Below are 138,906 nucleotides of genomic sequence, written 5' to 3' on the forward strand. Positions count from 1 at the left end.
ATCAACATGGTAACCCTGACAATTTGAAGAATGTTTTGGAGGAGAGAAATAATCATGCTCATGATCATTAGATTAGCTGTGACAAGAGAGAAAGGAGAAAAGATATAAACAATGACATTTGATGGAATTACCCCGATGTCTATCCCCAATTCTACTCTGAATCTAACAAGTTTGACGTGGACGAGGGGATAATCAGGAGGGCAGTGAAGGAGAACTTGAGGTCATCCTCTTACACAAGGACCACCTGTTGACGGAGACTTTGAAGGAAAGGAGACTGCAGAGGGGTAAGAAAGTTCGTGTGTGGATCAAGGCAAATTGATCCACAATAAAAAAATCTTCTCTCACGAGAAAATTTTCACCGTGGACCAGGTCTACAACCGTCGGAACGATATAAACACTGATATTTGAATATAATAAAAGTGATATAACAATTATAACTCCGCAACAAATCCTCATGGGAATGCTCCACCTTTTATGAACACACACACGAATGTTCAATCAGGATTCCAATATAAACGAATCTATTTGGGAAAGGATGTACACAACTCAGGAATTAAATAATAATGACAACTTCTGTGGAAAATAAAAATTCATTCTTCGGATTACAAATTAGTGGGCCACCTATAAAACACGCCCGATATAAAACACCCTACCCCCTCATAAACGTAACGAGGGATCGATTTTACCTCCTTTAAGGACCGACAAGTGGGACTGGATTAGATGAGACCGTACTTGACCACGGTCCTATATGAAGACCGACACTACACTAATTTTTTACATCAGTAGTGTTGTGTCGGTCCTTATTTATTCAGTACAGTTCAGTCTTAGGACCGGTCCTTAAGACTGTCGGTCCTTGACTGTCGTTCTTTGGAATTTTTGGTTTATTAAACCAAATAAGATATATGATATATATTTTAAAATCATTGCACATATCTTGCAAAAAATATTCATATGATTTAAAAAAAAAGTAAAAACACCCTCAATGACGTAACGAGGGATCAATTTTACCTTCTTTAAAGGCCGACAAGATGGCATGGACTGGAGTGAATGTGACCGCACTGAAAAGGACCATGGTCTTATATAAGGGCCGACACAAAGACAGACAAGAATGGTGATAATTCATATATTCAAGGCAGGATGATTTATTGAATCTGGCATTGATTTAAGTTTATAGATCACGTTAAGTGTTATTGTGTTAAGTCAAGACGAAGATGTTTTTTTTTTAGTTTGAGTTCGAGTAATACTAGAATCCAACATTACAATATAATACAAATTTCAATAACTACAAAAAGAACGCGCGTTCCAGCTTCAATATATGTACATAATTATTTTTTTTTTTTATGTAAGTATAATTCATTTTTAACATAGTAGTACTCTAATTAAACGAATTTTTTTGACCTTCGTTTTTTGACAATTTTATTAGCATCAAATGATGCAAGAGGTAATTTGAGAACAACTTCAGAGGAACCCGTAACAGTGTCCACTAAACACGTAGCACCCGTGCATGATATAAGCATTTTAAGCCTGGAAAGTAAGAAGATAATTAATATTAAAGTATCTCGAAAAATCCACGGTTATTTTTGTCTAAATATTAAGCGTGTAAATACTCAAAAAAATAATAATACAAATTTAGAAAAAGTGAATTAATTATTATTAGGTCCTATACCGCGGCCCAGCCATTATTATTTGCTCATCTCTATTATGCAAATTTTGAGAGGTTAAAAGTCATTTTTTTACAATGTTCCGATTTTAAATGTTGTAAAGGGTGATTCAAAACGAGCAGTTTTTTCCAGTAGGGATTTTTAAACAGGCGCGCGCGAGTTCTGTCAAATTCATACGTCATTTTTACTCAGTATTGTTTTACAATTCTTCAAGGAACGATTTACGCCACAACAACGTGTACAAATTGTTCAATTGTATGTACTAGGAAAATCAGCGTTCTGTGAAAGAAGTTTTTCGCAAATTACGAACAATTTATGGTCCACATAACCGACCTTCAGAATCCACAATTCGCAGAATAATCGAAAAATTTGAAGGGGCAGCAACTTGCTGGGATGTGCAGTCGTCTGGTAGACCAAGTACAGCTCGCAGCATAGAAAATATTGCGGGCGTAGCCGAAAGTGTAGCCGAACACGTTACCTTCAACGGCGAACGTTATCGCGCCATGGTAACAGACTATTTGGTACCTCAAATTGAAGCACATGGTCTCCACGATATTTGGTTCCAACAAGACGGTGGTGCCACTTGCCACACTGAGTGCGTAACAATGGACTTATTGGGACATAATTTTGGTGAGCAATTAATTTCACGTTTTGGCCCGGTGAATTGGCCACCAAGATCGTGTTATATCACACCTTTGGACTTTTTTCTTTGAAGCTACGTAAAAGCAAAAGTCTATGTCGATAAACTAGAGACGATTGAAGCATTAGAAGCAAATATTGAGCGAGTTATTCTTGAGATTCCGATCACAATGCTCGAACGCGTCATCGAAAATTGGCGTGAAAGAATGGACCATTTAAAGACCAGTTGCGGCCAACATATGAAGGTGATTATTTTCTAGAAATAATTGTAAAGGAATGTTTTTTCGGTTCATAATAAAGTTTTGACCATAATATAATATTTTACGTGTTTCATTTCTACAATCCAAAAACCGCTCGTTTTGAATCACCCTTTAGAACACATAAAGCTGTCGACTGCTAAGAAAATCATTGTATTGATAATTTTATCAAAATATGTATTAATGATAGGGGTTCTAAACGAAGCCCCTTAATCGTTATAAATTAATATAAAAATAAAAATCTTAAGTAATACCTTTTTGAGTTCATAGGCCGAAAAGATTTGACAAAAGATTTTTGACGGTAAATCTTTTTAACGCTCTAATATAAGGTATTTCTTAAGTTATAGATATAATATACGAGGTGTGTTCAAAAAGTAAGATTACTTTTCAAATTTCGCGGGAAAGGTACATTTAGTCTGCTCGATTTTTTTATTTTTTCATGTTTGTACACTCGCCACGAAGATATTATTACTTTTTCAGCTATATTATGTTTAGTTTGTAGGAGGCATAACAGTTATAATTTGTTTGCCTGTTTGGGGATTTTTTACTATTGAAAAACATGGATCAAAGAATTTGCAACAAATTTTGGGAATAGTTTTTATGGTCCTGATGAAATAACATGGCAATCATGCGCAATTTTGGTTTAGTCGATTACCTTTCGGTAAATTAGATGTAAAAGATGCACCAGGCTCTGGAAGGGTAATTGTCGAAAATGTGGATAAAATAATAGAAATCTTCGTGTACGGCCGCCATGAAAGGACTATTTTGATTGGCAAGGAGTTAGAAATTATGGATTTTTTTTTCCAACTCATATTATAAGTGCTGTGTCGATCTTTATTTAGAACTGAAGACTGTAGTCCCGTCTACTTCAGTCTCGGTCTGGTCTAATTCAGTTCTGCATATCACTCCTAAAACTTATAAAGTTATGTCCTTGATTAAGTCACTTAACTTTATTTTTTCATTTTTTTTTAATCAGTTCTAGTCCAGATAGTCTGAAGGACCAATCCTGAGACTGAACTGGACTAGTTCGAATAAATAAGGACTGATACAACACTTTTTTTTATTCCTATTAAGTTCGAATATGAGCTTCAATTAATTTTGTAACTGAAACTTAAAAAATGACCAATATATTCAGAGAGCAAATATAATAAATTGAGGCTTCGTAACCGATCCATAGTCTCCCCTAAAGAGCCCAATGGATTGAAAATAAAATAAAACAACTTACTTAGGAACTTTAACATGAACTGAAGATACAAGATCCTTAAATTCGATACGATAATCCGAGGATAGCAATGCTAAAACGATTGCATGACAAAGGGCTTTGTCACGAGACATGGGTGTGAGTTTTCTGAAGAGGGGAAAAATGAAGTTAATAGATCATTAGTGGAGGTATCCATTAATCATAATTAACAACCTACCCATCATCAACAAATTGCGTATATATATTTTTACGAACAAAATCAGGAAGATAGTTGGGAAGACTTTGAATGGGTCCGTTTCGAAAATAATTGTCCTTTAGATCAGCAAAGCACAAAGCACCTTGAATATACAAAATGATGCCTAGTGTAGATGCCTTTCCCAATCCGTTTTTCTCTTGTTTATACAAGGATTCAACCAGCTTTGAAATTCTGAAAAATGGGAAAGAAAATAGTTCATTTCTTAAAAGAAAAAAATAGAATGATTCCTCAAGTCCTACTTATTCTCTTTAAAAAAAGCGTCTAACTTCGCTTCCGTTGGATATTTTTCATTAAAAGTCTTGACAATCGCCTCTAGTGCTTCAATCTCATTCAAAGATATCATATTTTTTAGATTATACACTTCTTCTTTTAATGTAGCTTTCCTAAAAGAAAATTAATAATAATGGGAATGATTATTATAAATAAGAGTAAGTCTACCTATTTATAGGAGGAATCAACTCGAAATTCGATTCTACAATTTCGCTGTTCAATGAATCCAAGTTAACGTTTTCTGCTGCCACGGCCATTTTATCCATATAGGCATCTTCATCCACCTTCATTCTATCAGCTTGTTGAAAGAAGCGTTGACCTTTAGCTTGACCAAATTTGTTGACCAATTGTTTTTTTAGAGCCATTCTATCCATCCCTTTACTTGTACTGAGTGCATCTACACTCTCGTTTAAGAAAACATTCGTTGAATTGCGAGCAAAAACTACAGGACCCAGATGTATAGGATTTGTCTCAATGAGACGCACCTTATTCGTTGTTTTATTTCGAATGGCAATGTAGGTTTTTCTTGATGGCGTGCATTTGATGCCTAAGAATAAAGAAATCAATGTTTTACATAATATGTACTGTGGGTAGTGTGGTCGTCTAAAATTTGGGCCCAATGGAAAAAAAAATAACTAAAGGTAGGTACAGAGCCGTACAAAGTACAAACTAGTCACGTTACTAGGGCCTAATTTGGAGAGGCCCAGAGGGAGCAGCAACATAACTTCCTTTTTCCAAAAGGCAAAACAACAAGTTTTATTTTTGTTTCATAGTGATAGTACATATGTAAAGTTTTGTTTCACATAGTTTTAAAAACCATATCAGATTGATGACGTTCCTCATTGTCCATATACTGAACTTTGATATTTTAATAAACCGGGATTGAAAAATTGGCTTTAATAAACCGTAAGGCATACCAATAAAAACTCAGAAGCTAAATTGCAATTAGTTAAATTTTATAAAATATTCTGTCAAACCACTTTTTAGGAATATTTTTTTCGACGGAAAACGAACGTTTCTTTGTTATGTTTCCTCATCCTATATGAAAATAAATATATAAATATAATTTCTACAGTTTTTTCGGTTTTAATATCCCTAAGATATCAAAAAAAAAAAAAAAAAAAAATGTACGAATCTAGCCATTTTCAGTACATATTTCTTTGGTTATATTCAAATATGAGTGTTTATGATAGGGATCAAGTAGTATTCAATGCAAATTTTAAGTTTAGTTTTTTTTGTTAAAGCCATTTGATGGAGTTTAATCATTATTTATTTGAAATTTGTCAATTTTATGTAATAAAAATATAAACTTTGAGTCCCAAGATAGCGTCTCCTTCTATTAAAATTAGTGTTGGATCAGTCCTAGGACTGATTGCCTAATCAGTCTTTTTTTTATCAGTACGACTTTTTTTTTTACATTTCAACCGTCCTAAGGACCGATACCTTGGCCTTCAGTCCTAATTATCTTTTATTTTCTTCATTCCTAGCTAGTATAGAAGAATATAATATAAGAATTAAGAAAATAATTAATGATAGCTATAACGTATAATACATTATAGTCCAGGTGTATTGTCTCTTTTAAAGAGGTTATGAATTATGATGGAACTTCAGCGACGTAAATGACGTAGTTAGTAGTAACTACGCAATTTCAGATGTTGTAGTTTCCATAAAAGACCGATAAGGACCAGTCTAGGACTAACAAATTTGATTAATATCGGACTGATAGGATTGAAGTCTTTTAGATAATCTTCGATTTTCAACTACTTTCAAAAAAATATTACACTTTCTTCTTTAATAAACTATTGAATGTCAAAATGGGACAGACAAATAAAAAAATCTCTCTATTTCCCTGTTTTCATTGTTATAAGACTTGTTTATTTAGGCCTCCAAAATGGACGACATCAAAATTGTGACGTGATGTAAAAACACTCTATTGCACACATAAAGTTTTTGAGCCACAAAGTTGTCAAACAGCTGAAATCGAGAATAATCGATACACAGGACGTTATAGAATATCAATTATTGGATTTGATTAGAGTCATCATAATTAAATATGTCACAAAAATGCACTATTGAAGGGATTACAACTTCAAAAGCTTTGCTCTAAACAGAATATCAATTTTAATATTTAATCATTGTACTTTTAACTGAAGAAACCTCGCTCGAATAAATCATTTTGTCCGTTTTCAAAGAGAGATCAAAATTGAGTTTTCTTTCATCCTCCGAGAACTGATTGGTATTGGATACATCTAAATTTATGGATTTGATATTTGTTGGTTCGATTAAAGCACCATGATTAAATTTGGCTGCAATTAAAATATGTTTTAATAAATATGAATATCCATCGGAATATATATTATTACCTATGAGTGGTCCAAATGAGCCAATTTTCTGAACAGATACAGACTCTACAGTCGCTTTTTTGGTCATTTTTTCGTTGCAGTCGATATTTTAGACCGTCTCACGTGTTTTGATTAAAATATAAATAAACAAAAGCTGTAAAATGATTTTTTTGTTGTGCTATAGAAGATGACGTCATGTCATTTTTTTACTTATTTGTCGGGAATCGTGCAATGAGTTTATAAATTATATTATACCTGGAAGAGCATTGATCAAACACGCAACCTTTTTATATGAAATATCAATTAAATTTACATTAATATTTTATGAATCCGTCCAAAATGCGACAAACCACTCATATAAACTTTCTTCAATATACAATTATATATATTATGGATTTTGAGTTCATTTATCCGAGTAGACTTTTATTAAGGGCTTATGTGTAGATTCAATTTTCCCCATGGATTTCACATTTCTTCAAAATTAGTTTAATTTTGTTTAAAACTATAGGAAAATGCATTTTTACTGCTTGCATTACACAAAATTTAGTAAATTTTGTATAAAACAATATTTTTTTTGAGTTTACAGTTTTAAAACAGGTTGCGTGGTGTAGATTTAAAATCCTTCAGGTACAATTTCAGTCATTGCTAAATAATAAACATATATTCACAGCAGATGAAGTTTGGACTCACTAAACATCTCACACCGACTTTGAATTCCCTCTCATTTTGACTTGCCGTGGTATACCACTTAAAGTCCCGTCCTCAATAATATAAATATGGTGATGAAGAAGGTCAAACCCCTGGAATTCCCTATCAAAGAAAGGGCTTACGTGACAGAGTTTGCTCCTTTTAAAGGTTGCTATAATTTATTAGCGATTGGGACAGAATCTCGGGTCCTTTTGTATGACATCCAGTTACCGGATGAAGATGGAGGAGGATTTGATCGGCTTATTGATTATACGCTCATTACAGAAGTAATTGATGAATTAAATCCTTCATTTCTGTATAAAATAATATTTTTCCCCCTCAATCATTTGTTTTGTGTAGATCTATCACGATTCTCGAGTCCAAGCTCTCGCCTTCTCTCCCCTAACCTGCCTCCTCTCCGCACCAAAAACACTCAAATTTGCCACAAGTGATATGGAACACAATGTTCGTCTTTTTTATACGGATTTAAATGCTAAAAATGAAGTACAAACTCTCAAGGGTCATCGAAGCTACGTCAACACTCTAGTTTATAATCCAGAAACGGGTGATCAAATCGCAAGTGGATCTGATGATCTGACTGTTATGCTTTGGGATACGGAGACGGGATCTAGAATCCATTCAATTACTTTTAAATCCCCTGTCATGTCCCTTGGATGGCATCCCATGGAAGTTTCCAAACTAATGGCGGCGGAAAAGGCTGGAGTTATTCATATATTCAACATCGTAACCTATCATGTACGCATATGATTGTATAGATGTATTAGCATCGACTTATTTTTCTTCTATTTTTCTGATATTTCAGCCAATTCTCTCCGTTGATTGCGGAGTTGGTCCTCTTCTCTCTGCGAATTGGTCTCTAAGTAATAGTCTTTTAATATCAGTTGCCTTAAGGACAGATTGGATCATTTATGATTTATCAAAACCAAGTATACCCATGGTTAAAAAAAAAGTTCATGAGGATGGTATTAGAATCGTCAAATTTTCTTCTTGTACGGACTCAATTATAGCCACCTCTGGACAACCTAACTACACTGTTAAAATCACCTCTACCAATGAAAATGATATATCTCCACTTTTAGAAGTGTCCAATAGACCAGTGGGAGGTGTATCCTGGAATCATAGATTTAATTACTTGGTAAGTTTTTTAGGTCAGAAATATTTTATTTATAATATCCCCATGTTTTTATTTTTTTAGGCTGTGGGACTTGATGGATACGTTTGTATAAGGGGAGTCAATAACTAAGAATATTTGAAAGTCTTATTATACGAATAAATATTTTTTTTTTTACTCTTCTTCGACAAAAAGAGGTGGAGGTGGAGAGTATTTGCCCTCTAAATTGTTGGTTATATTTTTATAGTCCACTTTATGAAAATAGGAATCATTTATTAGTAAATCCTCATGACGTACTCTATTTTTCCTCCTACTTGTGTCCGTCTTTGTTTCTTTTGATGATGCAGATTGATAATTATTATCTAGGTTTGTAGTATAGGGCTTGATTCGTGGCATTGAAATGACAAGATTCCCTGAAGCAATTGAACGCTCTGCCTTAGATTTTGATGTGATTATTTCATCCAAGAGACGTAGCTGTAGAACGTGTTGAAAAAAGAATTTATTTTTTTTCTGCAATAATTTAAAATCATAACTGTGATGTACTTATCTTATCTTTATAAGTTATTTTAATATAATTGGGCTCAATGCTAAGATCCGTAGATTTCGTGTCTATATACTTTGGAATTTCAACTTCAATAATTACTTTTTCTGAATCATAGTCATTATATTTGAAATTCCATTTAATTTCATTGACGTTCAAAGGGTCTCCATTACTATTTTTAAGTCTCCTTGGTGGTTTTGGACTTTTGAAGCAATCTGGATGTTTTAACTTTTCATCTTCAATATCAAAGTATTCTTTCATTCGACACTGCTCCAATCGATATTCTGGCGAATGGACACAACTGGATTTATAATATTTTTCCCTTCTATCTAACAAGGGAATCGTCTCATCTTTGTAATATTCAGAATTTTTTAGTATATCTGCCTCATGGATTTTTTTCTCCTTTGCTCTAAATGTAAATTAGGATCTGTTTTAATATAAGGTACGAATGTTACCAAGTCAATATATGCTCACCTTTTGTCCTTAAATTCATTTTCTTGAGCCTTTATCTGTGCTTTTAAAATGTGCAACTTTTGTATGGCCTGAATTCTTTCGTCTCTGAGTATTTGTTTACCATCCAACATGTCTAATTGAGTCAAAGATCCAACAACATAATCTCTATAGCCTTCAAAAGATGTACAAGGGTTTCCAACCAAATAAAGTTCTTTGAGATTTAAATTATCTTCTAGATTTTTACAGGACACTATCAGATAGCTGATAAAGTTCATTGTGAAATCCGCTTTTCTTAGTCTTTCGTTCTTGAAGAGATTCTCAATTACTTCAATATTGTTCATCGCCATATTGAGATAGTATAAATCCTTTAAGAAAAAATTGTTTGTTAGGAAAATTGGATGAATCTATAGTAGAAGAGTACTGTGAAGAAATCGGCGCGATAAAAAAAGATGTGGTAATTCCACCCTTGACTCTTTAATGCGCACTTGGCTGCTTGACAGTATGCCCTTGATCTATAATTAATAATAAAAACCTTAAGCATCTTAATGTTTTCAATCTTGGATATAGCATTATCCGTTAAATGAAGGATTTGAAGCTTTCGGCAAACTGAATCTAGGAACTCAATCTTTTCAATGGAGAGAGAGTTGAGAGATATTTCTTCAAGAGTAGTCAAATTTTTTTCATTATGCTCGGCACGAGACTTTAAAACCTCCGTAGTGATAAAAACCATGATTCGATGATGTTCTTTGAGTATTTATTTGTGAAATGTTTAATCGATAAAAATGACTCTGGTTACGCCGTTAGGTATATTATGCTATAAAATGTATATATACGACATTCTCAAATTTAACATGGATTTTTAATGACTTAATAAGAGAGTAGTTTGATTACAAGATGAAACACTTCTATATTATAGAAGTATTGTTTTTTTTTATATATTTACTGACTTCAAGTCGAGGCATCCGTGAAATAAATTGTAAGTACCAAATTATTAATAAAGCACATTTATTCTGAGAAATAAACAATTAGAAATAATTAAATTATCCAATAATAAAAATTTATAAGCTAGAGAAAACTTTTTAAACTATCTAAAGATAACAAAGAAACTGACATAAAAAATAAGCGTTTTCAGTTGTGGTTAGAATCTTATAATGTATTATGAAACAATTATAGTGAGGGGTAGATATTAATTATTTTACTTAGGTGTGTTGTTCAATACTGAGAGTGTATTCAAAAAGGATACTAATTAGTATCTATGTCACTCGCAAAATATTAACGAGACGAGTTGAAGAATTAATTAATTATAGAACAAAATGTGGCCCTTTCATCTGAGTAGTATTGGAAATTTATATGTATATAAAAAATTCGATTCTTGAATAAAAAATTTGGTCCATGAGGAGGGAGGGGAGAATTAATTGATACTACAATTAAAATTACTTATCAACAACACTTAAAATCAATTAATAACATAATAGTAACAATGGCTCATTAAAATTTGACAGACACATCCTGCTATAGGAATAGTTCCAATGATGAAGCAAAAGTATTTTTAACGTTAAGTCCATTGGCATCTGTATCTTTGCTAGGATACACAGACAAGAGGCGATTGGTGCTAAACTGGAAGTCTCCTAAGAACATAATGATTACAGATGACTGGATTGGACTATTCTCTCATGATCGGATAGGGAATGAGACATCACGTAAATGATTTTAAAGATGAACATAATTTGTGTATCTATTATTATAATTAGAGAGACTCGCTCCAATTTGTTTCTTGAATATTCAAGGATTGGAGGTTAATGAGTACTAGAATTCACACTAATAATTATGTACATCTCACTCAATTTAGAAAAAAACGCACTTGCGTCGTATACCATCACAAATAAGCAAACGGATAATCGGGGAAGATTTGAGACCAATGTTTCTTTACCCTACGAATCGCTAAAGAATTTATCTAGTGATGAACATAGATGTTTTAATTTTTGGATAGCTTATGTGAGAAAAACAAAGATCATACGAGTCAATTGTCTTAAAACGAGACCTCAATGGATGTATACACTCAGATCTCATATTGGAAATATCCCATTTCATCAGGTAAGTTCATTGCCACAATTTGTTGATTTGATATTTATCATTTAATTTTAATTAATCGATCAGGACTTGTTTTCTTCAGTTTTATCATTGTGAGGCTTCTGTAATTAGAAAATACATAATGTTTTTGTTTTTTTTAATTATATTAAAAGTAAGGAGTATAACTCACGACTTCATTCAGACGAACATTTTCTTCAGCATTTGTATTATCGTCATTACTATCAGCTTGGCATCCAATATAGCATCCAACTGATACAGCAATACAAACACATACTGCGGCAATTGCCCCAATGATAGAAAGAATAACCGTAACTGTATATGCAACAGTACTTTTTGAATCTTTAATAGACTCCACTTTTTTTTATAAATATAAAAATAATCGATTAAAAAACACGAATACGATATATACGCAACTCTCCTTACTTCCTTCATTTATTGCATCATGAACAAAGGCCAAACCTCTATCATTTTCTAATTTTCTTATTCTGGCCTCTTCTTCAAAAGCTGAATTCTCAAAGGTCCTATAGTCGGAGTGTTTAAAGCCGGGAATAATTCGCTGTCCAAGAGGTTTAGAGAAATCAAAACCAATGTTTTCATCATCCTCTCCTTGTCGACGAATCTTGATTTTCATTTCTGTGAATATATGTATATAAATTATGCAATTGACATTGGATTAGAATTTTCGAATTCCAAACAATTTTGAATTTCAAGTACTTGACTTCAAAATCATTTATTTTCAGTTTATATAAAAAAATTAAGTCACTTGAATTGAGTACAATCTAATTTTTGCCTGTCGTTTAAACGTATTTACATAGTATTTATCATTTCCATATGACTTTAATTTAATCTGGAAGGGATACTATGACAAGGAAACAAATTCATCAATGTTTAATTGCACTATTATTATTCAATTAAAAGGATTTTAAGTACTCAATATAAATGAACGCAGTAGAATTGCGACTGTCTATCTCATAGATATCCCATTTTAATATAAAAACGACAGAAATAACAGTTTAAATAATTAATTAATGTATCATGAGGTATAAATGAAATTGTAGAATGACAGGACCTATCATGCAATGTGAGGCGGATTTAACACACTCTCGACTAAGGAACTCTTCATCAAAGCCAAGCTCTGGTCCATTTTCTCTAAGTTCTTTGATATTGAGACTCACAAGGGGTCTCATGTTGCTTGTGTACTCTTGTCCGTTCCATGGAGAAATATATGTATAATTTGAGCCTGGAGTGAGACGATGTCCCGGAACAAGCACGAAGAAACTCATTAAAATACTTTCTAGTAGCATACTTTGGGCTTTTGATATTAATTTTTATTTGATTTAATGTATTCAATGATATTCATCATTAATTTAATGTTCACAGCATTAGATTTTCTCCCTATACTAGACTGATGTTGATCAATCTCAAAAGCTCGTCACCCACCATTTTGCCATCCCAATAAATAGGCAAAACACAAACATATAATAGAAAAAGAAGTAGAGAAAGTTGAGCCTTTCTTCATTCTTTCCTTCTTTAATTCTATAGATATTTTCTAGAAAGATGGCCGGCTGGATCTTTTTATTCCTTAGCTTTCGCAGCCAATGGCTCACAAACTATTCCTCCCCCTACCTATTAGTAAAATTTTCTTTCTCGCTCACGGCGTTACTTCGCTAACACAAAAATACCTGGTGCATTTTGTTGTCAGCTGTCGGTGGCCTCGTCTCACTTGATATGTCATGGCTATTTTATAACAAAGTCTTTTTGTTAAATAAACGAAGTAATAAGTTATTCAATACTTATGCTCCGTTTTCAAAAGGACAGGAATACAATTTTTTGTTGATCCCTCGTAGTGTACAAGGTGAATAAATATAGTCGCCTTGGTGTTATATATATATATTGGCCATCTTATTAATTCTATGAAATTTTTTGGCTATCATATACAAATGTATATGCAAATAAATGTATCGAACAAAATATTATGTAGGATTTTAATATTATGAAATATATATATGTAATTAATTTTTATTCTGGGAGGACTTAAGAGATAAATAGAAGTTGGTTTGATTGACTTATTTGGCTACCTACCAGATGATTTCGGGCCTTTTTTCGGTTTATTTTTGAACGAAAGGTTGTGTGATACTATAATGGTAGCAACGCGCGCTATATTTGATCATTTCTTAGCTACCAAAGGTGGTTCACGTGATATGATATTATTGTGATTATATTAAGATGAAGCCTAATTAATGAAATCAATCTAAAATCCCATCAATAGGGAAGTTGATTCCATAGAGTAATTTCACATGACGTCATCATTACCTCTAGTACCTAGTCTGATTATTGTATATCAGAGCCTAATATGTATTAAAATTACATCGTTATACAAATTAACTATAATAATTAATAGAATAGGATCTCTAATAAGCCTACTTTTCTCGTCCAATAAGAAAAAAAAATGGACAAATCTGGAATTTTTCAGGGATTTTTGTTACATAATTATATTCACATTATATTCAAATATCATTGTTTATCGTTGGCATTAAGTAGTATTCAATTCAAGTATTGAGTTTTTTCTGGACTTCTTAAAATCTTTATTGTAAATTTTTCTGCATTTTATCTTGTACAATTATCACCTTTGAGCCCCAAGATGATGTTTCCTTCAATTATGATGCAATTAAAATGTTGATATTTTTACTAAATAAAGTGGACAAATTTACAATAAATCCTTATTAAACTCTATCAAATAGCTTTAAGAATAAAAAAAGACTTAACACCTGCATAAAATACTACTAGGTGCTAATAATAAGCACTAAAATTTGAATTAAATCAAAGTAATATACTTAGAGGAAATCCATAAAAATGCTTAGATTTATACAATTAGCGAAAAATATCCTATTAGTTATTTTCCTAGTAATTGTTATTTATTTTAATTTTTTTTACAAATAAAAGTATGAAATAACAATTTTAGTACACTTTAGGCTCTGATATATAATAAAACTAGCCATTAGTGGGATAAATTTTTAATAAATAGTAACGGTTAAGTCCTTTTATTTATTGGCCCCAAATTGGCATTCGATAGTTTAGTTAATATTAATGAAATAAGGGTTTTTATTCGTATAAAACTTGGTCGTTTAGGCCATTAAAATGTCCAAAATTAACAAATAAATTGTACAATCGCTAAAATAAAATGATTTATAGTTAAAGAGTTGGCTAATATATTATAATTATATAATATACAAATTAACCGGTTATAATTCAAATTAAATAGCTCATGATTCCGGGGACTCACAACTCTGGAGCAATCAAGGAGTTCGAGGGATATTATGCGGATTTCTTCACAAAAAGATTTAGTGTTGCACAAGTACTTGGATTAAAATGTTAAATTAACTATCCTCATTGATTCCTTTATACTCTAGGAGGAATCTATTTGGACACAATTAGTTATGGGAATACGATACTTAGATATCCAAATACATTTTACTCCCAATGGGCCTCTAATATGGAATAACTTATTGGACTTTTCGCCCATAGAGGATCTCGTAAGGGATTGATTGGTTCAATTTATATACTTTTATCATCATACATCTAGATATTAGATATTAATCTTATTATTCAAATTACAGGGATGTCAAGAAGTTTCTAGACTCCACAAACGAAGTTGTTTTTATAGGTATTCCCTATGAATTTCTGAGAATAATTATTATAAAGTTTTTGTATTACTTTCATTTATAAGGTTTTCGAAATTTCATGAAAGAAACTATTGAAAATCATAGGAACCTAGAGAAAAGCCTTATTGATTTACTCGGAAATTATGTAAATAGGATTGACGTAAATCGCTAATAATCATATTTTGTGCACAGTTTCATATTTTTTTGGGAATAGATGTATCCATTTCATTTTGGAGTGAAGCATAACCTTACTTATAATGATTGTTTATCAATTAATCGTAGATTGATCTTAAGCTATCGGCATGCCCCTATCGAAAATGGAAATGCTTTGTTTTGGCCACCAATAAAAGTTTGTTTTCTTTCATAAAATCAATAATATATACTACCATTAATTTTAAAATCACGGTTAGGTCATATACTCTAATTTATCCAATGCGGATCTTCATTTTTATCAGCGGTTTGTGATCGAGAACTTACATAATTGGAAGAACGAACTCTCCATTGTATCCGCATCCTTCCCTCCAGAAATTGGTACTTATATTCAAGAGTTATTTGCCATTAAACGGAAAGAAGGGATCCGACATAAATCACATAATGTCCATCCACATATGGAGAAATGGTTTGAGGAAGAAGCCCTTTGGAATCTCTCCAACATTGTAATGATTGATTTTTTTACCTCAATTGATCTTGTGGAGTTGTCGATTCAAATTAATTATAGGAAATCGGAGTGCTTAAAATTTTAATTCATTATATATCAAATTTTGAATATAACTACATTCAAAGTTAATACAATTTAGTCTTGAAGATTAAGGTGTGCATTATGTATACGAATATCATGAAATATAATATTTTAAATGAATCCGTTTAGTTCATATTTCAATTATACGTTATTTCCATGAATAAAGACAATAAATAGCTTACTATTTGGGATCCTTGTGAGACTATTGAGTCATGAATTTTTACATGGCCTGGATTCTCTTCGCCTTCATTATCCCAAGTAAATAATATTTTTTCATTAGCTTCATTACTCTTTGTGATTTAATTGCTGTAATTAATTAGTAATTGATTCTTCAGATTCTTATGGGAATAAAAAAATATTCAAACTCCCCAAAAATTTAAAAGACTGTAAAGACGATGCATCAAGGAGCATGGAACAGGAGTTTGAATGCATTCTTGCCGTACTTAAAAGGATGGAGGGTGTTTTAGAGACTTACACATATTGGTCGCTGAGAGAAGAGGATTTTGTCGACGACAGTGAAGATGATATTTGGGTTGGATGTGCCGTGTATGTCTAATAGTTTTGTATCTCTTAATCAGTGTTTAATTTCGTCAGTTATAACAAGACAAATTGTATTAGTCAACGGAAATACGATTAGGAGACGAATGTTGTGTCTGAATATAGGCCTTAGTCCCCGTTCACACGGATACATTTTTTTTTTGAGGAAAAAGCATAATATTTATCCGTTCTGTTTCATCTGAAAATGATATTTTTTGAAAACGGCTTCTCGTAACTTGTATAAACAAATTAAGTAGAGGAGTTACTATTTTACTCGCCGAATGCGCTCATTTTCCCTTCTCCATTAGATAGATAAACCTTAACCGCCTTGAATCAAGCAGATTTATTTCTCGTGTGGACACAAAACTTTTTAAATCCGAATAAAAGAAATACAGTATCGTTTTAAAAACATTGCCTTATGTAAGATAAAGACTTAATTGGTAGGGTAGAATGGAATTAAAGATATATAGCTACACATTTAATAAAATCTGCATTATCTGCAAGATTATATATGGTATCAATATATATTTATTATTATTATTATTTATTTTGGGCTTGGTTTTTGGAATTTGGAAAATACAAAAATTAAATTTATTTAAAAAAATATTAAAAAATCCAGGGCTTTTTTGAAAAAAAATTCAAACATAAATTTCAAAAGTCTATAGCTACTCACCGAAAATTAAATTTTAAAAAAAAAATTTCAAAAACTAAATTTCCAATATTATTTTTTTTTTTTTAAAAAGAAAATCCATACTTATTCGTAGATATTTAATTTTTTGGAAAAAAAATTAAAAAATTTGGAAAAAAAAATTCAAGTATTGAATTTTTTGCTACGTTGCATACTATAATATAATATATAATAATGATTTCCCCAAATGACCTTTTTTTTAAGAAAATAATTTTGTACGCCTATTTTGTCGTAAAATTTTTTCATCTTGACAAAAAAAATCCTAATAAACAGATAAAAAAAATCATTAAAATGTACATATATATAGTTTTTTTAGTTGATGTCTACTATTTTATTTTCCTGACGAAATGAAGACGAGTATAATTTTGATGAAGACGAGACCAAATGAGACGAAACAAGACGAAATTAACATTGTTTTTGATTAATTATGATGATAATATTTTATTTTTAATTTGAAGGAGTGATCCCTTTAAGCAAGACCCACATATTTGCATATTTCCCTCTGGCCGATGGGCAAATCCTGAAGAGTTAAGCGAATAAACATGAGTCGATTCTTTATAATGTTTTTTTATATTCTAAATTTCTTTATTTTTGACAATATAGATTTGCCATTGGTCCATTCACATTTCATACATTCACAGAGAGTAAACCCTGGTATGAGTCAATATTTGCGCTTTTTGTGGATAACACGTAAGATACTATATACAGGGGCCGCACAACAGGGGCCCTCCACTTTTAAATAATTTCAAATTATTATATAGCATAAAAAACTGATTTCTTTACATTTTGTAGTTTTGGGTTGGACTAAAGAGACAAACAGTTCAGCCCTAATAAAATTTGTGAGTCCTTTTATGGAAACTAGAACAGCTGAAATCATATAGCAACTAACTAAGTCATTTGAGCAGTTGAAGTTTTATCAAAAACTCTTTCAAAGAGACAAGAAAGCAGAACTTTAAAGATGGAGGTGTCAGAATATAACGCATGCTACTCAATTTCTTTATGTTCTAGCTATAATTTATTATTTTCTCGGGGTTTTTATATCCTTCAATCCTAGCTAGGAGTGAAGAGAATATAAAGATAGCTAGGACTAAAGAACTGACTAATGCCCTTAAGAACTTATGTTAAGTCATGGCAGTAATTTATCAGTTTTCTACCTCATTTGTAGCGGGCGCGCTTGATCCTTCACTTTGTATTATATGGGCGTGGGGGGTTAAATCTGATTAGTAAATCAGTCCTAGCACAAATTCAACATTACATTATAGTGATTGGCCCCTCCACTTTCATAAACGGTGTGCGGAGCCTGTCGTAATACGCCTATTAATGTTCATTACTTAATTATGAATATTTTTTAGCTACAATTCATGGACTGTCAATCCCCATGAGAAATATCTGAAGTAGGTCTTTGTTTTTTTATATAAACCAATTATATTAGATATTATAAACGAGCATTGATTCCAGGACGCCTTCAAATTTTATATCCTTATGTATGTTCAATCTATACGGAGCAAATTTGCAAGAGCCATGGAAGGACTTGGCTACTTTTGATACAGGGTTCTGGGGCCCAGTTACCAGATGTAAGTTTTCTTTTAATAGAGTTTTAAATACTTTGGAGCTTTATTCGGGTATCCTGTATAAGTTTGCACGGAGGTCATGCTTCCTCTTTCAATCTCGAAATTGGAGACAGCGAAGAAGGATATTTGAAATTCAATTCTCGCAACCTTTTAGAATAAGGAAATAACTTTGGTACGTCAAGCGAAGGAACGCAAAGGGAAGGGAAGAAGGATCTACACCAGGGGTGAGCAACCTATGACACACGTGCCACTGCTGGCACGTGAAAGAAATTTCACTGGCACGTTCAAATAAGAACATATTCCTGTAGTTTGCCCGTGTTTTTTGACATTATTTTAAATAGTGGCACACTCATTGATTATAAATGTTAGAGTTGACACTCCATGTCTTTCAAAGTTGCCAACCCCTGATCTAGACTTTTCGGAGTTATTCCGATCATTAGGATAATGATACCCATTACTTTCATCCACGAAGAAGAAGTTTATATGGAACATATTTCCCAAATTGGACTTGATCGATAACTTTGGATCAAAACATTTTCTTCTGGAAGGATTGTGAATTAAATTTAAACAAATTGGAAATTTGGAATGCTTTAATTTAATGATTTTAATTTGTTTTAGAGTGCTTCTTTTCTTTATTTAAGTAACTCCTTCCACACAAGGAGCCCTTTCCTCTAATTTTGTGGCCCTTCAAAGTGCTTATTATCCGAATAACTCGAATAAGTCAAAATCCTTCTCCTTTGTTTCGCTTTCGCTTCACTTACGTACCGAAGTTATTAACTTATTATTAAAAGGTTGCGATAATTGAATTTCAACTATCCTCTGTTGCTGTCTCCAATTTCGAGATAGAAAGATAAAGTATGACGTGCGGGCAAAGTTATACAGGATACACCTTTATTCTAAGATCCCGTCCATACGGAAACGTATTCTTTGGAAAACTAACATATTTATCTATTTTGGGCAAGAGAGTACACAAATATTATTTCTTGAAACATATTTTTACACCATTGCAATTAACGTAAAATTTCCTTCAAAATGAGTGCCAGTTCATTCCACATGGCCACCATTTTTGGCAATTATATATCTCTCAGACGTTTTAGAACTGCTTTACACGCTGTACAGATGGTCCCCTCCGACAAGTTGTCCAATGCAGACACGGCCTACAAGTCGTCGCTGCAGTAGGAAGTCACACTAACATCCCTCTCTAGAATGGACTATATGGAAAGTCGTTACGTTGATATCTGGGGGAAAAGGGGGCCACATGTTCTTGCTTCAAAAGTGTTCGAAAGTGGTTTGGCATCATTCTTCCAAAGACTTTGTAGTATGTGAAGGTGCTTTGTCCTGCAGGAAACAATAAGACCCTTCCCAGTACTGTTCCTGGATCCAGAGAAGTACTTGGGACTGTAGCATGTCCATAGAGATACGTTACCTTCACACCCTCGGGAATGAAGATCGAGTGTTTTCATCCCACAGGAGGTAGCGTCCGCCCAGCCCATTATCGAAGCCGGCTTTTGCCCCTTGAACACGCACTGCTCGTGGATTGATGATTAGGACACATTTAAAAAGTTCAGGTCCATGGTAATGGACCTACAGCTCTTTCCTTCAAAATTAAGTTAAATGATGGCGCACTTCGAGTTCATGATATCGTAGTAAGAACAAGTTTTAGAAAAACAACAACAAACAAAGATGGAGGTTGCATAAATCATATGAATCAAATAGAATAGACGTGTATATATACTGTCTAGGGGAAATAATAAGGAAGTTGCTGTTCTAAGACTTAAAAGTCACCCTGTACACGAAGCCGAGTCATCTAAAACAATATTTTTTGAAAAATGGCTTGTAGAGTGGAATAATCTGACTAAGCCATTTACTGCGTAAATGGCTTGTATAAAAAATTATCAAATTATGAGGAGTTAATTTTTACACGTGAATACGCTCATTTTCACTTCTCCAATAATTTGATGTATCAACATTCTCAATCCGTTCAGATTAAACAGATTTTTTCCTCATGTAGACGCAAAACTTTTTGAATCTGGATAAGGAGATTAGGGCATCATTTTAAAAACGTTGCATTGTGAACTGGGCCTACGTGTCTGAAACACTTGAGAACTTGTTAAGGTTTTCTATTCTTTTAAATGTTATGTATAAGTCTAAAATCATTGGATGGGAATGTGTTAACGTATTTAAAAATGGATCTAAGAAACCTTGCCTATGGAAAATTTGTCTTAGGATGTTTTCCATAGGATTACTCGCCCTGGGAAAAACGTCTTGGATAAAGTTCTCCGGGTGGAAGACTCGCCTTCCTTTATTGAATATAAATAATAATCTCACTTATGTAACAACTAATTAATTCGAACCAGAGACAAAATAAATAAGTAATATTTATAAATACCATCACAAATACGCTATCTTAAAGATAGCCAATGAAACATTAATAAGATTTTATTTATATATATGTTAAAATTCTAAACTAATTCTCATTTTTATGTTAGTATAATAATTCATTTTTTGCATTTTTAATTTTCCTTGTTGCATTTTCGAATCAACAACCCATACCTTAAAAAAACTTTAAAACACGGGGAATAGATCTGGTTTTATGAAAAAAATCAACTTATTAGCAAAAAATGAAAATTGCCGCCAAGAGACCAGGAATCTGGTTTGATCAGAATTAAACATAGTCTTACGTACGTAACTTAAAATTCAAAACAACTTTTATTTTAGGTCGAAAGTCTGTATTTGTTTTTGCAATAAATGCATTTCTATCATTGTTTTTTCGAAGCGGGGCGTACATAACACACAAAAATTATTTAAATACTATGTAGGATAAGATTAAAGCAAAATAAACAAACACGACAGCAATTCGAATGGAAAAAGTGCCAAGAATTGTTAGCATTAAATATATATTTACATTTATTAAAGCAAATAAATTGATTAATCGAATTAAACATTAACAAAGGAATGACAATTAAGATTAGTTATACAAATGAATGAATTAGAATGAATGAATATATAAAGTTGTATTATTAATATACTTTGATAAATATAACTGAAGTCTACTATTACAAATGAAGTTACATATTTATAAATTTCATTGTATCATATTATATAATACCCTCAAAAATTCGTTGAAGGAGTCTATAACCCCACTTGTTAAGGTTATCATAACTTGACTTGAGATCCATTGGAGGTATGAATTCCAAGTTCTAGATATATAACTCAAGTGGTTCAAGTCCCATGAGTGACTATGTAGTCCAATCTGCTTCCTACTCTTTAAAATATGAAAGATAATTAATGAAGAGACGAAGAACATCGTTCTTCGTCTCTTTAATTCAATTCCTGGTTCCTCCAAATGTACTGAGTTGTACATTTTTTCTCCTTTACATCTCAGTAAAGTTATTAAATTTTTTCCGATCATGTAATTGTAAAAAGCAAAAATTATTTTATGCAGAATGGGGGTCCTCAGCCCCACCAGCCCACCTGATATCCTTCATTCAATAATATATTATTAATTGTTAGTGTTGAAACTCGGTCCAGTACCGATTTTTTGGTCCAGACCGCGTCTCAGACCATGGACCGATTTTTTTTGGTCACTTTGTAGACTGATTTTTTTCGGTTTCAGTTTATTGACCGATTTTTTTCGGTCTCAATTTATGCACCGATTTTTTTCGGTCTCATATATTATTAGACTCCAATTTTTTTTTTCTTAACCAACTGTCATTCATTTTTTTCAAAAATTTCAAAAGTACACGATAAGTGCTAGAACAAATACTGTTTACATACAAGAGATGGCGGGATCCAAATTAATCTGAGCTATCTCTGTTTAAACTTCGTATAACGTCATTGTACTTGAAAAAACATATGATCTCATGTTTCAAACAATTTATCTGTAAAATCGGTCTAGACCGATTTTTTTTTGGTACCGAAGTAGACCGATTTTTTTCCTTTTGACCGATCTAAACTGAACTTTTCCTTTGTAACAATCTAGACTCAAATTTTATATCAAACCGGTCCAGACCGAGTTTTTTTGTCCAACTGTAACAGACACGTTTAGGATTTTCAAACCGAAACCCAATACTATTAACTACTCCATAAAATATCGATGTACAACCCCAATTCTAAACATTGATCCATTCTTTTTCAGCATGGAAAAGGTACTATGGGTAAGTAGTAATTCAGTAAATTTGGGCCAAACCAAAGTTTGAATAAATGATATTATGCAATTATATTTTCAGACAAGTATCTTCAAATTGTCATTTCACAACCTGCGATCCAAATATTTATATAGAATTTGACGATAAGGATGTTCAGAATGTAGGAACCTCGGGTTTGTATTATTTTGTACATTTTACATAGGATTTAAATCATAAGTAAAATAATTCACCATATAAATGGATAACTTATTACCAGTGGTACCAATCAGGGCCGTCACTTGGATATTTTTTTGGGTGGGGGCTGATTTTTTTTTTCAAATTTTTGCTGACGTACATCCCATTTTTTCCGACTCAATATGAAAACATTTGTTTTAGAAAATAAAATGTGGGCTTTTCTTTCTTTTACTAAATCGAATGGTATTTTTAAAATACTTTTTTTAAAGGTCATTTTATTTTTTTCAATTTTACACCAAATGCCCGAAATATCAAGTTTTTTGATGATACTTTTCAATTTCTTTCTGTTATTACATTAAGTAAATCCTATAATTTTTTTTAAATACAACTGATTTTTTCCGACTCCAATAATCGATGAAAGTGTCCTGATACCCATTAGTGTCATGTTGGACCTTATTGAAGACCGAGGACCGCGGCTAGCCCCCTTTGTCGGTTGTTAAAAAAGGTAAAATTAAGTCCTGGTGACGTCATTGAGAGTATTTTACCCAATGTTATTGGCAGGGATATATATCATCTATATTTTGATGATAGCTCGTTTTTTCGGAGTTGATCATCAGCATATGTCATGATTATTTAATTCTTGAGTAGTGAACATTCTTTCATAAAGAGATTCAATTATATTCAAACCCCGATTAAACATTCGTGTGTGCTCAAAAAAGACTAAAAAGCTTAACCTTGAGCATTTGTTGTAGAGTTATAATTGTAAGGCCTAGTTGGACTCAGAGTAAAATTGGGGATGGATTTTGGAGTTTCTTTTGCCAATGTCCTTGTTTATTTCCTTCTCCCCTCCTCCCTTGTCACAGCTGATTGTAGCTGATCTCCTCCAAAACATTCCTCAAATTGTCAGTCTTACCAGATGTTGATTTTCGGTTTCTTTTAATAAAAACCACTGAATTATCACAAAAGATATCTTATTGGGCTTAGTAAACCATTAACCTTTTTTGAAGAAATTTCAAGAACCGATATCACCTAGGGGCCACTTTAGGGGGAGGGGGATGTAGCCCCTCTCAGAATCATTTTCTTAAATAGGAAAATAGGAATACATTTTTTTCTTCTTCAAGGATTTAGATTCTAAAGAAAACGTCAGTTGATCAAATTCAGGGACGACATAAATGAAGTTTCTTTTAAAAAAACAAAAAAAAAAACTAAGCCCCTCCTAAGACTGTATTGGACCATCATTTTTATTATTGTATTCTATTTTGACTTCATATTAAGCAATCCATCCATGATGTTGTTGTATTACGTACCTAATATATTTATTTTAGATGATATTGCCAATGTTCGACATTGCAGTGGATACTACGTCATTGATTATATTCCTTTAAAAACTCGCTTGTAAGCAATTTCCTAAATTATAATTGTATTTATTTTTACATCTTATTTCATTAATAGATATGGAGAAAATTGTGGACGTCCAGCCTATAGACATGTTTATTCATCTTGTTACATCCGCTTCTATCGACTCTCAGATTCAGAGTCTTGCTTAGGTACTTATCTCGTATACTTAATTGATTGAAAAACTTCTGATTTGTGTACACCTAAATACTTGAAGTGATTGAATTCCTAAACATTTTTTAACGTGGGTTTTCTCCCCCGGTTGGGAACCTGAACAGTGTTTTTAAATTTGAACAAATTTGAACAAAATTTTCTAGTACATTTATCCTTATACTTTGGCAGTGGTTCCGAATTTTTTTTGAGTTTAAACCTTCAAATATGTGTGTAGACAATGAGCAACCCTTATACCTAAAATTGAGAGAGGAATATACAATTTGGAGTACATTTTAGGCAAATAGATAGTTATTTGACTATATTGATCAAGAATAAAGATTATAATTCTACATATATTGAAAATATAAGAAATACAATGAAGAAATAATCAGATATATTGTGAATAAAAAATCAGTGATATACAAGGGTTGTTTGAAAAGTCCATGCAAATTCTGAGATATTAAGTTAAAAATTTTACCCCAGACATTTATTTATGACCTATAATCCTCCATACCCCCCCGTACTCTCATAATAATACAATGTAGTTATTAGATACTTTGCCCGATTTATCGACCCTTGAACGTTAATTTTGCCTTTAGAAGATTTTGCCGCATGATATATTCGTTGGAGGGGCTGTAACCCCCTCCCAATTAAGGAAGTTTTGCTTTTTACTAGAAAATTAAATATTTAAATTAATTTTTCCAAAAAATTAATATTATAAATTGAATTCAATTTTCAGAAAATAACTATGGATTTTTCAAATTCTAATTTTTTTGCCAACAGCTGTGGATTTTTTTTCAAAAAATTTAATTTTTGTCTAAATAGGTCTGGATTTTTTTACAGAAGAATTAATATTTGAGATTGATTTTTTTTACCAAGAGCTGTGGATTTTTTAAAAAAATTCCAAAAAATTTAATTTCTTCTAAATCTTTCTGGATTTTTGAATTTTTTTTGTCAACAGCCGTGAATTTTTTAAATTTTTTGAGAATAGCTATGGATTTTTGTAATTTTTGACAAAAAGTTTAATTTTTTGTGAATGGCTATGAATTTTTGAATTTTTTTTTTGAAACTTTTTAATTTTTGGATATGTTTGAAAAAAAATCCATAAACCAAGGTTTTTTTTCTTCTCCTAGCTTTTTTTTTCTTCTCCTAGCTCAAGGAGTACTAGAGATGTCCTTGCCTAGCTATAAAATTAATCTGATCGAGATTAAAGTTTGAGCCGATAATATAAAGGCATAAATATGTCATGCGGCAAAATATCCTCGCCTCAAAATTGCCAGTAGCAAAACTGTAGGCATCAAAATTACCGACGGCAAAAATATTCGGGGCGAAATTATTTAGAACCATATCAGCCCATGTCTAATAACCTTTGCCTGTTGCAGATTCTAAGAAACTGATTGTGGCCCTACATAGTGGTGATGACGCAGAAGTAAACATATATCCTCAAAACAATGAGAGCACTTATAAAACCTTTCTCGACAATGCCATGCTCAAGTTTGAAACAAAAAACGTGGAATAGTAAGTCATTTTAAACGTCAAAAATACTTTTTTTTTTGTCAAATAAAGGTGTAAAAATTAAGCATTAAAACAATTGAGAAAGTTTTTGTAGTGGATATCTGAACAATGTTTTTATGTTGCAAATCATTCTTGAAGAAGAAACATATTAGTACCGAGTGGTCCATTAAAATCTGAAAACTTCAACAAGATATATAATATTAATTTAAAATAGAATTTGAACAAAATTAATAATATAAATAGATGTGTCTCTGAGCTCTCTTAATCATTAATGTAGCTGCCATTAGCAGCAATGAGGACTTCCTTGCGGTGGCAGAAACCCTGGGGCCTACTCTGGTTGTAGTTACCTGTCATGACATCCCATTGCTGGCTGACAGTGGCTTTGAGGGCCTCGGTGTTAAGATGATGGAGACTCTAGATCTTCCTTTCATCATGCACACAAAAGGTGTAGACGGAGGGGTTCTGATCACGGCTGAAGCGGGGCCAAAAGTGTCAAAAAAGAGTTCAAAAGACTCATCCAAAAGGGTTTTGTAACAGAAAAGATGGGTTTCTTTCATTTCGGATGTCAAAAGTGGCATTTCCACCCTCACAAGGCTCTTTCCATCCACTTTTTGATATCTCTCTGGATAGTCGTGTGTGAAACTCTAGATCTCTTGCATGGACCCTCATCGACTTGAGAGTATTGGCCTGTCCTGTTTTTTTAATTCTTCCGGGTCTAGTTTGGCTTTTTGACAGATCTTTTCTTTCTCTTCAACGTTTTGGACTTGATGACGGCGTAGACGGTGGTCTTGGGAGGGACCCATCGGCTTGGAGTACGCAAATGGAATTTTTTCGATCACGTACAATTGTAATTTTCTCGGCTTGTAAGAAAGAGCTCAATTTTGGTTTTTTTATAACAAATTGCCTATGCTTTAATATATCAAAATATGAATTAATCAATCACTCAACCTTAATTAATTATTGAAATAGTAAGTGTTCAGATTTCAATGGACCACCCAGTATAACTTGAGTGTGTTCATTAAAGAAGAAGAATGCTATATGGTTATATCCTTGCTAGATACAGTATGGTATTTGTGTTTATTTCCTTCTTTTTATATCAGCAGCAAGCTGATATAGTTAAACGTCATGACAGCTAAGCATCTTTTCTAACAAACGTTCTTCAAATTGTCAGGATTTCTACGTTCATTCTCGTTTTTTTTATAACTTTATAAATCAATCAAAGACTAATCTATATTTTTTATTGATAGTGGCCATGAAAATGTTCCGGAACAAACAGAGTATAAAAGTTGGGTTTGTTTGAAACAGGTTTGGGCACAAAGCAAACATGAATGGACCTCTAGTAAGATATCCATAAGTTATTTAGCTTTAAAAGTGTAATTTTTTGAGGCATCTACTATTTTATTTATGAGAGATGGGCAGAGGCAGGGCTCATGCTCCTTGTAGATGAATAAAAGTTGGAGGGTACCCAATTATATATACAAAATAAGAGGAATATGTATTTTTTTTAATTAAGAATCTTTTTTTTTTTCTTTTTTTTTCAATTTCTTCATATACAGTTGGCACGAGTCGAAGAAACTATTAAATGCAAACCACAAAAGGTAATTAATTGTGCAAAGTAGTTGTTTATTTTTTTGGGTTGATAATTTTTAATTGGCTCATGGGATTTCACGTGCTACAAGCTATAGATGTCTACTACATCTTCTCTCTGATCTTTTGTTATTCGCATTCAAACTTAATATTTTCTTTTTCTTCTTCCAACTGTAGATAGAGTAGTAGGCAGGGCCGAGCGGTCTATTATTTTGAAATGACTGTATTCTCCCAAAAATTTAACCAAGCTAGTAAAATGACTAAGAAAGTTTCTTTAGGGGTATCTGCAGTGACAGCCACCAATAAAAAAGAAGGAAAATCAGTATACTTGAGATAAGGAATCACAAAATATTAGAGTCAGAAAAACCTTTTAAAATTTAATAAGCTCACTCTTGCCCCTCCCTCCTCTATTTGACCCCCTCCCCCCTTTCAAGACTTAGAGTTTAAATTTACTTATGTACGCAGAAAACAAAATGTTGATCAAAGGGGATATCTTCACCGGAAAAAAGCACAAGAAATTTCGACCTCCATGTGGAACTCATCATAAGGAATCAGAAAATTTTGACATCGATTATGGACAACAGCCATGGGTCGTTTATTTGGATATAGGGCAGGAAAAAATGCCCTGTACTGGAACAGTTCTATCCCCACGTCATGTCATTACTGTTGCCTCGTGTATTTGTGATCCCCATGATATTAGCTATAATATTTGGCGTGGATCCAATGTTAACGCTTGCATAGATAAGGCGACTAGAACTGCAAATGACCCACGTAGAATGCACTACGGAGGATCCAGAGAGTTCAAAGAGCTTACCATTCGTCCTCCCTATAAATCTCCGTCTGGAAGACTAGTAAAACCCAAGAGTTTTGAAGTACTTTGGGTAACTTTACACCCTAATTATGATCCTCATACGAGAGAATATAATATAGCCATACTTGGAACTATTCAAGCAATGCAGTTCAGTTATTTTTTTTACCCTATATGTCTTCCAGATCCTAAGAGAATGGATTTTATGCATGGTAATTATTCGTGACCAGTAATTTTGCCCTGAATATTTTACCCCTCCTGTAAATTTTTCTGCTTGCCATATTTGTCAACTTTTTATGTTTCTATATTATCGGTTCGAACTTAAACTTTATTCTTTACAGTTGAAATATTCAAACAACTTATATATACAACGGGCAATGTGGAAAATCGGGCATTTCGCAAAATGCATGTTAGAGAGGTAAATATGCAAAATGCTCAGGCAATCTATCAAATTTCCAATAGTTTGATGATTTTACGTTCATTTGCATTGTTAGGTAAAATGATTGTGGGTAATTAATTCAGAGTGCTCAAGTGTTCAGTTATAAAAAAATGCGTCATCTTTAAATAATAATTTTTCAGGTTTGTGTTAGAATACGTAGAAAAAGTATTTTGAAGATTGGCCGGGCATGTTGTAATATGCCCGATTTCCCAGGTTGCCCGTAACATTATTATTTATAAGTCTGTTTTTGTTTTGTTTTTTCATTCATGGAATACAACACTTAAGAACAGATCAGTCTGAAATTTAACAAGTAGACGTATAAAATAACTAAGCATGTTCCTATAATATTTTTCAGGCCTCCGAAAAAGTGCCTGTTTTTCACCGAAATAAGTCACCGATAATCTCCTTCTCTCTGTCTTTCCCTTCTTTTCTATCTCACCTCTTTCTTTAATATCCTCTCGTACTTTGTCTCTTCTCTTCTCTTCACCTTCACTCTTTGTTTCTATTTCCATCTATTCAGCCCATAGAGAAAAAATATATAGAGATGACAATGATTATACTTTGCTTAGTTAGGCGGATAACTTTGAGAAGTTTAATGCAAAAAATCAACGAATCAAATTTAAAACAGTTTCGACGGAATGCTTTCCGCAGAGTATACAAAAGTTAACAGTTGAAAACAATAATACAGCAGGGGATGGGCAAGAGGGCTGTAACCCCCCCCTCCCCCATTAACGACTTTTTACTAGAAATTTAAATTTTGATTTCTTTTTTTCAAAAATTTAATATTTGAAATTTAATCTAATTTTTTGTTTTTTTCCCAAAAAAATCTAATTTTTTGATTTTTTTTTTCCAAAAAATCTAATTTTCTGTTAATTGAAATGAATTTTTAAAATTTTTCTCGAAAAAATTAAATATTAGAATTTTGTTTGTAAACAAATGTATATTTCTTCAGAGAAGCTTTGGATTTTTTAATTTTTTTTTCCAAAAAAATATTTTTTGAAACATTTTGTGAAGAGCTATGCATTTTTAAAATAAATATTGAAAAAATTTAATATTTTAATTTTTTTACAAAAAATTAAAACAAAAAATCTTTCCCCCGCCCCCTCAACAAAAAAAAATACAATCTGGTGGACACCCTTGAACAGTCTTTTGAATACCTTGCAATCTCTATATTTTCTTCCTCCATGATTTAGCCTCGCAGAAATTATTTCCTTTATTCGTTTTAAGCCACGAGTGCCCTCTGATGGTAGAATATAAAAACATAAAAAGGCGGCAAAATCTACAAGAAGTGAAAATACAAGAGGCAAAATTATCCTGATAGAATCGTTATTATTTCCCACATTATTACTTCATAAATTTAAAAATTCAAAATTTAGTATCAAAGGGCACCATTTTGTATAGTCTGAAGGCCTTACAGAAAATGAAGAATACAAACAAACAATATACGAACTTGTTTAATCATGTTAAACACGGCGAGTGTACGAATGAATGCTCTTCTGAGATGGATAAAGTATGGTAAGATGTCTAATATTAAATAATATCATTTGAATTAAATGACTGAATTTCATTTTATAAGGTCATGGACTAACCTTTGTCATGAATTTCATCAACAGTAAGTGAAGGTTATTTAAAGTTATTGGACGAAAATTTTTTAGATTACAAAAATTGACAGGAGTTATTTTTTTTTTATATTTTGACCATTGAAATTTTTTGGCCAAAAGGATCACTTTCTTTTTTGTCATTTCGACAAAAAAAAAAAAAAAAAAATCTCGAGAAACTCACGATTTTGATTACAAGAAAATGATTAATTTCAATAATATGACAATAACATAAAATAAGTGACGAAAAACTCTTTTTTTTTTCAACAAATGTACCGACAAACTTTTTATTTTCAAACAAATTTGAGAGCAAACTTTTATTCAGGGCTGTGACACCCCCACCCCCCCTCTCCCCAAACTTCCGCAGTTAGGACCCTGACGGGCAACGCTAGTATTTACTTTGTTGGATGTTGATTTTATTTTATTTTTCAAATTTTCTGAATTATATCCTATTTTGGTCTCTTTAAACTTGAAAATACTTTTTTCTAGAACAAACCAGCGCCGGTATTATCGTAAGTGGGGCCTGGCAAAGATAAAATGTTATGTTATATTTTTTATTTTAGAAAAAAATTCTTTGTTTTCTTTCCAAAAAAACAAAAATCCCCAAGCCTTTCTTTATAATTATGAGTTATGACGTCATCAAAGAAAATATTGTTGTATTTTATTATTGAAAGTAAGGCAAGCCTTTTTAATAACTACGTCCATATCTCATTTAATGACTTTTTTAGAAAATAAAATTTATAAAAAAATGTCATTTTTTTAATGACAATTTAATTGGAAAGAATGAATTGCAGTGATTAAGTATAAATATATAAAGTGGTCGTATTTTTAATGAAAAAAAGAGCGCAATGAGAAGGCGGAAGTGAAACATGTATTACTATTGAATTAAGCCCCTTGTTAACATCAGTTACATGTTATATACTTTTGGGGGAAAAAATGAATTACTCCTACAGAAATGAAAACTTTTTAGATTTAAATTAGGATTAGTGGGAGGAAAATGTTATAATTATGATTTAAATTCATAATTATTTATTTCATTATGCGTTTTTAAAACAATTGACAACAAATATGGGCTAAAATGCTTACTTCAGGTTGAGATATGAGCTACTCATCAGTTTATTAAACAGTGAACATAGGCAAGTGTGATGTTTAGTAACAACAATACGAGTCTTCATGGAGAGAGATTAGTCCAGCATTGAAAATCCACTGTATTTTTTAGCTGGCCCGTTGTTGTTTTTTTTAATTGGCAATCTGAAGCATGAATTTTCATTCGTTTGCAGTTGTCATTATTATTTAATTCCTGGGTAGTGACTTTATATTCCTAAATAGATTCAATTATTTCAAGACCTAATTAAACATTCGTGTGTGCTCAAAAAAAAGACTAAGTGTATCCCGAAGGATTTGTTGCGGAGTTATAGTTGAGGATCGATGTTGGAGTAACTCTTGCCAATGTACTTGTTTATTTCCTTGTCTTTCTCCTCCCCTGCACCAGCTGATTGAACCTGATCTCCTCCAAAACAATCCTCAAATTGTCAGGGTTACCATGTTGATTTTCGAGGCTTTTTTTAACATGATCATTATACAGCGGATTTTCATCAGTGCTGATAAAAGTATTACCATGTGACCTAAAAATTGTCTTTGAAGCCCATCAACAGAGTGTACCATTAAAATCTGAATAACTTGAATTCCATACTTGAACAAGATATAATTTATTACTTAACAATATAATTTCAACAAAATTAGTACTATTAATAGATGTGTGTCAGAGATGTGTAGCCAAGCAGCAGCAGAAGGCCTGGCACCTGGTTCAAAAGAACTAAAAAGTTTCTTTCATTACTGGTGTCAAAAGTGGTATCCCTAATCTCACAAGGCTCTTTCCAGCCATTCTTTAGATAGCTCTCTGCACAGTCTGGTGTGAAATCCCGAGATCTCTTGCATAGGCCATCTTTGATTTGAGGGGATTGGTCAGAGTTGTTTGCTTTAACTCCTCCGGATCCAGTTTGGCCTTTTAACAGACCCTTTCTTCCTCTAAAACTTTTCGTACTTGCTGATGACATAAACAGTGGTCCTGGGTACGCTCAACTGCTTGGAGTGACCGATAGGTAATTCGTCGATGACGTTCAAGTGTCATTTTCTCGACTTCTAAGTAAGCCAGATAGCTCAAGTTCACTTTGTATTGCAACTAATTGCTTATGCTTTAATATAACGAAATATTAATTTATTTAAATCACTCAACCTTCATTAATTATTGAATAGTAAGTGTTCAGATTTCAATGTACCACCCGGTGCATATTGTACATTTCCTTCTCTAATAGCGAACAGTAAATCGAATTTACAAACATTGAGTTCAAAATATATACTGAGCTATTTTATTTAAATTTGATGGTAGCCCCCATCTCCTTTATCAAATCTCCCTTGACTCCGGCTCGAGAAAAGACCATCTCATTTTTTTCGACTCAAATATTAAATGTCCTTTTTTTAGCATAGACATTATAATCCCCCCTCCCCGTATTGACGATAATGAAACTTTGTTTTTTAGATTTGAATCCAAGCATAAAAAAATATTTCCAAATGAATTCATGGAAAGAATGGCCTCCGTGGATATTAGATGTAACGTATTGCACTCTGCACACCCCTAAAAATATATAATTATGTATTCCATTATTTAAAAAGATCGTTTAAAGGAGAACATTAGCCTCGTGGAGCATTGTACAGGAGTGGATGTCAAGAAACCCCCATTAGATTCCCAAAACAGAGAAGGAAAGTGTACAGTGAAAAAACCAAATCTGGATATAGAACATTATGTTAAGGATGATACTCCTTCATCAGAGTTCAGTGGATACTGTGATGATTCTAACAAGCTTTCGCCTTTTGTGAATGAAAAACTTCCTCTCTACGAGACCCTCACAACGATTGTGCATAACAAGGATTGCAATCTTCCAATCGTAAGAGAACATACATATATAATTATTTTACGTCGGAGTCAATAGCACACCTCTTATCAGCCCCAATTAACATAACTTTGTTTAAAAAATATAAATTAAGATACCGGATTAAAATTTAATTTGTCTGTGACTTCTTTTGTCAGATGAGTGTACGTTTTTGATTTGATATGATACGGCGTTACCTTGGTCAATGTCAATTCCCTTGTATGCCTAATACGTCATGGCTATTTCAAAATTTACTATTTTTGTATAAATAAATATGTGTATGCTCCGTTTCCAAAAGGACATGATTACAATTTTCTATTCATCCCTTGTTAATCCTTCGTCGTATAGTTTAATATATACAAGTATATTGGCCATAAAGGCATTAAGTATTAAGCAATGCTTTATCCATTTTAAGATCTGGAATACTCCTTGGATCTTTTTTTAAAATCGATAAAAGTTTGAGTACCCGAAGCCGGTATTGATATAGGATAATACGAATTTACTTATAATGCACCAATGTACTTTGGATATTTCTTAAATACCCATTCTATCTTATGGTCCGGACTTAGGCTAGAGTTATTTTTTCATGGACTCAAAAACAGCTTTGTCCATAACCATACCAGCAAAAAACCCGTAGCCCTTCCATCAAATAGATCCGACGTCCCAGGTGGTCCCGCAAGGGGTGGTCTGGAGGGCTATATCACCCCTAATTAAGGAATTTTTGCTTTTTATTAGAAAATTTAATTTTTGATTTTTTTTCAAAAAGTTTAATATATGAAATTTAATTTTTGAAATTTTTTGTGAACAGCTATAGATTTTTTTAATATTTTCCTCAAAAATTTAATTTTATTTCAATAGCTGTGCCTTTTTGAAATTTTTACATACAAATTTTAAACTTAAATTTTTGAATTTTTTTCAAAAAATTTAGTTTTATGTAAATAGCTCTAAATTTTTGACTTTAAAGAAAAAAATGTAATATTTTGGGAATATCTGTGGATCTTTAAATCTGTTTTCGAAAAAGTTAAATATCTACAAATCTTTTTCCAAAAAAAAATTAATTTTATATTTACAGCTTTATATTTTTGATTTTTTTTTTTCAAAAAAATTTATTTTTTGTAAATAGCTGTGAATGTTTGGAAAAAAAAATCATACATATATTTTTTTTTTGAACTTTTTTTCTTTTTTTTTTTTTTGAAAGAAACTTAATCATTCAAAAAATTATAATTTTCATATTTTTTTTCCAAAAAAAATAACAAAAACCAAGTCCCTCCCGATATATAATCCGGTGGTCCTGCGTCAATTTATGATGTAAGAGGTAAGGAATCTGATTTCAACTGACATATGTACTTTACTATTTCAGGACACGAAGACTAGGATATGCACTGCATATGTTCCGAGAACTCCAACAACCTATATATTAATGGTAATTAGTTGGTCAAATATAACTAATTTTGATTTAGTGAAGATTAAAAAGATGTCACGTTTTTGTTCTATTTTGTAGGATAAAGAGACCAAATATAAGAAAAATGGAACTTCCTATGTGAGTAAACATAATGGTTGTTAGACTTACAACCAAGTAACTTGGTTGTTTGTGATAGGATTTGGTCCGAAAATCCTAGACCCACCTGAGACAATTGTATTGTTAACAAATTGTTATGTACAATTTTGGTCAAAAATATGGACAACCTTTATTTTTAGAAAGGGGATTTTCAGTCTATAGCTTCAAACCGCGATCTACACCTCGTTACTAGTGTTGAAACTCGGTCCAGCACTGTATTAATGTCAGACCGTGGACCAATTTTTTTGGTCTCACTTTGTAGACCCAATTTGATTCGGTCTAACTTAATGGACCCTTTTTTTTCGGTCTCAATTTATTGACCCATTTTTTCGGTCTCATATATTATGAAAGACCAATTTTTTATCTAGATCAACTATGAACAAATACTGAATACATATAAAAAACGGCGGGATCAAAATTAATCCAAGCTATCTCGGTGTAAAACTTTGTATAACGTCATTGTACTTGAAAAAAAAATGGATGTCATGTTATAAACAATTTATCTGTATAATCGGTCTAGACCGATATTTTTTGGAAATAACTGAACCGAATTTTTATATGAGACCGGGTCAGACCGAGCTTTTATGTTGGAATGAGCTAATTCGGTCCAACAAACAATATAACGGTCTCTTGTTAACTTTATTTTATATCACTACCTTTCCTACAAAAAGAAACAGAAAAAAAAGATGCAAAATCAGTTGGTTTTTAGAAAAAAAAATTGAAATTTTTCTTTTTCTTTTTTTTAAATTCAAATATTAAATTTTAATAAAATGAACAATTCATATATATTTACATGAATTACATTTCTCGGAAAAAATCCAAAAACTTATAGCTACTCGTAAAAAATTACAAAAATCCAAAACTGTTTACCAAAAATTTAATTTCAAAATTTTTTTGCTTTTCCCAAAAAATTGGAAATATTAAATTTTTTTCAAAAATTTTAAAAGACCATAGCTACTCAGAAATAATTGAATATTTGGAAAAAAAAATTAATATTTTAAATTTCTAATATTACATTTTTGGAATTTTTTTTCCAAAAATCCACATCCGCGTTCACCGAAAATCACAAATCTTGGAAGAAAATTCAATTATTACATTTTTTGGTAAAAAAATTCAATTATCACATTTTTAGGTAAAAAATTTCAAAAATCCACATCTATTCAAAAAAATATAATTGTTTGAAAAAAACAAAAAAAAAAAATAATAAATCAATTGTTAATAAACTAATTCTTCCCAAATGTGGATTTATTATTCAATCTTTTTTGAGGATTGTTCAAAACTTAACAAAAATGCTTTGAATTTGCCCAATCAACTTTTAAGAATACTAAAGGAAGTAAAATAAGTGGAAATATCACCGTAATTTTTGGTATGAAAACCGTGATATTAAACCCAATATCCGTCCAGATCGGTCTAAAAAAATTAATTAAAATTCTGAGTGCCTCAATATTAAATAGTTGCAACAAGGGATATTAAAAAATAGAGTATTTAAATTTAAAAGAAATTAACATTCATTTAAAGTGAAAATAAGGGAAAAATAAAATATTAAATCCGCGGAATAATATTTATACATATGGGTGGATTTTTTTAGGATTTTTTTCAAAAAAAAATTACAATTGTCTGGAAAAAAAATTACAATATTAAATTTTTTTTATATTTCAAAAATCTAAGACTATTCTTAAAAAATTTCAAAAATTACTATTTTATTAAAAACAAATTGGAAAAAATATTGAAAAATTATGTTTGAAAAAATAATTCAAACATAAAATCTTTTGAAAGAAAAATTGAAAAATCTAAAACTTATCTCAAAAAATCAAATTTTTTTGAAAAAAAATGAAAAAGGAAATTGTCTGGAAAAAAATTGAAATATTATATTTGGAAATTTTTTTTCAAATATTACTATTATTTTTCAATAACCAATTGAAAAATTATAATTATGGAAAAAAATCAAACATTAAATTTTTTGAAAGAAAAATTCAAAAATCTAAAACTTTTCTCAGAAAATTAAATTTTTTGGAATTTTTTTTTCAAATATTACTATTATTTTTTAATAACAAATGGAAAAATTAAAACTTTCGAAGAAAACAAAGTGGAAAATTACAATTTTGTAAAAAAACTTAAACATTAAATTTTTTGAAAGCAAAATTCAAAAATCTAACACATTTTGCAATAAATTAAATTTTCTGAAAAAAAAATTGAAAAATTATATATGGAAAAAAAAATTCAAATATTACTATTTTTTCTAAAACAAATTGAAAAATTAAATGTTTCTAAAAATAAAAATGTGAAAATTAAGTTTGGAAAAAAAATTCAAACATTAAATTTTTTGAAAGAAAAATTCAAAAATCTACAAATTTTCTCAAAAAATTAAATTTTTTTAATAAAAAATGAAAAATTACATTTTCTGAAAAAACAATTCAAATATTAAATTATCTTCTTTGGATCTTTTTTTTTTATGGGGGTGGGGGCTACAACCCCTCCAGCCATATCCCTCTAAATATATTTTATGGATGCAACACTTTTAATACTTATCAATATACAGGATGGGATTTTATATCCGGAACAAGTGTAGACCTCAATATCTTGCCAACAAGCCTGAAATCCATATTTATAAATATGTGCTCATCAGATTAAGCCCATTAAACTGCATTACAAAAAATACAAAATCCTTGAGATGATCTCCGAATCAGAACCCACAGAGGCCATTATTGTGTTTCTCCATTCTGGACAAACGCCCAAGGACGCAAATAACTCCATAGATAAGAATCAAAGATGTCAATCTGGCGTGCTTTTCTAACTGGCCCGTTAATTTGTAATTGATAGTATATACATAGGAGGAATTTTCTTATCCATTTAAGTTGTCATTATTATTTAATTCCTGAGTAGTCAACTTCCTTTTGTACGCCCATTCAATTAAATTCAAAATCTGATTGAACATTCGTGTTCTCATAAAAGAAGGAGTGTACCCCTGAGGATTTGTTGCGGAGTTATATGTCCTTGTTGGACTCCGAGTAGAATTGGTATTCGACATCAGAGTAAATCTAGCAATTGTCCTAATTGCCAATTGTTCAAATGAAACATCCTAAACCATTATTCTTTTAATCTGCTCCAAGACATTCTTCCACTGGTTAGGGCAAGGACTACTCTAGTAGTCCTTGGTTAGGGTTACCAATACAGACAAGAAGTTCCTCATCAATGCTTTTCCCGGATTCAAGAGCAATTTATAGGCCTTGTTTGATCCTGGAGGTGGATGGTATCAGTGATGGCCACCGTTATATAAGATCAAAAGATTAGTGAATTGCTCTAATAATTTTTGGGAATTAAATTGCAATATACATTCTATGCAATATATATTCTTAAATTTTCTGGATATAAATGCCTAACGTCTAGAACTTCATCACTGTTCTATTATTTAAACTAGTAGTTTAACAAATTAAAATCAGGGGCGTCTCCGATTTATAAAATGAATAGCTATTTACAAAAATTATTAAAAATGAATTCCAAATTTATTTGTTCCTTTTTATGGGGGGGGTTACAGCCTACCCCTTATGGGCGCCCTTAATAACTCCAGCCCATTGATTCATCTCCAATTCATCAATAATATTTCCTATTCGTTATTGATACTGATAACCTCCATTCAATATAGATATAATCCCTAGTTTTAATTATTATTTGGTTGAAAATATTGGCAAATTTGATTAAAATAATCATTACAGGAACATGAAGTCATAGGGTATTTGCATGGCGCCTACCGATCTTATTATCCCAGAATGAAGGAAAGATTACTAAAGAAGAAATTTGATCGATATGGTAGCCCCATATATTCAGAGGGTATATTTAAATTTAATCAACTAAGGTAGGGTGGGATCAATTTGGCCAGGGTGTTTATTTTAGTTTACGGTTCATAACTTTTCAGTTTCAAAACTTATAGAATTTCCCCATATTTATGGGCTTTCAAACTAGATAAGTTTAATCAAACTTATATAATTTTTGGCCAATATATGAAAAAAGTATTATTTTAAAAAAATCCCAAAAATTGAAATTTCTGAAACTTAAAGAAATAGATAGAACTTTTTAACTTCCATCATTCAATAAATAAAGTTTCAGAGCTATAAGGACTTTTTTCCTATTTAAATTAGATTACCCAAAATTCATTATTCTACCGTGAGATTAAACGAGGCTGGTCCAAGAGCCGGAAAACGTTTGAGTTTTTAGCAGTTACTGGCCCGAGATTAACCCGGGTTACTTCGGAAAAGGTCATTACTTTATGGTGCCTTGGGCTAAATAGCACCGACGACAATGTACACATTGACTGGCTCAAGGAGGTGTAAAGTTGTACTGCTATATACTCTTTAGTGTTTAAAGACTAATAGTTTTTCTGATTGAAAGATGATTCTTTTTTTTTTAGCTTGACATGCTAATATTTTATATAAATTACCAATCTATCAATGAATAAAAAAAATTATTTAACTTCGAAAGTTAATATTTTTAATAAACTAACCTAATAAAATCCTTTTTTTACTAAACAATAAACACCTTTAAACAAAAAGCCTTTTTCTTTAATTGTAATTATTTTTCAATTATAAATTAATCCTGTATCGTAGAAATCGATAGCTAAGACATGTAATACTAAAATGGAAGTATGGAACATTTGAAAAGTTGACCAAATTTATAGAGAAAAGCTTTCAAATACAAAAATACACAACTTAGATCCCATCCTACCCTACTTCCCATAACTAAAATAACCTCAACTCAAAAGTATTGTATTCATTTTAAGATGACGTACTACCCCACTATGGATTTCCTCCCAAGCTTGGAGTCTGTCATCCTCATTTAATCGATGTTGGAGCCCCATCTTATATACGTAAAGTATCCATGGATCCTAAAACCGGAGCTCCAAATTATAATGGTACAGGAACAGCCATTCTCATTTCTTTGCAGTCGGGAAGGCGTCAGTACGATGGAAAGATTTGTAATCTTCAATCTGGTTTCTACACGGATGAAGAAATTCTGTTAACCAAAGAGAGTAAGTCTGATATATTATAATGTAACTCATGGGCTAAAAATTATCGGGATTAACTGATAGATAGCAATATTGCTTTATTAAATCACCTCATTTTTGTTAAGTACTAACCTTCAAAAGACAGCTGTCAAAATTTCATGACAATATGTTGATTAGTTTGTGAGTTGTTCTGCTCAGTCTGACACTGTTTTTCTTATTTTTCAAAACAATGGATCAAAAAAATGTTTGTTTTTTTAAATTTTACACTACTTCTTGATGGTTAAAAATACCATTCTAGCTAAACAATGGCTTGAAAAGTGTTTTGAGGACTACACTCCTTAAGCATGATTTTTTTGTTAAGCCCCATGTATTACCTAACTGATATGATTAATTAACACTTATATTCCCTTCAAATCCAGTACTTCAGTTTATCAAATCCGAAATGAAACAGCTTCATTATCTCAATTACATGATGGACATTGATGAAAACTTTATTCCACTTCGTGTACATAGGGTCACTCCTTCATCATGGATGACTACTACTACCACTACAACTACAATCAACACAACTCCCTACGATCCCTGGAATGGAACACGATTTCGACACATTCCCCCGGGGAAACCCATGTTTTATGAGTAAGATACATTATTTCACAATTGGGTCATTCCACAGAAAAATCGCATTGGAAGTTAACCACAATTCTCAGATTAGTATCCAAACTATTAGGTAGATAATATTTATGGTTCTAAGGCTCGTACCCCCTCGCCAACGACTACTCCACGGGATTTTACAGCCATCCGAGTTGCTCCCAGGATTTCCCTCCCCGAGCCATCTACTCCCGTATTACAATAAATAGCAATCAAGTATCTCAAAATTAGCTGAATAGTATATACATACTAGTGAGGGCTCCTAAACACCTCCCTTTACCGACTATCCCCCTCATTTAATCCCAGAGCAAGTAACCCCCCTCCCCGATCTTTTATGTCATAGGATTTCACTCCCCGAGTCATCTACACCCTATAAGAATAAATAACAACCTTACAACTAAACATTCAATCTTTTAACTGCCATACAAATGTTATTATTAATTTATTTTAATGACGTAGGTATCAATGATGTATAAAGTTGATATATATGTAAAGGAAAAAAAGAGTTTTGGAGAAGGCAGGAGTGAGACATATGGTACGACTGAATTAAGACACTTGTTAATATCAACTGTTTATTAAATGATTTTCGGGTAGAAAATGAATTACTTCTATAAAGAGGAGATCCTTCTAAATTTAAAATAGCATTAGTTGCTGGGAAAATATTATTACATTAGTATTTAAATTAATTAATATTTATTTTATTTTAATTTTAAAAGAACTTAAACCAAAGATAGACGATAATCTTTACTTCAGAGGGTGAACTTAACATCAAGAGCACCTATTAAATAATAAATAAAAAAGAAGAAAGAGTACACGAAACAACCGTTTTTCCTTTTTTAACTTTTAAAGGTAGTTTTTTCATTCATTACCAAGAACTCAACTCTAGTGATGCATTGGACTTTTCTTGACGTCGTCACTTGTCACTGTAATTTATTTAATCATTATTACTATTAGATCTGGTATCTGGAAAGCCTCCAATCCAATTCATTTTTTTAAATCATTTTTCTTTCTGTTTTAAATCTATTTGGGTATGGAAAAGCTCGTCTCTGTGGAGGCAACTGTAACAAGGAGAGTGTAGGCTGTCCTGAGTGTGCCCCAAAGATCTTATTTTTTATAAAGAGGAAAAGATAAATTCGAGAGACTAGAAACGTTGATGATATACCAAGAAGTGACGCCCAAGGTCCGCTCGGAACCCGAATAATGACCAGAAAGTTAAATTAAAAATATACAGTAACCTAAACAGATCATTGTCAAAAATGGCTAAGGAGATCAACGTTTTAAGGACTTTGATGAATCGAATCATCCATAAGGACCTAGGATGGTTTCTCTGTAGTATCGTTAAGGTCATCTCACGGAAGACACACGGATGAAACGGGTTCAAAGAAGTAAAATGTTATTAGAACTTTGTACGCGGAGAGGAAATATTGTCTTTTCGGATGAGAAGAAATTGGACCTGGACTGTGATGAATTTGAAGCCTAGGGGAAGACCCACAGGATACATCACAAGGTGAGCCGTATACCTGAAGGTGTTTGAGGAGGTGGTCATTCCCTAGATGGATGGAGCAGCCCAAATAATAAAGCTTTTAACAAGACTATGCACCGTCCCATGAGGCCAAAAAAGTCCAGGATGTCTTGGCCACAAGACATCCTGGACTTTTGGAGTCCGGAACTTTGATTTTTCTTATTAAAAAAAAACATTTAAATATACATGTGTGTAAATATAAAACTAAGTATAGCGATTAGAAAAGGAAAAACGGTTGATGCGTATGGCCTTTCTTCTCTTTTGTTCATTATTTAATACGTCGTTACCTTTATTGTATCACGCAACCTTTCCCAACAAAATAAACAAAATACCCGAAATCATCTGGAAGTTAGCCAACTAAGTTCATCACACCAACAGCTATTTATTTCTTTAGTACTCCCAGACTACAATGGCGAAATTGTTTCTCTACAATTTTTAAAATCAATTATATATATATTTATATATTTCCTAATATATAAATCTTCCAAAGTACCAATGTTCATAGAAAATACAAGGTTATACCATAGCGTGTGTAACGACTGATGTTTGACTTCCACCACACTTTTAATATTGACGTCATAGTAGATGAGTGCTTGCGAGTTCTGCCTAAATCTGTTTTTCTTGCCCAGCAGGTGGTACGATACATTAAAATGAAAATTCTAGCAATAGCGACGTCATAGACTATGAGTGGTTCCGTGTTGGTTCAAAATCTGCCTATCTTGCCTAGCGGTCGGTACAATACATCAGATTGAAAATTCTAGCAAGCCCGATTACATGATGGTCTAACCTTGTATTTCTATTAACCTTGGATAGTATTTTATTCGATACTGCATTACAATATTACTTTGTAATATTTTATTAAAAGCGTAGCTATATACAGTCTTGTGCCTGTTCACCCTTTTTCCGTTGATTTTGCAAAAAAAATCCCTTCTCTGTTCATTTTCCCGTTCAATCGTTCATTATTAATATTATTTAATATTTATCTAGTATAAAAAGTCCAACCTACAAAATACTCATTAATATATAGAACCCTTTTTCTTTCAATACATTAAAATGTCCCTCAATGGCGTAGCTTACTATAAGCAAAACAGGTAATCCCAGAGGTCCTGAAAGGTAAAGGGCTATAATATACTGGTAAAAAAGGATGCTCTCAATTTTTATAAAATGGTACCCATTTTATTAAAGAGTTTTATTGAAAAGCTTCAGAATAGCCTCCAGGCAGTTTTTAGGACTGCCTCAAAAAAAGTTTCTAGAGGCAGTACTTTTATTCAAGGCAACCTCTAATCTATTTTCAAGAGCCTCTCTCCTTTAAAAAACAGCTGAACCGATATATTTTTTCAGAGTAACCTTATTTACCAGCAAGAACTACCCCTGGAAAAGATTTATATGTATGAAAGCTAAAATTTATTCATACAAATAATAAAATGGCCAATATACAGGGTGAACAAGGAATATCCAGAATAATGTTAACGGCTAACTAATAGAGGTTATGTGATAAAAAAAAATGTATACTTGTGACAAGCTAAATGTGTTAGCTATCGAATTTAACAGGTTTTTTGTGTATCTCGTCGTTCAAGCATTGAAAAAGTCAGGAGAAAGTTCATCATCGAAGCTCGCCGCGCCGGAATAATTTCCTTATTAAAAAATCCAAAATCAATCTTTTATGATGTGATTAAGGTCTTTGATGAGGAGAGGAAGACTGAGAGATAAGTTTCTTCAACAAGATCTGATAAAATGGTTCATAGCTGGCTTGAAACGATCAATTAACACTCATACAGACACGCCAATTGCTAGGCTAGCCAAGGACCGCAACACGAGTAAAGAGACCATCAAAAATGCCATCAAGACTAACCTGGATTAGCTGACTAGGATCAGAGCCTAAAAGCGTCTACTAACAAGGCAGAATAAGGCAAACAGAATGAGCAAAGTGAAGATTCTTATTAACCCAAATGAAGTGCGTTTTTTTTTTTTTTGAGTGTGTGTGTGTGTGTTTTTTGTTTTTTTTTTGGACGAGAAAATCTTCACCATTGACGGCAAGCATAACCGTAGAAATGATAGATGGATCTGTCTTCACCCTGATCAGGTCAAATCATTCATGAAAAAAAAGAATCCGTCTTCTGTTCATAAGGCTAAGATTGGCAAAGAGTTCTTAGGATAAAATGTAACGGACTTTCGGCCTCCATTCTATTGGCCAGCCAACAGCCTGGAGCTCAATCCCAGTGATTTTTAGCTGTGAAATAGGGTAGAAAGGATCCCCTGCAAGAATAATAATGCCTCAGTTGATGCCTTGAAGGCCTCCAGCGTCAACACAATGAAGGACCTCGATCTACCCGAGGTAGCAAAGACATGCAAGGCATTCAAGCACCGTGTACAGATCGTGATCGAGAACAAAGGCTTTCATTATGAATAACCATTTTACAATTAATGTGGCTTTCAAATTTCATAATTAGTCGTTAAAGTTGTCCCCCCTGTATATACGACGAGGTATCAGCAACAAATTGTATTCCTGTCCTTCTGGAAACACAATATAAGTATTCTTGGGACATGAATTCTTCTAAAGAACTCCTAGTTTTTGAAGTTTTTAATAACAAAATTAATATAGAGCTTATAGGCATTAGTTGCTTGATGAATTATCATTTGTACCCCAAATGTTTGGGGGTGTTTCGGGTACCTCCAGGTTCCAAAACGGGATGCAACACACCGCCAATACTTGAAAAAACAACTAAGAGCACCCAACCCAATAGCACTCAGAATGTTGGGGGTGTTTTTAGGGTTTAGTAGTTTCAATTTTTATTGGCTTAAAATTATAATCTACTATATGTTTCTCCTATATGTTTGGGGTACAATTAGGGGGTTATGAAGGGTTCTCCACTTGATAGCAGTCATTCATTTCCTTTCCCCAAAATCATACAATAAACAGCTTGTTTTAACAAGAGCCTTAATTCAGGTATTCTATATATATCGCTCCTGATTATTCTTGCACAAAAAACCACCTCTACCTATACAGCATAATATATACTCAACAACCAGGGGTGTTCAAGGGGGGTGAGCTGGAGGGTCTCTAGCCAAATTAAGGAATTTTTGCTTCTAGTATAAATCTTTTTTGTTATTCGGGCCAATTATGTAGCAGAGCAAATAAATTAATATTTGAATTTATAATTAAAAAAAATTAATTTTTTCTGAATAACTGTATTTTTGAATTTTTTTTTCCAAAAATTGATTATTTGAAATTTTTTTCCAATAAAATTGAACATTAGAAAATTTATTTTGACATTTTTTTCCAAAATAAAATTTAAATTTATTTGTTATTAGATTTTTGAAAAAAAAATCAAAAAAATTTAATTTTTGAAATTTTTTTTCTGAAAAATTAAATATTTGAAATCTAATTTTCCAAATTTCTTTCAAAATATTTAACTTATGAATTTTTTTTTACTAAAAATGAAATATTAGTAATTTAGTTTTGGATTTTTTTTTTTTTTGAAATTTAAATTTTCAAATTTTTTACCAAAAAAATTAATATTTTTGTAAATGTATTTTGATTTTTTTTTCTAAAAAATTTAATAATTAAAATTGTTTTCCTACAAATTTGAAAATTAAATTTTTTTTTCAAAAATTTAATTTTTTGTGAATAAGTTTGGAAAACTTCAATATTAAACTTAATAATTGGTGTTTTAGGGGTACCTCGAGGTCCCAAAACGGGATGCAACTTACTGCCAATACTTGAAAAACAACTAAGAGCCCCCCCACCTCCACCCCCAATTGTAAACTCGAATATTGGGGGTGCTTTCGGGTACTTTCAGGTCCCAAAGCAGGATGCAACCAACCGCCAATACTTGAAGAAACTACTAAGAGCCCCTCAATTGTACCCCGAATGTTTGGGTACCACCGGGTCCCAAAACGGGATGCAACGTACCGTAGATGCTTAAATAACTACTATATATTTCAATTAGGCCGTTATGTAGGGCTCTTGGTAGTTTGGAATTTTTCTTGTAATTTTTTGGAAAAAAATTCATAAAACCATACCCCCCCCCAAAAAATGTAATCCTGCAGACTACAGAATCCAACCCATGCGGTACATTTTGACGTGGAATGACTTTTATTCATAAATTATAATCATTATTCACGATAAATTTAGAGAAGAGTATTGGCCAAATGGAGTTAACCCAATGCATCTATTTAATATATTTCCTGATATACCAAATTCTTCAACTTCTCCTCCAGGGATTTTAGAGTCCCTTCTAGTGTGCCAGATGTTTTTAAGACTCAGCTACTCATTCTTTGACATATGGACAATAAATGATTTAAGTATTTGATACACCACTAATATACAGAGAGTTACTCATCGTTTATTATAATAAATTAATATTTACATAAGAAGAACGTAATTACAAAGAAAAGTTTAATCTCTTAACAACATGAGTTTTTATTCTCGGTCCAAAAAAATTAAGAAACTCTATTTAAGCCGTAAAGAGTTTTCAATTAAAAAATCAACACCAACATAACTATATATATCCGCAAGGGGGGGGATATAGCCACCCTAAAATTAAAGAATTTTGCTTTTTACTTAAATATTAAAATGAAGACAAAAAAAATTCCAAATTTTTTTCTATTAAAAGCTTTGGATTTTCAAAAAATTTCTCCAAAAAAATTTTATATTTAAACTTTAATTTTTTCAAAAAACATAAGTGGTTTTTTCAAAAAACAAAAGTGGTACATTAAATATTTGAAATTTAATTTTTGAAAAAATCTAACTTTTTGTGAACAGCTGTGTAATTTTGCAATTTCTTATTCAAAAAATTTAATTTTTTCAATTTTAACCAATTTTCTAAATAAGTTATTATTTGTTGCAGATTTATAAGAGCAAGTCCTTCTTGAACATTAAAAATATATAATTATATCGTTATACAATCTTATTTCTATACTGTAGACCAGTTGTACTTAAATGGGGGTACGTGTACCCCTAGGGGAATTTGGAAGTACTCCAAGTGGTACTTGATATTTATAAAGAATATCTTACAAGAGGTGCATAACTCAGGGGCGTCCGCAGGAGGGGCTGTAGCTCCCCCTCCCCCCAAAAAAATCAAGGAATTTTATTTTTTACTAGAAAATTTAATTTTTGAATTTTTTTTCAAAAAATTATATATAATAGCTATGGATTTTTAAATTTTTCTACAAAAAAGTATCATTTTTTTGTGTATTTAGAACTTTTTGGGAATAAACATGGATTTAAAAAAAAAAAAAATTGAGAATAGCTAAAGATTTTAGAAATGTTTTGCAAAAATATTTAACTTTATGAGAGTAGGTATGGATTTTGAATTGAAATTTTTTTTTTTTAAATTAAATTTTTTGATTTATTTTCAAAAAATTGCAAGAACCAAGCACCCCTCAAAAATATAATCCTGCGGACGCCCCTGTCACTGAAGTTAAAAATTCTTTGTGCTGGTAAGGGGGTACTTGGATTAAATAAATATTTTGCAAGTGGTACATCACTAAACAGGTTGAAAGTCCCTGTTGCAGTAGACAATCATTAAAGTATGATAATGGACATAATAATATTTTTTTCTATGAAAGTCAATATGAAATATCCAAATTTGTATTACAATAATATTCTTTTTATCGATTGGAGAAGAGAAAAGTAGGTTAATTAGGAAAAAATATATTACTCCTTCGATAATAATAGATAATTTGTATCCACGATCTGAAAATGCGATTGTATGACGATGCAAAACATATTTTATTTACATTTTAGGGTCAAATATATCGAGTGGTCCATTAAAACCTGAACACTTTGAATTTCTAACTTCAACAAAATATAATGTATATGTATTAATTAACAATAGAATTTCAACAAAACTAATACCATAAATAGATGTGTGTCTGAGCTCTCTTAATCATTAATGTAGCTAACCTTAGCGGCAATGATGCCTTCCAGGCGGCGGCGGAAGGTCTTGCACCCGCTGTACTCCTCAGTCATAGCGTCCCAGTTCTGGCTAACAGTAGCTTTGAGGTCCTCAGTGTTTGGATGCGTACACTGCAGACTTCACCTCGACATGCACCTAAAAGGTGTAGTCGAGGGGGGTTTGCATCAGGCTGTAGGGGAGCCAAAAGTGTCCAAAAAGAGTTCAAAAGAACTCAAAAACACATTTTGCAACAAAGGAGATGGATTTCTTTCATTGCTGGTGTCAAAAGTGGCATCTCCACCCTCATAAGGCTCTTTCCAACCACTTTTTTTGATAGCTCTCTGGACAGTCTGGTGTTAAACTCCGAGATCCTTTGCATGGGTCTTCATGGATTGAGAGGATTGGCTTGGTCTGTTTTCTTTAACTCATCTGGCTCCAGTTTGGCCTTTTTGACAGAGCCCTTCTTCCTCTCCAACGTTTCAGCGTAACCGGTGGTCCTAGAGACGACCTACTGCTTGGAGTGCACGAATGGAAATTCGTCTATCACGTTCCAGTGTCATTTTCTCGACTTGAATTAATTTTAATGGACCCCCCGCTAGAGTAAATCTATAGTAATAGTTGAATATTTTCCTTATAAATATTAAAAATCTCTGAGGCTATCAATATAATAGTCAAAGGGTCATAACGGGCCAATTAGAGGCACATAAATTAATCGAAGGCTCTAAATTAAAGCTAACATTCTTGAGTATCTCACCCCATCCCTCAAATTTGAAAATAAATACCATAATGTACCCAATATGTATACGTATAAACTATTTGTCCCTTAATATTTATTAAGTAAATAAATAAAAGGGGAATTTCTCAATTACTTGATTTTTACTCAAGCCTAGTTTCCAGTTGACTCACCACATATTTGGTCGATGAAAATCGAGTGTAGAATAGGTAAGTTAAAAAAAAAAAAAAATCGAAAATCATCATGATAATCCTGAGAATTTGAAGAATGTTTTAGAAGACATAAAGAATAATGCTCATGACGTTTCATTAGATTAGGTAGAATCAGCTGTGATAAGGGAAGAAGGGGAAAAAATATAAACAAGGACGTAAGCTAGAATTACTTTGATGTTCATCCCCAATTCTACTCGGAGTCCAAAAAGGACTTTGAATTATAATTCTGCTAAAAAATCCTGAGGGTTACACTCCGACTTTTATGAGCACACAGGAATGTTGAATCAGACTGTGAATAAAATTAAATCCATTTAGGAAAGGATGTTCATTACTCAGGAATTAAATAATAATGACAACAGCTGCTATCGAATAGAAAATTCATTTTTCCCCGACTACCAATGCCAATCCTACAAAAACGGGCCAGCCAAAAAATACACTGGATTTTTATCAATGGACTAATCTCTCTCCTTGAAGGCTTGTATTGTTGTTACTCTATATCATATATGTAATATGACTTGCTTGCCTTTAAGGAGAGAGAGTTTTAGAGAAAGAAAATATTAATATAGGCTCGAAGGATGAAAGAAAGGAGATTTGTTTTTTTTTATATTGCGGATCTGTGAAATGAAATGATTCAATGAATAATGTGCACGTTCAAAGTGCTTTATACAGAACTGTCTATACTTATCAGCTGAAATCATATTTCAAGTACTATAATATCTAGTGAACTATGTAGTGTGTACTTAGTAACGTACTCATATGAAATGCTAAATACAGTGCTTGGTGTTAAGTGGGATTTTATTTTCGAGATTGATGAGACAAAGACTCAGCGGAAGAGTGTCGGAACCCTCCAGGAATGACGAATAATATGCATACTACTAACTAATAGTTGAGTACTCTTGCGACTTACAAGTTATGGAAGATAATTAAGTAGGAAGGGAAAATAATGAGTCCTCTCTTATTGCGTCTTTGGCAAATTATGTACAGTTATTATTAATATTATGAGGAATTGTAAGGACTGTGGATCCACTCCATCTTTGAATACCTCATATTTAATAATATTATCATATTCTTAACAGAGAATACAATTTAGTATTATTATTATATAGTCCTCAAATAAATGTATTATTTCTAAGTGAAGAGTGTTCTGATGAGAATGTAGATGACATTATGAAGTTTTGGATATCATTGTATACTATAAGATTACTTTTGTTCCTCTGCCCTATGGCCGTTCTTTGCTCTGAAGATTGCCGAAAGAACGTCAATTCCTGGCTTCAAAGCTTTACTCCACAATTCAATAATAGCATTTCAGAGCTCACATTTGATTGGAGTCATCTTGAGGAGAGGCTATCTGTCTGTCCCTTTGAGCACTATCAAGTAGAACTTTGGGTTGTTCGAAAGTTTAATGAAAAAGATTTTGGTTCTGTAAACTATTGGTCACGGTATGAGAGATGTACAAAATTAGCTCCGGAGGATTTTGAGTTCCATTCTCTTATTAGTAGGGAAATTGGATCCTTACATTCGGTAGATAACTCTGTGTTCCGACATATCGCGGAAAGGAACTACATTATTCGGATATGTCACTGTTCACCTGACAGTTTTGGAAGAGCACCTTGCTCTAGAGCCTGCTTCTCTCTCACTAGTAGTTTTTGTAGTCGGCTCATTGTCAGTCCCATTCAAGGATTATCCCTCGTAAGCCCTTGGTGTAAAAAAGGCTCCAAGAAGGAAGGATATATCCTCTTCAATCACGCCGAAGAACATAACTGTACTTCACTTAAAATAAGCGGAGAAGTTCAAACTTGTACCCCAGTGCAGGAATATGACTTGGTGGAGGTTACATTCCGTCCAGTCCACTCTTCTTCGATGAATTGCTCTTTGACTAACCCTGCTCTATCCAATAGTTCTAAAGCATTAGTTCCACTTATCCGGTCTATTAAAAAAGAGGAATATTCTGAATATATGGGTAAGAACTTTAATCTTTTCTTTATCCCATATTCTAGCTAACATCTATACTTCATTTCAATTTTTTATTTCTTTTTAAAGGGTATTTTACTCACTATTTTGATAATTTGAGTACGGACTTTAAGTACTGTGTTCATCTCGAAATTAAGAACAATCCCTACTGTCGACATGAATATGTTATAAATCACTTTCAAGGGGCTCCTTCGGTCTGCAACAAATATCTCAATCTCCCTCTTCTTTTATCTGGAAGGAAGTGTGTGTCCGGAATATGGGTCAAAAAGGATCAGTACATGAAAGTGATAACAGTCACTCTCTCCTTTCTGATCATTTCCATGATCGTGGGTGCAATCATTATCTTTTTTCGAACTAAATATGTGAAACGCATTTTCAGTCATCGAAGAAAGAAGTTTCGGAGATGGCCCTTCTACGATCCTCCATCTCTTACTAATGGTATTAATATATCTCATAGGTAAGACTAAATATCAACCTCGATGTATTCTTGAATTTATTTGCCTTTCGTGGGTTCAATTAATTAACTATGATTATAATTATATATATTTATCAATATGTAGCTCAATTAGTGCCTTGAGATATGAGTGAGTGATCCAAGATATGAGGTCGTGTCGGAGTGGCACGATTTTCCTGGGGAGGCCATATGTAAATTTTAGCACTCATACTTTTGTCGCTTTGTAAAGTATTATTTGCTTGGGCAAAGAACACTCTGCCCCCTCCCTACCACAGATATGAGGGTTTTTTTTAATACCGCCCAGTACTGTTCAGTCAGTCCTTATTTATTCGATCCAGTCTCTGGACTGGTCCTTAAGACTGTCGGACTCTCAGTACTAAAGCTGATTTATAAAAGAAGAAATAAAGTTGGTTGACGTCATCTAGGACCGAACTTTATAAGTTTTAGGACTGAACTGAACAGGACTGACACAACACTTCCACTCAGAATCTGTTTTTATTGAACTAGACGACTCAAATTTTGTACGCCCTTTGAAGGATTTCAACCTCTTACCTACTTTATTGGTATCTCATTAATCATTATTTATACATATATATTTATAACAATTTTATAAATAAACATTAATTTATCCTATTTGTTTGATAGCGACGCAAAATACGATATCCTTCTGATTTATTTTGACGATTCAAGAGAAGCATTAGTCCGAAACTGCTGTTTAAAGAAATGGATCAAGAGTTTAAAAGTCAATGTACTGGATCTCAACGATGACGAAATTTTTGAGGAAATGGGTTGTTACTCCGAGACTTGGCTTGAGACTCTTATTAATCGTAAAGAGACTAAAGTTATCATTGCGCACGCATCTAATTTGCCAATCATTTATCGTACGAATAAGGACTCTGAAGAAGGTGCTAAGAACTCATCATTTGAGTATACTAATAGCAACGAAAAAGAAGAAGGAGATTCCTTTTTATACGAAGACAATGTTTTTGATCTCAAATTATCAGCTATAAACTATATTAAAACAAATTATTGTGTGAACTATGAAAAAATATCTGTGATAAACTATGCTACGACACCAAAGGATGTAGTTATAGTCGGATCTTCAATTACACCAGGGAGGACAATCGTTCTCCCAGATCACTTCAACGCTCTAAGAAAATGGATCTTAACTGAAGATGGAAGGCTTCCGAGGATGTCTTCACTAACTTATTCCTTAGAGCAAGAATTTAACACTTTAGCAACTTGATTTTTTTGATTTTTTTTTTCTTTGTATATCACAATTATTAATTATGTTTTAATATTCATTTTCGTTTATAAAAACAATATTTTATAATATATTTATTTTATTCATTATATCTACAATGCAAGTGCTCAAATTAAAAATGTAATTTAAGTCTTTTAATCCGACAAAGATATAAAACATTGTTAAGAAATAAATATTATAAACGTATCTATTAAAATGGTATTAAAAGACTGGAAATTTTTTTTAGTAGTTATTTCAAATTATGGACTTCAAAATTGGTAAAGAAATTATTATGATCATTTATGACTTCTAATCAATTATGTATATGATTCATTCAAAATTTTGGTTATTTAAAATACGTCGTCAATAATTATATAATAAATGATTTTATGCCACGATTACATTGAGAGTAATAATGGTTAAATAAATGTGACTTAACAGTTATCAGAGGGGGGAGAAAGTTCCTATGTTGCGAGTGTAAGTAGAATCCAAACCTTCGGACTCGAGTTGAGTCTCATATTCGATTCCAGTAATATAAATATTATTAATATATTTATAAAAATATTGGACGAATTAACAATTATAATCAATTAAAAAATGTGACCGCAAACAAGCCAAATCTTAATTATTAAGAAGTATTGTTAATACTTGGCTACTTACTGACTTAAATTGATTATTTTATCCCCCCACCCTATTAATAGATACTTGATTATGTCCAGAGAAAAATTGAATTAATTGAGAGAAAATTCATTAATAAAATTGGCTCAGCCAAGTCTTAGTCTCGAGTTCAGATCAAGACTTGAGACTTTGTTTTTGAGCTCTAGTCTTCAAAATATGGACTCAATTCCAAGTTAGTAAACACCCTATGGTAGATATATTTATTTAATTATTAGGTCCTCAACGAAATTTACTTTCGGCAAATTGTCCTTGAACTGCAATTTAAGAAAATTAATGCTTAATAATATGTACGTAGTTAACCATGGACACACGCAAATTGTGTGACTGCTACGAGGTTGAGTGTTTTTTATATAAGGAGGAGAAAGGAATGCGGAGATATTATTATTCACGACAAGTGTTGTGTATATTGTATGTATTTGAAGGGGAGTAGATTAGATTAGGGAATTAATAGTTATTATTAATTATTAATAGAATAGTTAATTTTAATAAATCGGAAATGTCAACGACTTCATCGTATTGGAGAGATGTGGAGCAGGAGTCTTTTGATCCAGAAGAATTTGTAGAGAGATTAGCGTGGCGATCTGTTGGAGCCAATGAGTTTGATGCCGAGGCTCTGGATTCTGCCTTCTCTGAAGCGATTCGGGAGTTGAATCGTATGCAAGAGTCCCAAGCAATTAAAGTCAAGGAATTAGAGACCTCCCTTCGAGAAGAGGAAACCATTCATTGGAAAAGGACAACGACTCTCGTAGATAGAAATAAATCCGCAGCTATGACATATCGTAGTTTAGATGAAAAGATTAATTCTGTTGCTACCAAAGTAGTTCATTTAGGCGATCAATTGGAAGCTGTCAATGTTCCTAGATCGCGTGACGTGGCCGCTCTTAATCTCATGCGACATTTTCATTCGTTCATTCAGTCTGGAGATTCACTTTCTCCTCTCTTCACTGATAAGTACGTTCACATTCCAAATAAGGACCCTAATATTTCTAAATACTCATATTCTTTTTGATGTTTCATTTGAATATATAAATATATATAGGTCACGACTTCATGAAGCAGCAGAGATCATTCAAAAGCTTCAACTCATTGCTCAAGATCTTCCTCCGAAGAAATTTGAAGATGCTAAAGCTAGAATTGATGCAAAACATTCGGAAATAGAAAATTCTCTCATTGAAGAGTTTATAAAATCACATAGATCCAATGACAAGGAGAGAATGAAGGATTTGACTGTGATTCTTAGTTCGTTTAAGGGCTACAATGAATGTGTGGATTCATTTATTGAGCAAATACAACTCAAAAAGTTTAGAGGAAAGGATATTTTTAAGCATATTGTGCCCCTTTGTGAATCCAGTTGGACAGTTATTAAACAAGTGAATATTAATTTGTTAATTCAAGTCTTTAATAATTGATTAACATTCTACCTTAATCAAATCTAGGTCTTCCCGAATCCACAACAAGTGATGGGGAAATTCATCCTGAATATATATCATAGTAAACTCAAGGATCATATCGAAGAAGAATTAGGAGATAAAAGTCAGGAAGAGGCATACTTGAATAATTTGTTTACTGTCTATTCAAAAACCTCGCAATTAACTACTGAGCTAGCTCGTTTTAATCTTGGCGGCTCCGATCATCTCTTTTTGACTAATCTTAATAAAGGACTCTTTAAGCGCTATTTAGAAACTTATATAAGTACTCAATGTAAATTCCTAAACGATCGATGTGCACGTATTCTTCAAAAATATTACGAAGCCAAGGGACACACCAAAAAGTCCCTGAGTGGGAATGCTCTTGGTTTTAGAGACCTCAAACGTGAGTTTCAAGGTGTTATTGCATCCAAAGCAAATATCAATATAGAAATGGACTCCTATGGTGGAGAAACATTTCTAAGTGAGGAAGTAGCCATCAATATACTTCAACTTACAAAAATGGCGTTCCGTCGATGCCAAGTCCTCTCTACTTCCACTGAACTCCCAAGCAACGCTATGGAAATATTTAATATTCTTATTTCATTTTTAATTCATGAACATATAGACTATGCTGTAGAAATCGCTCTTCAGGTAATTACTAGCGTTCTTTTTTTTCGGGAATATTTACGTTTTCATATATAGGGTATACCACTGCCAGAGTGCAAAATCTCTCCGGAGCTCTATTTTTTCGACGTCATAGGACAGGCCAATGCCATAGTTCACTTGTTAGAAAAACAATTCAGTGACTCTCTAGTACCTCTTGTTGCCTCTACTCCAAAATACGATGAGTGCCTTCAAATAAAAAAGAAGGAATTAGAGAAATTAGAGCAAAAACTGGACGCAGGGTTGGACCGTACATTGAGCGCCTTAGTTGGTTGGGTCAAAACTATTTTGACTACGGAACAAAGAAAATCTGATTTCATATCCTCTGAGTGTGTTGTGAACTCTTCATCGGCATGTTTAAAGTAAGTTGGTTCCTTGTTCCTGCATTAGTACCTATGAATGATTCATTTCTATTTTAGAACTGTTCGTTTCATAAGCGCTCAAGTTGAGAAAATAAAGGAGAGTATGGATGGAAAGAATATTGAGATCGTTCTTCTAGAATTGGGAACTCGACTCCATCGCACTATTTTTGAGCATTTACAGTCATTTAATTACTCTTCAACCGGGGCTATGTCCGTTATTTGTGATGTCAACGAATATCGAAAAGTCATGGCAACGTTCAAAGTTCCCTTAGTCTCGAACCTTTTTGATACTCTTCACGCAATGTGTAATCTACTTATTCTTCCTCCTAATAATCTTCGTGGAGCTACTCAGGGGCCCCAGCTTGCTAATCTTGACAGGACTATCATTGATAATTGGATTCAATTGAGACTCGATTATAAAACAGACAAGTTAGGGAGTTATATTTAGGATAAAAAAAAAGTAGACAATGGCTATACATCTAATTTACACTTTATTCTTCCTTTCTTTTTCATTAATAAGTATGCGGTTTTTTTTTAAATTTTTATGTTGATTGCAAATAAATTTATTTATTTAATTAATGACTTGCTCTCTCGTACATATATTATACATAAATCTGATAAATATTACACTAAATATGATAATACGTGATGGGGACTATAGGTGAGGATTTATGAGTCTCTCTGTTGAAGAGAAAAGTGCAGAACTTTTGATGAGTAAGGTTTTATAGAATCGATAGAGATAGTTTTCATTTGAGGGTAGTATCCAGGAGCTGAAGCAATTATTTCATAGCTCCCTGGTACAAGGAGTCGCCAGTATTCACCACGATTCGTGCCTTTAATGCTCTTGGGATTTCCCTTCACATGAATCTGAAATGAAAAATTTACAGCTTTTTTACCATCTCTAACGATTATTTGGGAGTATTTTTAATAATTACCATTGTATTTCTAATTGGGGCACGCGTATACCTGTCAATAACTAAACCATGAACACCCGTATGTACAGACTCCATATAACTGAGTAAAGCATCTTTGTTGTTAATCCATTCCTAGGGTTAATCCATATTATAATTTATTTTAAAAATAAATTACAAATTGAGTCATTATTACCTGTACTAAATTATCCTTGGTGGGATGTTTACAGCATCTATATTAAACACAAAGATAAGTATACTTATGCAATTACATACAGTAAGTATAGAATAAAATACTTACGACAATTCCAGAGTTATTTCAAAGCAATTGGAATGTACGTAATTGTAGTCCTGCATTCCTCCAGGAACATCATACCATTGTGCTCCATTTGTAATTCCATTTGTGAAATTATCACCGCATAAATTTCCTCTGGACATAAATTTGTGATTACTTGCATAAGTTCTTGAAATGAAAACAAAAACATCATCATCTGGAGAGGCAGAATAAAGGCCCGTAATATGTGCCTTGGAATCATCAAAAGGATATGATGCCACAACAGCACCTCCATGAAGATTAGCCGATAAAACGAAAGGAACAACTTGCAACAATCGCATTATAGCGATTGTTTCTTTGGCACGTCCTCGAGCCAACCTTTCAAAACTTACACGTTGTGGCTCATCAAACTGTTTTGGGAAATCCCTATTCAAGTCTACTCTATTTGCATTCGTACGACCTGGACCACGAGAACAAGAACCTTCGACTGAAGTTTCATAACCGTCTGGGTTTAATGATGGAATTATCCAAATTTCGGTTGAATCCAACAAACGAGTAACTCTTTTATTAATTCCATAATTTTCCAAGAGAAACTCAGTCAGGTATAGAAGGACTTGACGCCCAATTACTTCATTTCCATGCATATTACCAACATATTTGAACAAAGGTTTACCAAGGCCTCTTGGCCTAAGGCCAAGTTTTGCGTATACAAGTAGTCTGCCCTACAAAATTTGAGAGATTTACAAGAGTATTTTAGGATGTTTGATCATTTTATTTCCATATGTTTAATTATTACCTCCTCAGATTGGCCGATGGTTCCGATTTCACATAATTCAGGAAAGCGTATTGATAATTCCTTGAGTTTATACACCAATTCATCGTGAGATTCATAGTCACACATATTAATTCCATCCGTATTTGAACAGTCAGTAAACCCCGTTTTCCTTGCAACACGTAAAAGGGGCTCTTGCATCCCAAGGGAGCAGGAAACAAATAATGTTACTGTCAATAGCCTTAGCATCATTAATACATTACTACAATAAAACACACAATTAAAAGAGATAATAATATCAAATATGTCATGCAGGTAGGATTAGTGTATTACAAAAAAAAACCCTGGTGGTACTGAGGGCTTTTCCCAGATTTCATTCTATCAAACGTTCATCGCTACATTATGTTTATAAACGGTAGTAGTTTTATTTTTCATTTTATAAAAAAAAATCAAGTTTAATATTCTCTACTACATATTTCATGTAAAATAATAAGGAAATACATGGGTCCTAAGGAAATCTGAGTAGGTATTCTAATAAATAACTGGATACAAAGACACCTGTGGAACACGAACACATTACCTGTCAATCCTCACGCATTTTATCCTTAATGCACAAAATTGCACCATTTCCTTCGTCCTTCAACTTATGAGTGAGCGAAGGGATTGTATGAATCTTTTTAGCAATGACGTCCTCACTTTTTTTATGATAAGGAGACAGACTTTCTCCTCTCTTCAGTACCCTCTACCACTGAGAAAGAAAGTTAACCTTTTTGTGCCGAAAGCCAATATAAGGCATTCGATACGTCGTCAATCGAGCTATACTAAGAGGCATTATAATCCAGTAACAGGTGAGGCCTCCTTTTAATTAAACAATAACTTACCCAAAACTATTATTTTCCAGCAGAAAGTTCAATATATATTTATATATATATATAATATCCCTTACAACTACTGAAAGATCCACTCAATCCGCAGGGAAACAAAGACTTAACAGGAGTGTTCCTTGCTTTAATATATTAAGTACTTTTAAAACAATATGCTACAAACTTAAGTAGATATTATATTATATGATTTATAAAGAAGAAGAAAAAAAAAGTTAATAGATAAGTGATTTAAATTCGATATTTTTTATTTCATTAAATGTACAACCTAACGACATAATTTCAAACTCGTATTTCTTCAAAAAGAAAGTTTAAATATTGGACCGTTCAAGATTGAAAAAAAAAAAAAAAAATTAAAACACAAAAATCTATAGAGAGAATGTATAGAGGTACGCGGTACAACATAGTGGATAGAAACAGAAATGATTAATAAGTATTATAGTATTCCCTTAAATAATTAATGAATTATTCCGATCTTGATCCAGAGCGAGAGGATCTTCGCCGTCTTGATGGAGGAGTGAAGGAACGAGATCTAGATCGAGACATGGATCTATAAGAAGGAGATCTACGACGTCTGCGAACACGCTCAGCACTGTCCCCTCTCCTAACTCGATCGTCTCTTCTTCTACCGGAGCCTCGTCCATCTCTTCTACTACCACCGTTGCGACTTTGCCCACTCGACATTTCCACTCGAACTCTCTGCTGTAAATGTAGTACACACAATATTGAATTATGAAGTAACATAGATGTAATGCTTAGTCATTGGATACTTACTCCGCAGACACGAGTACCATCAAGTCCTCTAACAGAATCTTCCGCATCACGTGGATCCTCAAATTCAACAAAAGCGAATCCTGGTGGATTTCTCGCAACCCAAACGTTCTTCAAAGGACCATACTTTGAGAAAGCATCTTCCAATTCGTATTTTGAGGCACTATTGCCCAAGTTGCCAATATATACCTTACAAGAAATATCCCAATCCCGATGGCGCGACATTTTTTATTTTTCTGTAAGGAGTTGTAAGGAGAAATTGTTAGGAGGGAAATCATTAGGTACAATACAATTATAATGTTGGTTTGTTCCCTGATCCTAAAAAACGTATGTATTAGTTCTGTATCACTCTTTCTCTCTCGCTCGCTCTCTTTCTCAAATGCTCACTCAAAAAAGTAGTATATATAAATATTTTTTTTTTTTTAAACAAAAAAATAATGTTACTTTAAATTAATTCATTCGTGGTGGATTCTTATGAGAGAAAAAAAAAAAAAAAAAAAAAAAAAAAAGTGGGATACGAACCTCTCTCACGATGTGAAGGAGGGGAGAGGAGTTACTCTTTCTGATGAGGAGTGTGATATCATATAATTCAAGACCACTTAATGGAACGAACATATGATATTGTATTAATATATATGCATTACATTGCAATAAAAAAATTCGAAGCAATGTGTGTTTGTTGTCGGAAGAGAAGAAGATCATCCTATAGCAGAGATTTCTATATATATGAATCCTCCGTCTGAGATGATAGAGTGTAGATGCTGTATGTAATTACGTTTAGTGTGATTGACTACCCTTTTATGTGTATAAAAGGAAGTGTTCTCTCTATGAATTGCAATGATTCTGAACATGATGCATTAACGTCATTATTTGATGAGCCTCAAATAATGCATTGCTCAAGAGATATGGGGAGGTGGTACTGCTGGTGGCGGCTGCTGCTACGACACAACTCAGGCTTGTGGAAGGGATGAAAAATATTCCAAGTGGATTTACAGATAATTTTTTGGATCTTGCAATTGCAATAATAATAAGCATTATTGGTTGCGAGATGGTTGTTGCCTGTGCTTGGCTTTGCTGGCCTTAGTACATGGTTGACGGACATGGCCATATTAAGTTTGAGTAGTTTAAATGAGAATGAAATCTCTAGTTCTACTGTTGAAGGAGGGATGAGGTGTGAGTGGCAAGTTGAGTAGAAGAGAAGAATGGATGAGTGAGTGACTGGTTCTGGTGCTGGATGTGGTGCTGATACTTGAGACTATGTAAGTAGCAGAGTAGAGAAGTAAGAGTAAGCAGCATGGCAGCAACCAAAGGAAGAAGGAGAGAAGATTTCTAATTCTGTTTAAAAAAAATTAACAAAGTTTATAAAATTACTCTTTCCGCTTTTTTCAACATAAAAAGAAACTGAGGGAGCACATTCATTTATTACTCATTTTAAGCATCATTCATTAATTAATTAATCATTGACGTACACCCTGCCATTATAGCATGGCAATCATAAAAGGGGCGACTTCATTGCCCTCATTTATCATAACATCTCTATTACAGTCATTCCCCAAATTTATTACAACTTAGTCCAAAAATACAAAATGGCGTCAGTCAAATTTAATAAAAAAAGAAAGAAAAAGAAAACAACAAACAAACGTGGGGACCACAAGCTGCACGAGTCGGGTCCCATTAGGACTTCAATTATATATCCATATACATACAAATATATCTCGATCCTTCAATATATATATTGTATATGATGGGGAATACTTACACTTTTAGACTCCACAAATTGAAGGAAACAAACAAGACTCAAACGTTGATCACTACGTCTCGAACCCAAGGAAGATTTTGAACAAAAATGATAAAGCCAAATCCTCCTAGAAACTTAGAAGTAGGAGGGAGAGGAACAACAAAAAGAGAAAAGAAGGCGGGTCAACAAAATAGAGCGTCCAGCTACACGCACACTAACAAATAATTAATAAGAAAGAGAAAAATAGAGAAAGGGAAGTTTTTATACGGAAGGCCCTGAGAGAGTTTGAATATTTTAGTAGCTTAGGCAGTCTTTGGCGTTCTCATCTCACCTGGATATTGTAGTATTGTTATTCTAAAAAATACACACACTCTCCATAAGTCTCCACTATCGTCTATCACTAGCAAAGAGGGGGTATAATCAAGCTGTAGCAGGACTCCTGCTACAGGAGTAAATGTAGCCGAAGCAGAGAGAGGGTGGAGTAACTTAAGATTAGATTGCTTGAGAGCGGTAATGTCGGTTAAGATCACATTAACTGTTGTGTGTCCTCCTATACTTGTATTTATTCTTTGAAAATCAAGAGAAAAAGGAAAAAATTATGGTTGTTATTATAGCTAAGGGTGATAATTATAGTTGATAATATTGTAGAGAAAAACGCGTGCGAGGAGGAGGGGGAAAAAATACATATGGTATTATTGTTTAAAATACTGATGTGATTATCATCTGCCTGCTTTATTATGATTTTTGAGGGTATATTTATTAGCAAAATGTTTAATGAAGATATACTACGTATAATTGACTTCGACGTTTTTTATCCGTTACAGTAGATTTGAAAACGTCACACTTCCATGAAATTTAAATTCATTATGAACCTTATTCTCAGAATAATAGCTAATGAAACGACAAAGTAGAGTATTTGAAATTTATTTGAAGTTCCAAGTTTAAAATAGAAGGCTTTAATTAAATATAATCTACATACTAAAATATAAACCATTAAACATTTAAGTTAAATATACAAAATTAAACATTAAAATCATATAACTATTAATAATAATAAATTATAAATACAGAATATTGAAATAGTAGATTGATCCAGATAATTTTTTCTTGTTCTAATATCGGAATTCAGTTAAATATGTCATAACTTTAGGTTGCAATACACAAGCGAGACGTGGAGTTTAATCAAAAAGATAATCACCCCTCTTCTTCATGTGGAAGTTGCTATATACAATTGTGCACAGGATAGATATATCTCTACCGATGAGATCTAACTAATTATTAATAATAAAGTAAATGTCAAAATCATAAAATTAGACAATAAATATATTAATAAAAAAATGTTAGAAATAAATTAATCGTAAAGATTTAGAGCAAAAGCTAATTATGTAGTAATGTCCGGCGATATTACTCCCTATTAAGAGCATCAAAAAAGATTTCCCCCGTTATTTAAGTATGCTTATATAACAACATACTGTTATCATGAAGGATATACACAATTGTTAATTATAATGCAACACCCAATGTAACTACCCTCGTTGTTGTGACCATTTAAACAGTTGTTTTTGCCTTTTATGAGTTTTCTGAACACCACTTCTTGGAGCCCATCAACCATAGCTAAGCCTTTAGTGATAAAAAAGTAATATTTATTGACTATGTAATATTGGAAAACCTAATTATCATACCCAAGTCTTAAAGCGAAGTAAGTAGTCTCAGACAAACTAGTTGCAAACCATCCAAAGCTACTACCCCCGTTGTTGTGACCATTTAAGCAGTTGTTTTTGCCCTTTACTGAGTTGTGTTTCATAATTCTTGATATGTTTAGCTAAAATAGAATCATATTTTATGGTTAGATTTAAAAAAAAAAAAATTGAATACTTACTGTGAGATAGTACAAAATTCAGAGTTCCATTTCGATATTCGTAAATACTTTTTACTGATAACTTGATCATCATTTGGTGTGGATGAATCAAAACATTTTTATATGTATTTCTATATATGACATCAGTACCAACATCCTCCATTAATTTAATGATGGTTCCTCGGGAAGGGATATGTTTACCCTTTATTTCTCCATAAATTTTTTGAACGTAGATGATTAGCAATGGATAAGGTTATATTACATGCAATAAGCATCGTTGTGAGATCAAAGTTAAAGTCTGACTTGATGTATTCATCGTCAAATTAATTTTATAGATGAATATCCATACTCTTGTTATGAGATGAGGATAATGAGTGGCGTGTAATTCTAGACAGGGGACTAAAGGCACATTTATATCGACAAATCCGACAAACCATCTGTTTCTCATCCGGTAAGTATTTTCCAAATTCCTGGGCCTCCATTTTCATAAATCCAGACAGAAGGCGACGTCATTTTGGGGATTTTATTCAGTTCTCTATCGTATGTGTATTGCTATAATTTATAGCATAAATACCCCAACAACAGCTGACGTCATCTGCAGTCCATAATATCCTAGCTTCTTAATAAAAACTTTGCCACTTTATTGACATATTACTATTAGTTATTGTAATGATTTTAATCATATTATATAATAGAATCAAGCTGCCAAACCTAAGACTTTTTCAAGATACTTAGCTAATAAAAAAATAAACATAGTTCCCCTTAAAATTGCCATCCAGTTAATAAATATTTGAAGAATATATTAACAATAATTTTTAAAACATTGAATGATTTGTTTTTTTTGTTGTTGTTTTTTCAATTTTAAAGCTATTACTATCATTCATAAAAAAAATAGTCTTATCACTTCCAAATTAGTATCGCCCTAATATTAAAAATACTAGACTAGTACATTTTGCGCAAGTGTAACTTGGAATGCCTTGTGTACTAGTAAAAGTAATTTGTTTTTAAAACAGATGGCGGACACGCTCTACATTCAATCTGCACCCTATCTTACACGTCAAAATAATATTAAAGTGAACTTGATACTATTATTTATTAAATTCAAAAAAATGAAAGAGCATCTCTTATTGATTACAATTCATTAGTTATTTCCGTACGATTTAAATTGCATCAGTCGTTACTTTGAGTCTCTCCATAAGTTGTGTACGTATAACTGAAATAATTATATTAATAACAGGTTTTCAGAGTGTGTATGAATTAGATGTCTTCTACATACACTGGTAACACGTAACTATGTAGTAAGAGTTCTTTCTCGCGCAGTTCTCCTAGTCTTTGTCCCCCTTTGAACAAATGAATGAGGATTCGTAATATTTTATATAATAATGTAAAGTTTCACTGCTCCCTAGCAGCTCAACTATCGATCCCCTGTTCTTTGTAAAGTTATAACTTATTATAACATAAAATAAATTAGTGAAATATTATTAATTAACCTTGGGATACATAGTTTCTTAACTTTTAGTATATCAAAATCTACGAAAATTAGTTGATGCTAAGATAAACATTAAAAATGGTTGGAAATTATGGAATAAAGAGTCGTTATTTTAAGAATTATGAGTTTGAGTACTTTGTGAAACAATTGGAAGTTGGAGATCTGTTAGAATTTGATCGAGGCACATATGGTCATTGGGCGGTGTACTTCGGTAAGTAAATGGAAACATTCAAGGATTTGTACGAATTCATTATATTAAGATGTGTGAAATTAATTAATACGATTTTCTGTGTTGCACGTCAATAGGTATGTATGAATTTGAAGATGAGGCTATTCCATGCGTCGTTCATCGGAATAATGATGATGATATCTCTTTGGCCGTTCTGGGTTCACTTTCTTCTCTGGATTCATCAAGGTCCTTTCCTGTGAAGCATCATATAGGAATGAGCTGTTTGCAGCCACTTAAAGATGTTATATGTGACTCGCCCGTACGAATCAATAACTCACTTGACAATGATGAACCGCCTCGTCATGAAAAGGAGATATTGCATATCTTACATGAGGAAATTATAGAGGTGGCCAAGTGCGGACATAGCAAAACGCTCTATAACCTTGCCACTAACAACTGTGAACATTTTGCAAAATTTGCTCGTAATAATAAATCTGAAAGCAAACAGGTTCAAAATGTTGGGAAAGGCCTTGCTATAGGTGCTGTCGCTTCCATTGCTGCTATAGGATTGGGGATGTTTCTTGGAAGTCGTGAAACGAAATCCAAGCAACGTTATTTTTGAAATCCAAAAATTCAATTTTACAATTAATGTAACGTAATGCACTAATTATTTTTTAAATAAAGAAGACGTTTTTATACTGCATACTAATTTTGTATTTAATTAATTGGAAGCGATAACTCATAACCTGGGACATTTACTTTATTATTAAGATCTCATCGGTAGAGATATATCTATCCTGTGCACAATTGTATATGCAAATTGCACATGATGAAAAAAGGGTGATGTTATTTATATCTGATAGAATCATATTTTATGTTTAGATTTAAAAAAAATTGATTACTTACTGCTAGATAGTACAAAATTCAGAGTTCCATTTCGAAATTAGTAAATATTTTATACTTTTACTGATAAGTGATAACTTGATCGTCATTTGGTGTAGAAGACATGCTGAAAATTATCTCAACTTCACAATTTACAATGGGGTTATTTCTATAAATGACATCGTTACCAAAATCCTCCATTAATTTAATGATTGTTCCTCGGTAATGGACGTGTTTACCCGTGTATTTCTCCATAATTTTTTGAACGTACATGATTAGCAATGGATAAGGTTATATTACATGCAATAAGCATCTTTGTGAGATCAGAGTTAAAGTATGCCTTGATGTATTCATCATTAACTTGATTTTTTAGATGAATATCCATGCTCTTGATGATATGAGATGAGGATAATGAGTGGCGTGGAATTCTAGACAGGTGACTAAAGGGACAATTATATCGACAAATCTGACAAACCATCTGTTTCTCATCCGGTAAGTACTTTTCAAATTCCTGGCCCTCCATTTTCACAAATCCAGACAGAAGGCGACGTTATTTTAGGCATTTTATTCAGTTCTCTATCGTCTATCAGCATCTAATATTATATTAATATTGAAGGGTATTAAAAATAATTGTGATACATATAAAATACTATTCCTTACTGGTGTTAAAGATCTTGTAGATAAAGTTATATAGCGGGGAAATTTCCCCATAATTTTCTCAATTTGTATATCATATAATTCATATTAATCTACCTTCCGACATGAAGGATTTGATTACATGTATACTCAAATCAAGCTAATAATTTTAACTAAGGATCTAAATCTGATCTTTTTCTCGGCTTTGTATAGGTAGACTTGAAGATGTGAATTGTGTCAAATAAGGAAAAGATTAATGTGAAACTAATATCCTTTATACATTTGTTAAATACAAAGTTTTTCATTGCAATACAACTAAATGCATACAGTAAATTCATATTGTCAGTATGGGAAGAATTTCTCTGATTTGGGCAAAGTTCGAGGCAGAGTTGGTGATCCAGGAAGGTAAATATTTGGAATACCAAGTTCTCCCTTCTCTGAAAACAATTATAAATTGTGGACCGCATCGATGAGGAGATGAACTCGCTTTGAAATATCATGAGGGTGAGGAATTGAGGTCTGAAGATTACCTCCACACAGATTATGGATGCATAAATTACTGTATGATTGTCAACAGATAATGGCATAAAGAGTCATCATGATGGGATTATACTGATTAAACAGGAACTCCGCTGTTAAGTTTACCACTGGGATGAGGGCAACAACGTCCATGTATTTACCCGAGGCTGACTTGATAATGAAGGTGAAGACAGTTTTAGAAGTTTGATTATTTGTAGTTCTTGTAGCTTGCCAGATTCAGCGACTTTGATAGGATGGCTTCCTCTTTCAACCGCCTTTGAATATATATACAGCCAAGATGAATAGAAATACTATTAACCTTGATTGCAACCAAGAACCTTTAACATATTATCCAACACAAATATCCTCTCAATGTGAGGTACTTTAAATCCATAAGAAAAATTACAGCAAAAATTAAAAAACAAAGAGCGTGAGAATGTGTTTGATTGAGTACAAAATAAATTAAATTGTTTCTGCGTAAAAGACACATACATAATAGTTATGTACTTTACGAGATGTTAATTCACATTTACATGAATATTAATATCAGAGGTTTCTGCAGGGTTGGAAGCTTTAGGTCCCTTCTCAATTTTAAAAATTGCCTCTGAATTTGCATAGTCGTGTTTCTAGGATACTTATTCTATAGACAACTACACCCCTTCCAAAATTACAATCACTTATTGGAACGGAACGCTAAAATCTCATTTTTAGCGTTCGGAAAAGCTGATATGTACATTTTCCCATATATTACTCTCATTATCGGACTTGAGTGATTTGAAGTTTCTTAACTGTCTGAAATATCCATTTGATGAGTATTATGGACGATATAACATTTTCGACGATCCACTGCCGAATAATTTCTTCACACTGTTCGTTATTATAGGTGTCATCAAGAAATGTACATTTATATCCCAGATCAAGATTTATAGCAATAATTAGATTTTTATTATTGGAATAGGAATACAATCTAGTTTTAATTGAGGCATTCTAAGGAAATAATGAAGATTCAAGCACAAAAAAGAGACTTTCATAGAAATGACAAATTGCTTTAATATTTAGTATTATTAATGAAGCAGTTTCAAGGCAAATTTTCCAAAAGGCGAGCTGTTTTAGATCCTACGAAATAAGAGGCAATACATTTACAAAGCTTATTCCCCTATAATAACAATTGCTACACTGACAGCTTCTGTTTAGAATACGTTTGTTCACGTTGCATTTGTGTTGAATTTGTTTCTTCATAGTTTTCTAGTATTTTTTATGATAAATTATTTTATTACGAAACCAGCACGAACAAGCTTTTCACCCCTTTTTGACATTTAGCAATGCCAATGCAATATATATCTGGCCAAGTGAAAATACTGATTTTGGTAAATATAAAGCAATTTTTTCAAAAGTTTGACCTTGTGATTTATTTATTGTCCTTGCCATTGCTAACTTGCCGTGTTCCTTCTTCAACCAATATGAAGATTAAAGATACATACTAAGATGAACTCGCTCATCTTCTTCCTAATTCCCTTTTTTAATTCGTATTTAATATACGTTCTCTGTTTTTTTGTTGGTACAATCAATATAGTTCAGTTTTTTGGCTGTAGGATTTAAAAAAATCATACGACTCAAGTCATAAATTCACATTGTCATCTTTTATATCTTGACGAATATATTTTATAATTTTTTTCATAACTTAGAAAAGTAATAGATATTAATATACCAGTAATAAATAATAATACATAAGAATCGGAATCGGTAATTAAACATTATTTTGTTGATTCAGATTCGAGGAAAAGCACTTGTTCCGATTAATCGTCCCATCATTATTATTTACTGAGTGAATCGAGGGAAAGAGCAGAGAATATTATAAGGGAAAGAAATAAGTTTTTCATCTACGCATTCAGGTATTACTATTATAAATTATAATATTAATAGTCATTGATGGAGAGGGGACACTTTTCTGGAATATACAATTATCAATATGAACGAACAATAAGTTGTATTATTAAGATGGTAAAATTGTATTCAAAGATATCATTTAAATTATCATTGTCTCTCTCAATATTAGGCTCAAAAACGGAACATTCAATTTCCAATCAAATATTCGAAGAACTCTTAAAAAAATTCATTCCTTTTCTGATGCAATTCATCTTTCTTATGTGCATAGTGTGGAAATCAATTATAACGTCGATATCATTATCCCTAATATAATAATATTCAAACAAGTGATTGAATATATTTAATTTATTTGAAAGAAAGAGATAGCCTTTGCCAAGTTGATGAAGTTCCAAGAAGAAATAAGGAATAGCGACGATTACTTGGGAGTTTAATTGCCAAGAGGATTTGCTCTATAAAAAAGGATATCTGAAATTGAAGCTTTTCATCATTCATGAAAGATAATATATCCTCTAATTTATTTAAAATTGACTTAACCAATATGGTTGGATGGAGGAGCTTCTTTCCAAGATTTTAAAAACTAAAGAGTATTTAAAGTGGAAGAGACTTTACAAAGTTTTCCTTCTTGACATTGGTGTTTGACTTCTTTGTTATTAATTTTGTTTCCTCTATATACTAAAGAAAAAGTAAGGTCGGATTTAATTACTATAATTATAAATCATTCGGGAATGACTCCATTTTGAATCTTTTTAAAACCTTCATCCAGACTATTGAAATTATCCTTCATCAAAAATTTTTGGTTCCGTTTATTTTGAAGTACTGGACTCCTTTGATGTCTTGATGAAGAAGTACTAGATATTGAGCGACGATTTATTTTATGTGATATAAAAATGAAGGATGGTTTGAAAATATGTGGGGATAAGCATCTTTTTTTTAAATGTTTCGAGACAAAGCTCTTGTATTTCTTTTCACCTTACTTCGAGTATGCGAGTCTCGACTCTCTTTAATAAAATCTTCTTCATTAAAATGCTTAGAGCAAACGACGGAATATTTTGATGACTTCTCACTTGAAAATAAATGTTAGTGACTGTCCTTCTCTTTAGCAGTCCTTGATAAATGTTGTGTACAACTTTGAATTTGTATAAGCAAATTGTACCAGTCTTAAAATTCATTAATTAATTACGAGATGGGTTACCATATTAATTATCAATTATTCATTGATACTATCATTTCATTTTGGTCTATTAAAACTACATTGTTATTTTGTATTTATTTATGAGTAATATAACTCTGGACATTAGAACTATATAATGTGCCACAGAATACTTATATTTGAGTAATTTGTATCAAAATAGTCAAAAATTACACCATTAATATATTGATAATCCATGAAATATTCAATTATTGCATGATCCTCATCCCAAGTGCTGTAAATCCTTGATTTAAAATTATTATTCATCTCCTTTTTTGATTGTAACTTGTACAATTTGTTTATACAAGTTACAACCTGCAAACTACAAATATATACATATATATAACCCTGTCGGCTGCATTTCATATTATACAGCTTACTTTTTTAGCTTCTTTAGTTTATTTTCCTTTTTAATTATTGAGCCTCAGGTAATAGCTAGTAGCTATGCAGCTTCTTTGATTTAGCTAGCTTTTAGTAACTGAAATATTAAATATATTTGATCGAGCCTGGAATCTTGATTCTAAAGAATGGCCGACGAAGAAAGTTGGCTCTATGGAGACGAAGAGGCCCCAGAGGATGTTACATTAACTCCGAAATCCGAGGTACTGACACACATCTTAATTTATATATTACTCTTTTGAATTTGATTTGACCAATGATAATAATATTAATTAATATTCGCTTCAGGACGAGAGTTCTATTGTGGCTCCAGACTCGGAAGATGAGCAAAAAGAGGTCGAAGAAGTCGTTGAAGATGATAAACCTATAAAGACAGAAGAGCCCGATGAGGATGAAGAGGAAGATGACTCTGATGATGATGGATTTCGTATTACTATCGATCAAAACAAGATTGAGGAAGCAAAGAGTTCTTATAGTAACGCCTCAGCCTCATTTGGAGTCAAGAATCGAAATGTGCACACGGAAAAAAAGGGAAAGTTCAGTGTTGATGAACTGGATCAGGTTGGGAATATCAATGGAGTTCCTGCACATGAATTAGACATTGATTCTCTTGATGAAAAGCCTTGGAAAAAGCCGGGTATAACAGCAAATATCATTTTTAGGATGAACGGAATAATTGATACTCATCTTTTTGATTTTTAGGGGCTGACATTACGGATTACTTCAACTATGGATTCACTGAAGAAACATGGCAAGCTTATTGTAATCGCCAAAGAAAAATGAGGGTAGGAGAGTCTGGAGTAGGTATGCCAGGCATCAATAACACAATAGTTACAAACAAAAGTATTTCGACAAATCCCTCATTCCCTTTAAATCAAAACAATTCCATACCCACTCTGGGTAGTAATCAAGTCAAGCCTATTGTCAATCGTATTCCCACAACATTGAATGGCAGTAATAATGCCTCACAACCAAGCCCACTTCCTCCTCCCCAAGCTCCTACCACCGCTGCAGCCACTACTGTACCACCAGTACCTTCTAGCATAGCCGTTATGACACATGACAAAAGGGAGTACTCCAAGAAAGTAATTTCCGAAATTGATTTCTCAGTTCCTCCACCCGGTATGACTGGTATTCCAACAGTGGGTACGACACCAAACGTAAATCTCCCCCCACCTCCAATACCTCATATACCTCCTGGTGAATTTCCACAAGAAGATCCATTTGATTATCCCTCTTACTCAGGTGGAGGATACGAACCCACAATGGAGGCACAATGGACTGCTCCACCTGGTGATAGGGATTATGATGATCGAAATAATGATTGGAATCGCTCGTCATCGCGAAGATCATCTAGAGATGAACGAAGGGAGTATGAACGAAAAAGGAGGCGCTCAAGAAGTCGATCAAGGGATCGCTATAGAGACAGAGACCGCAGAGATCGACGTAGATCTCGCTCAAAATCTCCAGTATACAAACATAAAAAAAGTAAAAAGGAAAAGAAGGAAAGGAATAAAGATGACTCCAAGAGGGAGTCAGAAGATCGCATTGATTAAAAGGAAAATACACCTTTTTGTGTTCCAAAAGGATGTGGAACTGTTACAATTTTTAACATTTGATCTTTTAGTGTAAAAAGATCAACTTCGTGGACAAAGACATTCATACTTATTGATAGTTGTATTAAATTTATTTATACAATTCACCAAAAAAAGGAATTAATAGATTCCTTGACCGTTCTTTATAATTATTTAATGTGAACAAGTATTGTTATTACTTTTCCCTTATTAAACGAAAAAACTTAAAACTTTTATTTTCTTAATTTTTTCCCCTCTCCAAATCCTGATTTGGTGATGAATTGATTAGCAGCCCGTTATATATTCCAGAAAGGTATGTGATATAAACTGATGATGAGTCGAGTCATGTCCATTTCTACCACATAATGCACAATTCCTACGTCTAGCCCAACAGTTACTCATGGAGTGACGAATTGAGTACAAGCATAATGGATAAGTACAGTTGTTGAGCATCTCCTTGCTCCCGGTGAGACAATATGATCTTAATTTTTCTTCCATGAAAGGCAAGTCATTGATCACATCATCTGCGAGGAAGCACAAAAACCAATCTGGGATAAATTGGTGGTGTACACTCTCGTGGCCCCTCTTTCCACAATGACAGCAAATTCGTCGAATTGACCAACAGTTGTATACATCGTGGCTCTGAGGTGAGGCGCAAAGAGGGTAAATGCAAGTAGTTAGAACAACGGTAGTGGATGGGATCTTTAGATCAGCTTCTTCCTTTATATCCGTTATCTGCTCTTCAAAAGAGTCGTGAAGGATATCATTATTAGACGACTCTCCCTCTGATTCTACATGATGTTGCACTTGGATCGTCCCAGTAAGCCATAAATTATTCGAATGATAGGCTTGGAGATAGATTCTAACATATAATGGGTTAGAACCAAGTTCTGTCGGAATGGATCCTAATTTCTTTCGAACGAGATCCATAATTCTTCTTAGGTGAACAGTTGTGAGTTGTACGTTGGTTATAACTTTGAATGATTGCCCTTGGTTCACGATTTGGTCATTGTTAGTATTCATCCTGGTGTTTTCGCCTTATAATCCTAACGAAATCCAAGTTTAAAAAGAAGTCAATCCTCGGGTTATCGTACTTTTTAGAAGTACGCGATTATATGTTATAATTTATAACTTATTTATTGTAGATTATTAGCTTAGCCGGGGACCCTCTAGGCTATAGTTGTCCTTGCCTTAGCCTGAATTTATTTCATTTTATTAAACATAAACTTGTTAATACAATCAACTAGGGTATTGAGCCAAGATATTATTTGACGGATAATATTAACTATAGAATGGACACTCGATAGAGCACAAAACCTCCGCGTAAAATCAAATTAAGTATCTCAATTTGGTCCAAAGTTATGATCAATTATACATTTTTATGTTTTGTGTTATCGTGATCTCTGAAAATTTAATGGCCTCTTACTGTAACCATACATAATATTTGTTCAAAGTTTGAGCCAGATCGATTCGTTACTTTTGCCCACCTCCTGGTGACTAACTAACAAAGAGAGGCAAAATATAACCTCCGTTCAACTTCGTTGCGGAGTTTTACATGAAGGGTCAGACCGTCTGACCCTCAAGCTTTATTATAAACCATATACCAAGGATGTCTTTTTTTGGCCCTTCAAAAAATTTCAAACTCTTGCCCCCGTATGCGAAGTTTTAAATTTATCTTCGGTTGCTAATTCTCTTTGTATTTATTTTCATAATTTCTTTTTAAAAAAGTTAATCTATAATTGTGTTTTCTAAGAAAAGAGGTCAACTAGAAATGTCTTTTCTCAATGAATCCCTTCTATGAACGTATTTTTCATTGATAAAAAAACGTCAAGACAATGTTTTAAAAAAAAGCTAGTCACAAATATTCTGGGAAAATTTGAATTGTCACAAGGTGTGACAATAATAAAGTTCTCTAATAAAATATCATCGCAGTGGGGGCATGTACCCTATGATCCCACTGGCATTGCCCCTTCCATCTATATTTGTAGATATTCAATATATTACTAATTAAGTTTTCTTGGTCCAGTCCTATACACTTTTAAGTTTGATCCTTGATGACGTCACTCAACTCTATTTCTTCATTGTTTAATCAGTTCTAGTACTCACAGTTCTAAGGACTGACCGTCTTAAGGCAGGTCCAAAGGACAGAATAGATAAGGGCTGGTACTACACTAATTTATCAAATTAGGGATTACAAAATTACTCCCTAATTCCTCTGATCTATCTGTTTTTGAATATAACTAAAAAATATTTTAAAAGAAATTCTTGTACTAATAAAGGTAGCAAGTAAGGGTAATAGAAATACAATGTATTCCTATTAACCTTGGTAGCAAAGTCATTTAATAATAGTATTATCAGGGGCGTCCGCAGGGGGCGCCCTGGAGATGCTGTAGCCCCCTCAAATTAAATAATTTTTTGTCTTTTACTAGAAAATTAATTTAAAAAAAATCTTTTCCGAGTGCAACTCAAGTACGGAAGGGGTGGCTCGAGGGGCTGTGTGTAATAAAAAATCAATGACTACTAAAGTTATCTTTAGTAGTCCTTGTTTAGAATTTTAAAGAACTGGCTACTAAATATTTCGTTTGGTAGCAATGAATATTCACAAAGATAAACAAAAGCACGACGTATTTAATATAAAAATAATCAAAATAAATAAACCTGGCTGAAGGAATTCCACGTGAAAACGACTTCGACATGATTCCTCGGGAGAATAAATCATGCAATGTGTTCGTTGGAGCCGAGACAGGGATTCTGAAGGGTGTGACTATCAATGCTAAGGAGAGCTCATCCAAGAATTTCCATCGCTTAAAATCTTTGAAAAAAGAAAATGAGATCACGGCATTGAATTGGATATCTGATGGAGAAATCCTTTTGGGAACAAGAGGCCAAAAGGTCAGTGGATTTGACACGTCGGATAACTCATTTACACATGGAAGAAATGTAGAAGATGGCTCTAACACACCCATTCGCGGCTTGGGTCGGCTCCCCGATGAGACTCTTGTGACTGCCTCTGAAAGTGGAATTGGTTAGTTGGTTCATTCATTGACACTGTATTGTTACTATAAATTCCTCTCTTTACAGTTAAGATTTGGGGTACCAAGGAAGAAGAACTCAACGTCCTTGACGAAGAAACGCTTCTCAATTCAACACGGAAAAGTAGCACAAGGAACTTGGAGCAGAGAAGTGGAGACAATCCAGACTCAATACACGATAATAACCCCAAAAAGGGTCGCAAACTTGTATCTATGAAATTAAGAGGGAGTTTAATTGCAACGGGAGGGCAGGAACACAATCTCCTCATTCATGACATTGGAGCCTCTCCCAGAAAAGTTGTTTTCCGTGCCAAAAATGTAAAAAATGACATGCTTCAACTTCGAGTGCCTATTTGGATATCAGACATGGCATTTTTGGGAGAAACAGACTCTATTCTCTCAACTGTTTCACGCTACGGGCATGTACGACTCTATGATACACGGGCTCAGAGAAAACCTGTTGTTAGCTTTGGTTATTCAAACGATGAGCCCCTTACTGCCATGGCTTGTACGGGTCATGACAAAAGGATCCTTGTCGGAACAGCGCATGGAGGTCTGGCCTTATATGATTTGCAAATGGGCGTGAAGGGCATGGTGCGTAAATACAAGGGAAGTGTGGGTTCCATACGCAGTATAGCGTATGAAAATGGACATTTTGCCTCTGTTGGCCTTGATCGGTTTCTACGTGTGTATACTATAGAAAATAGAGTGAAACATTCTAAATTGTACTTGAAGTCGAGGCTGAACACTGTTGTACTTAAAAAAGGGTTTGATCCAGATTTTGAGGAATGTGATGGCGACTCCGACATAGAGATAGTGGATGACGATGAGGCAGAAGAGGAAATTATATGGAGTAACATGGAGTCATTGAGTGAGGAGAAACCCTCAAGAAAGAGAAAAATACAGAATAACTAAGGTCCATTCCAATGTGAAATTATTTTTTTTAATGTGTTTGTTTAATATGGGAAAAAAATGTAACAAAACGATACAAACAAAAAATTAATGTTCCTTTTTCCTGAAGGCGGCCACAAAGAATCCGATGTGGTCGAAACAACTGAAGCGTTTATAGCCAACTCCATCGAGCATAGGATTTGTGATATCTACTTCTAATATTCCCTTGTACTTGTTTAGAAGCCAAGAGCAATTATCTTCGTTTTCTCCAAGCGTTATGGTACAAGTACTATATACGAGTAAGCCTCCGGGCCTTAGCAATCCAACAGCAGAGTCTAAAAGACGTTTTTGCACCTTGGGATAGGAAAGCATTTCCTTGAATTTCATTTGTATTCTGAAGCACGCCCTTTGCCCTAGAGCGGAACAAGGGGCATCTACTAAGATGCGATCAAACGTTTGATGAAGGGAATCACAGAGTGTTCTTCCATCGCCTACTAGTGTTGATACATTTTCTATTCCGTATTTCTCTAAATTCTTTCGAATAGTCTCAATTTTCTTGGTTGACTTATCCACGGCTAAGACATAGCCTCCTAACCCCTGTAATATTTCACTTGCATGCAGCGTTTTTCCACCTGGGGATGAACACATATCAAGCATGGATATACGCTCTTTCTCAGTTAGTCGTAGAGCCAAGACTGTAAAAATAGAAGGATAATTTTGAGGAAAGAGACTTGACTCCATCTCTTGAGGTAGATCTAGAGAGGGATGAGGTGTATTCATCATGAGCACACCAACTCCTTGAGGAATAGATTTGAAAATGACTTTTCGAGAATGAAGGCTTTTTCCAATACCTGGAGATACTCCCAAAAGTGAAAAAAAAAACTTATTAAAATTTGAGCTTTTTCGTACCGATTTTTACAAAGTTGGAAGCGGGCAAAATTGGTGCATTAGAACCCTTTAGGCATTTTCCATCCACATCTACTAGAACATTGACGATATCATTCTCTTTGATATTAAAAGACATCCCTAAAATCCCTTTGACATATATATTTGCCCCACGTAAAACAGATGAGCCACAATACTTATCCACAATAACGTATCCATTAGATGTTACCCCCGAAAATGAGTCCTTTGTATCCAATGCTTCTATTTTAAGTATGTCATGATTATTGCCATCCCAAAAGGATATTTGAGGAACAGCTTGAGTCAATCCCCTCTCTCGATATTGCTATGTTAATTAAAATAAATTTAAAATTCATATTAAGTCTATGAATAATTTGTCGCTCTCTCTTAACTAATTACTTTTAGAATAAAATCCTCTAGAGATACTTTAACATCTAAGGGATCCCTAGTATCATTATGTTTTCCTTTTGATATCCGTAATGTCGTTAGGGATGGGGCGGAAGTCAACCATTGCACCAAGGTTTCCTCATCTTTAAATCCCTATAGTAATAAAAAAAAAGTATGATGAATTAAAGGGAGAAAATCTAAAAATGTATTGAGAGTTACTCCGGCAGAAACACATTTCCTAAGCTCTTGAGACACATTCCCATCCAAACATAGTTCATCCAATGCCATGATGATTTGACGCGCCCTCTACCGTGCAAAAAAAACCCGATGCAACTATTCAAGCATTAACGACTACTAGACTGCTGGTACTGTTAATTGGTGACGTTTTACTTATACAGTAGAAGTTCCCATGTTCAGTATAAGTTATACTGAACATGCTTCTACTGCTTACTCAGGCTTAGCTAACTAGGCAGTTACTACTTTACTCTCTCTATATAGGTACATTTCATAATATTCGTGACATGGTCTATTAAAAAATATATGACTGGCAGAGGTCCTGTATTTAAACAATATATATATATTCTTTATATCTAATTTAAATAACGGTTTACATGAATCACATAAAATTATAGACTATTAATTTAAAAGTATATAGAGTATAAATTGAGCATTGAACATATTATTTGGTAAAAAATCCTTAAAACGTACTATTACGAAACTAAATAATATATTTGTTTAAAACATAATATTATATATTTTATATAGTTAAAGCCAACATATATGAAAATTTAAAGACTTTAGATGGATAGTGGTGTAATTATAGGGAATCAGTCAAAGTTCTCCAAAATTGAAGATGCAAATTTAGATTTCGCATTTTTTGCCAAGGATCTGATATATCCCATTTTTTCCTTCCACGAGAAACTCATCCCTAATTGTTTCTTCAAGTTTAATGCATGTTCCACTTTATCCTCTAACTCACCACGTATCCGCCCAATATCCATTTGTGTTAGTAATAAATCCTCACGCCACTTTTTTCGAACAGACTCTTGACTCCCCGTAGAGAGAGACTTGAATTTTTCAAGAAAGGACTCCTCAGATGCTGTTTTGGATAGAGATCCATTAATATGTTGAAACTGAAATGTATATGGAAATAAAAAAATATATAATTTCGAGCTGAATTCACATTAAATTATGATTTTTACATTAGAATCGGATGGATTTTCACTTGGTAACAAGGAAAGATAGGATCTATAGACCTGGGATTTCTTGGGAGAGACATACAATTTAGAGTGATCTGTATAAGAAACCCTATTCTTATCTACGTGTATAGAGTCATCGTTATAATAATCCAAGAGAAGGTAGGATGCAGAGCTGCTACAAGCCTCAAAGGATGTAGGTTCTTCAAGATGAGACGTGGAGAGAGAGTAGTGATGATCATTGAGAAGATCTAAGAGGCCTTTCTCATCTAGTAGCAATGAGGATGTAGAGCTTCTGTACGTTGTTGCATCAAGCACTAAGTCTGGGAGTCCGTCTTCTAAATATTCATCTGAACAAGAAGGCGAAAGCGGAGTCTCCTCCATTGCTTCATTTTATTTATTCAGTGGTTGTTTAGTTGAATTATTATGATTTGTGTCACAGGTAATTGTGTGCCTGATTACAGTAAAGTTTCCACGTCAATAGGAGTCTACAAGAGTGTTTTTTAATATACTATATATAGTAAAGCGTGCAATTCAAGGCTATTGTAATAATAACTAAGTAACCATCAAGCAGTAATGATGATTGAAAAGTTTCATAGAGTTCTTAGTTCTATGTATAAAAAGATGGAGAATAAACCTAGTAAAAGAAGATAACTTTATATTGTATTATTATGCAGTAACAGTATTATAATTGAATAACAAATTGGATTTAAGTCTCAAGTATAAATCGTATCCACAAACTAGACGTATTCTATTGCTTAATCCTTGAAGTTAACTACACAAGGTCCTTTAAAAAACAGTCAAGTACAATATGTATATATATATAACGTTAATTCTAACCTATTAAGTTTGTAACTTAATCATGGAAACATACCAAATTAAAAGCATACATATTTTAATATAAAGAAATTGGGAGACTGCATGGGCGTTCGCGGGATTATATATATATATATATATATTTGGAGGGAGGGGGTTTGGATTTTGGAATTTAAAAAAGAAATTCAAAAATTAAATTTTTTTTCAAAATTCAGATATTCACAATTTTTTTTTTAAATATCAAAAATCCACGGCTGTTCTCAAAAAATAATTTTAATCAAAAATACAATTTCAAATCTTTTGAACTCTTTTTTTGACACTTTTGGCCGCCCTGATGCCAACCCCCTCGACTACACATTCTGGGCGAATTTCGAGGGGAAGGCCTGCAGTGTCCGGCATCCAAACATAGATGCCCTCAAAGCTACTATCAGTCAGCACTGGGACGTTACGACATAGGACAACCTCTGCAGCATGTAAAAATCCCTTTGCTGCCGCCTGGAAGCCACTATTACCACAAAAGTCCGGCTACATTAATGATTAAGAGAGCTCAGGCACACACCTATTTATAGTACTAATTTTGTTGAAATTATATTCTTAATTAATAAATTATATCTTGTTGAAGTTTAAAATTCAAAGTGTTCAGATTGTAATGGACGACTCGGTATAATGCTATTAGTTAACTCACATTATAAGGGAAAAAGGCATGAATGAATGTGATTTTAAATGAGATTTAGCAACGAGCTAAAGTGGCTCATCAAATCATATTTTAAATGACATGTGAGCGTGCTACACAAAAACGGAGCTAACACCAATGGTCACTTGAGGAGTTATCGTCTATATTATAAAAACATAATGTGTCTGTCCGTCGACGCATAATAACTCTGTGCAATGCTGGGTACTACCACTAGTATTATATAAAGTAATACACCATATAAGGACAGCTACTACAAGTGTTGCAACACTTGCAACAGCGGTCCCTATTGAACTGAACGTTACAATATATATAGGATTGTTACAAAAAAATTCAATATTGTTCTTTTAAACCTGTTTTATCTAATAGATAAATGTAAAAAAGGCATTCTGATACAAAATTCATGTCTATAGCATTAAAATTAAGAAAGTCATGACTCATGACCAATTTATCATCAGAATTTCATCCCTTTTTTACTACTGTGTGTGTTCTAACCTACACTAAAATCTGTGATTTAATAAGATATTTCAATAAAAGAAGACAATTTTCTTAAAGATCATGAGAATTGAATTACATTTTTATGAATTGTGCATAAAGATGTTACATTTAAATACCTGCAATTGAAAAAGTAATAATTAGACAAAGTACATTCATATTGCGCAGTAATAATGATTGAATGTGCTAATTTCGGGTCAAAATTTATGCACAGCGTACCAATAAATTGGTTGGAAACTTTACAAGACAATAGATCGATAAAAGTTTTAACGTCCGTTATATTTTTTGTTTGATCCATTATATTTTTTGAAGACTAATTTGAGATGACTTATTTTCCAGCAAATGGCGCGACTTAACGAAGCAACGTATTGAAAAAAAAAAAAAAAAAAAAAAAAAACTTGGTGAAAGATTAAGAATTTATCTACATTAAATATAGGGGACGTCAAATTGATTTCCCCCATTTAAGTAAGGAAAATCAAGCATTTCTACGGGTGTCCCCAAAACACTTCTAGACTTCCGCGCACACGTCCCGCAAAGTATTTTTCACACTGTAAATCGACATTTTGTAAAATACCTATACAGGGGCGTCTGCAGGGGTTGGGCAGGAGGGGATGAAGCGTCCCCCCACCAAATATCCAAAAAAATAAATTTTCTAATTTCTTATTATAAAAAAATTAATTTTTTCTGAACAAATGTCGATTTATAAGTTTTTTCCAAAAAATTTAGTTTTTGAAATTATTTTCAAAAAAATTAAATATTTTAATTAATTTTACAATAAAATTAATTTTTGGCAAATAGCTGTGGATTTAAAAAAAAAATCGAAAAAATTTTATATCTGAAATTTTATTTTTAAAATTTTTTACCAAAAAATTAAATTTTCTTTGATTAGATATGGATTTTTGTAACTTTGTTTTTAGAAAAATTTAGTATTTTATATGTAATTTTTGAAATTATTTTAAGCAGCTGTGTATTCAATAATTGTCTTGAATTCAGATAAATTTTCCCGATTTGGCATCGGAATCAAATCCGAAACTAGAGTACTGAGCCTCCATAATCATCATTTATATCATATGATTGGAGACACTTAATCAGAATTAATTTAATCCCACGAGTCCTAGCACCACGTTTTGCAAGTTCTCGCTTGAGTTTCATTATTGTCTAACCAGAATAACTATGATCCATAATATATGAAATTATTTAAGTGATTATTGATTACTACTTACTATTAGGAACTATGCAAATATTTTTTCTATGGCACTGAAACGTTGCAAAGCATGTTTTTATATTTTTATACTTAGGAACAACTTTTAAAAAGTTATTAACAAATTAAATATATAATAAATTTATTACAATTGATTAATTAAATAGTATTTACACTTTCTTGATGAATATGTTGTTTTTATAATTTAAGTATTCAGTTTTCTAGAGCGTTAGTATGACGCGCCATCTCTTGGATTATTTTGAATCACGTTGTTTACATCTCACAGCCCATTGCTTTAATAAACTCTGAAGAGAAAAAATATTTATATGGTATTTTGTTTATACACATAAATATAATTCTATCTTTTTGTAGATATCTATAAATTTATATTTATAGATATCTACAAAAAGATAGAATAAGATAAGATAGATCAGGGGCATTTGTAGGGATGGGCTGGAGGGGCTTTATCCCCCCTCAAAAAAAATAAAGGAATTTTTTGCTGTTTACTAGATTTTTATTTGATCAGGATGAAAAAATATAATTGTTGAAATTTTTTTCTTAAAATTTGATATTTTGTGAATAACTATGGATTTTTGAATATTTTTTCAAAGAAATTCAATATTTGAAATTTTTTGTGAGCAGCTGTTAATTTTTGAAATTTTTTTCCTAAAAATATAATTTTCGAATTTTAATAAATAAAATTTATCATATTTGCTATGGAATCATGATCTGACGTTCCTGGAAGTGTCCATTTAAGCCATTTCTGAATCATTTCATGCAGTTTGGAGTAATCTATTTTTTTGAAAAAAAATCCCAAAAACCAAAACATCCCCCACCAAAGTACAATCCTTCGGAAGCCTCTGTAAATGTTGGAATTTATTAGTTAAAGGGTCTTAAAATTAAAAACCATCCATTGGCGAAACCCAGACAAATTGAATCCTGACTAAATGGGATATTGTTATATGTTATTTTGGGGATCATAACGACAAAATGGGGTTGGTTCAATCCCCTCCAGTCTACCCTCTGGAGACGCCCCTGATAAGTATTTAAGTACCAATTTAAAGTCACCTACACTTTCAAATTGAGCCCATGTTTAGCAATTTTCTTTTGAGTTTTTGACAAACAGAAATTCCATAATTAAATGACAAATTTTTTATATCATTAAATATCATATTGACACAAAATTGAAGATATTTATTAATTATAATTTGTACCGAAGCATATCTTTATTTTTAAATCCGTTTTTTTTAAACACAATATTGAGTATTATGAATAATAGTTATAATAATTATTTGTGATGGATTCGAATTCGAGTTAAGTTAAAGTCAAGGAAAAATATAAAATAAATCTAATTGTAAGTTTAAGAACTATGTCAGTAAATGACTACCTCAATAAGACATGCAGTCCATTATTTTTAATCAAGTAATGTAGATAATTTAAAAAATATTTATTTGCAAAATAAGTAAATTATTATTCCACCAAGTTGTATCAATATAGTCACAACTAAGCATAAATTAAATTAATACTGTTGCCATACTGTCTATTTATTAACATATCAGCTGAATCACGACTAAAAGTAGTTACATTTCTGCTCTTTGATTAAATTAATATACATTCCAATATTTTGGGCTTTGATCATTCCAATTAAGGAGACTTTAGTGAGTTTATTTTGAATTGAGATTTACTCGAATCAAACACTATTTATTCAAGACTACGAATGTATATGTTGTGTATAAGTTTGTATTTGTATAAACAAATTGTAATAGTTGCCATTTCCTTATCTTAAAATGCATTAATTAATAACAACATTGGTCATTCTAATGACTAACTATTAACTGATACCATCGTTTTATTTTGATCTATTAAAATTATATGGTTTAAACTTAGGAATTTTGAGCGGCAATTTTTTGGCCAATTACAGCAAAAAAAAAAAGTTCTAAATTTTTGAAAAATGAGCACTCAAAATATCAAAATTGAGCAGTTTATATTTGTTGTGTCTTGACGAGGTTGAAAGAGACACAAACTATTAAATAAAGGAATCCAAGAGGACTGAGAGATACGAGGAGAGAAGAGACGTGGAGGAATAAGGCAACGATGTAATTTAATAGGAAAACGTATATATTCTTATTAATACGTAATCATTACACCTCTGACAAACATACCCCATGCACGGCTATTTAAAATAATAATAATGAGGGTAGTACTTTATACATTATTAAAGAAAAATACAGTTTTGTCAGGATAATTTAAAATAATGAGTGTTGTTTTAAATTCATCATAATTTATTAATAAATTTTGCTATATTGTATCGACAAATCAAGATTTTAGAAACATTTTCTTCCGTTAATTTTTGTCTTCAATGACTATCGGTAGTTTTAAACATACTTCAAAGCAAATTTGAAGTTGAAGAGATCTTCAGAAATCTTCATGTCAGAGGGAGAAATCTCATCATCACAACCTCTGATTTTACGTACAACTTTTTGCATAAATGAAAGATCAGGATTTTGCAACTTGCTGCAAAAGTATTTCTCCTTTGTTGAAAGATTCAATGGGGATTATTCAACAGTCAATTTGCCTCAAATTTCCTCTTCCTCTAATTGGCTGTTGTCAAAATCTAGCTCCTTACCATATCCGATCCTGTAATCTTAACTCTGATTGCATCATATACAAGGTATTACCTCAAAAAAGAGAATTTAATTAAGTAGGGTTTTTGCAGGTGGATTTTTTCTCGAAGAATAAAAATCAAAAAACCAACAAAAGCCGTTGTGTAATCTAACTAGAATCCAAATTTGTCCCACTTTAGAAAAATGAGCAATTTTCACACAATCGCTCACAAATTCTAAGTCTAGTTATTATGAATTTATGAGAAATATAACACTGGGCATTTGATTGCCTAAATTTCAGTCATTTGTATTAAAATAATCAAAAATAACATCATTAATATATCGATCGTCCATAGAATATTAAATTATTGTATTATCCTCGACTCAAGTAATGTAAATCCTTCCTTTAAAAATTATTCGTTTCATTTTATTTTTTTTGGGTTACAACTTGTATAAAATCGCAATATTACATATTAATAGTAGACATGAACTTCAGTCTTCTGTATTAATGTCATATTTTATTAAAGCGCAACTATATATTTGTATTAAAGCCGGACCTATTTTTGAGTTGACGGGCCAGAATAATTGTATTGCCATTGAAAACGTGTGTTGACTTAAATATTTGCATATATGTAATTAATGCTCCAGCCCTGTGCTATTTGTTATGGTAGTGCTTAGTTCTTGTCTTAATTTTTGCCCCTAATTTACATAATAAATTGGAATAATTATTGGGAAACCGGTTACTCAAAAGGAGCAGTAAAAAGGATAAATGAGAGCAGTCTAATTTATGAGTGTATATAATATTCCATAATACTTATAGAGATGTGATAGTGATGGAACGATTTAAAAACAAATCCCGATGCCAATTCCGATACAATTATAGTAAAATTCCAGTTACCGATTCAGATTCTTTAATATTTAAAATTTTTTTGCTATCAGGGGCGTCCACAGGATTAAACAACTTTTTTTGGGGGTTGGGGGGTTAATTTTTTTCTAAAAATTAAAAAAAATAAATAAATTTATCACCAGCTGTTCTGAAATAAAACTTTTTGGAAAAAATATTCAGAATTATATTTCTAAAAAAAAAATTCTGAAAGAAAACAATACAAATATTAAATTTTTTCCAGAAAAATTACCAAAATCTACAGCTGTTCACAAAATTTTTTATAAATTCCAAGCTTTTCTCATAAAAATATTTGAAATTTGAATATTTTGGAGAAAATTTTTAAAAATACAGTTATTCAAAAAAAATTTGAAAAATTAAATTAAATTTTCTAGTAAAAAGCAAATATTTCCTTACTTTTTTTTTGGGGGGGGGGGGCTATTTTTTTAAAAATAAATAGTCAAATATTTGGTATTTAAATCAGAATTGCAAATTAGACATTATTTTCCCGAAACGGATCCCGCTTCCAGAAAAAATACCCGATTCTCTAATTCCGATTAATCGTCCCATCACTAGTAGAGAGTGTAAAACATACTAATACGATTTATGAAACTCGATATTATTCACTTACTTACAAGTTACATTGAACGTTGGAACAAAAACAAGATCAAAACACTACAGTGAAATATTTACTACACTTCAACATGGAGAGAACAGAAGATGATTACTCCAGACTGCATGAAATGATTCAGAAATGGCTTGAATGGACACTTCCAGGAACGTCGGATCATGATTCCATATCAAATATGGTAAAAGAAAATTGTATGCATGAATTAGATGCGATAATGTCTAAGCGACTCGTTTTTGGAACTGCTGGGATTCGTGCAAACATGGGACCTGGGTAAGACGTTGGGGATACGAGCTTGTCCATAGTATTAGGAAAAATTAAATACTTTTAGATTACTCAGTGCAAAGATCCACTCTGAGGTAGTTCACCATTAGCCGTTAATTTCCAGTCTTTTAATAATTGTGCACCACAAATCGAATCCTCTGATGAACCAGACACAACCATAAAACCAACACCATCAATAGCAAAATAAGATTAAACACTAGGCTTCTGCTCCAAATAACTGAATAATGATCAGAAAACATTTGGAAAAATATATAAATATCGTATTAAAATAAGCGTCCGCAGGATTATATATATATTTTTAATTCTTTAGAAACAAAGTCTTAATTTTTTTTTTTTTAAAGTATCAAAAATCCATAGATATTCAAAAAAAAAAAATTAAAATAAAATTTTGTGGAAAAATATTTCAAAAGTTAAAATGTTTGGAAAGACATTTAAAAAATCCACAGCGATTAATTTTTTTTTTTAAATCATTAGTAATCGGGCTTGTTAGAATTTTCAATTTGATGTACCATACCAAATACCATAGCCAAAAGATAAATAGATTTTGCGTCAATATAACGGTATATTAAAACCATATAATACTAGAAATGATGATTTATAGTAATAGTAAATACCCTTTTACGTCACTATTAAAAAGCGTGGTGGAAGTCAAACATTATTAACCTTGTCCCGAATGACCTTTTTTCCAAGAAAATAAATCCTTCAAAAAAAAAAAATTATCCCTATGTTCGCCTAATTTTTTTTCATCCTAACCAATAAAATCTCTAGAAAAAAGCAAACGTTCCTTAATTTTGGAGGGGGGCTACTGCTACTCCAGCCCACCCCCCGCGGACGCGGATATTCTTGTTTGAGACAATAATCTATCAAAATGTCTTTATTCAATGTGACATACGCTAGAAAACTTATAAACAGGGGAAGTTTTGGAGTTTACTAGTCAGCAAAAAAGAAAAAATCAAATCAAAAACACACTCCAGTTATAATTTGAATTTAAATCGTAACTAATCTATGGGCGAGAATTAAATTAAATCATATTACTTTCTTTTAAGCACACAGTACGAAAATGGGATTGAGATAGCAGCGCTCTTTCTCCCGGAATTGCCCTAGAAGGCCATCTGGGAGGGTAGTGGGGCCTCGAGGAAGACGATTTGCAATGTATCCATGCATTGTCTTCTCGTACTGTGTGCTCATCGTGGCGACAAAGACAATGTTTTTCTTTGCAATTGACACCTAATTATGTGTTCTATAGCATTGTTCATTGGAAAGTTGTACAAAAATGACGAATTTAACCTCTCAAAATTTGCATGATTTGTCCCAATATACCAAACTGGTAGCCTATATATATATAATAATATTTATAGTTCCCTCAGAATTGGGCGAGGTAATTAGGACCACCTCCACTCCGTATCCAACGCTTATGAATTTATGAAATGCATTAACCTTTGAACAATACATATTTATGTTTATAAAAATTCTTATTTTAGATTTTCTCAACTAAACGACCTAGTTGTTGTACAAACAGCTCAAGGAATGGCAAATTATTTGATCGATTACCATCAAGCTAATCTTGAAAAAGTATAATGAACTAAAACCAATTTCCATTAATAAATAATATGCACAAATATATTATTACTAGGCAAAGTCATCCGGGATCGTAATTGGATTTGATGGACGCCATAACTCCAACAAATGGGCAAAAATAATTGCAATAATATTTGTATCTCTTGGATTCAAAGTCCATTTATACTCGAAAATGACTCCAACTCCTTGGGTTCCATTTGCAGTTAAAAAGCATGGCCACATGTGTGGAATTATGGTTACTGCATCTCACAATCCTAAAAATGATAATGGAATTAAAGTATACTGGTCCAATGGAGTTCAAGTAATTATTACATACTTTTATCTTTTCCACACTCATTACGAAAATCCATAGATCTTATCCCCCCACGACGTAAACATTCAAAAGAGCATTTTGAAGCATGCTGAGCCACGTCCGTGCATGAAGGATATATTAGACAAACTGAATAACCCAAAATTTGATTTAATGCAAGGGCTATTTGATCCATTCGATCAGATAACTCAGGAGTATTTCTATATTTTAGAACATAACAAGCTCTTGGATAAAGAAGGCTTGAACAAATGTTTCAAGGGTAAGATCGTATATACTCCCATGCATGGAGTCGGGTCTTTCTTTATCGATAAGTCCATGGAAATTGCTGGATTTCAGCCTGTCATTCATGTCCCCTTGCAAAAAGGTGAGAGCGGATCAATATTGCTAACATTTTGTTAATTATATTAACTATTGTTTGGTATTTATCGAAGATCCGGATCCTAATTTTCCAACAGTAAAGTTCCCTAACCCTGAAGAAGGAAAAAGTGCTTTGAATTTGGCCATAATAGAAGCTGAAAAGATGGATGCAATTTACATTATAGCTAATGATCCAGATGCCGATAGATTAGCCGTTGCTCAAAAAATGGAAACGTACATTTAAACAACACATAATTTTTTTTCAGTTCGTAAGTCTTTATATTTTTAGTGGTAAATGGAAGGTTTTCACTGGGAATGAGCTTGGTTCTCTCTTTGGTTGGTTTCTTCATGTCGTTCACGCCCATAAATATCCAAACTATAAAAAAGACTCTCTCTACTATATTGCGTCTACGGTTTCCTCAAAAATGCTCAAAACTATGGCTCGAATGGAAGGAATGCATTTTGAAGTAATTTGCTTAGCATATTTAAGACAGATAACATAATATGAGGATCTTTGGTTATTACAGGAAACACTCACAGGTTTTAAATGGATGTGCAATAAAGCCAAGGAAGTTGAAGATGATTCATCGAAAACGGTTTTAATGGCTTTTGAAGAATCAATTGGGTATATGTGTGGAACATCTGTGGGTCTTATTCTATATTCATATATTTATTAAACCCCAATATATACTTTTCAGGTTTTAGACAAGGATGGTATTACCGCTGCTGTGCGAATGACTGAACTTATTGCTTACTTACACCTTCGAGAATCAGGGAAGACATTATTGGATAAACTTAAGGATATATATGACAAGTAATTTCATTGATAGCTAGCTAGTAATACACACTCCATTATTCTTCTTTTAATCTCAGATATGGATACCACTTTAATATCAACTCATATTTTTTTAATCATGACTCAGAATTAACAGCAAGGATCTTTGAACGGATAAGGACGCTTCATAATGGAGGTGTAAGTTATATAACTAATTATAAAAGAAAGAAAAAATATTTTCCGTTACAGTATCCAATTTCCATATCAAACGGAAAATATTCAATTAAGCACATAAGGGACCTCACAACTGGATACGATTCCTCAATGCCAAATCAACAATCAACACTACCAACAAGTTCTTTAAGTCAAATGCTGACCTTTACGTTTGAAAATGGCTTTGTCATTACTTTACGTACAAGTGGAACAGAGCCCAAATTGAAATATTATGCTGAGCTCTGTGGCGCCCCTGATGAAAAGTAAGTCTGTCTGGATTATTTGTTAGGGGCTAATCGATAAGGATTTTTAGGTGTAAAAAAATTAATAGGACAGTCGATGAATCGGTCGGTATTTTATCTTCTTGAAATAAGTGAAAATATAACCCAACCAAAAACTATATAAGGAATTATATAATTCTCCTTATCACCATAGCAAAACTGATTATTTGCAAAGTTTAAAAAAAATCGTCATCCAATTATATTTTTAAATTGTGGATTCAGCTATACTACCTATATATAAACGGGGCCGTTGGGAGTTCTCGAAGATAGGAAAGGGGGCCTCCATTTTTATACGTAAATATTGATTACGAGTTTGAGCAAGGAGCCTATCAAAAATGACTGCAGTGGTCACATATGAGTTTTCAACGGTTATGTTGAGTATTTACTCAATTACCCTTAGCTAACTATATCATGCTCAGTGTTTATGAATAAAATAAACATCTGTAGATATGAGATAAACTCGAATCTCTAGCAATATTCAGGCATTCCTATTAAAACGACGACGGATACGTATGGACCCGATGCAAGAATATTCTAAAAGCATTATATTTTTAGTTGAGGATATTATGACAATTAACGTTAATTGAGTAAACGCACAAAATAAACTAATAACTAATTAATTTATCAGACACTTATATATCGGCTGTCCTCTAATTTCGAATCTTGACTATTACATAGGGATCATAAGAAGATTGAGGCTTTGTGTAAGGAGATGATCAATGCCACCTTGGAAGAATTTCTAGAACCGAAGAAAAACAAGCTCAAACCCCAAGAGTAAATCTTTCTTTTATATTAATTTTTTTCAATATACTATTTTTTTTAAAAAAAAGCGAAAAGTCGTCCTTGATCAAATTCATTTATTTCAAAGACTCAATATGAGTCAATTCTACAAATTTATCATCACCACGGATGCTGCGTAGTAGTACAAGATAACTTTATCAATCATATCAATTTAAATTTGAGAAGGGCAAAAAAAGAGGCGCGAAGGAGGATTAATAATAGCCAAAAATACTATTATGAGTAATATACTAGTAACATGACCCATCCGGATCTCTCTCGCGGTGAAATATATTTTGAAGATGAATTCATTATAAAATAATCATTTTGAAAGAGTATTTACTTATAATGAGTGCAGTAAGCCTTTTTACTAAGTTATGATAAAATGAGTTGTTGCGATAATTTTAATAATTATCATAATTTATCAAGTAATATATAATATATTTTCGCCTTTTGAAGAAAAATAAAGGGGGGGAGAGCTAGTGGAATAAGTGTTGGGGCGTACAGGGATGGACGATGAATAGTTTTTTTTCTTCTTCGTAGTTGTAGTAAATTAATTTAATTTATAACTTAATTACAATAATAATATCAATTATATGTCTTTATGGTCATGCTGAACCAATTGCGTCATTTGTCAAAATTTAAAAGGAAATGGGGGAATGTATTCGAAGATTGCTTTGTTCCTTTGAAGATATAGAATAAGAGAGAAACAAAGATAGAGAGAGGGAAAAAAAATTAGAGAGTTACATAATGCTATGAACAAAGTGTTCTTTACTGTCGAAAAGTAGTTCCTAATACATTCCCCATGTTCCCTTGTACATAATCTCCTATCATCAAATTAGGATTCATATTTAGTTGAGGTTGTGATTGTGGTATAACACCCCCAGTGAGGTTTAAAGGAGTAGCAGATGAAGAAGTTGGCGTGGAGGATGGAGTTTGAGCAAATATTCCAGGACTTACGGCCCCACCAATGAGTTGATTATATTGTAATGATGTAGCAGAACTACAGGGTAATGAATTATTTGTTCCAACATTGGACAGAGTAGTTGCAACTCGAGGAGATGCAGCAGAGTTATCCCTTCGTCCTGTAGATGAGATTGATCCTATATGTATAGATATTTCAAGAATCAAAATGTACCGATTATATATGGGTGGTAATTCCATATAAATTATAAACACCATGGACATTCAATGTCATATATTTCGATGAAATTAAAAATAATCGTCAAAGCCTGTTCCGATTTTACGAGGATTTTATTACTCCCTGGTTGTTATTCAATCAAATCCAATAAATGTTGACTTATATGATTTAACACCAAGTTAAGTCCTTACACAATCGGAACTGACTTTTAAGTTAATGTTAGGCAGAAATTCCGGGAAATTATTTTATATGTTAACAACTCTAGCTGTGAAGCAAATTTCATCCAAATCTGTGACATTATTTGTTAGTTATTTTTTTTATATGAAATTACTCATATCCATACCTTATGCATCTAAATAATATTATTTTCTTACCCTGATGAATATTTGCCTGTTGAATCGCATTAGTATTCCCACCATTTGCACCTCCATTCAGGGAAACGTGTCCGAGACCATCAACAATAACGCCATTCACTAGGTTGACAGCCTAATAAAATTAAGAAAATAATTCGTCAGTCACTACAGATACAATAATAAAGGCTCATAAAAAAGATTCACATTAATCTTCCCATTTACCTGTCTCGCACCTTGCATGTCCACCTCTGACCAGTAGGTCTCAGAGGGTGAAGCCGTATTCTCTCCAGGAGGAGGCTGAGGTTGTACCCCTGTATATCGGAAGTAAGGGTTTTTCAGATCCAAAGAATTCTTCGATGAAGTGTCTGTTCCCATGATTTTACATTCAATTGTCACATCGTAGCTTTGTTTTGTATTTGCCACCATGAGAACTCTTCCAGTAACCATTTGACCCTGTTTTGCGAATATAGGAGTCTCTAAAAGACAGCGAACTTGATACCAATGTGTAAGAGGCTCTGTAGGTGCTGTAGATAACCACACCGTTGCCCCTGTCCCTATAAATGCTACATCGAACCAAAATGCTAGACCATGAATCATTCCTGATTGAAGAATGTGAAATTCAAGGGGAATATCTATACGATACAAGTCCGACTCTTCCGCCTTATGAAAATCAATTATGTGTCTCTGAGTTTTTGCAAGGCATATCCGGACATCAAAAGTATCAACAATGGGTTGACGAAAGTATTCTCTTAGTGCAGACTCTCTCAAGGAACTCAAATTCACTCCATGGAAATATTCTTGATACCAAAAATTGACTTTGTTTATTTGTTCGAAATAAAGTGCCTCATCCGTGAATGGAGCGACATGCAAGTCTCCTCTTGAGGGGAACATTTTACCTGAATTAAATTAATAATATATATATAAGAGGTTTCTAGCTCAAGTCAATAGAATCCTTAATTTACCATCTTTTTTTAACCATTTCTTTGCGTGTAAATAAGTTTCAAGCATTCTCTCGTTCAAAAGCATATATCCCATAGGCTCAGAAATAATCATGTCCACAGGCTCGAGTAATTCAATTTCCTCAATTTTTCCAGGGATCACTTGAATAACATTGTCCACCTTATTCTGTTTGACAAGTTTATCCGCAAATTTAGCAATGCTTGAGCCTTCAACAGCGTAGACCTAATAAGGAATTAAGCATTAATATGAGAACTGTATAATAAGCCTATTGTAAGCAAGTAGTGAAACCTTGCGAGCTCCAGCTTGTTGAGCAAAGAAACTCAAAATCCCTGAACCAGCCCCCACATCCAAGACTACTTTATCGCGAAAGTCAGATAGATTGGAGAGAATAGCCTTTTGATATGTGGAGGTACGAATGTAGTCTTGCATCATATTTTGTTGTTGTGATAAATAACCATAGAATTGAAAATACTGCATTGCGGAGGAATCTTCTGTTCGCTCATTAAAGACGGAGAGTCGAGACTCGCACCTGTTAATCAAAGTGAATAGATACAGAACACCCACAAGTGATTCTGGAGTGCATTACCTAATACTGCTCACCATGGAGGCGAATTTACGGAACTTTTCTTCACATTTAAACACAAAGAGGAGGGTTTCGATGGAGAGATGGAAAATCATTCCTTTTTTACCGCATTTGGCGGACTCTGTCGTCTTTTTTACAATGAATTCCTGATGCGTCTCTCCTGTTTTAGGATTCACAACACGAACATTCATACCCTGAAAATTTAGAGAGGGATAGGAAATTACAGATGGCATTCGCCATGAAAAAGGCTTTAACAACCACTGCTGTCCCTAAAAAAATAACCGCCAAACCACAGCATTGGGACAAAGAGCGGACAACGACCCGCACTTGGAATCTTTCAAAATAACAAACAAAGAATATTTACCTCGGGATCGTATTCAGTGAGTAATTCCACGAGATGCGAATATTTGGGCTTGGGAGCAGCACAGCCATTCTCTTCATCACTTAGATACAAGACACGAATATTCGCGAAGCTAATGGCCGTCGATGTCGTGTTCGTCGTCGACATTGTCTCTCTGCTTTTGTATCTCAGTCTCTTTGGACGTAATTCGCACGAGAAAAAAACGTAGAAAGAGAAAACCTTTTTTTCTTTTTAATACTAGCTATTCACTCCTCAATAGAATAGAAGGAATCTTCTTCTTTTTTTTTGTTATGCACGCCACCGTCAAGGGAGCCAACTGTTGACTAGCTAGGTGGTTAGAAAAGCTATATGAAATTCAGCATAGGTAGCTAGTAACCACATACCAAGAAATTCAAATATACAAATTATAACGATCCCCGTTACAACCAATTGCATCCCCAATTATTATTATCAATCTTACTTCTAGCCATTAAAAGAGCTCTCAGTCCAAATAAAAAGACGAATCAGCGAGTATTTAAAGAGATTTATCAAAATCTCTCCTCAATTAAAATAAAGGTGAATGACTCGCAAATATGTACGATATTTTTGTATTGTATACTGTACGTTATACTGCTCGTCTAAATCCTGGCTAATGTAAAATGTTGTACGAAAGAGAAAAAACATGCGGAATACCGGGAAACTATATTTTCTCATTCTATTCAAATGTTGTAGCTGGGCCTTGGAAATAAAAAGAGTGGCAATTTGCAAATAATGATGACCTATTTATCACTTGGCATGGCAACGCCTTTGTATTTTATCACATGAATTTATAATTAAGATTGACTATGGTATTCATAGACGAGACGAACTAGATCAGCCTTTCTTTTGTGCGAAATGGTAACACCTTTGGCCACCAAAAACTTCTTTAGTACGTCCACAGTTAGTTTCTCAACTGATTTACCCCGTATGGAGGAGTCCATGTCCAAAACCTCGAGATCAGTTTTAGCCTTTTTAGCATCATCAGGTTTATCTTTTCCCTGAATGTCTTTTCGTTTAGAAGGAGGTGGAGGCTTGGCATCAGGATCGTAGCCATCAGGATACACGGCCTCATTAAATTCCTTTGAAACGACTTCTAATTTCTTTTGTATCACGTCTTGAGGAGGAAGGGTTGTATCCACAAAATCCTCAACATCGTCTCTATTTAATGCCAAGGACTCGACTAAGCAATAATGAGCTTGGAGTTCCGGATTAGCAAATGCCTCTGAATTGTAGTTTTTGAGTCGAAGCTTGTGTATTACTTTTTTCCCTGCTTCTAATTGTTCGGGAAGGACTCTTGATTTATTACAATCTAGTCGGGTAGGAACATTTCTGAGGTCATCAGAAAAGGGAAGATAAGCCAAGTGGAATCCTGGAGGTATCTCTTGAGCGCCATCCTCTCTAGTTTCTTCCTGAGGAATAAGGGCTATAAAAGATGGTGCCCAATTGTTCCGAGGTTTATAAAAGCAAATTGCCATTACTTCCTTTTCCAAGCATTTGATCAAGAGACTACTCATGACTTTTAGAGAACCCACAACTTCCTCTTCTTCAGGATAAATAAAAGTACCAGAGCGAACAAAGTGGCTCCATTTGAGGGAACTTAGAGGTCTAAATCCCAGAATTCTAAGTCCACTTTTTTCTGATGATATTCCCATCTTTGTTATCATTTTAACTTCATCAGGCGTAAAAACAACCTTTCGGCCTCCATACTCTTGATATTTGTTAATATCTAATGTGCTATTTAACTCCTGTCCATTATCTGGATTCATATATTTTCTTGAGATAGCGACTTCTGTATTGGTATCCTTGGATAAATACACCCTTGGAGGCTTATTGCTCCGCCCGATGAAATTATAAAATGAAACTTTAGGACGCAACCCTCCTCCAAAATCCAAATAAATGCTACCCAACTTTCGCTTACGATGAATTTTACGGCGAACTATCTTCATGAGATCATCCGGAGATGTGAGAGACAAATCTTCAGAAGATGCCTCATTGTTGGCTCTAACTAAAAAATCAGCAAAAAAAGGCTTCATATCAAAGTCTGACTTTAATGGTATTAAATCAACGGAAATGTCAGTGTTGTTGAAATCCTCTGCTTTTTTAAGCAATCGTTTCCGCTCTTCATCTAATGGAGCCTCTTTGTCAGTAAAGAGAAGTATTCTCTTGGATCCAACTTTTCCTGATACATCGTCAAACATTGACTGACATTGCCAAAAGGCGTCATTTAAAAGTACTTTTCCAGTTGGATAGGCTGTAAAATCATATAAATAAGTTCATTAAATTTACCTTAATTGAGAGTGTAGAATAGGATATGCAAACCTGAACCACTTTCAATTTCTTCCTCCAATTGTAGAATATTATCAGGTTCGGCAGGATTTAAAGGAAGAAGTATCTTGGTACCAGATAATTTATTTTGATCTGAATCAGGATCAAGGCCATATAGAACCAATCCAAAAAGATCCATGGATGATTTCTAGTAAATAGAAAGTACAATATAAAATTGTAAGACCTTTGAAAATTCATTAAGTGTATACATTTTTTATCAATGATTTATTTGACTTACCCAAATGAGTGTACGAAGAGTGGAATGTGCACATTTTAGCGCCAAAGAAGCTCCTTCAAAGTTAGTAGCATCCACTAAAAATATCATCAAGTCCTTCCCTCCTTGATTCCAAGGGGAGTTACCAAGATTCTGTTCATCAAACTCATCTTCTTCATCCCAACGATCCATTTTCGAGATACTTTCGAGTGGTCAACAGACAGCAACTATGAACTACGTCAATGAATTATAAATTGGAACCAAATGGTCCGTTTCTGTTTTGATATGACGTCATGTTACGTAAGAGTACGATTCCCATCAATTCCCGGCCGGCCTCCCCGGTATGCTATGCAAACACATATTTTACTACTATTAATTATTACTAATAATTAATAGTAGTAAAATATGTGTTAAAAATAAGTAATAATTTATTACTTATCACTGATAAGTCAGTCAGATTATCAGTTATCACTTACCTGCATAATAAGTTCTTACAAGTCTTTAATTCATTATGAACCTTATTCTCAGAATAATAGCTAATGAAACGACAAAGTAGAGTATTTGAAATATATTTGAAGTTACAAGTTTAAAAAGAAAGCTTAAACTAAATATAATCTACATACTAAAAAATAAACCATCATACATTTATGTTAAATATACAAAATTAAACAATTAGAATCATATAACTAATAATAAATTATAAATACAGAATAGGTGTCCGTATCTGTCTATTGATTAATAATTGTATTTCATCTTGGAGAACACTGAAATAATCAATATGGAATTAACGATATCTTCTTTTGGTGTGGGCTTATTTTGACTTAAGTGCAAAAGAATGATCTTATATTAAAATAAAGATAATTCACAATTAAGCTTTTCGAAACAAAATTAGCAGTTGAAGAATTGTTTGAAATACTTTTTCTTTTTTTATTTGCAGTAAATTTGTAATTTGATAGAAGAAAAGTCTTGATTTTTGAAACCATATTAGTTGGACAGGCCATTGATTTGCTCATGCTCATTTTGGAGAAATTGGCTGGGATGCATAGTGCTTACTGTACATTGTACATAATATATGTTTAATTATAATTAAAAATTGGGTTAAATGAACAGTATATAATACATACTCTATGTCATTAAAAGGATAATTATTCAATACCTCAACTTTCTATTTTTTTTTAATTTGATTATTTCTTGAAATGGCGAAGATATGACCTCTTAAGTATCAATTTCTTGTATTTATTTTAGTAATTTACGAACATTATTTTGCACTCCCGTCAAGGACAAACAAAATAAAAAAGAGCGCGTTCCAATTTTTTTAGTGTTCAACTCATGCAACTGGCAATGTATTGTTCAGATTAAGTGTCTATCAATGCCATAAATTCAGCCAAATTTGTAAGTTAAGCCGGCATCTGGTAATTCTTCGTTATGTACAATAAATTATCGCTTCGCGGTAAAGATTTCAAGATCCCCCATTTTATTCTCTCAAAAAATGACTTATGATTCAAAAATTATTATCTTATGAAAAACAAAATTTGATATTAAATTTAAATTAAAAAAAGAAAGAAAAGGGGAAATTAGTAGGGGTTAGGGTGGGGAAACAGTTTTTACCGAAACCGGAAAACCAATTCTTGGTTCTTATAATGAACAATTTCTCACAATTTTCCTTTAAAATCGATTTTTTCCGAAATCCATCATTCCCCGGTTCTTAAAAAAGAACCAAAACTTGAAATTTTCTCGGTACAAATAATTAACAACAATTAAAATTTTCATAAAAAGAGCATAATTGATAAGTATAGTTAACTTTTCCTGTCTTTTCGTATAATGGAATAGTGCTGACACTATAAAACGACAATACTTCGCCTACTCGGTCCAAGAAGGCGTTAAAAATCATATTATTAGAGTAGGACAAATCTTAAGTTTCAAAATATAACTAAATAAATAGAGTTGTAATTCTGTAATATTATAACAAATATGCTGCGTTGCATTGGAGGTTGAGTTTTTCAATTGAGAATGATTACTTTCCTCACTTCCTTTCACGTTCCTCCTCTTAATCTTTTTTAACCGAAAATTTTGAAGCATTGTAAAAAAAACTCAAGGAGTTTAGACGTAGTTGGAATCCGTATTGTTGAAGGATTGAGATAAGAAAACTTCCTACTCTATAGCTCTGATTTGTGGAAAAATATGGCTTGTTTAATAAGATTACATCTAGTGTTAATATTCATTGTCATCAATCCCCACTTACTTTCTAGTAATATCGTTAGCATCCCTGAATATATACCTACCTTCAGGTTGTGCAAGATATATGTGGGGTCCACAGCATGGTTAAAAACCACCACTAAGGCTTCCCTAGTATTCATAGGCCTAATTCACCAGATACTCCAGCCCAAGAATCCACAAAATAATTTTAAAAAAACTACTGAGTCTTGTCTAGTCCAACAGAAGAAAAAGTAGCATATTTTATAAAGTAGGAATTTACCCTGTTCTACATATAGCAAAATAATAATATTTGTTACTTGAGTAAAAACGCATAGCTTCTTGCAAGTTTTTAATTTGATTTTTTATTAACATTATATATAACACTATACATATTAAATTAATGAACTGGATCAATTTGATTAATTATTTATCTAGTTGTTTGTTAAGAGGAACCTTGAGGTTGGAGTGGAGAACTACTAACATCTTAGCATTATCATCGCTGAGCCGACTTTGCCTTTTATTTAGCACATACCCTGCCAATAAACAAGCGTTATGATATTCTGTTCTGGAGCCAACCATTTGGATAGGAAGGCCTGTATCTTTATGGTGGCACTAGATACTTGCGCATCACTTGGAGCTGGCCTATAGAGCTGACTTTTGTGAGGGAGCTTCCACTTGCATGGACGGAATGTTGGAAAGGTGTTTGCTCCTTTTTTTTTTATTAGAGAAAGTTGTTACTCTTATATAAAGGTATATACAAAAACCTTATGGAGTGTGAAAATTGCCCTACTTTTTGAGCAAAAGTGAACACAAAAACAATCTTGACACCCCAAATACAAAATGTCATAACTTTGAGCAAAAGCTGATCTTATACAAATTGCTCTGTCCTGGGTTTGACCCTGTATTTATTATTTGACTAATAAATTATAGCTCTGTATTTAATTTAACATGTCAATGTACCTATGTAAGTAATGTATAGGCAATAAAGGACGAGTAATTTTATATTATTACGTAGAAAAAATGTGAGGCCAATTTTTACCCCACATAAATTTACCTATGCAGAATAAGCAGTCTAAGCATTTACTAGCTACCTCTACAACATTATATGAATGTTCAATACATATAATATTGAAAGAACTTTCTCGTTACTTATATGACATATATATTTTTTATGTGAAGAATGACTTTTGCCCTCAGTCAACTTTAGTACTGAGTATTCAATACACATAGCCTACACAACTTTATTTTCAAAATGGGGAGCCGAAGTTCGGATATGGACACATTTTTCATTCTTGATTTAGTTAAACAAAAGAAAGAGGAGGCCCGACGAAGAAAGCAGGATGATAAAATCAACGAAATGGCCTCCAAAATGCGAGAGGATCGTTCCAAACAGTCTTCTCAATCTTATAACGTTAGTTATGGGGGGTTTGTTGGAATAGAGAATTTATCAAAAGGGAGTTCTACTCCCAAAAGTATACGACGACACAATAGATCAAAGGACGATGAGAGGTCTGAAGGCACTCAGGAGCATCCTCTTGATAGAGCGGATCTTCTTATCATGGGGATGATTCGTGACGAAAAAGAAAAGAAAATGCATGAACTCCATCAGGTGAAGTATATTATTAATATCCATATAAGTACATAGTATATGGTTGTGAATAAATACAAAAAAAAATCTTGAACAAAAGTCCGAAATGAATAAATGTGACATTTATTTTTACATGATACACTACACTTATAGACATATTTCGCTCAATTATAGTTTTTGTATTGTAATGTCTGGGATGAGATGAGATACCCAAGAGTTTTAATTATGGTTTAAAATCTTCATTTGGTTTATGAACCTGTATTTAGTCCCGATATGGCCTTTCTATTACAGTCTGTCAATTATTTAATAGTGGTGCCTGGGGTTGTGCCAGTCCATATTTATTCAGTCCAGTCCATTCTTAGGACCGATCCTATTAGTCCTGGGGACGGTTCCTTAAGACTGTCGGTCCTTCAGACTATCAGTACTAGGACTGATTAAAAAAAGAAGAAATATAGTTAAGTGACATCCTCATGGACGAAACTTTTTAACTTTTATGACTGATATGCAGAACTGAACTGAACTGGACCGTACCGAGACGGAACTGAAGGGACTTCTGCCCTAAATAAGGATCCCCACGACACAAGTTGCGGAGCTGAACTTTTGCTACTAGCGAGTAGTGTTGTGTCAATCCGTCCAGTTCAATCTCTGTCCGATCTAGTTCAGTCCTGTATATCAGTCCAAGGGCTACAGGCCTGTAGCCCTCCCCCAAATTAAGAAATTTTTGGGTTTAACTAGAAAATTTCATACTTGAATTTTTTTTTTTTTTAAATAGGTCAAGTTTTTTTCAAAAAAAAAAAATAGTTTCTGTCTAATGGCTATAGATTTTTGAAAATTTTCTCCCAAAAATTTAATATTTGAAATTAAATTTTTGTGAACAGCTGTGGATTTTTGATGTTTTTTTCCCAAGTAATCTAATTTTTTGAGAGTAGTTATGGATTTTTGAATTTTTTTCCTACAAAAATTTAATATATCTTTCTTTTCTAAAAATTTTAAATTCGAAATTTAATTCTTGAAATTTTTAGGTGAAAAATTTATTGTTTTGTGAACAGCAGTAGATTTTTGAAATTTTTTGAGAATAGCTATTGATTTTTGAATTTGTTTTCCAATAAATTTAATTTTTCAATAAAATGTAAATTTTATTAGGTTATATTAATAAAAACAAGCGACCCCCCCACCCAAAAAGAAAACAAAACATATATGCAAATAATCCTGCGAACGCCCCTACAGTCTTAAAACTGTAAATATGTCTTTAATGACGTCACTCAACTTCCTATCTTCTTTTTTAATCAGTTCTAGTACTTGCAGTCCAAAGGGACCGGTCCTAAGACTGGACCAAATAAATAAGGATTGACGCAATTTGCGACGGACACAAAGGATTCATTTGAATAATTTGTGAATAGAAATGGACGATTATAGTTTGTCGTAATTCGAACACAATTTTGACAGAAATCATTCTACCTTTGTTTTTATCGACTGGTGACATAATACATAACTTATAAGTAAGTTTCTTTAGAAACGACGAATATTTTCGCATTGTTTTTTTTAGTTATTTTTTTGATGTATTCGACAACAGATTCATTGAAGATACAACTATAATTCTTGCAATTTTATTCCTTAGATCTTGGCAAAATTTATTTAATAAAATCTTTGGAATGTTGGACACATTTTACTTGTTTTATGAATACGATTAAAAAAACTTTTGTTTCTTTGTTTAATTCATGAATTAAACTCTGCATGCTTTCTGTGCTAAGAGCTCTCAATCATTTTTCATGCTCCAAATAAATGCATATATATATATAAATTATAAGATATATTGTTTCAAAAATCGTATTTCATTGTCATAAAATGACAGGGAAAGCAATGAATTAATACGCCAGTCGATTTATTTATTTAGTGTTATAATATTTCTTGAAGTCCTACCCATGTTGTTGAGACAAGTTCGCATTTTTTAGCATGTACAGTGTAAGCTAATTGCAAGGGGGGTCTGCATGGGGTGGACTGGAGGGGCTATTGCTGTCCCCAAATAATTTTTACTAGAATATTTGATATTTAATTAGATTTATCAAAAAAAAATCCAAAAAATTAAATTTTTCCATATTTTTTCCAGAAAATTTAATTTTTTCAATTATTTTTCCAGAAAATTAAATTATTCCATTTTTTTTAAACAGCTGGGAATCTTGGATATTTTTTTCCATTTTTTTTTTTGACAATAGCTTTGAATTTTCGATTTTTTGTTCCGAAAAGAAATTAATTTTCTGTGAATAGTTGTGGATTTTGAAATTGTTTTTGAAATATTTTCATATTTGAAATTTAATTTTTCAAATTTTTGGATTTTTTTTCAAAAAAGTTCCATAAACCAAACCCCCTCCCTCCCTCTCCAAATACAATCTTACGGACGACCAGGAATATTCACGCAGAATTTATATTCCTATATGAGTAATCGCTTAACTGCATGCGTGATCATTCCATGAGTCAAGCATTCCATGGTTGTTTACAAGTCGTAACTTGTATAAGAAAATTGTACAAGTTCCAACCAAAAAATTATATTAATAATTTTAATTCAAGGATTTACAATACTTGACATGAGGATCCTGCAATAATGGAATATTCCATAGATGATTGATATATTAGTCCATGGAATTCTAGACACATACAAGGTTAATAGAAATACAAAATTATACCATCATGTAATCGGGCTTGCTAAAATTTTCAATTTGATGTATCCTACTGACTGCTGGGCAAGTCAGACAGATTTTGACAAAACACGCAACCAATCAGAGTATGTGACCTCGATATTTTTGTAATTTTTTTTTTTGGTGTATCGTACAGACTGTTGGGCAAGAAAGACAGATTTTGACAAAACACGCAACCACTCATACACTATGACGTCAGTATTAAAAAGCGTGGTAGAAGTCAAACATCAGTCGTGACGCGTTTTATTATAACCTTATATTTATAATAACCTTGGATACATTGAATTATCATGCATGCATTTGCATTTGGCTTTATTAATACGGTACTCTATCTGAGAGTGATTTGTATATTCACTGGGAAGACCCCAAAAATATAATTATATTATTAGTAATCACAGGCCCATAATGAGTTAAATTTATACATTTTAAAATATTAACTCCCTCTTTTTAAAATTAACACAGATTGGGCCATGTTATCGCTTTTTTGGATATTAAAATAATATTGACTCATAATGGATGACTGATGAGTAGCCTAAATAGGGCTGATTTGAGCGTGCGGGCCCCTTTCTTTCTTTAAATTTGATTACTTTTAACAAAATATTTAACTTGTTTTAGAAAATTAAATGCAGGGATCTTTATTTTTTATTTAAATTACCTTTTTCCAAGCGCTGGGCCCCAGTCAAAAGTCGGGGCTACATAAGTGCCCCCTAAACTGCCCTTATTCCCAAGACTCTACAACATACGGATATTAAGATAAGAATAATTCAAAAGTTGGCACATTCCATATGATATTTGATAATTAATACGTTAATTGAGTATTCTTCAACTTTTTCCATAAAAATGACTACCGTCATGGATCCGTATTCTGTGCCCCTGCAATATCCAATAGTATTATGACTCCTAAATACGTAGTCTTAATAAATCAAATGATTAATTAATAAAAGGTAATTTAAGTGGCTGGTGTTTATTGTAATAATTAAATATGATATTACCAAGAGTGTGAATTTCGTTTACGAAGGTTTTTTTTCATGACGAAGACGTGATGAAACATTTTTTTTTCTATTTCGTTTGACTTCAACAAAAAAATTATCTTCTTGACGAGACAAAATGACGTAACAAGACTTAAAAGACGAGAACAATTAAAAAATGGACAAAAAACAACTCAATTGGTGTTTTTTTTAGTTATTTAATTGAAAAACAAATAAAAGATATTAATGATTTATAGTCATTCCATGAGTCAAAAATGTTATTTTAATTAATTGTTTTAGGTGTACGACGAGATGGCCGCAGTGCCAAGTGAGGAAAGATGGAGTGAAAAGTACGAAAATTGAAGAAGAGTATTAATATAATTGGACTTGAATCAAATAAATGAGACGTCAACATATATACAAACTTAATGTGATGTGAAATTATGCTAGATATTCTATTGTTTCCGATAAAGGCTGTAATAGTGAATTTATGGAGCTTGTTATGATAACATGAAAGACACCTTTCCATTATTATTTTATTTAAAAGAAATGAATAAACTAAATTAATTTATTTCATATAAAATTTTTAGACAAAATCCATTAAAATGTAAAAAAAAAAAATATATATATATATATATATACATTTTTTAAATATAAAACGATACGACGTATAATACAACAAAACTTTCTTTTTCCGCTTTCTTAAAAATAAAAGCCACAATCATTCTAATAATCTAAACAGTATCCCCCAGAACTCTCTTAAGGCTAGCACGTGCTTCATTAATTTGTTTTTCCAAGAGTTCTTTTTTAGCCTGAGTATTGGCTTCTTTTACTTTACACTCAAAATCTCGAATGGTTTCTCGCATTCCAGGAATGTTATGAAAAACTCGTAGATGCTTATCTCCTGAAGTGATAAGATATTTGCTCTCTGCGTCAAAGGAAATATTCGTAATAGAAGCTGAATGAACTCTTTCAATGATACCGAGGGGTTTTAAATCTGATCCAGAAAAGAAGCGAAGCTCTTTGCCAAAGGCCAGTGCGACAGAACGAGAGTCAGGGGAGAGAGAAATTAGTGCCCCGCCAAGATGAGTCATTTCTGAAACACAATCAATGGGACGTGAGACAAGGAGAGTTGGATCCTGCCCTTTGCTATATTCAATATTTGTATCAAACAGCCGAATTTTTCCATCTTTGGACACTGTTACCATTTTAGTACTGTCAGCATTGAAGTCAAAGGCGAATACTCCGGAATTATGGCCTGTAAGACTAAAAGCTCTCTCAATTTTAACAAATTCTCCCGTTTTGGTAAATTTGACTTCATATATCTAAACAGAAAAAACAAAATAATTGTTATAAAAAATATACAGATGTAGCCAATCAACACAAAAGCAAGCTAGAATGATTTCCCCCAAAATTAAGTGTGGATTCTTCGACGAATTATCCTTAATTTCTATCAACAAACTTTACTTATTAACCCTTCGGAGGCATTTTTAAAGTGGACAAAATTGATTGGCACAATAAGAGAATGTTAAATTGATAAAATGTGCCCTATCGGGATCAATATAAGTCCCTTAAATCAAATAAAAGCTTTAAACTATAACTAAAAATCATGGATATCCCACAAATTTGAATACAAAGCCTACAATTGTCTCAAATATTTGAATGAAGTAATGATTTGTACATATATATGAAATAATATTTATAAATTGGGATTTTCTCTTATTCTTGATTTTGATTCAAGATTATTTTTATGTTTACACATCACACGTTTCAAGAAATAATAGATATATACATACCTCCACATCCGGCGTGAATCCAGAGGTACCAACAAATCTACCACATGTGGATATCTTAGCACAATAATTAATGTTCATATGATATGTTTCAATTTCTGCATATTTGTCACCTTTGAGACTCCAAATGATGAGAGTTGACTTATCAGTACAAGTCATAATGTACTTCCCATTAGAGGAAAATTGCAGAGCAATCAAATCAAATTGAAGAGGCTCAAAATCAATTGGTGCAGCCAGTATTTGAGGAGGTCCTCCTCCAGGCTCCTTCTTATTCATTTTGTAGACTTCCACTTTATTAGCAGAAGCTTTATGAACAATAAAGGCCTTGGAGTCGGGACTCCAGCTAACTTTAATTCCGTGATCAAAATCCACATTCCCGCGCCAGGTCTTGTGCTCCTTGGAGGTTAAATCCTTAAAGAACCATATGAGAACGGAGCGATCTTCTGAGGTAGAGGCTATGTACTTCCCGTTGGATGAAATACTCAGATCCATTACTCGACCAGAATGTCCTTTGAGATTTGTCAAGAGCCATGGATGTGAGAAGGCCAAATGTTTTTCAGGTTTCTTGAAATTCTTGGCCTAAAAGTATGATATAATATAATGATAAATAATTACCATGACGCGAAAGACGATGGATTACCTTAGAGTATGCGGTAGTTTCATCATTCAGGGATTGTTTTTTAGTATTGTCATCGAGAATCTGCTCATGAGGCTCTGGAGTGGGTGTCACCTCGTTTTCCTCTTCTTTTCTTTTAAATAATTTACTTATGTACAGGATCAAAGCCAGAGTGGATCCAAGGATAATGGTCAAGAGAAGGATTTGAAGATCATTCATTTTTTGTATATAATAATAATTAATACTTATATTAATTATTTATTTGGGAAATGATTCGCTCACCGAAGGTAGCAGAATATTTAAAATATAAAACGTCTGTGAAACGTCCCCTACCCTCACATCAAGTAACCCAGAAGTGATGTTGTGTCAAAATATGTGTGGTGTTGTCGTTGAGAATGCTTTTATTTCATACTCTTTTGGTGGAATCGGCAAGCTCGTTCAGCAGCTCAGTTACCGGCCAAACTCCAGCGCCAACCGGGATCTTTAAAAAAATAATCTAATGTTATCATAACATAACATAATATATAGAATGACAGTCCAAACATCATATCACGCAACTTAACATTTTTCTACTAAAATAGGACTGAGGTCCTTTTATGTCATTTAGTACTCATGATCTAAACTACTAATAATTCATAGTAGGTATATAGCATTATTAATGTCTATTTTAAAAATCAAATTGAGACCATGAAGAATAAAATCTAGCATCAATGTATTCCTTAGACTAATTTAAGGTATTACGTATACTCGTACTCTGTACCCATATAACGCACAATATATTCTAAATGTAAAGGATATTTATAGATCATAATACCCAGTCATTATTGATACTGTACCTAACTTAATCCTGAAAATACAAAGTAAAGTGAAATAACTTATAAAAATAAAATAAAATAGTCAAGTTGCGTGATTACAAATGTAATATTCCATCACTTATAAAAGTACATGATTTTTTTTCTTCAAAATATTTAAAGAAATTTGATGTTCATGAATCAATCATGTTGGCATTCATGTTAAATCGAATAAAGTATTACGGAGTCTACTATGACTTATGATCTCAATATATATATATAACTTTTTTTTTTGATCAGCAAAATATCTACAGAAACATTTTCCCATACCCTCTATAGAATTACTTTAGCGAATAATATATCTATGTTTCTATTAGGTTATATTTTCTATATAGAGCAAATTATTCTAATTTATCAGTTTGTCTAACTGCACACTAGAGAAAGAGTCACTTCTTTTGATAATTTATATGCTGTCATCCTAAAAAATAGTCTTTAACGTATTTAAACTCCATTAGATTGAATGAAAATTGATAATATCCATTAATAATTTTCATGATACTCAGAAAGAACAAGTTCATTTGTCAATAATTTTTTTTCGAGAATTGAAGTTTTAAATAATTATCGTCAAAATAATGAAGAAAATTTGGCCATTATACCAACAAATGTAATGTACTCCTCGACTATCATACATATTGAACGGTTTTGAAAGCAAATGTTAAAAGAAACACAAACATGTTGTCTAATAAAATATGAAATCCAAACTTCATAATCAAATTCTTGAATAACAATTGAGTCCCTATTTGCAAAAAAAAAAAGAATAAATAAAAGGCAAAGTGATATTTTTTACTTGCCTTTGTCTAAAAATTCCATTAAGAATAATAAAATTCCATTAATTTGTATAATTATATGTATTTAGGATACAGCTTTTAAAAAAGGTTTAGATAATATAACAAAATATGGTTGAACAGTAATTTCTAGAAATTTTCATTTAATTTAAATTACGATGATTTGTAATTGCAAATGTAAAAACAAGAAACAAATACTTCAGGTTCTCCAATATATTTCAAGGAATCATAGCTGTTTTCTTGATTATGGAAATGCTCAGGGGTTGATGATTGAATCACACGAATACTCAATTTATTAGGTTTCTATTAGGTTATATTTTTTATTTAATTCACACTCCATCAATACTAAAGTACTCCCTGAGTTAGACAGCTGATTAAAGGGGGGTTACCAAAAACTATTAAGCGTGTACACAAGTAATTGTATAAATAGAGGTTCATACATTTATTACGCCCGTCTGAGGGGAGGGGGGTTACCGATTTAAAGATTTTTAGGATGGGGGGAGGGGGTATTGTATACTTTGGAGTCCACTACATTGATAACTGATCACTGTTTCAATTATCAACAAAATCTTTTCCATATGAAGTATATAAATGGTCTTTGTTATGTATTTAATATGTCCTTTCTGGTTTTTATCTTCTTGTATATTCGTCTATGTATTATAAGTACTGAGTTTTACGTATTATAAATAGTCTCGTCTTTTGTAAATATATTAGAGTATAGTTAGAATACACATGAGCATATAAACAGTGTGTAGCTTTATTCCTCCACGTCATTTCTTCTCCTCATTTATCTCGGTCATCCTGGATCTCTCCTATTATAAATAAGTTTGTGTCTCTCCCTCGTCAAGACGCAACAGTCTTGAAGATAACCAATATATTTTATTTACAGATGAATACTACTGATATCAATATAACATACTTTACACTTTTCAATGAGGGATCACCAGGTCCATGAAAACTATGAAAACCGAAGAATGAAGGATTCACTTGTTATTTTTTTACGTTATAGTCAATTAAACTGTTACTCCTCCCAACCAGATTCCAATACGAAAAAAGTATCAAATTGAATAAGGAAGCACAGTTTATAAAAAATTGATCGAATTGTATTATTATTTAAAGAAGCAATAAGGTCACAAAAAAGCTGAGGATGAGTGAAACTGAGCGAAAGGGTCTCCCGAGGAGTAACAGAATATTATTCAATCATGGGAAGCTGGGAAAAGAAAATTCATTCAATGAAATTGGTGGGTTATTAATTATAAAAATACTACAACAAATTTAAGTAAAGATAATAAATAAGATAAGTAAAGCTTAAAATTTAGGACGTCCAATCTGAGGGGGTATCAAGTTTTGGACAAACACAGACAGGGGAGGGGGTCAAAAATTACACTTTTCCCGGACGTCATAAATATGACCCCTGGGTATAAATATATATAAATGATGTGGTAATCCCCCTTAAGGATATAAGGGCTAAAGGCCCTTCAAGAAACAATTAGAGGTTTTGAGATAAACATATTTTAAAAGTTCCGTAGATAAGAGTACCTACTCGTACTTTACTTCTACTCTAAATGACTTGAGAGTTAGATAGCAGAGAGCAATTGTACGAGGCGAAAGGCAGATCAAGGGATTGGAGTTTACATCATGCATTACTATAATTATTCCTATCCTGATGACGCAATTGACAACGTGTAGTATTATAATCAGTAGTATCATATTAACTCAAACGGAAAAGGCAATAGAAAGAGAAACTCAAATTCGCAATGTAGGAACTATGCTCCAGCTATACAAAGAGAACATTAGATAGATTTGAATATATCCGTTAGTTGTTAACTTTGTTGAAGCCAACACATAGGTTTTTTCAAAGTTATGTACAAGATGTCGTCTCGTTACCATCTTAGGCCTGAAAATGCCATGGCAAAGGCTGATGAATTCATCAAAGTTGGTGGGTCTCTCTAACACTATATTTCGATATTATAAGAATCCATTTGAATTTATCTCTCTAATTTGTTCTTTCTTAGATAAACCAACACGTGCCTTGGATACTTTGTATGAGGTCATCAAATCCAAGAAAAGAAACCATTCCTTTTCGGAAAAAGAACTGGAGAAGTTGATGTACAAGTACTTGGAATTATGTATAGAACTAAGAAAGTCTTACATTGCCAAAGAAGGACTATATCAGTACAGAAATATGTGCCAATCCACAAATGTGGCTTTACTTGCCTCTGTTATACAATATTATTTGAGTAGTACAGAGAAAAGAACGGAGGCGGCGCGTCAAGAGTCCAAGGACTTGGTAGCTGACTTAGAAGGAGAGTTGGACAATTTAAACACCCCTGAAACAATTCTTTTACGTGCTGTTAGTGGGGAGGATGCACAGGATCGTTCTGATCGTAAAGTTCTTGCACCCTGGGTTAGGTTTCTTTGGGAGTCCTATCTTCAATGTCTCGATCTCCTACGTACAAACTCTCGCGTTGAACGTCTATATCATGATATTGCTCAACAAGCATTTCGTTTTTGCCTCAAATATCAGCGTCGAACAGAGTTTCGCATGCTTTGCGAAAAAATCCGCACACATTTAGACATGGCTTTCAAACAAACTCTTTCTCCTATGAGTATTGATTTAAATAGTCTTGAGACTCAGCAGTTAAGTCTTGATACCAGACTGGTTCAACTTGATTCTGCTATTCAGTTAGAGTTGTGGCAAGAAGCTTATAAAGCAGTTGAGGACATTTATGGTCTCATGATCATTTCCAAAAAAAGTTTTCAACCCAAAACAATGTCCAATTATTATCAAAAGGTTGCTCTTGTATTCTGGAAATCCGGATACCATCTCTTCCATGCGGCAGCTATATTTAAACATTTTCAATTAAATCGTGAAATGAAGAAAAATGTATCTACTGAGGAGTTGGGAAAAATGGCCTCAAGGGTTTTATTAGCAGTACTGGCGGTACCAGTATCAAGCCATCAACCAGAATTTGAAAAGTTCATTGAAATGGAATATTCACCACAGGAAAAAATGGTTCAACTTGCAACACTGCTTGGTCTACAGCAGCCTCCAACCAGAGCTTCACTTATTAAAGATATATACCGTTTTGGAATAGTTCAAGCGGCCCTTCCAGAGACCCAAAATTTATACCATCACCTTGAAGTGGATTTTAATCCCTTGAAGTTGTGCTTTCGTGTTCAGTCGTTTGTCGAGTATGTTGAACAAAGTGAGGAACTCTCCTTCTTGGAACAATACATTCCTCCTCTCAAGGACATAACATTAGTCCGCCTATTAAAGCAAATTTCTCAAACATACAACTCCATATGTTTTAATCGCCTTTTGGAATTTGCTCCTTTTACAGATGCCTTTGGTTTGGAGCGTATCATAGTTGAGTGTTCTCGATTCCATGATTTGCAAGTACGGATCGATCATAGAAGTCGTACCTTACATTTTGGAAATGATTTAACAGAATCATGTGATGAGGATAATCTGATGGGTGGTCCCCACCTACAGGACATGCCATCGGAACAAATACGAACTCAATTAATGGTTATGATGAAGGTACTAGTCAAGAGTGTACAGACAATCCATCCCCAAAAAGTCAAACTTGAGAACAATGTCCTCCGAAATAAGATTATTGAGTCATATCATCAATCTAAGCAAAGGGATCATGAGAGAGTCCTTCAACGTCAAAAAGCAATTGAAGATCGTAAGGAACTATTAGAGAAGAAGGCCTATGATTTGGCTGTTGAAGAGGAGTACAAAAAGGAGGAGCAACTTCGTGAACAACAAATCCTTGAAGAAAAACGTCTTCAGGCAGAAAGGGAGGAAAGAGAAGAACGAAAGAAAGAGGAAGAGATCCGTCAAATTCAACAAAGACACATAAAAGAAAAAGTGAATCAAATTGCTCAAACGGATATTGGGAAGAAGGTTTTGGAAAAAATGGATGAGAAAGAGATTGCAGAGCTTGATGCAGATCAGATCATGGCTCGACAAGTTGTTGAGCTTGAAAGAGAAAAAAAAGACCTCATCATGCGTTTGAAGTCCCAAGATAAGAAAATTGATCATTTTGAGAGAGCTAAACGCCAAGAGGAAATACCATTGTTGGAACAGCAATTTCAAAAGGATCTTGAGAATGATAAAGTAGGATATTTATGTCATATTTTATTAGAGGTAACTAATACATTTTTCTTATTTCAGATATTTTGGGTTAAGAAGGAAGATGATCGAATTGCCCAGACTAAGGAGGAAAGGAAAATCGCCCTAGCAACACAGAGTCGTTTATTCCGAATTAAGGAAGACAAAGATAAATATTTAGAAAATATTTTAAAAGAGAGAAAATCCGTTTTCGAAACCAAGTTGGCAGAGTTTAATAAGTTAGTAAAAACAGAGAGGGCGAAAAGATTGGCGGAAAGGAAAGAGATGCGAAAGATTGAGAGGCGAGAAAAATGGATTAAGGACATGAAAGAAGTGAAGCAAAAGATAAGGGACGAAAAAATTAAGATGGAGAGGGAAGAAGAACAAAGATTGGAAAGAGAGCGTATTATCCAGGAGGAAGAAGCTTGGCTTAAGAAAAATACCGAGCTTGATGTAATTGAGGCGAAACAACGCCAAAGAGAAAAAGAAATCGAGGAAAAGATGCAATTTGAAGAAATTAAATACAGAGTAAAATATTTATTAATTATCAATTAAAGTACTCTTATTATATCAATTGAATTTAGGATACAAAGGAAGAACCTTCATCATGGCGAAGAGCACCACAAGAGTCCCGTCGTGAAAATATTGTATCATCTAAAGATACATCGCGAAACAGCGAGACTAGTGGTAGTTGGAGAGATGATCGAGGCACTAGACGAGTCGATGGACGTGAGACAAAACAAGATGACCTTAGACGGGATAACCGAAGAGATGGTGATAATGATCTTAGAAAAGGTGATCGTAGAGATGACTTCAGAAGAGGTGATCGTGGAGATGACTTTAGACGAGGTGATCGCCGAGATGATTTTAAAAGAGACGAATTTAGACGAGGCGATCGCCGAGATGATTTTAGAAGAGACGATCGTAGAGATGACATAAGAAGAGGAGATCGTGACATGCGAAGGGACGATAGATTTAACTCCAAAGATGGTAGGAATGATAATATGAATTGGCGAAGTAGGTATGATTGTGGAATAGCAGGAATGTCGGACTCCAAAGATACAAAACAAAGGAACAATGATACCGGCAACTGGCGAAGGGATAATAATGATAAACGAAGCACTAATAACAAGAAGCTCAATGAAAATCCTGATAATGATAATGCAGAGGACGGATGGACTACTGTTAGACACTGAATTCAGACGTTTACGCGAGAGTTATAATTAAGAGTGTTGTTACTTAAGATTTGTTTTGAAGAAGATTAGTGTTACAATAGTTATATGTTGGTGGAATTTCTATTTCATATAAAATTAAATATTGATTAAAAGAAAAAGAAGTCCGTTCTTACTTTTACAACTGAATGTATTTTGACACGGAAAGCTATAAATAATCGGTTATTATCTATTATTTTTTCTTCCTTCGTTTCTTCTCCTCAATGCTATCCATGAGCTGTTTATCCAACTCTGCCAATCTTTTGTACTTTGCAGACATGCTATGACCATGTCTTGCACCCCTAAAGAAAGAATAAGGGAAGATTAGATAGGACCAAAAATATTAGACATGTATGTGTACATGTGTGCTGTGAGACCGTCACATGCAGCAAATAGCTCTTCGTCTGATAAAACTTTTATAGAATTCCGTTCATTTGATCCTTCTGCCTCCTCTTCTTTTGGAATGGATGTAAGAGCACCATCGTTGAGAGTTGCAGACTGAAAGGATAGAATGCCTTTTAGTATCGTATTTGTTGATGTACAGCAATACGGCGGACAGTAATCTGGGTAATTGTATTTGCAGATATACTGTTAAAAACGTATGGTAATAGCAGAGGTGGGAGAAAATCCTTATAGAGTAAGTCTAAGTGCAGTCTCAAGTCTTTACTCCAAAGTCCTTGTATATTTTTATCGAGTCCTCAAAGTTATTTTAAGTCCATAATTGTAATGTAGGATCCATAGTTTTAATGTTTTTCCCCCTCAAGTTTAGTATAAAATAGCTATGGAGTCCAAGTAATCTTTGATTGTCATATTAAGTCGAATCGCAAGTCTTTAGAATATGGATTCAAATCGAGTGTATGACCCCACCTCTAGTCAGTACTACGAATTTGCATTTCATTCTTTTCGTATGTATATTATTACTACTCGAAGGGTATTGAAACCCCAAAACTAAACCATAATCCGAACTGATCGAAACACAAACTTAACTGGATATTGCTGTACTGTGAATTCAATAAACCCCTACTTTGATGAATCCAGAATAGAGAGCCTTTTTCTCCTTCTTCTTTTTTTGGCGTTTGGAGGATTTCTTGGTTTTAATATCCACAGATCCGTCCTGCGATCAAGCAAGAGTAAAATAATTAGATAAATTAAATTATTAATTAACAAATTAAGTTGAATATTAATAAAAATGATAACTCACATCATTATGCTCCACTTTAATCTCCTTAGCCGCTTTATCATATGCCCTTGCCCACCAATGATCAGTAAACTCCTTAGCCTGATCATGGCCAACTCCAGTTGTATCAAATTTAAGAGAGGGCTTCACTGGATCCACGATTCCTTGAGCGTTTTTGCCGAGTCCTGATCCTAAAAAAACGATTGACATGATTTGCAAGAGTAATTATTAATTATTCACTGATTTATCTTTACCTTCCATCCATCCCTGCGATTTGAGGAGGCGTTTGGCAAAACTTTGATCCGTGTTAAAGTCAGACATTATATAAAAATTGTTTAATAGCACACAATCGTCAATTCCATACGCAATTTAAAAAAGACAAAAAAAAAAAAAAATGTCAAGCCATGAAAATACATTTCCATTGAATAACAACAACATCACGTGATTCAGACTTGTTATTGTTTGAAAATAAAAGCAGTTGATGACGGTACTTATTACTACTAAAAATCACGGACCATCTTATCTTTGAAGTGTCATTATTCAACACGTCATTACTCCACTTACACAAAAATGAAAGCATTAAAAAAAGTGCACACTGTTTTCTGATATCAGGTGTCGATGTTTATGCTTGATTTTGAATAACTGTAGTGTTTTGAATAGTGATGAAAACCTGGTGTATTTTTTAGCTCGCCTGTTTTTTTTTTGGAATTGGTAATCTGAAGAATGAATTTTCTTTTCCTCAGCTGTTGTCATTACTATTTAACTCCTGAGTAGTGAACTTCTATTCTTCTACATTCAATTATATTCCAAGCCTGATCGAGAGTAGAATTGGGTATCGAATTCGGATACATTCTTACCTTTATCATTGCTAGATATGGAGTAGGGTTTGAGTTTATTTTCTTGATCTGATAGCTGTTTGCAGCTAATTTAATCAAACGTCATGACATCTAAGCTGCTCTCCTTCTATGCCTAAGAATAATTGTTATTTGATTTAAAAATTTATTAAATAAAAATGGAGAGCCCTGACTTTTTCTCAAATAACTTTTTTTAGAGATTTTTTTTAGTAAAAGCCAAGCCTTCAATATGGACTGTTTTAATAAATCGTGGCCATATGCAAAAAATGCATAATAAAATAAATATATTTGAATTTAAATATATAACAATATTTTCCCAGCACTAATGCTATTTTAAATGTAGGAGGTTCTCCACTTGATAGCAGTAATTCATTTTCTCCGTCCAAAATCATAAAATAAGCAGCTGATATTAACGAGAGTATTAATTCAGTAGTACCATAAGTCTCGCTACCCTATACCAGTAATTCCATCCCTATAAATTAGTAACATCATTTTTTCGACTTTGTTCCTAGAGAAGAACGTTGGTGTTTGGCTCAATTACTCCGAGTAGGTGCAACATAGACTCACCAAATTTTAATACAATATACTTACATACGACTGTTGTTGTTTAAATATATTTAAAGACTATACAAGTCAATAGGGGTTTCACTCATTGAAATTGAACGCAACTCGTCAAATATTTCATTAATCCCCATAGCCATGGACGACTACAACGGTTAAAAAATATTGAATTTGAGATATAAATTAAAAAAACTAAGCTCAATTATTTTTTTTTGAACAATAAATAACTACTAGACTTTTCATGATGCTGAATTATTAAATTTGAATTTTTTACCATGTTTGTGCCCTTTGCATTCTTGCAATTCTAACGGTTTAAGTGGTTCCGGTTCTTGAACCGCTAGAACTGGAACAGACAAAGTTGAACAGGGACTGCAATATATTGCTCATCGGCCTCAGTTCTTTTTCTTTATATCCTACTATAAAAAATAAATTAGCTTTAATCAAAAATTAAATTTTTTGTATTTTTTTTTCTGTGGAATTCAGCATTTTCCAATGATTATTTTATGTTGCCAGGGTGATACAGTTGTATTTGAGTTCCATATAACTTTTGAAGGTCTTCTTATGGATCTAAAAAAGGGGTTTTATGCACCAGACATTATAAATACGAGAGGGAAGGTGTAGGGTAGATTATGGATCTGGGTCTCCACTACTAAGCTTGGCGAGGCACTATAATATTTTTTGGAAGCCAGGGCTTCCAAAAATTCACCATGCCAAGCTACCCCCTACACTAATACATTTTAAACTGAAGCACTGTTTAATTTGTAATTCATGGTATAAAGAAGGGTTTTTATTTTCCTTAGACGTTGTCATTATTATTTAATTCCTGAGTAGTGAACCTCCTTTCCTAAATAGATTCAGTTATATTCAAAACCTGTTCGAACGTTCGTGTGTGCTCATAAAAGACCATGAGGATTTGTTGCGGAGATATAATTGTAAGTCTTTGTTGGACTCAGAGTAGAGTTGGGGATCGATATCGGAGTAATTCTACCTAATGTCCTTGTTTATATCATTTTCTCCTTCCTCTCTTGTCACAGCTCGTTGTAGCTGATCTAATGAAACGTCATGGGCATTATTCTTTCTCTCCTCCAAAACATTCTTCAAATTGTTAGGGGTACCATGTTAATTTCTAGTTTCCTTTTTTTTTTAACATGCCCATTCCAAACTGGATTTTCACCTTTGTGTATTTCCTATAGTATTCAAGCGGTATTACTAAACATGGGCTGTTTGGTCAAAATAAATTACTGTTTTGAGATTAGAAAAGGAAAACAGTTGGTAGATTTTCCTTTTTTTTCTTCCTTCCTTTTTCCTTCATTATTTATTAATATTATTAATAGGTGAATTCCTCTTGGTAAATAAATGATTGAATCCATGAGATAGATTCCCAAATAAAAAGTTTAAGATGAAGAAGAGCTTAGGTTTTTTTATATCTAATAATGCTCAAATATAATTGCATTATGGACCGTCCTTCTCGAGACTTCCTCAGAAAGATTATTCTCAAAATGAGCCTATAAATTAATTACAAAAAATTAGAATATAAAGCCCAGTGATATCCTTTTAAAACAACCCATTAATTTAATTTTTACGTCCCTCACGTAGTAAAAAATTGTTGATTATATAACTTGAAAAACTATTGATCCTTTGGTTGGATTCTAATTAGCACGTTTGATGGCATTGATCTACAATCTATTTATGTCTTGGAAAGGTAAACATTTTTATGAACGAGAAGCCTAGATACTTTTTATGCGTAGATGATCTATTTTTATAATACACTGCACTACACATTTGACATTACCATTATGAAACATATATTGCAATTATTTGCTAATAATAAGAAAAATAATTAAATTAATCCAACAAAATAGTAAATAAAACCCAGCCAAGACTTTTCAAATAGATCTTATGGCAGCTGACAGTTTTAAGCCAATCAGCAACGAGAAAGAAAAAACTATTTCCCTGGAGTCCTTCAGCATTATCGAGCTTTGTCCGGAACATACACATTTTGCTTTAATCATGTATATTTGCTTTATTAATATAGAAGATTACTCCCCAAGAAATAGCATTAATACACCTAATTACTCAATACTTAGATGTCTTCTCCTCAAGAATGAAATAATAATTAAAAAAAAGCTTAGAGGATTAACAACCAAATGTTTAGTTTTGAGAATGACGACAGAATTATTTATTTAGATGACAATTTTAAGAAATATTTTTTTTTTAAAAGAGACAAAAAACTTTTAAGTTTTAACAAGTTAAATTTTTTGTGGAAAGACAACCAATATCTGTTTAAAAAAAGGTAAATTGATGACATTTAAAAAAATTATATGGGGAGATTTTTTTATCGCGGTGACTTTAAAAATTCTGCCAAAGTGGGGTGGGAGGGGTCCTATGGTTCTGGTGCCACTGGCTGTGAGAAGCTAAAAGATGAAGGAAATGAACAAAATTCCCAGATCGTGTCAAGCAATGATATTGTGAAGAATGATTCTTTTTGTGTTGTCGTGTGGATGAGGAATTTTCAATTGAGTTCTGGAGCTTTTGTCCACCACATATACATTACCATTTAGCCATTTATCCGTCAATGTAAATCGATGAAAACTCACATTAAGTTCCTTTTCACTGTTGTTGTTGTATCCTTGCTTGCAGCTAGAAACACAGTGCATGAAGCCCATAATTAAATATAATTCAATTCAAGTCTCTACAGCACAAAGTTCACGATCACGTTTTCAAAATATACTAGGCATTATTTAGTTGAAAAAGAGTGAACTTTATTCATAATTCTAGTTATGGTATTTTATTAATGTTTAAAAAAACAAAACAAAAGGATAATCAACATGGACACCCTGACAATTAGAAGCATTTTTGGAAGAGAGCAGATTAGCTACCATGACGTTTAATTAGATCAGCTACAATCAGCTGTAAAGAGGGAGGAGGGGAGAAGGAAATACACAATGGCATGGGTAAGAATGGCTCCAATGTGTGTCCTCAATTCTACTGCTTGTCCAACAAGGACTTAGACTTTCCTCCACGTTACTCTCAGTCATTTATGAGCAAACACATTCGTGGTTAAACTTTATAGTTTATACTTATAATATGTTCACTCCTCAAGAATGAAATACTAATAAGAACAGCTTTAGCAAATATAACAACATATATTCAGGTAGCAACTGCAAAAAGCCTCAATTATACTCCAAGTTCACCAGTGACTTAGGACCAACAACTCACAAACACAGCTATCAGATTAAGGAAATAAAATCAAAACCCACTCCGTATCTATCAAGGATATAGGCAAGAATGACTCTGATGTCGATACTCAATTCTACTAGTATTGAAATATAAAGTTAACTTACATATATTAATAAAATCACATGATATCAGTTACCGTAAAAAAATGTAAAAAAACATTTGTTTCATTTTTTATAAAAATATTATTCTTCTATAAAAAAAAAGAGTTTGATCCAATATCTCCAATTAAAAAAGTTGAATCAAATTATTGATTTTATTTCACAAATGGAAATGCTAAAAATTACAGCAACTTAAAATCAACATAGTAACCCTAAAAAGGTTTTGGAGGAAGAGGGCAGTATATACCAGGTATGTGCCTATCAAATGATACTTTTTAAAAGAAAATTTGAACCTTTATTGTGAAAAAATGGTTGCAAATTTAATTTTCAAAGCATGCATCTTAGCAAGACACACAGTTTTCCCATCTTTCAGGCAATTGCCTTTCCAAAAAATTGTTTGTCTGAAAATCGGCTATCAATCCATTTTTTGGCCTGAGCGTGAGAATCGAAGTGTAAATTTTATTGAGTACGTGGCAACTCGATGCAAACAAGTGATAATCGGAAGGCGCCAGGTCTGGTGAGTAAGCGGCATGAGCAAAAGGTTCCCAATTCTATAATTCAACAAGCTGGCAGGTGACTATAGAGCGAACCGGTGGTGAGTTGACATCGAAGAAAATTACCTTGTATTGTCTGGCTTCATATTTTGGCCGTTTTTGGAGTATAGCATGATTCAAATCGGCCAATTGTTGTTGGTCACAATCACCATTAACGGTTTGATCGGGTTGTAGAGGGTCATAACATATGACACCACACTGGTCCCAGAACAGACTCAGCATTTCCTTCTGTCCGGAGCCTTCTGGTCTTGCTGCCATGATCACCATATGAACTTATTCGTTTCGGATTCTTGAAATATACCCACTTTTCATTGCCAGTTACGATTCGATGCAAAAACGACTTCCTTTTGTACAGGGTGAGCAGCATTTCATAAGTGGTTTTTCGGTTTTCTTGCAATTCAATCATTAATTTTTTAGAAAAAAATTTCAAAAGATTCATGGATATTGTTAAAAAAATTCAAAATCCACAGATTAAATTTGTATGAAAAATTTCAAAAATTAAATTTCAAATATTTTTTTTTTTTTTTTTTTGGGGGGGGGAGGAGCAAGGGTACAGCCCCTTTTGGCCCACACCTTCGGACACCCCCGTGACGTTTCATTAGATCAGCTACAATCAGCTGTGACAAGGGAAGAAGGAGAAAAGGATATAAACAAGGACATTGGCAAGAATTAATCCGATGTCGATCCTTAATTCTACTCTGAGTCCAACTATGCAACAAATCCTCAGGGTTACTCTCCGTCTTTTATGAGTAACCCAATAATGTTTAATCAGGTTTTAAATATAATTGAATATTGTAGAAAGGAAGTTCACAACTCAGGAGTTAGACAATAATGACAAAAGAGACTTCTAAGAAGGAAAGAGGAGACAAGAAGGTTGAAATAAAATGTAAAAAACACGATGACAACAGCTGAGGAATAGAAAATTCTGTCTTTAAATTTGCAATTCCAAAAACACGGCCCAGCTAAAAATACAGATGATTTACATAGCAAATTATAAATCCTTTCTAATTAATTTGAAAAAATACAATGAACGGAAGTTTTTAAACTTTAAACCACGAAATCTCTTACTATATAATTTTCATCACTCCATGAATAACATAAATATTTATTTTCATTCTTTAATCTCATATTTCATTCTTGTTGGATTTGATTTGAAAGTGTCTAAATAACTTTGGTATGAGAAGGTGGATAATATTTATATGATATGAAGGTTTAATTATACAAGGTACACTATTGAATGGGTTTAAATGAATTTGTATGGAAGAGTGGAACATCAATGTTCATTTTACCGTCTGAATAAAAAAAAATTGGGTAAAATGTGGAGTAAGTAGTGGAGAGAGTGGAGCGAGCGAGCGAAAAGAAAGGAGAGTGTACGAGAGAGATTTGATTGGTCGAAAAAGGGGCTCTTACGCACTTGTGAGTGACGGTTACTTTGGAGTAAAAAATATATCGTTCATCGCAGACATCATAGTAATATATAATTTACTTGATGGAGAATGGACTCTATTATTTGTTTAGACATCCCCGTTCGGTGCGTTAGTGAAGACATGACCTCCTCTTCCTCCGGAGACTCGGATTCTTCATCACCCCTCAATAGCTCCGAAGAGGATGAATGTGCTCCAACGACTTCACATAGGACATTCCTTTGTCCCTCCTGCCCTAAATCCTTCAAAACAAAATCCAATCTCAATCAGCATCTCCGAACACATATGCCTCAAAAGTTTATATGCGAATCCTGCGGACGGATCCTGTTCTCCGAATCTGGACTCCGTTATCACCGACTCTCTTCCCATTCCGGAGAAGGGGGTACCTCTTTCCCCTGCTCCCTCTGCTCCAGCAGTTTCCTTCAGAACAAACTCCTTCAAAAACACCTCAACTCTGTACACTCCTACGTCAAAAACTACCCCTGCCCGTACTGTGAGGCTTCCTTCAAGAGAAAAGACAATGCGGACCGACATGTTCGGGACACACATTCCCTTGTTGGGAAGCTTTGGGAGTGTGAGTTCTGTTCCTCCAAGTTTATGAGCTCTGCACGCCTCTCTCAGCATCGACGTCTACACAACAGTGAGGGGACCTCATGGATTTGCTCCCTCTGCGGCAAATCCTTTCTTCGACAAAAGAATCTGAGACTCCATTCTCTCAAAAAACACTCGGAGAGCTCTTTGAAGTGTCTCAGTTGTGACTTTGATTTCCTTTTTCCCTCAGAGCTCGCCTCTCATCTCAAATATTATCCAGAGCATAATTTGAATCCAGAAGACGACTTTCTGTTCTCAGTGTAGCAAAGTTTTAATTAATTAATTAGATAATGTAAAATTATTTTTAATACAAGGTGCATATTATTGTTATGTCGTGTGGCAACACATAAGCAAGTCATTACAAATCCCCAATTACACATTTCTTTAGAACTTTATAAACACCTCAATATTAACATTCACATACCTATTATTCCAAATTTATGGGATGTTTTAAAATAGCCATTATTTAGAGCTATAGTCTAAATCCCCTCATTTAAACTATAAAACTATATTTTTCCCCGATATGACCGTTCAAAAAACTATCTTTAATTTAATTACACTTTTTTATATTCAGGAACCCCTTAATATTCCATTTACATATTAGTCCGATCAATTATTGTCCTATTCAAATTTATGGGATGTTTTATGGGATAGTAATTCCATCTATAGTCTAAAGCCTTCATTTGCCGCCGATATGACTATTAATATAATATCCAATCAATTATTACCCTATTCAAATTTATGGGATTGGTATAAATGGCCAATAGTTCAAACAGTGGTCTAAAGCCTGCATTTAAACTATATCTCTTTATTTGCCCACAATATGACCGTTTAAATAATTCTTTATTTAATTATATTTTTTTATAATCGGAATCTTTTTGCGACATTTTAATTCAATTTCATATATTTAACAGTATCAACTTCTTTCTGATAATGTAATGGGGGATATTAGAGTACAATTTGTGAGCATTTCGAAGGACAAATCAGAAATATTTATCAATAGAAATCGTAGATAATGAACTAATGTAATCCTATAATTATTTGTAATAAGAAAAATCCTTCTCCTTTCTTGCTTTTATATTGATGGGCAATATATATTGACATAGCAATATTAATATTATGTATCCTTAATAATTATTTTCCTCCCCCGGTTGTTTGTTTGTTAAATTTGAAGAATCATACATTCTTTTTCTAGCTAAATAGATAATAGCTATTATTATTTACGGATGACGTAGATGCCCCCATCCCTCTCTGTTTATTTTGCATGTCATTTATTCATATCCCTACTATTATTAAAAAAATATATATAAATCATATTATTTCTTGTTAACTTGTATGATAAATTTGTCCCGTTATCATCAAATGGGGCGATTTGAAATATACATACATATTATATAATAAGTCTCTTTACCGAGTGGGCCATTGAAATATGAACACCTACTAATTCAATAATTAATGAAGGTTGAGTGATTGAAATTCATTCATATTCCTATATATTAAATCTTAAACAATTAGTTACAAAAAAACAAACAATCTGAGCTCTTAAACTTACGTTCATGTCGAGAAAATTACACATGAATGTGATTGACGAATTTCCATTTACGCACTCCAAGCAGTTTGGTATATCCAGGGCCATTGTCTACGCTGTTTGGAATTCCGAAACGTTAGTTAGGGCTCTGTCAAAAAGGCCAAAACTGGACCTGGAGGAGTTAAAGAAAACAGATCAGGCCAATACGCTCAAGTCTGTGAGGGCCATGCAAGAAAGCTATCAAAAAAAGTGTGTGGAAGGAGCCTTGTGAGGGTGGATAAGCTATTTTTGACCCCAACAAATGATAGAAACCCATTTCTTCCTTTGCAAGACTCTTTAGAATGAGTTCTTTTGAGCTATTTTTCGACACTTTTCGCCCCCACCGCCCTGATGCCAACCCCTTGACTACACCTTTTGGATTTATGTCGAAGGCCTGCAGTGTTCGTCATCCAAACACCGAGGCCAACAAAGGCACTGTCAGCCAGCACTGGGAGGCTATGACAGATGACTAAATACTCAGCGGGTACTAGGCATTCTGCCACCGCCTAGAAGCCATCATTGGCGCTAATGTGCGGCTACGTTAATGATTAAGGGAGCTCAAACAAACATCTATTTATAGTATTAATTTTGTTGAAACTCTACCTACTGTTAATTAATAAATGATATCTTGCTGAAGTTTAAAATACAAAGTGTTTAGATTTTAATGGACCACTCTGTATACTATATGATCCCTGATCGACCCATGATCCCTATACTAATCCCTACAAATGATCACGAATTATTATTTAGATGTGTGTAGTCTTGAGACCACTTGAATGACGTCAGAGCCGTTGTTGTTTTTTAATCAAAAAAGGATTAAAAGAATTTCTCAAACTTCTCCTTCGTTGGTTCAACATACAACATAGATAAATGTATCTTTTTATTTACTCAAGGATTTGATATGAGAATTCCCATTTCATCAAGATCAACCCTCTTTACATGAGATGGAATATTTTTTTTCTCTCTCTGTTTAGATTTCATCTTCTTCCACTAGTAAGACAAATTGATTACTTCGTGACGTCACATGATTGTTATTTGCTTACCGCACCACAGAGCAGCTACAAAAGAGAAAATAAGTTGTTATTTTTAGTGTTGTGTCGACTCGAACAGTTGTATATTTACGATGTGGAGTCGCCCGGACCAGACTGATCTTTTTTAACCCACAATGACTTGGTTGGGCTCAATGATGATTCTTCGACTTGGCTCCATTGGTGGTGATGAGTGCATTTTGGAATAGTTTAAAATCTGAGTGGATTTCACAGGGGCATCCACAGGATGTGCGCTGGAGAGGTTGTATCCCCCCCTAAATTAAGGATTTTTTGGTTTTTACATTTTTTTTTTTGTTCAGGATGAAAAAATTTTAGGCAAAAATAGGGGGAATTTTTTTTAAGATTTCCTTTCTTAAAAAATAGGTCTTCGGACAAATTATGCAGCAATGAAAAAAAATTAATATTTGAAATTTTTTGTGAATAGCTTTGAATTTTGAATTTTTTTTTCCAGTAAATTTAAATTTTTAACTAAATTTTTTGAATTTTTTTTCCAAAAAAATTATTTATTTTGAGAATAACTCTAAATTTTTGCTATTTTTTTTCAAATATTTAATTTTAGAAAGTTTATTTTTTTGTGAATATCTATGTATTTTTAAATTTGTTTCCAAAAAATTAAATAATTAAAATTAAATTTTTTTGTGAATAGCTATGAATTTTTGAAATTTTTTCTAAAAATTTTAATTTTTGGATATTTTTCCCAAGAAAAAAATCCCAAAAACCAAGCAACCCCAAAACATAATCCTACGGACGCCCATATTTCATACGTGATTTTTATTAATAAACCTCATCAAATGGTTTTGAGTCCTAATAACACATAAATTTACTCTGTATTTTGTTGTCAGCAATATTTCTGCCTACTTTCCTATTATCAGTGCTTTGAACGTTGACTGGATGAATTGGAATTAGCTCTTGTTGTTAATTTATTATTATAGAATAATAACTCCATTTTTGGGTATTGTGAATTGGCTGACTACCAACAGATTTTAGGAATTTTGTCTGTATCTTTTTATGAGGAAAGGTTGTAAGATTCAATAATGGTTTTCTTTTCATTCTTAAGGAGAGAACATTCAAGTATTGAGTAGCTAGGAGTGGGTGTGCTCAGGATTAACGGAGAGGCTCACTGAGGATTTGTTGGGAAGTTATCTTCCATATTATTAAAGCAATGTTTTTTCTTGTAGTCGACGCCTCATTACTCAGGGCAATGTCGGCTCCTACTTTTAGTCTTAATATAATATCCTAATGAATGTGACTTTCGATGAGGATTTTGCAGCGAGTGATTGTACGATAAGCACAGCCAGTTAGAGATCTAGAGACTAAAGTACTCCCTGACTCATCACGTCATATTAAAAAGAAGTTATCTAGCTGTGATTATAATTCTTGAGGAGAGAATATCTGATTATTGAGTAACTAATTGTTGAGTGTGCTCACGATAAAAGGAAAGTAACCCTGGGGATTTTTTCCGGAGTGATCTTTTATATTATTAAACAAAAAAATGTCTGTTTGTCGACGCCTAATTACGCTGGCCAATGTCGGGTATTAAATTAATAAATGGACAATGGGCTTGTAGTGGTAGATACTTAATTCTCCCTCTCTCTTTATCCTTTACTAATTTATCAACTCGATTCGGTTCGACTCAAGTCGACCAAACACTATTTTTTTTCATACATTTTTTTCTACGTATTTTCCCCCTTTTTTTCTTCTTTTCTTTTTCTCCCCCCTCCCCTCTCTTGGGAGTTTGTTTGTGTAGTACAGCTAGTCTATGTACTACTAGAAGGGGAGTAGAAAAAGAGAGGTTTGGTTATTCCCGTGAGACTTGTACAAACATAATATTTATTATCACAACGTCTCTTGAATGGTTTATTATTATTGCTGTAATATATGAATTTCATGGATTATTGCATGACAAAACGGCCCTTCTTATAAGGCATGACTCTGCAAATGATATATATATAAACATATATTTACTAGTAAAATATGATGACTTGTTCCTATACAATACATAGAGTCCTTCTCTCATGGATCCACATTAATCAATAATAGGTACGTACACATATGTAGAACCTCTTTCAAATGGGAGTCACTTAGTACCAAGTGTACTATTATTATTATTATTAAATGACTTGGGCGTAACCAGTTATAGGAATAACAAAAACAACAGCGATTATTAACAACACAAGGGGCTCACAAAAAGTGTCGAGTTTCATTATAAATATTTTGTTCTGTACGTTGACGTATCCATGGGAAAAATACAAGAAAAGGGCGAAGTCAAATCACAAAACCTCTTGTGGTAAACCAGCAAGGATTTTTATTGTACCACATATTATTTTCACCTATGATCCCCCTAGTGATGATATTCCAGTGTATTTTTTAGTTCTCTCCTTTTTTTTTGGAATTGGTAATCTGGCGAATGAATTTTCTTTCCCTTAGCAGTTGCCATTATTACTTAATTCCTGAATAGTGAACTTCCCTTTCTGCTATCCTCAATTATATTCAAAACATGACTAAACATTCCTTTGCTTTTACTTATAAAAGACGGAGAGTATCCTTGATGATTTGATGCAGAGTTATAATTGTAAGTCCTTGTTGGACCCAGAGTAGAATTGGGGAACGATATCGGAGTAATTCTTGCCAATGATCTTGTTTATCTCCCTCCCCTCCAATGTGAGGTCATATATAGGTGAAGTAACAAGGATCTTCTAAGGCAGTCTGGTTGGTGTTAGCTGACTCAGCTGACGTAGATACGCCACTGTTGCGGCAGTTCAGATAATTTTATTGAATTGAAGTGCACTAATTTGGATATGTTATTTTACATTTCCTCAGAAAAATTTGATGCTCCAGTGTCTTTGGATCTCAGTCTGCAGGAGAAAAGATCCAATCAATATTAAGAATGCTAAGATTTGTGATAGGTATTTTACATCCATTGGTTTTGAGTGAAATCCCCAGGCTGAGCTTCTTGACTTATAGGCCAGGAAGAAAGTAAAGAGTGATGCAGTGTCCTCACTCCATATTAACTTTGCTCAGAGGAACCCAAATCCTCAAGAGATATTCGTAAGGAAACTCGCGAAAGGAAAGAGCTTCTGAAACAACTATTGGAAGCAAATAAGGTTCAGGAAACCATTATGGATCCTTTGTGAAAACAAGAACAAAAATTAGAGTAAATAACCTTAATACAAAGCTCAAACTGAAGAACACAAGTGCTAATCTGAGAAAACTTAGACAGATTGGTCAATTAACAAATTAATATTTATTATTCATGTATGTATGTAAAAAATTTGTATCGTACAGTTTCATAACAATCGAAATAAGTATTGGAAAAGATTTACTTTTATAGATATTAATATCAATATAAGTTAAATATTTTGGTATGGTCCTAAGTTTACCATTATGTACTATAAATGAATTTTAATTATATTTAATTACTTAATTTGTGTTGCCCTACAATTAATTAAGTCTGGATTTTAAAATAATTACTTTACAATTATATAGGACAGAGTGCTATGTGCCTCAACAGTGACGTCATTAAATTTTCCTTCTTTTACTTGATAATAGAAAAAAAAAAGCACAAAAGCGTAGAATTTCCTTGCCTACCTCACCTTTATACAGAGTCACCTTGCCCTCCTCCCATGTTTCAGCTGATTGTAGCTGATCTAATGAAATGTTATGACAGCATAGGTGCTCTTTTCCAAACCATCGTTCTTTTTTTATTGGACAAAATACACACGATTTACATCACTAATCCCCACCATCAAGTATGGAAGTGTTGGAACATTGTGTTTTGGGGGTATTTCTCTGATAAGGGGGAAAGGACACCTTCATTGCATCGAAGGAGGGGGGAATTGTTTTACTCTAGGAAATCCTGGGCCACAACATTGCTCCTTTAGGGCAGGGGACTGAACATGGCTCGTGTAATATGTCTTACATCACAACAACGCCCCAAAAAATATGGCAATACAACGATGGAATTGTTCAAAAAGAAGCACATTAAGATTATGGAGTGGCCTACCTAGTCTCCAGACCTCACTCTTATAGAAAGTATTTATCAGAAAGTCACAAAATCGGCAAGGAATCAAATACTTTAAGTATTCACTGTATATACAGTAGACTGAACCGTAAAAGTAAAAGTTCGGAATTCGGTATCGCAAGTTATTTTTTTGTTAGGCATTTTATTTGATTCTTTGAGGATTCGCCTTGAACACTTTTGCTTTTCAAAGCTGGTCACCCCGGCCGGCAGTCGTGTCCGTGGATGCGGGTTACTTGCTGAATCCCTGGGATTCGATCGAACCCAGGTTAAGAACCACTGGTCTATTGTATATACAACCATAGTTATTATAATATGGGTGTTGATAAATTCTCCCCGCCCCTCCTCATTTTTGTGTTTGTGTTCAACCCCTACAACACGTGATGCTATTATTTTAATATTATATAATGTTGAACTTCAAAGACTCAATCATCATAGTACACAGTAGGTATAAAAAAATTCAATATATTTTTTGTGTGTTTCTTTTGTTTTTTTTCCCCCCTGTTTTTCTTATTATTTTATTGTTATTATTATTATTCCATATACTGTATAAATGAACAGTTTAAATCTCTTCTTATTTTTTTTATTTCTGTTTTCACTTGGCTGGTCATCAATAGAAATCCTAATTAGTAATTGGATCACACATTTAATATAGAGTCTACGGAGGAGTCCTCCATTTTGTAAGGGTTCTACGCAGTTGATTTGATTTTTTTTGGGAGCTTTTATTTATATACTAATTGTTTTATCACCATTGTCTGAAGTAATGAGGCACCGAAACAAAGGCAAATATTGCTTCATCTAATATATAAGATAACCCCAAAAGAAATCTTCAGTATTACTTTTTTAATACTTTTTAAAAAAACTCTTACTTCATCTCAGCAAAATGTCTCCGTTACAGAATTGCTACGTCATCAATTTAATGGACTAAGTCGAATAATCAGAAGGATAATATAAATTGCACATTCTGTAGCGAGAAAATAAAAATGTCAGTAGACATTTTCAACAAATGTGTCAAGAGAAATCCTTTTTTAAGAATGTGTGAACTAAAAATAAAAGACAATCCACAATTCACGACCTCAAAAACTGATTGAGTAGTGGCCGCAGTCCGAATCTTACAAGGGATTGGAGGGATGAAAGCCATCATGAGCAAAGTGTAGGTGATAATTTATTCTTGGAGATGCAACATGAAACCCATTCTAATACATTTGGAAGGATTAATCCGTAAAGAACTGGACGTTTTGGCAAATTTCTTCAAAAATGATAGTTAATTCAGATATGTGTAGGGATTCTATTGTATTAAGTTAGTTAAAAGGTTTTTTTTGTCATCATTATAAAGAAAGTTAGGCCTATAATTATATAGAACTCCTAAGTGATACTCTCAGTTTTTTTATGAACAAACTCACACATAATTACTCAATACTTATATCAATTAATGACGTTTTTCTCCTCTCAAGAATGAAAGAATAATAGGAGGGATTGGGAGAAGAAAAAAATATGTTGGGATGACGTAATGAGTACTTTAGTCTTTAGAGTGCTACCTAATCAAAACAAACAAAATTCATTTATACATACCAGCGCTTATATTTAATTCAAATCTTAGCATATACTGAAAAAACTCAAACAAAGAGTGCTCTTGTAAAACATGCACAAGCCTACCATATTTAAAAAAGACGACTAAATTACTATTTCTTATATCAAAAATATTTATATGATCTTCATCAGGGAATACCTTATTAGTGATGGGAAATCTGGGTCTTTTTAGAGAACTGGCTCCTTCTGGTCACTCAATAAAAATCGGCTGTTTCGGCTTTCAAACAGCTCTTGCATTTTTTTCTTCAATAAATATATTACAATTACAGAGAAGTTCACACAGGGGTGGGATGGAGGGGCTGTAAACCCCAAATATCAAAATTTCTAAGAAATTTAAATATTCAAAAATAATTTCCAAAAATTTAATTTTCTATGAATAGCTGGGAATTTTAGAATTTTTTATCATAAAAAATTAATTTTTAAATTTTTTTACAAAAAGTCCAAAAACCTAGGCCCCCACCAAAAATATATATAATACTGAGAACGTCTATGCCACAGGATTATATTTTGGGAAAAAATCATTTGCTCTATAATTTGCACGAATAACCTTTTTTTTGAGCAAAAACTCCTTCATTGGAGGGGGCAGACGCTCTGAGCCGGCTCCTGATTGTTGGGGAGCCGGCTCCCGTCGTTCACTTCAAAAAGCCGGATCATAGGGCCGTTACGATCGCAAACGACACATCACGACACTAAACAGTGTACAATATACAATGTATACACGTTCGATTCTATATGCAAAATACCTGCAACATTTCATTATGACGACTAGATTCTTAACATCTTAGATCAAAGGATGTTTATGATATACATCATGGAGCACTTTATTCAGTGCACTCGGTGACTCATTGTCATATATTCTTACACACAGAAAGACAAACTTTGCTGTATTAATATGTATAACATAAAAACAATCTGGATTAAAAATTATGAAAATAATAAATTACACAAAAATAAATTTTTGATCTTGTTTTGGCAGCCAGAGTTTAATCCAGTTCACCTTTTATATTGGTTAGGCTGAGGCCATTCAAATAAACGTACTATACTGTATAACAATGGCCATTTTTCTCCATTTCCACAAATTCACTGACAATATCCAGTATTTATGACTTCTCAACCAATTCTCAACAACGCGGCGACTTCAAACTGGAAATATATGGTTTATATATTGTGTAGTTTCAAGTAGAGTGTTTTTTTTAAACAACTACTACCATCAATTTGCTGTGTCTTCCAAATTTTATGCTTAATAATTTTATGAATAGAAATGGAGGATAATAATTATTTGAGGAAGAATAAAAATGTGCAACACACTCAATTTTGAGAAAAAAGCAACTACACTTGCTTTTATGTTGACGTATAACATAAGGCTAATCAGTTGATGAACTGCCCTCAGAATCCTGACTTTTTAAATGTTGTTGTTAGACCCTAGGTCTGGGCCCTAAGAGAAATAGTTAAGTAATTTGAATATCAGCCCCAGTGACCTTCAGAGTGATTCTTTAAAAAAAAAAATTTTTTTTTCCGACATCAACTTGATTTACGGATATTTGTCCTCATAAAAATCTAAATAAAAGAAAAAAATAAAGAAATATAATTTGTAGTTGGAGCACTCTGAAAGTCCTGATTTGGATGGCGGACAACTTCAATGAATCGACCATTGTGGCTTATTGAGGGAAAACAAACTTTGTTGCCCTTGGAGACTTATATTTGAGACATGGTGGCCCTATGTTGGACTATAATTACTTACTAAGAGTTAAAAGTTGAGGAATATTAAGTTAAATTTACCTTTAAATCCTTCACCGTTTAATAAAATTGTTCTTGTTTACTATGACCCGTCTTTTTGGCGTGGGGAATAAACTGGACCAATACAACACTAATTATATACAAATACGGTATATGGCCATTTTGTTGTCGTTTTCTTATTTTAATCGTTATTAATCTTTTTGGAAGAAAAGTTTTGATTTAAACATACATACATACATTTGTGAGCACGCGTTGGGATCTATGAGTTGAGGGATTAGTACTAGACCCTGGTAGCACTAGTGAGTAAAGAGGGGGGGTGTTTCATCACTTTGTATATATATATATATATATATTAATCCGAAATAACATGTGGGATCATGTCAATCATTCAGAGAGTATTTTGGTCTTTATAGCAGGTCTTTAGTATAGAGATGTAATTCGCATCATCGCTTACATCTGCTGTAGTAATCAGCTACCCCTCAGAGGCAGTAAATAATGATGATGGGTTGAATATCAATTACATATATTGATTATAATATATATGCAATTAGTGTGTACAAGTTGGGGCTTTGTTGGGTGGTTGTAGCTTTTATTGTAAGCTTAGAGTAAGAGTTGGAACTTGTATGGCGGATTATTAGGAACGAGATTTTTCCTAGGCAGGGGCGTACATAGGAGTATATATATATATATTTATTTTTTCGGGGGGAGGGTAGTCCATAATCACTCCAGTTAGGCCTCCAAAAACCAAAAACTATGATTACGACATTGTTGGGATCTTGAAATTTAAAAAAAGTCCTTGGACAATTTCGCAGGAAATAAGAATTCCTAGTAGGTTAAACACCTGGGAGGAATGTATTTGCAAGTGGTGGGGGGATTATGCAATGATGACGTCATCAAGGGGACCCGGATTACATAGGGGATAATTAAGGGAGGGGGGAATTTTGTACAAATGAGTTGAAGATAATAATCAAATTAATCTCTGAGATCAAAAACCAAAACAGATCTCAGTTTTTCTCTCAGTTTTGAAATATCTGGGATTATAGTAATTCGAGGAAAAATCCCCAAATTAAAAGTAGGATTAATAAAACTTATGTAAAAGTGTTTCTATTGATTCTGTATATTGTTTTGAACTCGATATCTTTCCATTTTTGGGCTGAAAAATGATGAAAAAAGACACTCTTCTTAAGACCCTTATAACTTATTCATAATACATAGTAGTGATGAGGAATATCATAGCTTATATTATCGAAAAATATTCAAGGTATAATTTATTTGTAAGATCTATTTACAAAATATGTATCTCCAAGGATTTTTGTTCCATTTTGTAGTGAGCCCATTTTTTATGGAGTCAATATTTTCATCTTATTTCTTCCGGAATCAATGCCAATTTTATGACGTCATACCTTGTAAATGAGGAAAGCGGCAATTGAAGGAAAATATTTCTAATTTGATCCATCTCAAGAGATTTTCTAATTTGGATTCCAAATTTTACAAAGACGACGGAAGGATAATTCATCCGGGGAAAACTAATCGACCTCAAAAGGAAGTAGATTGGACTCTGTCCTTGGAAAAGAGATACCAAGATCGAAACAATAAAACGATCCATTGACGATGAGTAGAGAATTTTAATATTTCAAAATTGGATCATTTAAAAATGCGAAATCAAACTAAAATCCTGGATTTCGCCCTACTTTAAATTTGGGGATTTTTTTAAAGAGTAAAAATGACTCTTAACAATAATAGCCCCGAATTACTATAATCCCAGATATTTTAGAATTCAGATGCTAAACTCAGATCAGTTTCGGATTCTGCACTCAAACATAAAATACCTTTTTTAGATTGAATTCATATGTACAAAATGTGAGTTCGCCTGCTTTTTTGACCATTTTGAAAAGATATTTTTTAGAGTTGTATGGTATAAAATAACGAATAACTTTTTTTGTAAATTTAAAAAAATAAATTTTGAAAGACGATATTTTTTCTTGTAATAATTATACATTTTTTTTTTTGCAAAGAAATGGCTCTATATTTCCAGCACTTCTTAAATATCAGGGGGTCCACCACACCATTTTGTAAAGCGACATTTTTTGTGGAAGAAACTGAATTTGACCTTATGACTTTTTTATAGTGACGAGAAGATTTTGATATTAAATTTTTATTTATGCAAACAATAACTTTAAATAGTGGTGACGATTAAAAATTTTATTTGGGAAGGAGGCTATAGTTCCTCCAGCCCAACCCCTGTGTTTATTTATTGAAAACGTGTTAACTTCGGTTCCGCAATATTTATCTACAAAAAAAACCATCTTCAAATGTATTTAAAATAGAAAGACCCTGTGGTGGGTCTCTCAGTCTTCACACATCATCAAAATGATTTCTTGTTTTTCTTTTGTGTGAGAAGTGGTAGAGGAGATACTTGAGTCACCTCACCACGTCTCCTGCCTAGCTGCTACCATCATAGTGCACCACCTATAATGAACCTTATACCTTCTTGCTCCTTTCTGTGAATGGAATGTGTGTCCTTAGAATGACCTTGTAGGGTAAATTAGCGGTTGTTTAAAAGTCATTTATGATGAGTGGAATAAGAATAACAAAAAATATAAGAAGAAAACAATGTCGAGTGTTTTGTTTTGATTTATTTTTCTCTTTCTCAGTGAAGTGTTAAGAGCCTGGAATTTTTATGTGCTTATTAACAATTTCAATGTGTCTAATATCCAAGATTTAATAGCCTGGTTTTTAATAAGTGTACATATATTAGTGTTGGGTTTCGGTTTGGAAATCCTAGACCGTTATATTTTTTGTTGGACCGAATTAGTTCGGGCCAACGAAAAAGCACGGTCTGGACCGGTCTCATATAAAAATTCGGTCTAGATCGGTCCTAAAGAAAAGTTCGGTCTAGACCAATTTTAGAGATAAATTGTTTATAAACTGACATCATATGTTTTTTCAAGTACAATGACGTTATACGAAACAGATATAAATCTGCTTAACTTTGATCCCGTAGTCTTTTATACAGTTGATCTTGAAAAAAATGGTGTTCCATAATATATGAGACTGAAAAAATCGGTCCATAAATTGAGACATAAATTTGAAACATGCATGACGTCATCAAAAATTCATCTGTAGAATTGGTTAGACCAAATTATAAATAAGCACGAATTTCTTTGAAGGGCCGAATTATTTCAGTCTGCTACAAGTCATTACGACCGGTTTAGGATTTGCAGACCACTCCAAAAAAACTAGTATATATCTACACGTACGTATACGTAGAGATGCCATCAGGGGCGTCGATAGGGGGTGGGCAAAAGGGGCTGTACCCCCAAATTTAGGAAGTTTTGCTTTTTACTAGATTTTTTTTTTCCTCATTCGAGCAAATTATGCACCAGATGAAAAAAATTATTTTATGTGAAAAGCTGTAGATTTTTGAAATTCTTAAAAAAATTTAATATTTAAAATTTAATTTTTAAAATTTTTTTCAAAAAATTTAATTTTCAATAATTTATTTTTTTTTTCCATTATATAGTATTTTAATTTATTCAATTTTTACAATTATCTAAGGATTCTTGATTTTTTTTGGTATTTTTTCAGCTGGTATTTTTTTTCATAAAAGAGGCGGCTAAGTAAATAGCTCATTGTAGCTGATCTCTTCCAAAGCCGTGGGCATCTAGAACTATGTGGACTACATGCAGATGAATGAAAAAGTGCGTGGCCTCCAAGACACGGCTTATTTTTAAAATAGATCAAGGTTAGGATATCAGCCTTAATAATCCCAAGATCCTATACCACCTTTTTCCTGCTTTCAATGTGTTTCCTAATCTGGAACTTGAATCCAAATGGGCGATGACTCTTCCAAGACGGAGGAAAGTCTACCTTAAAGTCAATTAAAAAATATAAACAATTGCTAAGGATTCAAGACTTTGTAGCCTCCATTTAACAAAATGGGATTATATTACCTATTCCGTAGACCAAAGACAGGTAGTGGTCGTCAACTTAATCGGCAATTGGAACTAAGATCGGGTTCTTATGGGAACAAGCTCAAAAACAGGTTCTAGCTTTGGGTGAAAGGCTAAGTTACTTTGAAATGAAAATATAGAACTAATTCAAGGATTGACAGTTGTACTTAATTAAATATACAGCAGCAAAACTTAAGCAAATATACTCTAATTATGAAAACTCTCTATCAAATCGGATTTATCCTTGTGGCCGTATTAGTTGACAACCAAGCAGTCAACAGGAATTTCTTCACTTCTTTTCTCTGTGGTGATAAGCTCCAGACAACAGATAAGTTCATCTCACGGTCGACCCTGTAAACAATTTTAAAAATGTTTACAACTGCTTTCAAAGGCAAGAATACTTTAGCATTTCCCTGAATTGTCTAGGAGTTAAATCATAATTTCACCCTAACTTTGCTCATATCAAAGAAATCCACCATATATAGTTATGAAAGACCTCAGAAACTACAATCGAAGAATTAGTTGTTGATACTGTGTGTGATCAACGTCAGAAATTGGTAAGAATTCTGTGCGAGATTTCACAAATCCTCTTCAACGTGATGGGCAAAAATAGAGTTTCTCAACTCAATGATAACATCCAACAAAAAGACCGAAAAAGATCATCTGAAAAAAAGCTCAAATCTACAAAGGTTGACCAACATCAATTTGAACATTAATTTTTCTGGTGTGTGCATTTATTTTTGAAATAATTATTGTAAATTATATTGGGGATATATTGCAGCTTATTTTGTCCTATTAATTGTCTTATTATGTATAAATGTATATAGATTTTAACTCATACAATCTGTATTAATAACTTTTTATTAAGAAAATAACATATTCTTGAACTTCTTTCAGGCCAGGCCAAACATTCTTCAAATTTTTTCGATTTCTTTTATTTAACATGCCTAATATTCACACGATTTTCATCACTAATTATAGGTTTTAATTTATTACAAAATAAAGGGCAATTTTGTAGAGGTCAGCTGTTAAAAAGTTAAAGTTTCGCCACTCTACCAAAAATGTTTAAAAACCAATACCATACCCTGCACAGTTAATTATCAAATAATTATATTCATTTGTTTTATAAATAAAACAAAAATTAGGAACTAAATTCAAATTTAAAACTAGAAAAGACAATGGCTCTGTGCATTTATCTTTGCCCACGCATCATTAAATGTAAAACAAGCACGGATTACGGCACATATCCTCCCAGAACTATTGAAATAATTGCCTATTTCATATTTTTGATGAATTAATCCCAAGAGGTTAATAAACAAATGTTATGATCTTTTTTTAATTCTCCTTCAAAAACAAAACAGCACCTGTCTCAGAGTTTGAAAAATTTAATGTAAAGAGTGCTTCGAAAGGAGTTTGTGTAATCGTTAAAATTGTTGTTATGACAATTATCAATGCGTAACTAACATATTATATTATTTGTTGAATTTTATTGTTGAAACTATTTTTACACTGGTACTTTTTTAACTTTTATCGTACTTAAATACTACGAGTTCAGGAGTGTCCGCCGGATATGGGCTAGCGAGACTTTACTCACCTCCCCAAATATCCAAATTAAAAAACAAAACAAAAAAAAAACAACATAATCCAAAAAATTTAACTTTTCAAATTTTCCCCCGAAAAATTTAATTTCCTATGAATTTTTTTTTCCAAAACTTTAATGCTTCAAATTTTTTTTCAAAAATTTTAATATTAGAAGTGTAATTTTTTAATTGTTCCCATAAAATGTAATTTTATGGGAACAATTGTAAATTTTTGATATTTTCTTATGAATTGCTATGAGTTTTGAAAAAAATAAATTCCAAAAAAGTTATTTTTTTTGTAAATAACTGTAGTTTTTTTAATTTGTTTTCTAAAAATTGGAAAACTTGAAATTTTTTGAAATTTTTTACGATTTTTTTTGGGCAACGGCTATGGATTTTTAAAAATTTTCTTTCAAAAAATTTAATACCAGAAGTTTAATTTTTTTTAAATAATAATTTTTGTAATTTTTTCTGAATAGTGTTGGGTTTTTGAAATTTTCCAACAGAAAACAAATATCTAATGGATTTTATGGTAGTGAATATTTCACATTTTCATTTAAAAAAAGTTAATTAACAGGAATTTCAACCAAAAATAATAATTGGGCACGTGTCTACTTCATTGTTTTATATAATAAGGCGAAATTACCTGGCGCCATCAAAAGAAACTTAATTTGTAGTAATTGGTACCACTTGTCCATTTGGACAACATATAAACTGTCCGGCAGAACAATTTGGCTGTCCCAGACGGTTGGACAAGGGTGTTAATATAAAGCCCTGACGGGAAGTAATCGCTCATAGACTTGAGATTAAGAGACCCAGATGGAGTAATCGGATGATTAATTGGAATTGGAGAATCGGTTGTCTTTTCTAGAATTGGTATCAGGAAAATAATGTTCCATTTGCCATTCCGATGTACTATTATTCATTACTGGTATTATTTGACCATTTATAACTTTTCAAAGTCATGGACAAAAAAAAATTATTAAATATATATTAGTCAATGTATAATAAATGATCATGTGAATTCGTGACTTGAGTCTTATAACTTTATAAATATTGTAATGAAATAATTTATAATAAAAAATGCTCCACAACTGAGAAAAAAGTAATGTCATGATCTTCTTTTATTTATTGTTAAATGCTCTGAGAGGCCTGAAAACTTTGTCCATATGGATTATATTGTCAATTGCCTCTAGCAAAAAATGTATTAGTGCTGTCAAAATAAATATTTAACCCCAAAAACAGGACATTCTAACTAACAATATACATGTATAATTTGTAGAATATTTTATTTGAACCCTTCCAACATTTTCTTGTGTTTATAATTGATTTCACATTTGTTGTAGGAGAAAAAAAAAATGAAACAGTTGGCGACAAGAGGCACTTGATATAACAGACAGGGTTGTGGCATGTATATTATAGAATAAATACATACATATGTTTGTAACCACTTTTTAAGAGTTGAATACAGATCAATTCATATTTATGTATGTTATATGTTTTTATGGGATCCATAAACAGACTCGTATTTACTGAGATAACAACCTTCTTTTTTTTTATAAATACAAGAACCGTCACATATCAATTGTACTGTGTAACTCCGTCCAACAAAGTTGGTCGGTGGTTATGTTTTTTATTTGTTAGTTAGCACGTCGTTACTAACATTGGGTAACGCAACTTTTCATCCAAAAAGAAAGAGAAAAAAATCCTAAAATTATCCGGTAGTTAGCCAAATAAGTCAATCATACCAACCGCTATTTACATCTTAAATAAGAGACTCTCAACCATTTTTTATTTTATTTTTTATGTACCACTTGTAAAATATTTATTTAATCCAAGTACCCCCTTACCAGCAGAAATCATTTTTGGCTTCAGTGACACCTGCGTGAGCAGGATTATATTTTTTGGAAAAAAAATTCAAAATATTATATTTCTTCGATCTTTTTAAAAAAAAATACATAGTTATTCTCCAAAAGTTAAATTTTTGGAAAGAAATTTCAAAAATCTATTTCTATTCATCAAAAAATAAGTTTTTTTGGAAAAAAAATTTAAAATCCACA

General features: G+C 32.8%; 20 protein-coding genes and 1 long non-coding RNA gene across 34 annotated transcripts; 10 read left to right on the plus strand and 11 right to left on the minus strand.

Moving 5' to 3' along the window:
- Window positions 1–1,307: 1,307 nt before the first annotated feature.
- Polr1E (RNA polymerase I subunit E) lies at window positions 1,308–6,806 on the minus strand. Its single transcript, XM_040727327.2, has 7 exons — window positions 6,648–6,806; window positions 6,426–6,590; window positions 4,453–4,831; window positions 4,254–4,397; window positions 3,976–4,185; window positions 3,783–3,905; window positions 1,308–1,524 (listed from the first exon to the last, which is right to left on the minus strand). The coding sequence occupies exons 1-7, from the start codon at window positions 6,712–6,714 to the stop codon at window positions 1,380–1,382; spliced, it is 1,233 nt and encodes a 410-aa protein (XP_040583261.1). The 5' UTR covers window positions 6,715–6,806; the 3' UTR covers window positions 1,308–1,379.
- A 491-nt stretch (window positions 6,807–7,297) lies between these two features.
- Nup37 (nuclear pore complex protein Nup37) lies at window positions 7,298–8,728 on the plus strand. Its single transcript, XM_040727330.2, has 4 exons — window positions 7,298–7,600; window positions 7,674–8,069; window positions 8,137–8,469; window positions 8,530–8,728. The coding sequence occupies exons 1-4, from the start codon at window positions 7,403–7,405 to the stop codon at window positions 8,575–8,577; spliced, it is 975 nt and encodes a 324-aa protein (XP_040583264.1). The 5' UTR covers window positions 7,298–7,402; the 3' UTR covers window positions 8,578–8,728.
- On the minus strand, window positions 8,620–10,169 carry tilB (touch insensitive larva B). The gene is made up of 4 exons (XM_040727332.1): window positions 9,972–10,169; window positions 9,461–9,804; window positions 8,993–9,395; window positions 8,620–8,928 (listed from the first exon to the last, which is right to left on the minus strand). The coding sequence occupies exons 1-4, from the start codon at window positions 10,167–10,169 to the stop codon at window positions 8,620–8,622; spliced, it is 1,254 nt and encodes a 417-aa protein (XP_040583266.1).
- A 1,224-nt stretch (window positions 10,170–11,393) lies between these two features.
- On the plus strand, window positions 11,394–46,586 carry LOC121131930 (uncharacterized). 3 transcript variants are annotated; one of them, XM_040727328.2, is made up of 29 exons: window positions 11,394–11,533; window positions 14,793–14,885; window positions 14,941–15,063; window positions 15,148–15,194; window positions 15,258–15,337; window positions 15,407–15,541; window positions 15,603–16,189; window positions 16,267–16,477; window positions 17,615–17,683; window positions 17,760–17,846; window positions 18,509–18,550; window positions 18,615–18,730; window positions 22,866–22,884; window positions 22,957–23,048; window positions 24,375–24,444; window positions 24,502–24,596; window positions 25,980–26,115; window positions 27,360–27,451; window positions 28,165–28,719; window positions 30,323–30,461; window positions 30,523–30,558; window positions 33,084–33,154; window positions 33,218–33,489; window positions 34,835–34,897; window positions 34,976–35,014; window positions 38,746–38,860; window positions 39,807–40,055; window positions 40,451–40,667; window positions 46,337–46,586. In XM_040727328.2, exons 7-29 carry the CDS (start codon window positions 16,144–16,146, stop codon window positions 46,512–46,514), a joined length of 3,009 nt encoding a protein of 1,002 aa, XP_040583262.1. In that variant the 5' UTR covers window positions 11,394–11,533; window positions 14,793–14,885; window positions 14,941–15,063; window positions 15,148–15,194; window positions 15,258–15,337; window positions 15,407–15,541; window positions 15,603–16,143; the 3' UTR covers window positions 46,515–46,586. The 3 variants fall into 3 exon arrangements, with proteins under 3 accessions (XP_040583262.1, XP_071750172.1, XP_071750173.1); XM_071894071.1 differs by lacking the exons at window positions 11,394–11,533; window positions 14,793–14,885; window positions 14,941–15,063; ... (1 more) ...; window positions 15,258–15,337; window positions 15,407–15,541 and having other exon boundaries at window positions 16,095–16,189; window positions 16,252–16,477; XM_071894072.1 differs by lacking the exons at window positions 11,394–11,533; window positions 14,793–14,885; window positions 14,941–15,063; ... (2 more) ...; window positions 15,407–15,541; window positions 28,165–28,719 and having other exon boundaries at window positions 16,095–16,189; window positions 16,252–16,477.
- A 3,055-nt stretch (window positions 46,587–49,641) lies between these two features.
- LOC121131935 (uncharacterized) lies at window positions 49,642–52,951 on the plus strand. Its single transcript, XM_040727334.2, has 3 exons — window positions 49,642–51,006; window positions 51,087–51,474; window positions 52,117–52,951. The coding sequence occupies exons 1-3, from the start codon at window positions 50,214–50,216 to the stop codon at window positions 52,715–52,717; spliced, it is 1,782 nt and encodes a 593-aa protein (XP_040583268.1). The 5' UTR covers window positions 49,642–50,213; the 3' UTR covers window positions 52,718–52,951.
- Window positions 52,952–53,749: 798 nt separating this feature from the next.
- On the plus strand, window positions 53,750–56,405 carry Sec10 (Exocyst complex component Sec10). Its single transcript, XM_040727335.2, has 5 exons — window positions 53,750–54,343; window positions 54,432–54,762; window positions 54,829–55,452; window positions 55,504–55,826; window positions 55,884–56,405. The coding sequence occupies exons 1-5, from the start codon at window positions 53,889–53,891 to the stop codon at window positions 56,272–56,274; spliced, it is 2,124 nt and encodes a 707-aa protein (XP_040583269.1). The 5' UTR covers window positions 53,750–53,888; the 3' UTR covers window positions 56,275–56,405.
- Window positions 56,244–58,805, minus strand: LOC121131937 (carboxypeptidase D). Of its 3 annotated transcripts, none has more exons than XM_040727337.2 (7): window positions 58,665–58,805; window positions 58,364–58,599; window positions 57,808–58,045; window positions 57,039–57,733; window positions 56,934–56,970; window positions 56,762–56,872; window positions 56,244–56,693 (listed from the first exon to the last, which is right to left on the minus strand). In XM_040727337.2, exons 2-7 carry the CDS (start codon window positions 58,408–58,410, stop codon window positions 56,496–56,498), a joined length of 1,326 nt encoding a protein of 441 aa, XP_040583271.1. In that variant the 5' UTR covers window positions 58,411–58,599; window positions 58,665–58,805; the 3' UTR covers window positions 56,244–56,495. The 3 variants fall into 3 exon arrangements, with proteins under 3 accessions (XP_040583271.1, XP_040583270.1, XP_040583273.1); XM_040727336.2 differs by having other exon boundaries at window positions 58,364–58,604; XM_040727339.2 differs by lacking the exon at window positions 58,364–58,599 and having other exon boundaries at window positions 58,665–58,803.
- Window positions 58,806–58,894: 89 nt separating this feature from the next.
- On the minus strand, window positions 58,895–61,746 carry LOC121131938 (RNA-binding protein 1). Of its 4 annotated transcripts, none has more exons than XM_040727343.2 (5): window positions 61,505–61,739; window positions 61,195–61,387; window positions 59,958–60,770; window positions 59,439–59,671; window positions 58,895–59,366 (listed from the first exon to the last, which is right to left on the minus strand). In XM_040727343.2, the coding sequence occupies exons 4-5, from the start codon at window positions 59,658–59,660 to the stop codon at window positions 59,130–59,132; spliced, it is 459 nt and encodes a 152-aa protein (XP_040583277.1). In that variant the 5' UTR covers window positions 59,661–59,671; window positions 59,958–60,770; window positions 61,195–61,387; window positions 61,505–61,739; the 3' UTR covers window positions 58,895–59,129. The 4 variants fall into 4 exon arrangements, with proteins under 4 accessions (XP_040583277.1, XP_040583274.1, XP_071750174.1 ...); XM_040727340.2 differs by having other exon boundaries at window positions 59,439–59,753; XM_071894073.1 differs by lacking the exons at window positions 59,958–60,770; window positions 61,195–61,387 and having other exon boundaries at window positions 61,505–61,746.
- A 2,243-nt stretch (window positions 61,747–63,989) lies between these two features.
- LOC139904756 (phospholipase A and acyltransferase 3-like) lies at window positions 63,990–65,392 on the plus strand. Its single transcript, XM_071894079.1, has 3 exons — window positions 63,990–64,234; window positions 64,551–64,731; window positions 64,827–65,392. The coding sequence occupies exons 2-3, from the start codon at window positions 64,599–64,601 to the stop codon at window positions 65,309–65,311; spliced, it is 618 nt and encodes a 205-aa protein (XP_071750180.1). The 5' UTR covers window positions 63,990–64,234; window positions 64,551–64,598; the 3' UTR covers window positions 65,312–65,392.
- Window positions 65,380–67,130, minus strand: LOC139907614 (uncharacterized). The gene is made up of 2 exons (XR_011784329.1): window positions 66,232–67,130; window positions 65,380–66,164 (listed from the first exon to the last, which is right to left on the minus strand). It is a non-coding gene; the product is annotated as an uncharacterized lncRNA (long non-coding RNA).
- Window positions 67,131–67,901: 771 nt separating this feature from the next.
- On the plus strand, window positions 67,902–72,005 carry LOC121118664 (uncharacterized). 2 transcript variants are annotated; one of them, XM_071894075.1, is made up of 5 exons: window positions 67,902–68,093; window positions 68,498–68,727; window positions 68,783–70,404; window positions 70,490–70,838; window positions 70,904–72,005. In XM_071894075.1, exons 3-5 carry the CDS (start codon window positions 70,330–70,332, stop codon window positions 71,755–71,757), a joined length of 1,278 nt encoding a protein of 425 aa, XP_071750176.1. In that variant the 5' UTR covers window positions 67,902–68,093; window positions 68,498–68,727; window positions 68,783–70,329; the 3' UTR covers window positions 71,758–72,005. The 2 variants fall into 2 exon arrangements, with proteins under 2 accessions (XP_071750176.1, XP_071750177.1); XM_071894076.1 differs by having other exon boundaries at window positions 68,498–68,618.
- Window positions 72,006–74,341: 2,336 nt separating this feature from the next.
- On the plus strand, window positions 74,342–77,032 carry l(2)k09848 (lethal (2) k09848). Its single transcript, XM_040727353.2, has 2 exons — window positions 74,342–74,800; window positions 74,857–77,032. The coding sequence occupies exons 1-2, from the start codon at window positions 74,470–74,472 to the stop codon at window positions 75,720–75,722; spliced, it is 1,197 nt and encodes a 398-aa protein (XP_040583287.1). The 5' UTR covers window positions 74,342–74,469; the 3' UTR covers window positions 75,723–77,032.
- LOC121131945 (tRNA (cytosine(72)-C(5))-methyltransferase NSUN6) lies at window positions 75,737–77,441 on the minus strand. Its single transcript, XM_040727352.2, has 4 exons — window positions 77,208–77,441; window positions 77,001–77,141; window positions 76,608–76,926; window positions 75,737–76,549 (listed from the first exon to the last, which is right to left on the minus strand). The coding sequence occupies exons 1-4, from the start codon at window positions 77,274–77,276 to the stop codon at window positions 75,807–75,809; spliced, it is 1,272 nt and encodes a 423-aa protein (XP_040583286.1). The 5' UTR covers window positions 77,277–77,441; the 3' UTR covers window positions 75,737–75,806.
- Window positions 77,442–77,549: 108 nt separating this feature from the next.
- On the minus strand, window positions 77,550–81,243 carry LOC139904755 (uncharacterized). 2 transcript variants are annotated; one of them, XM_071894078.1, is made up of 3 exons: window positions 78,311–78,712; window positions 78,191–78,253; window positions 77,550–78,121 (listed from the first exon to the last, which is right to left on the minus strand). In XM_071894078.1, exons 1-3 carry the CDS (start codon window positions 78,566–78,568, stop codon window positions 77,816–77,818), a joined length of 627 nt encoding a protein of 208 aa, XP_071750179.1. In that variant the 5' UTR covers window positions 78,569–78,712; the 3' UTR covers window positions 77,550–77,815. The 2 variants fall into 2 exon arrangements, with proteins under 2 accessions (XP_071750179.1, XP_071750178.1); XM_071894077.1 differs by having other exon boundaries at window positions 78,191–81,243.
- Window positions 81,244–81,512: 269 nt separating this feature from the next.
- Window positions 81,513–94,903, minus strand: Art4 (arginine methyltransferase 4). Of its 3 annotated transcripts, none has more exons than XM_071894074.1 (7): window positions 93,479–93,734; window positions 93,118–93,308; window positions 92,820–93,060; window positions 92,534–92,753; window positions 91,794–92,467; window positions 91,593–91,704; window positions 81,513–81,692 (listed from the first exon to the last, which is right to left on the minus strand). In XM_071894074.1, the coding sequence occupies exons 1-7, from the start codon at window positions 93,620–93,622 to the stop codon at window positions 81,661–81,663; spliced, it is 1,614 nt and encodes a 537-aa protein (XP_071750175.1). In that variant the 5' UTR covers window positions 93,623–93,734; the 3' UTR covers window positions 81,513–81,660. The 3 variants fall into 3 exon arrangements, with proteins under 3 accessions (XP_071750175.1, XP_040583279.1, XP_040583281.1); XM_040727345.2 differs by lacking the exon at window positions 81,513–81,692 and adding an exon at window positions 90,141–91,180 and having other exon boundaries at window positions 93,479–94,903; XM_040727347.2 differs by lacking the exon at window positions 81,513–81,692 and adding an exon at window positions 90,141–91,162 and having other exon boundaries at window positions 93,479–93,762.
- Window positions 85,492–90,399, plus strand: Pgm2a (phosphoglucomutase 2). Of its 2 annotated transcripts, XM_040727349.2 has the most exons (11): window positions 85,492–85,774; window positions 87,268–87,358; window positions 87,420–87,665; window positions 87,717–88,038; window positions 88,106–88,265; window positions 88,321–88,498; window positions 88,559–88,675; window positions 88,730–88,845; window positions 88,905–89,004; window positions 89,056–89,282; window positions 89,979–90,399. In XM_040727349.2, exons 1-11 carry the CDS (start codon window positions 85,578–85,580, stop codon window positions 90,076–90,078), a joined length of 1,854 nt encoding a protein of 617 aa, XP_040583283.1. In that variant the 5' UTR covers window positions 85,492–85,577; the 3' UTR covers window positions 90,079–90,399. The 2 variants fall into 2 exon arrangements, with proteins under 2 accessions (XP_040583283.1, XP_040583282.1); XM_040727348.2 differs by having other exon boundaries at window positions 85,500–85,774; window positions 88,905–89,282; window positions 89,979–90,118.
- On the minus strand, window positions 94,237–96,337 carry Irbp (Inverted repeat-binding protein). The gene is made up of 3 exons (XM_040727350.2): window positions 96,057–96,337; window positions 95,813–95,966; window positions 94,237–95,744 (listed from the first exon to the last, which is right to left on the minus strand). The coding sequence occupies exons 1-3, from the start codon at window positions 96,222–96,224 to the stop codon at window positions 94,288–94,290; spliced, it is 1,779 nt and encodes a 592-aa protein (XP_040583284.1). The 5' UTR covers window positions 96,225–96,337; the 3' UTR covers window positions 94,237–94,287.
- A 3,045-nt stretch (window positions 96,338–99,382) lies between these two features.
- On the plus strand, window positions 99,383–104,048 carry LOC121131949 (uncharacterized). The gene is made up of 2 exons (XM_040727355.2): window positions 99,383–99,837; window positions 103,778–104,048. The coding sequence occupies exons 1-2, from the start codon at window positions 99,481–99,483 to the stop codon at window positions 103,838–103,840; spliced, it is 420 nt and encodes a 139-aa protein (XP_040583289.1). The 5' UTR covers window positions 99,383–99,480; the 3' UTR covers window positions 103,841–104,048.
- Window positions 104,032–106,255, minus strand: LOC121131944 (transducin beta-like protein 2). The gene is made up of 3 exons (XM_040727351.2): window positions 105,911–106,255; window positions 105,274–105,849; window positions 104,032–104,802 (listed from the first exon to the last, which is right to left on the minus strand). The coding sequence occupies exons 1-3, from the start codon at window positions 106,103–106,105 to the stop codon at window positions 104,212–104,214; spliced, it is 1,362 nt and encodes a 453-aa protein (XP_040583285.1). The 5' UTR covers window positions 106,106–106,255; the 3' UTR covers window positions 104,032–104,211.
- Window positions 106,256–107,250: 995 nt separating this feature from the next.
- LOC121131948 (G patch domain-containing protein 4) lies at window positions 107,251–114,499 on the minus strand. 2 transcript variants are annotated; one of them, XR_005869206.2, is made up of 6 exons: window positions 114,285–114,499; window positions 114,055–114,221; window positions 113,878–113,967; window positions 113,215–113,351; window positions 112,991–113,155; window positions 107,251–107,473 (listed from the first exon to the last, which is right to left on the minus strand). XR_005869206.2 is itself a non-coding variant. In XM_040727354.2 (5 exons), exons 1-5 carry the CDS (start codon window positions 114,349–114,351, stop codon window positions 113,047–113,049), a joined length of 570 nt encoding a protein of 189 aa, XP_040583288.1. In that variant the 5' UTR covers window positions 114,352–114,499; the 3' UTR covers window positions 112,919–113,046. The 2 variants fall into 2 exon arrangements, 1 of the variants encoding a protein (XP_040583288.1); XM_040727354.2 differs by lacking the exon at window positions 107,251–107,473 and having other exon boundaries at window positions 112,919–113,155.
- Window positions 108,235–112,975, plus strand: LOC121131940 (eukaryotic translation initiation factor 3 subunit A). Its single transcript, XM_040727344.2, has 5 exons — window positions 108,235–108,347; window positions 108,412–109,461; window positions 109,538–111,648; window positions 111,706–112,170; window positions 112,227–112,975. The coding sequence occupies exons 2-5, from the start codon at window positions 109,386–109,388 to the stop codon at window positions 112,836–112,838; spliced, it is 3,264 nt and encodes a 1,087-aa protein (XP_040583278.1). The 5' UTR covers window positions 108,235–108,347; window positions 108,412–109,385; the 3' UTR covers window positions 112,839–112,975.
- Window positions 114,500–138,906: the final 24,407 nt, after the last annotated feature.

Source organism: Lepeophtheirus salmonis, chromosome 1 (genome assembly GCF_016086655.4).
Source record: "Lepeophtheirus salmonis chromosome 1, UVic_Lsal_1.4, whole genome shotgun sequence".
In the NCBI taxonomy this organism is placed as follows: Eukaryota; Metazoa; Arthropoda; class Copepoda; order Siphonostomatoida; family Caligidae; genus Lepeophtheirus; species Lepeophtheirus salmonis.

Bases quoted from the DNA above. Each gene is read 5' to 3' on its own strand.
- LOC121131938 (XM_071894073.1), bottom strand. From the start codon at position 59,660: ATGTCGCGCCATCGGGATTGGGATATTTCTTGTAAGGTATATATTGGC. The intron at 59,367-59,438 runs GTAAGTATCCAA...CTACATTTACAG, and splicing joins ATGGTACTCGTGTCTGCGGA to CAGAGAGTTCGAGTGGAAAT.
- Art4 (XM_040727345.2), bottom strand. From the start codon at position 93,622: ATGTCGACGACGAACACGACATCGACGGCCATTAGCTTCGCGAATATT. The intron at 91,705-91,793 runs GTAAATGGGAAG...TAATTTTATTAG, and splicing joins ACATGCAAGGTGCGAGACAG to GCTGTCAACCTAGTGAATGG. The intron at 91,181-91,592 runs GTAAGAAAATAA...CTATACATATAG, and splicing joins ACAGGCAAATATTCATCAGG to GATCAATCTCATCTACAGGA.
- LOC121131949 (XM_040727355.2), top strand. From the start codon at position 99,481: ATGGGGAGCCGAAGTTCGGATATGGACACATTTTTCATTCTTGATTTA. The intron at 99,838-103,777 runs GTGAAGTATATT...TAATTGTTTTAG, and splicing joins AAATGCATGAACTCCATCAG to GTGTACGACGAGATGGCCGC.
- LOC139904755 (XM_071894077.1), bottom strand. From the start codon at position 78,568: ATGGAGGAGACTCCGCTTTCGCCTTCTTGTTCAGATGAATATTTAGAA. The intron at 78,122-78,190 runs GTAAAAATCATA...TATACATTTCAG, and splicing joins AAAATCCATCCGATTCTAAT to TTTCAACATATTAATGGATC.
- LOC121131937 (XM_040727337.2), bottom strand. From the start codon at position 58,410: ATGGTGCAATTTTGTGCATTAAGGATAAAATGCGTGAGGATTGACAG. The intron at 56,971-57,038 runs GTAAGTATTTTA...TGTTTAATATAG, and splicing joins GAAATAACTCTGGAATTGTC to ATGCTGTAAACATCCCACCA. The intron at 56,694-56,761 runs GTAATTATTAAA...TTTTCATTTCAG, and splicing joins CCCCAATTAGAAATACAATG to ATTCATGTGAAGGGAAATCC.
- LOC121131945 (XM_040727352.2), bottom strand. From the start codon at position 77,276: ATGGCATTGGATGAACTATGTTTGGATGGGAATGTGTCTCAAGAGCTT. The intron at 76,927-77,000 runs GTAATTAGTTAA...TAATTAACATAG, and splicing joins TAGAGGATTTTATTCTAAAA to CAATATCGAGAGAGGGGATT. The intron at 76,550-76,607 runs GTACGAAAAAGC...GAGTATCTCCAG, and splicing joins TTCCAACTTTGTAAAAATCG to GTATTGGAAAAAGCCTTCAT.
- LOC139904756 (XM_071894079.1), top strand. From the start codon at position 64,599: ATGGTTGGAAATTATGGAATAAAGAGTCGTTATTTTAAGAATTATGAG. The intron at 64,732-64,826 runs GTAAGTAAATGG...GCACGTCAATAG, and splicing joins TCATTGGGCGGTGTACTTCG to GTATGTATGAATTTGAAGAT.
- LOC121131935 (XM_040727334.2), top strand. From the start codon at position 50,214: ATGAAGTTTTGGATATCATTGTATACTATAAGATTACTTTTGTTCCTC. The intron at 51,007-51,086 runs GTAAGAACTTTA...TTCTTTTTAAAG, and splicing joins GGAATATTCTGAATATATGG to GGTATTTTACTCACTATTTT. The intron at 51,475-52,116 runs GTAAGACTAAAT...TTTGTTTGATAG, and splicing joins GGTATTAATATATCTCATAG to CGACGCAAAATACGATATCC.
- LOC121131944 (XM_040727351.2), bottom strand. From the start codon at position 106,105: ATGAATGATCTTCAAATCCTTCTCTTGACCATTATCCTTGGATCCACT. The intron at 105,850-105,910 runs GTAATCCATCGT...TCATACTTTTAG, and splicing joins AAACTACCGCATACTCTAAG to GCCAAGAATTTCAAGAAACC. The intron at 104,803-105,273 runs GTATGTATATAT...TTTTCTGTTTAG, and splicing joins GATTCACGCCGGATGTGGAG to ATATATGAAGTCAAATTTAC.
- LOC121131940 (XM_040727344.2), top strand. From the start codon at position 109,386: ATGTACAAGATGTCGTCTCGTTACCATCTTAGGCCTGAAAATGCCATG. The intron at 111,649-111,705 runs GTAGGATATTTA...TTCTTATTTCAG, and splicing joins AGGATCTTGAGAATGATAAA to ATATTTTGGGTTAAGAAGGA. The intron at 112,171-112,226 runs GTAAAATATTTA...AATTGAATTTAG, and splicing joins TTGAAGAAATTAAATACAGA to GATACAAAGGAAGAACCTTC.
- Polr1E (XM_040727327.2), bottom strand. From the start codon at position 6,714: ATGACCAAAAAAGCGACTGTAGAGTCTGTATCTGTTCAGAAAATTGGC. The intron at 4,398-4,452 runs GTAGACTTACTC...ATTTTCTTTTAG, and splicing joins TTGATTCCTCCTATAAATAG to GAAAGCTACATTAAAAGAAG. The intron at 3,906-3,975 runs GTAGGTTGTTAA...TCCCCTCTTCAG, and splicing joins ACGCAATTTGTTGATGATGG to AAAACTCACACCCATGTCTC.
- Pgm2a (XM_040727348.2), top strand. From the start codon at position 85,578: ATGGAGAGAACAGAAGATGATTACTCCAGACTGCATGAAATGATTCAG. The intron at 87,359-87,419 runs GTATAATGAACT...TATTATTACTAG, and splicing joins ATCAAGCTAATCTTGAAAAA to GCAAAGTCATCCGGGATCGT. The intron at 88,499-88,558 runs GTAATTTGCTTA...TGGTTATTACAG, and splicing joins TGGAAGGAATGCATTTTGAA to GAAACACTCACAGGTTTTAA.
- LOC121131930 (XM_071894071.1), top strand. From the start codon at position 16,144: ATGAATTTTTACATGGCCTGGATTCTCTTCGCCTTCATTATCCCAA. The intron at 23,049-24,374 runs GTTTGTATTATT...TATTTATTTTAG, and splicing joins TCAGAATGTAGGAACCTCGG to ATGATATTGCCAATGTTCGA. The intron at 34,898-34,975 runs GTAATTAGTTGG...TCTATTTTGTAG, and splicing joins CAACAACCTATATATTAATG to GATAAAGAGACCAAATATAA.
- LOC121131948 (XM_040727354.2), bottom strand. From the start codon at position 114,351: ATGTCTGACTTTAACACGGATCAAAGTTTTGCCAAACGCCTCCTCAAA. The intron at 114,222-114,284 runs GTAAAGATAAAT...TCGTTTTTTTAG, and splicing joins ATCGCAGGGATGGATGGAAG to GATCAGGACTCGGCAAAAAC. The intron at 113,968-114,054 runs GTGAGTTATCAT...GCTTGATCGCAG, and splicing joins TTAAAGTGGAGCATAATGAT to GACGGATCTGTGGATATTAA.
- Nup37 (XM_040727330.2), top strand. From the start codon at position 7,403: ATGGTGATGAAGAAGGTCAAACCCCTGGAATTCCCTATCAAAGAAAGG. The intron at 7,601-7,673 runs GTAATTGATGAA...TGTTTTGTGTAG, and splicing joins ATTATACGCTCATTACAGAA to ATCTATCACGATTCTCGAGT. The intron at 8,070-8,136 runs GTACGCATATGA...CTGATATTTCAG, and splicing joins TCAACATCGTAACCTATCAT to CCAATTCTCTCCGTTGATTG.
- LOC121118664 (XM_071894075.1), top strand. From the start codon at position 70,330: ATGGCCGACGAAGAAAGTTGGCTCTATGGAGACGAAGAGGCCCCAGAG. The intron at 70,405-70,489 runs GTACTGACACAC...TATTCGCTTCAG, and splicing joins CATTAACTCCGAAATCCGAG to GACGAGAGTTCTATTGTGGC. The intron at 70,839-70,903 runs GTATAACAGCAA...TTTGATTTTTAG, and splicing joins AAAGCCTTGGAAAAAGCCGG to GGGCTGACATTACGGATTAC.
- Irbp (XM_040727350.2), bottom strand. From the start codon at position 96,224: ATGGATCGTTGGGATGAAGAAGATGAGTTTGATGAACAGAATCTTGGT. The intron at 95,967-96,056 runs GTAAGTCAAATA...TCTATTTACTAG, and splicing joins CTCTTCGTACACTCATTTGG to AAATCATCCATGGATCTTTT. The intron at 95,745-95,812 runs GTTTGCATATCC...ATGATTTTACAG, and splicing joins AGAAATTGAAAGTGGTTCAG to CCTATCCAACTGGAAAAGTA.
- tilB (XM_040727332.1), bottom strand. From the start codon at position 10,169: ATGGTTTTTATCACTACGGAGGTTTTAAAGTCTCGTGCCGAGCATAAT. The intron at 9,396-9,460 runs GTGAGCATATAT...ATTTACATTTAG, and splicing joins AATGAATTTAAGGACAAAAG to AGCAAAGGAGAAAAAAATCC. The intron at 8,929-8,992 runs ATAAGTACATCA...TTTTTTCAACAC, and splicing joins AAATAACTTATAAAGATAAG to GTTCTACAGCTACGTCTCTT.
- Sec10 (XM_040727335.2), top strand. From the start codon at position 53,889: ATGTCAACGACTTCATCGTATTGGAGAGATGTGGAGCAGGAGTCTTTT. The intron at 55,453-55,503 runs GTAATTACTAGC...TTTCATATATAG, and splicing joins CTGTAGAAATCGCTCTTCAG to GGTATACCACTGCCAGAGTG. The intron at 55,827-55,883 runs GTAAGTTGGTTC...TTTCTATTTTAG, and splicing joins TCTTCATCGGCATGTTTAAA to AACTGTTCGTTTCATAAGCG.